General features: G+C 45.8%; 2 protein-coding genes across 8 annotated transcripts; both read right to left on the bottom strand.

The window, feature by feature from the left end:
- Positions 1–1636: 1636 nt before the first annotated feature.
- MB (myoglobin) lies at positions 1637–6616 on the bottom strand. The gene is made up of 3 exons (XM_082488849.1): positions 6414–6616; positions 3201–3423; positions 1637–2504 (listed from the first exon to the last, which is right to left on the bottom strand). The coding sequence occupies exons 1-3, from the start codon at positions 6506–6508 to the stop codon at positions 2358–2360; spliced, it is 465 nt and encodes a 154-aa protein (XP_082344975.1). The 5' UTR covers positions 6509–6616; the 3' UTR covers positions 1637–2357.
- A 21198-nt stretch (positions 6617–27814) lies between these two features.
- Positions 27815–143474, bottom strand: RBFOX2 (RNA binding fox-1 homolog 2). Of its 7 annotated transcripts, none has more exons than XM_082499660.1 (14): positions 120754–121176; positions 89810–90034; positions 79161–79307; positions 65327–65380; positions 56135–56227; positions 53339–53399; positions 50864–50917; positions 50636–50728; positions 49385–49517; positions 43999–44038; positions 38940–39016; positions 36370–36458; positions 35324–35396; positions 27815–34159 (listed from the first exon to the last, which is right to left on the bottom strand). In XM_082499660.1, the coding sequence occupies exons 1-14, from the start codon at positions 120796–120798 to the stop codon at positions 34105–34107; spliced, it is 1239 nt and encodes a 412-aa protein (XP_082355786.1). In that variant the 5' UTR covers positions 120799–121176; the 3' UTR covers positions 27815–34104. The 7 variants fall into 7 exon arrangements, 5 of the variants coding, with proteins under 5 accessions (XP_082355786.1, XP_082355783.1, XP_082355782.1 ...); XR_014270594.1 differs by lacking the exons at positions 27815–34159; positions 35324–35396; positions 38940–39016 and adding exons at positions 41377–41419; positions 41628–41747; positions 45753–45810 and having other exon boundaries at positions 36399–36458; XM_082499657.1 differs by lacking the exons at positions 38940–39016; positions 43999–44038; positions 120754–121176 and adding exons at positions 41377–41419; positions 143462–143474.
- Between the last annotated feature and the right edge of the window lie 705 nt (positions 143475–144179).

Genomic DNA, 144179 nt, shown 5'->3' with positions numbered 1-144179 from the left:
TCACTGGCAGGAAATCTTATTGTGTTGGACAGGCAATCCTAGACCTTAATTAAATAGGTTGCCCTCCCCACAAAGCCAGACAGACTGGGCTGGAGTCAGATGAAGCAAGTTGCTTAAACCAGGGACCACCTGGCTGTAACTTCATCTAGGTGACAGCATATGCTTTTGTGACCCTCTCTGAAAGGTTGAAACCCCAAGCAAGCTCCCAGAGGTAAAGTGAGGATTTGTAAAGAGCAAGAAATCAGAGATGCTCTGTTCTGGGAAGGAATTCATTCCTTCTCCTTTCAGAGACTGCAATTTTGTGGCCTTTGCCCTGACCAAAGACACAGCAGATCACGCTGTTTCAGGACTGATTTTTAAGGAGCTGGTGGCTCCTCCTCCATCTCCATTGCTCACAGCGTAGTAGGGAGTGCTTTGAACCAGACCCTGCGAGGAGTTCCCGATAGTGAGCACCTCATTTTTCTTTCTCATGCTTGCCCTCACGCTATCTCTGTGAGATAAAGGCGCATTACTTTCTCCATACCAGAAAAGAGCAGCCGTGTCGACTCCACACATTTCCCCATAGCCACGACCCAGCTGCATCCCACTGCTGTGCCACAATGTGACCCTGCAATGAATGCTCCTGACCCTGTGCAAATACACTGAGAGACAGCACACTGCTCCTCCACCTTGCTCTCTGCATGGAGACAGCTGGAGTGCGTATGCCAGAAGAGACTACAGCACCCTACTGCTGCGGCCCTGAGCTGAGTGGTGGGGATGGAGGAAGAGGAGGGAATGAAGACCCCAGTGCTCACTGTGGGCTATAATTGCCCTTCCGATTAGGTCCAGCCAGAGAAACTGCATAATTACCAGAGAGTCAGCTGGTCCACTGTGAACCTGGGTGTCAGGTCAAGACTTTGCACTAAAAAAGCCCTTTTCAGGCTGCAACCATCTCTGACAAACCCTTGGGCAGCCTTGGGCACAATGTGGCCCTCAGCCTCTCCCCCACCTCAATGAAATCAGGTCACTTGTACCTCACTGTGGCACCAGGATGGGGAGAGGGCAATGGGCAGAGGTAGGCGCCTTGCTGCTGTATCTGTCCCTTAAGGTCCCCCACAGGACATGGGTATACACCTGCAAACACAGTGCAGCACGCACTGCAGAGGCACCTCAGCAAAAATGCAAAATGGTACAGAGACCAAAGCTCGGGTCTTAAGAGCATACGCTGCCATCGCAACCTTCCTCCTGAGCTAAGCATCTCTGCTTTCCATCGCCCCGAGGGAGCAATGCGCTGTGCTGCTGCTGAGACATGCTGCCTCCCCATAAATAAGCAAAGGGCCTTCCCTCACCACATTGCCCCCTGCACAGCAAGTGGCCACGGCCTTTAGTCAGGGAGTGCTTCTCTCAGCTCCGAGGCACTGAGTCCAGGCTGCCGTTTTGCCTTGTGAAGAGCCCAGAAACCAGGTCATGACCCCATAGTGACATCCAAGTGCCCCGAGTCCCCTGGCTGAGGCAGATGCCACGTGCCGCTCAAGTCGTGGACTGACACCGCAGGATGCGGTGCAGCCGGATATAAGTACACAAAGCACCTTTTTGCCTTCTCCGTCTCCCCCACTTCTCACTGGAGTGCCTGTAAAGCCAGGAGCAAACACACGACACTGGTGCAGGAATTTTTATTTTCTGAGAAACACGTACTTTACTTCACAGTGCAACAGAACTGCGGATGCGTAGCAGCAGAAACCTACAGACCACAGGGAATACTGCTCCTTATAGTTTTGCTAACCTGAGTTTAGCAACTAATGCAAGTTTCCAAGCTGGCAGACCCTGGACACTGACTGACTGCATTCACCCACACAAAGCAAGGTAATACTGTGCTGGAAGCTGTCCACAGTAACCTGCTAACAGTCTCACCTGTGGGAGGAATGGGACACCGTGTCTCTGACTCCCATCCTGACATCCCTTTCATACCATTTGAGTCATGCCTTCACCCTGTCATTCGCCACACTCCTCAACAGTCCCCTTGTTCCTCCACATCCCTTCATCTCTGGCCATGCCATCCCCCTCTGGGATGAGACTGGGTTTTGGGGAGAGAGAAAGAAAAAAGATAGGGATAGGCAAAAGCTCACAGATAACCTCTTACAATATTTTTCCTAAGAAAGCAGATTATTTCTCTTGTATACATGAAGCCAGGAAACAACGGTTTATCATGGCTATCACTCTGCGTGCCTCTATGCTGCCTGGAGTGACTCTTGGCCTCTCATCAAAGCTTTCCCACACATCTTGGATGGCCAATTGTGAGATGTCCAAAACAGTGCCGGGGAAGCTACTCTAAGATGCATGGCCAGGACTCCATCGTGGTGTCCCTCTGTGCGTATGTGCTAACCCTGGAAACCGAACTCCTTGTACTTGCTGGCCATATCATTTCGGAACAGCTCCAGGGCCTTCTTCATCGCAGCCTGGGCATCAGCCCCAAAGTCTGCAGAGTGTTTTTCGGCAATGACCTTGATAATGACTTCAGAAATGAACTGTGAGGAAGGAAAGAGAGAGGGAAAAACAGAAAGGACAGTCAAGGTTTATTTTCAGAAAAGCCAGACTAAGAAATAGGTTGCAGAGCCTGGAAATATCTCCGAGCTAATTCAGTAGCCCTTCCCGCAGTCTCTGGAGAGACAGTGAGGTCTAGCTTGCAAGGAGCCTGGGCTGGGCAGAAGAACTGGGCTCTATTCCTAGCTCTGACGCTGATCTGCTTCATGACCTTGAGTAGATCATGGCCCTTCCCACTCTTTGTCTGCCTCATCCATTAAGGATGAAAATTCAGGCCCTGTGTTTTTACAACACTTAGTTTTGTGGGCCTTGGTCTCCAATGGATCCTCCAGGGCTTACTCTAAAATTGTACATCCCTCGTGTCCAGCCACTGACAGTTCTTATGTAATGTAGTTTCCCAGGCATGAAGAGACGGCATGGGCTGGTTTATTATTGTCAAGGGTTGCTCAGACTGCATGTGGTGTTTGGAATAGGAAATCTAAACTTGGAGGTTCGCATACCATTTGCATACCGTGAGCCCTTTCTGTGCCTCCTCCTGCCTGTACACAGAGACCTCGGACTTGAGGGAGAGCTCACTGAATTCCAACCATCCAGCAGTAAACAAAAGCGCAACTCTCAATAGCTGTCTTGCACACATTCAGTACACACCAGACACCAAGATTCCCTGCCTTTTTCCATACCTCTAGATATTTGACAGGGATTTTGTGCTTGGTGGCATGGGTTTGAGCCAGGGGCTTCAGCTCTGACTCGTGATTACCCTTCTGCTTGAGGATTTTGCCCAGCTGGGTAAGGACAGTAACACCATGTTTCTTCAGATCTTCAGAGCCCTTCATCTGATCAGGGGTCTTCAGGCCTTTGAACTTTTCAAAGCGATCCAAGGTCTCGGGGTGATCCTGAAAGAGCCTGTGGATGAAAGCAGAGGGACTTGTGAGACTTGAGAGAGCTGTCATCCAGACCAGAGCTGAGGTCCAGCTGCTCCAGGTATTCCGGAGTATTTGGACAGGCAAAGGTGTGATAACCCACTTCCCTCCCAAAAGAAATCTCTTTGCTAGTCCCTGCTAGTAGAGGCTACTTTAACCTGGGAACTCTGACAATTTAGATCTTTTCCAAATGACCACCATTCACAATCCCTCCTTTTAGCATGTATATAAGCTAGAGAAGCATCTGACCCTACTCTGAATTTGGTTTCAGTGTTTTTCATCCTTTGGTAGGTTGTTTCCCAGCTCAGCCCAGTTGCCAGCACTGTGGTTCCTCCATTGGGAACTGTGGTACCTCCGAAAGTCCTTGGGAGCGAGTGGGTGACAAGACTACGGGGCCTTCAGGCATGCTGGTGCCATGCCATGTAGTGCTATACACAGGCACTCTGAACCCAAAATGGAAATGAAATCAAGAAGGTGGAAGGGTGGCTAAAAGCCAGGCTAGTGTTGTCCCCTCTGCTTCCTCCCTGCTGCATTTCCTAGGAGACAGGATGCAGACACCACTGGCAATCAAACCAGTAGGAAATTTCACTCTTTTCCCTGCCAGAGTCCTGGAGTCGGGGTGAGAAGGGGACACTGCCTGTCCTGATTATTAGGAGCAGTCTAATAATCGGGTGTTAAGAGACATCAGCTCCCTTGCACAAGTTTATTTTCAGGTATTACACCCTCTGATGGGCATTGTCCAACTAGTTGAAGCACCAGCAAAAGCAATGTCTGTCTTTACAAGGCCCTACAGCTCACATCCGTGAAGCAGCTCACCCATGTTACCTGCAGCAGTGTCTGGAGCTCCAGCCCAGGACCTCAGCCACGAAACCAGCCTCCCTCTCACGGTACAGTGGTTGCACACTTGCTCTGCCCTCGGCGGGGTGCTGGCGCTGGGACTACTGGGGCTTGCGTCCCATCTAGAACTGGATATTCCTCCTAAGTACGTTGCCATGAAGGCCAGGTTCTCCACTGTATGAACTAAGTACAGGTTAAACTACACTAACAAGTACCTCAAGTATGTGGAAAACACAAGCTGTTCTGCAAAAAGATTCTGTAAATGAATGACCAGCCTTTGCTGGCATCTCATTTCAAAGGTCTCCAAAGGATTTCCATACTCTACCAGGTGCTGAGCACACCACCATCTGCCTTTCCTTTTTTCCTGTATCTTTCTATGACACCGGTTGTGCCCCACGCAGAGAGATGAAAAAACCTCGTACCTTGAAATGGGATGGAGCTATTCCTAAAATTCTCCTTCTATCGTGTCTGGCTGAATCAAGTCTGCCAAAGATAATATACTCCCAAGACTCTTGAAAAGTCTTCTGAGGAGTATTTTTTTGTTTCCTTTGGAAAACATCCAGTTAAATCAGTATTTTCTAAACATATTCCCAGGATATGACATCTACCTAAGAAGTCTTTAACAGTGGACACGCAGGCACATTTCTCAACTAAGACCTGCTGGGCTTCCCCTGCCTCTCTCCTCCCTCAGAAATCCCTTGAAGGAACAAGAAATGACCTGGGTGGCCTGGGGAGCACAAAGTCACAGGGGAGAGGGGTGTCATCTATTTATTTAATGCCATGATCTGCCCTGCAATACCTGTTAAGAAAAATGGCATTACCGTTTCAGTGGGAAACTGCTTTCAGTGTCTTGTCACACTTACAGAGCCAGAGTAGCCACCTTACACAGATGGACTGGTGGGGAGGGCTCGGGTTCCTGCTACCCCTCCAGCATGCCTGCTCTGGACTGCATGAGGGGAAAGCCATCACATTGCCACCCAACTGCCCCCAACCCTTCCTCTTCTTCAAATGGCAGCTGAATTGGGCCATGATAAAGAAAGTAAATATACCAGCTCTCTGCTTTGGCTCATCTTTGAAAAAGCTTTGAATGGACAGAGGATTTGCCTGGTGGTGTGGGCTTCTTCCTTTAGCCATGCTTAAGATAGGACACCCACCCCACCCACCCCCCCGGAGTGAATGCCACATCCCCACTGCTCTCCTCAGTCTCCATGCCCTTCCAGGACATTGTACTGCCCACAGGCTGAGGATTTGGAGAGAGTGTCCTCCAAGACTCCATCCCTGCTGGTCTTTAAGGACAGGCTGGGATCCAGTGTGCATCCAATGTCATTTCCCACTCTGCATCCCTGAGATCTCTCACAGGCTGCATTTCAGTGACTCGCTGCTGGCCCCCGGGGTGTTCCCTGCTTGGGGGGCCAGGACCGCAAGGACAGCGTGGGGGCAGGGGTCCCCTCAGATGGAGACATCATGAGCACTCCCACTCTGACACCAGAATAATGGAGGAGGGAAGCAGAGGGAAGGATGTGCCTCGTTTCACATCCAGACCTCAAATTCTTCATCGGGAAGTGGACAAGTGTTACCACCCAGATTTCTGGCCAAAAAGCAGGACAGGCAGGGCTCTGCCAGGGGAGACTAAGGTGGGGAGAGGGAAACACTCAAGTACTTCATAATTATATTTTACTGAAATCATAGATTCTGAGAAAATTGGCACAGAGGTGATTTTCCTCTCCTCCCCTCTCCTCTCCGTCCCTGCCTCCCCACATCCTTGCTGCAGAGCTTCTGAAGGTCCAGGAGACACAATTCGCTCCAGCATTTCTGGCCGCGGTGCCTGGGCAATGAGGATCCGAAGCAGAGCTTTGCCAGCAGAAGCAGAGGGAGTGACAAAGTCCCATCATCATTTGAAAGCAGCCCTGGCCTGTTCCTGCACCCATAGACAGTTGGAGAGACAGAAGCACAGCCGCTTTACTCAGTGAGTAATTTTTAACCCAGAAACCATAGCAATGGAAAAGCCACCACCCTACAACAAAGAAAACAGCCTGTTGAAATAAACGCTGCCAAACACAAGCCCCCATACTAAATATACACATTCCTTGGTCTCGCATCAAAAGCTTTCAGCTTTACTCTTAGCTTCTTGCCTACCTCATTAAAATTTCATGCCCATGGCCGGCGAGGTCAGACTCCACCTTTCCCCAGACGGTCAGGACCTGCTGCCATTCCCCATCACTGAGCCCCATGGTTCACCAAAGGCAGGTCCCGAGTGTTCCCCGCAGCCGTTTGTCTTTCCCCAAAGGGTGGCTGGAGAGCTCACATGTGGGATTTATAGCCCTTGCTCACAGACCTACACCTGTCAATCGTCAGCTGGACGTCTTGCTCTCTTTCAGGCCTGTCTAACCTAATCAGCCTCCCTATTTTTTTCTCGGAAGCTATTTTGGGTCAGGTGCTATTGTGGGTGCTACTGATGGCATCATTTCTGCTTTTCGTATTGGACTGGCACATGTCCCACTCTAGACAGAAAGGGCACTGCCGAAACACAGTGCCAGGAGCTCTAGTCCCGGCTTCCCAAGGACCCAGAGACAGTGACAAGCTGCATGGCAGGAGATTCCTGAAGAGCACTGTCATCTACAGGGCCATCCTGCCTCCCTCTCCCCTGGCCTGCCAAGGGCAGGCAGGAGAAGAAGCCGGGGTGGTTGGTAGCATCAGCTCCATTGCTCCAAAAGCCTTTCCTTTCCCATGCTGAGCTCACTCCCCTTTTCCCCTGGGGTAATGCACACCATTTACTAATCCAGAAGAGCACAGTGATAGAAGAGACATGTCCTCAAGACCCAAGCATATCCAAAGTGGCCAGGGCAATCTCCTTGGTCTCTTCAGGAGGGAGGAAGAGGATAAAGGCTATATGGGAGCGAGTTACCCTGCATCTTCCCTCCAGGGTCCTTCTACCTGCTTTGCCGGGGAACACCCAGGATTAGCCCCTGGCTGAGTCTGGATCCCGGAGCCAACAGAAGTACAGCTGAGCCAGCAGGCCAGAGACACAAGGACACAGCAAGGCTTCACCCAACACACACCCAGCCAGGAGTTAAGATCTCTGGCTGCCTCTGTCAAGCCAAATATCAGTGTCAGGAGGAAAAGCCACCAGGCTGACAAACAACATGGGTATGCTTTGGGACACTTCCCAGCCTTTCTCTTACAGCCCCATCAGGACTGATAACTACCTGGCACACCAACAGGGTGATTAAGCCCTTCCAGGGGGTGACTGTGGTCAGAGCACAGCCTGATAACAAAGCCTAGCTAGTGCGGCTGTCCAGAAGCATGCCCCTACCTCTGGACGTTTCCAAAGGTGCACACACTGCTGGCCTCGACAGGCAGGAAATGTCAACCGAGGGCTGAAGACATCTGCCTTGGGGCTCAGAAGAAGAGCACGCCACCCCACAGTCCCTACCACAGTGCTGCAGGACCTTAGGGGCATCGCTACCTCTGCAGGCAACGACCCTCTGCAACACAAGAACGGTGTCCCTGCTCCAGCGTCGCAGGGGAAGGGAGGTGCCCACGTACAAGGGGAATTGGGCAGTGGGGAGGACTGAGGCACAGAGCCTTACACCCATCAGTAACACACAGGTTTAAGGGGAACAGTTTGGGTAAGAAGGGTAGCAAAAGCCAAACGGAGGTGTCAGCTGGTGTCCAAGCCTAGAAGTAATGGAATTTTGGCCTTTACATGTTGCAAGCATCCGTCAGCCATGCCAACCTGTGACCCTGCAAGTCTCCTTTTCTCTCTCCTCTATCCACCAGCTTGCTTCACGTCCAAAAATCCACATCCTAAACACTTCAAGGCCCAGATTTCATCCTGGTTTACCTGCTCAAACACCAGGCTGCTACCAATTACCCAAACTAAGCTAAATTCATGGAATAGAGCTTAGGACCCCTCCAGCTCATTCCTCGTGTTGTTCTCCACAGTGTGGGGCTAAAACAGGAGAGATCACGTACCTGCAGCCTCACTCCCCACGTACTTACAGCAGCAAACAAGCATTTGCACCATCCCAGGCTCGATCTTGGGTAGGATCCTGAATACTGACCTTACTGTTTTACACGCGTTTCAGACATGACAGAAATGCGCTCCTGGTAGACGAGAGGCTGCTGCTTGTGCACCGAGCTCTGTCATGTTCCCCAAGTTGAAACTACTCAGTTGCCATAATAACTTCATTTGAAGCCGGTCGACTCTCCGCTCTCTGTAGCTTCCCCAGGGCTGTGAAGCCAACAGTCTCGGTATGAACATTAATGTTAAATGGTCAGAAGGCTTAAAAAGAGTGTGGGATGCCATATTGCTTCCTCCCCCCCGCCCCAAGTGAAGCAGTAATGAAATGAAATAATAAGCTCTTCTCCCTAAAGCTTAAATAAATAGTCTGTGGAAATACTAAAAGCTGTATAGCGCACCAGACCGCCCCTCAACCCATCAGCCCCGAAAAAGACACAACATTTTAGTACCTACAGGCCTCTCCTCCCCCCTCCTCAGGGCAAAAATCCATCACTTGCATAATCATATCAAAAAAAAGCCGACTACAGAGAGCCAACATATCGGCTGCCCCCTTTAAAAAAATCGCCGGGCGATTGCATCAATGCTTTTCCAGCAGCGCTGGCCGCAGCGGAGCCGGGCTGACACGCGTGGCCGTGAGCCTGCACCCACGCCTGAGGCGCTGGCGCCAAACGAGCATTAAAACCCCATCGTTAACATTTTTGGCCGCATTTGGGGCTGCCTCGCTGGCGTGAGGCGGATGCTGTTGCAAAGTCAGTCCGTCCGCGCATCCGTCCGTCCCCTCCCCGGGGTGGACCGCGACCTCCCGGCGCGGCTGCCGGCGTGGGGGCTCCCCCCGCCCGGGCAGGAGGCGCCGCCGCAGCCCGGCTCCGTCGGCCAGGCCTTGCTACCATCTAGTGGCCACGGGCGACAGAGCCACGGGGGCTGGAGGCCACGTCCGAACCCCCCCACCCGGCATTTGCAGGCTCGGGGAAGGTGGCCAACACGAAGCCCTCAAATTTTGGAGGCGGGGGGTGTGTGTGGGGTGTGTGTGTGACCCCCGGACACGCGGGACTGCGGCGTCCCAGTGGCAGCAGCGCCACAAGGTTGGGTGGCAGATGGGAAAACTTTTGTAAGGGGCCCGTTTTCCCCGTGGGCCGTAGAGACGGTCTGTTTTCTTCAGAAAGGGTCCATGATGGGCCAGCGGGGTCCTGGCGTGGCCGGGTGGCTTTGCCCCCAGCCTTGCTGCAGGTCACCGGCATGGGGAGGATGCTGCTCCTTCCCCCCAGCCTTGACCACTGGGGTGGTGGGAACATCCCGTGGGATAGTAGCAGAGCCACAGCTGAGCTTTAGGATACTGTCGAGGAGGAAGGATGTCCCAGGGGCTGCATGGGGCTGTTTTTTACGCAAAAATGTCACCAAAAGATGCTTAGGAAAGGTCTGTCTGCCCCATCTAACGGGCACAGCAGGCAGGGGAAGACCCATTTCTGGCAGAACAGTGGATGCAATCTCACCTCTGCCTTGCTCCTCCCTCAACAGATGGCAAATGTTTCTACAGGCATTCATGAATATAGACCATGCCACATCCTGGCAAATGGAAAAGCTGTTTTCCCCATTTATGAGGGAACAAAAAAGTTCTACGACTTGCTGGAGCCCACAGAGCACCGGTGAAAGAGCAAGGACTGGCTCTTGGGTATGGTTTTAGAAACACCAGCTGTTTGGTGGTTATTAATACAGGGCGCAGCCGCCCCGGCGGAGCTGGGAGGCAAAGTAGGAATTGCACACAGGGAGGGACCAGCTCCAAGTCTTTTTGGCCACATTCAACTTTTTTTTCATAGAGTATCACTGTTGTGAAGAGAGAAATCCATCCCTGGCCTGGAAAGTGAACATCAGAGAGCGCAGCAGTCCCCCACATTGCCTTGGCAGTTAATCTAACACATCACCAATGATTTCTAGCCCTGTCTTCTCTGCAGCCAGACCTGCTGCAAGTAGGGAAATCTGTACCCAAGAGAGAGGTGCTAGCAGAAATCATAGATTTTTTTTTTTTTTCATTTGAATTAAGTTCATAAAATAAACTCTCCAGCAAGGAGGAGAGAGAGGTGGTCCAAACCCCAGTCCATTTTCCTCAAAAAACAACCCGAACCATCTTGTGTGCTTACACTGCAAAACAGCTCAGAGGGACAAACATTTTTTTTTTCGAGAATGACCCTTCCCCCCCCCCCCCAGTACAATCAAAGAGCCCCTGAGAGCAGCCGAGGGTCCTGCCCTGGGTTGTATAAAGCCTGGCGTGAGGAAAGCATGGCACACCCCGCTCTGCCAGAGGAGCGGCCAACGGGAGACGAGTGCTCTGAAAAAGCCCAGAATATTATGTGAGGCCAACTTACATAATTACCTATTGCATAATGCCGGGGAAAAGGCCCTCCCTGCGGCAGCTGCGGTTTCTATGGCATTTTGCTGATACACGGCTGCTTCCGAGAGATTCATTTACATTTTATTCCAGGAGCCCGCAGCTCAAGCCGGGCAGGCGGACAAGTGAGACCCCCTCGCTCCCCACAGCGTGAGCCGGAGAGGTAAAGGCGATAGTAACGGCATCTTATAGCCATTAGCGAGGCAAGAGCATTGGGTTTTCTGCAGCTGTGCCGTTGACTTCAGTATGCAGAGGATCAGAAGACAGTCAGATAAGAGCACCTTATGAAGCTGCACACGTTGCATAGCCTCTGCCGCTTGTAGGGAACAAGGTGGTGTCTAACTGGTGGCGGCAGTGGTCAAAGCTGGCTCCCTCCTCTCTTCCCCTGGCTCTTAAACACCGTTCTGCGCAGTGCCTCCAGGCAGGGCTCCTGCACACTGCGGGTTTCAGCAGCTGAGAGGTGACCCAAGACAGTTGTTTAAAAGGAAGAGGAAGGCTTAGGAAGAGATTTCAGCATCAGGACAAGATTTGGGCTGTGGGTTTGCAGAACTGTGCTAGGTACTTATCAGTATCTCAGCATGGATGCTTTCAGGGATGGTGCCCTGTGCCATAAAGTCAGAGGTAGCTTTACCTTCGCTTCAATGCTCACAGGATCCTTTGGCGACTATCAGACAGGCAACTGTATGACTCAGTCATTTGCTTTCTCCAGAGGGTGCACAGGGTAACGCAGGCACGACCCACAGGTCCTATGCCATCATCTAGGCATGGCATAGTGTACATGACACCACACAGGACCTGGACAAAACATTTATCTGCGCTAAGCAGGACACTTATTGCAGGCCAGTACGTAGATTTGATGGAAGAACAAGCAGGAAAGCAGCAGGGCAGTCCAGGACCAGAATATTTTGGCTTCAGTATAAAAACTGAGGCTGTCTCTGAGGCTGCACCAGCTCTGTCTGGGGATGCAAACCTCCTCTGAAAGGCTGGGAAATGAGAGCACAAAAGGACTGAGGATTTCTGTGGGAAACTGTGAGTACCATTAGAGGAAGGAGGAGTATGATTAGAAAACAACAGGCAGATTTTAAAGCCTTGCCCATCTCAGGAGCAAAGGGGGGAAGTTATTTTTTGGAGGTAAGAACATGGATTATACAGGTGAGTCCCCGGAGATCCCCGAGATCTCATGGAGTCAGTGGGAAGATGTGAAGGAACTGTGGCATACAGCAGTCCCTTCAGGTGGATTCAACTTTGTAACACCGTAAAGGCACACAGGGATTTGTGTACTTCTTCCTGAAATAATAAAGCAAGAGGGGAATTCCTCCCTCATCCCTCACCACCAACAAAATACCCTAGCTAGAGCCTGCCGAGGGACAACTAGAAAAGGCAAGGGCCACAAAAACACAAATGGGGGGGAGGAAAAAACAGTCAAGTGATCAGCATGCATACAGTATTGTGTGTCTGCCTGACACCCTGAACTCTGTAGCTCAGAGCTACGCGTGGGAAGCTGTAACAGAGGTGCTCGCAGCATGGCTGAGGCCGGGATTTTAATGATCAGATTAGACTGAAATCCCGGCAGCTGGAAGAAGTGGCGGTTCCCATGCCATGCCTTACGCCAGAGAGGGTCCTCGTCCCCCTCCTCCCGGTGCCTTGGGAATACGTGTGCGAGGGGCACCTTGCAAGGTGCCTTGCCCTGCAAGAGTGTGGGGTGCGCTTTGGGCACATCTGAGTGCTGCTGGAGAGGGGTTCACACCCCTGTAAAGGCAGCAGCAATTGCAGCGTGGCCAAGACCAGAGCGAGAGCAGCATCGGTGGTGATAGAGCTGAGCCACCATGCAAACCAGCACCCTTTCTGCAGCCCACCCTTCCTTGGGACACACAGACACACGTGCCCAGAGTCTGCAGGGAGCTGGCAGTACCTGGCTGCTGGCTAAACTCTCTCAACAATGAAAACTTCACATCTGAGCTGCTCCTGGAGGAAGAGGAATTAACCAGGTCACAGCGCACAGCTCAGCTCTGGGCTCTCAGGCTCCCAAAAAGGGTGGGAGAGCCCATCGCTGCATGGTAAAATTGGAGCCCTCAAAGTACCAGCACTTTTAATATGAAGCTGTGCATGTTTTTAAGCTGGATTTGGAGGCAGAGCCTCCCCCCGCCCCACGATGCTTGCACAGCTCTTTATGAGGGCTTGAAATGAACGGGATCAAGGACCTGGTCTGGGTTTAAAGTAACCCCGTTTATCTTTTGGCGAGTTTATTTCAAAGCCAGATCAGTTCTGTGGGTTGGTTTGTCACATAGCCGGACCGGGACGTGCTGGCAGGGGGAAAGAGGGAGGCAGAGCTACTTAGGTAGGCAGGCATTGCTTGTGAAAGAGACACCCATCAAGCTGTCCTCCAAAATCCCAGGCAGCACTCTCTAGCCAGTGGCACAGCACACGCAAATTAGGGTTTCCCTTCGCCTGAGTTTTGTGGGGTGAAAGGCGAGGAAAGAGACACACTTTTTTATTCCCTTTGCCTGCGAAACGGCCTCTCATCCACAAAGCACAGAGCTTCTGCAAGATTAGAGCCTGTGGGGAAGCCAAGATCTACCCTTCGTTTGTATTGAAGTTTACACTTGCCTTTTAATGAGCTCCAGCAGGTTCTCGCTTCCAGCTGCAGATGACCTTTTCCAAAGTTCACGGTCTCGTTTTGCATTATCGTTCCAACACCAAGCGCTCCCTTAGGGAGGAGAGGGACAACCAGGTCTTTCTCTACTGAGAAGCAGCACCAATTTTAGCAGTCCCTAATCCAGTAGTGCTTTCTGTACTCCACCGGTCCTATGGGGAACGCCTGCAGGGAAACCGATCCCTTTGCAAAAAATACTTGGCAAAAAAAAAAAATGTTTTCTTCAAGCAGGTCAGCACCGGGTGGGAGTGAGCACCCTAAACACCGCGCTGGTGGCCTGGCTGTCCGAGCAGAGAATTTACCACTGAACTTGGGATGGGGTCTCTGTTCTGCACCTCTTCCCCATTATTGTCATTTTTGCAATTTCACCTCATTTTCGTTGCTGTGCTTGCAATCAGGTCTTTTGACTCATCCGCTTTAGGGTCCTGCTGGTGGGGCTTGATACTGGCTGCAAGATACTAGCTCAAAAAAACAAGCACTGGAACATCTTACCTATGCTAAGAATCCTGCTCCTGTGGTTGCTTTGGTACTGGTAGGAGTATAACACAGCGTACCGTATTTTTAAAAAATAAAAAAAAATAAAAAGCTTTGCTAAGGGGGTTGGTGCAGCCTGGCTAGCCCTCTTGGCTGTGTGAGGTCTAGGGTTACATATATGGATGTCCCAGGCTGGGCACCTTTGGAAAGCTCACCTGTAAGCATCTTACACACGCAGGATCCATGGACAGCTAGAAGTTCATCTAGCCTCTTCCCCCAGCAGCATCCAGAGGCAGATGTCCAGGAAAAGTGTAAGAAGTGGGAACAGTCCTACTCCATCACAGCAACTTGAGACTGAAGGACTTCCCAAGGTTATATTTGCATGCTTGTGTTTAACAGCCTTAGGCAGAATTCGGCATGAGTTTGTAATTTTTTAATCCTCTTATACATGCTCCCCAAAATATATTTCAAACCTTACTAGGTCAAACTGTTAAAAACAACCTGCTGACTTGGTGACTCTCCAACAGATTAACCAATGAGCAAAGACAAAAATCTGCTAATCACTTTCTAACCATTCACAAACCGCTTCAAGGCGTCCCCATTAAAAAAAAAAAAAAAAAAAAAAAACAAACCCAATAAAAATGAAGCTCCATTACCCTTGAACATCTTTGTATCGCATGGGGCTCCCACCTCTGGTACTTTTTTGACTGCGAATTCCCCAGACACCATGTTTTTATTTTTTGATCTTCCTTCTTCCGCCAAAACACTCCAGTGCTGGTGGCTCAGCTGGTCGGATCCAGCTGGTCTGTGGCAGCATCTGCCTGGAAATTGCTTATCTTTGCCTGCGGTCCTTTTATTTCCTTCCCCATCAGCTGCAGCAGAGTTCTGGCCGCACATGGTGGCTCTCTGCTCTAAGGCGAATCCATGCTCCTTCTCCAGCTTTCAGCGGTAATTTTCTGTCTATCCGTGAGTTTGCAGCAAGGGCCAAACTGCACTGGATTTATTGTTCTCCTGACCAAAAGGCCAGTGTTTATCTGCTGCTCTTGCGGACCTGCAGCTCGTAGAGCTGAAAGGGATACGTTGGCCCCTGCAGAAGGACAGACCCGGCCTCATCTGTTTCTTGGGGCAGAGAGGGTCCAAATCATAAAAACAAAACAGGCAAGGGACAATACTGGGACCACAGATCAAACAGTCATGAGAAGAAATGGGACTGCAGATAGTCCAGAAAAAGCAGGTAGACCCGTTGTGGGAAAAAAACCGCAGGTATTACAAACATCTCACCCGCTGAGCATAACCTGGGCTAAGAGGGAGCCCTTGGGGTCAGGGGGAGAGCTCAGCTGGAAATTCAGTTGTGAACATGGGCAAGTTTTGGTTTCATTTGTGTTGTTTTTTAAAAAAGACTGACTTGAGCAACGTGAGAGGAGAGCAGGAAAGCGAAGTCCTGGCCAGTCTGGGGACCAGTGAGCATGGGAAGTCATTGATTCAATATCTTGGCTCCCTTTTCAGGACTATGGGTCCTGCTTTTGGGTGTTTTCCTTTACAGAGAGACGTGACCCTCATCTGCTGAGCGATGAGTGTGATGCCAGGGCGCCCCAGTTGCCGGCTCTGCAGATCAGTCCGCTCTCTTGGCCTAATTCACAGGGATATTTATTACAGTAGTTACTATGAACCACCACATCCCACCATGTCATTACAGTTTATGGTAAAACCATCAGAGGTTCGAGGCCGCTAGCAGCACCGGCAGCCACCAGACACTACACAAAATATAGGGGAATGTCCACAAGAGGGAGAGTTGGTGCCAGTCTCAACAGTGATTTTATGCAAAGGTACTTTGCTGCCTGGAAATTGTAAGTGAGCAGTTCCCCTCGCTTCATTTCCCCCAGCAGAGATGTTTCCTTCTCCTGGCGATTCCCCTTTCCATGTTATTTTCCTGCCTCCTCCTTCCTCAGCCAAATGGTATTTCATCTCATTTGTGTGGGGTATGCCAAAAGCCACACCATACAGGCACTAGACACAGTACCATCAGAAAGGCACTGGGATTAAGATGTTTTTTCTGCTCTTGCTGCTGCTCTGCTCCCCTTTCCTCCCACTTTTGTCATGGTGTTCTGGAAGGGCACCCCCCACCAGCCCCAGCACAGGCACGCATTCCCTCCTCTCACCCAACCTATCACTTGGAGGTGGCAGCTCACATCGGCTCTTCTGGGGAGCCCCGTTAGCCTCCACAAGCACACGTGCAAAATACTGGCCATTCCTGCTGGGCTCTGTGTTCAGCCTCAACACCCTGGGTCTCAAACAGACTCCACTGGGACATGGGACTTTTAATCCACTTTCCAAAAATAGCTGATGGCTACTAGCGCAGAGAGCCTGGAGGTTTCTGAGCTTCTGCAGGACAAAGCTTACTGTGAGGAAGCACCAGAAGACACTGGTGATGTGGAAATGGCACACAATGGAATGGACTGGGAGAGGTGAAGCCAAGAGACCCAATGGCCAAAAAGAAGTTCCTGCATACACACCAATTTTTCTTCGTGGGTCAAGGCCTGTGTATGCGGCCACATCTGAAGAGGATGGGAGCAAGCCTGCAGATCATGAGATGACTGATATGAAGTTTCTTGCACTACAGATGATTTTCCAGGGAAAAAAAAAAAAAAAAGAAAACCAACAGTAAGCTGATGTGGGAAATCAGGTGTCCTGGAAGCTATCTGTGTGGTTTAGGCTTGGCAGAATTTTTATTGCGTTCCCATGTGGTCCATAAACAACTGAGAGAGCAGCATCACCTGCATCTAAAGGAAAGCAGAGCAGCAGCTGATCCCCTTCCAGAGTTGTCCCTCCCCAGCTGGAGCAGTATTTCCTGCAACCTTCTCTCCATCAGATTTTTTTCCAAATGCTATCCTGGTCAAATACCCACACTTAGCAATATTTTGGGGTCTTGGTTCTTGCAGAATTGGTAGGACAGGTCATTTTCTATCTCCCCTCATAGTTCCTCTAAATTTGTTTTTCTCCTGTTTTCCTTGTCTTGCCCTTTTGATCTTTTCTCTTCATCTCTCTGGTAATGTCTGGAACTCCGAGTAAATTAGAGCCAAAGGACAAGGTGAAGCACCAGCCCCTCAAAACAATCCCACCCCAGAGAGATGTCCAGCCTTGGCTTAGTTTCCACAAGTCAGTGTGGACTGGAGGCACCATAAGCTGATCTCTTCCCTGCCTCCTTCCAGCCATCCTCACATCCACACAGGGAGGAGGCATGGACCAGTGGTCAACCATGTGCAATGGGGTGAGCACCTGCCAGCTGCAGGTCCACACACCTCTCCCTTGCCATTGTCCATACACCCTGCACTCTGCAGCCTTTCCCGGGGTGAATCCTCTACCCTGAACAGTCAGGGCTCCACGCCAGCCTCCGTCGATCTCGCTCTTCCCTTTTCTTCCCTGCTCTCCCCACCGCGGTTTTGGTGAGACTTTCTCCGCTCCAGCATCCCTAAGCCACCAGGTCTAAAAGGTTTCAAGATACATCTTGATGAGTTTGGCTGATTTAGCAGAAACTGTAATGAAGCTCATAGCATTCCTGGGGCAGTTTCCTGAACTGAAAGCTTAGAGAAAAGTATCCAGAGGAGATCCATAAAAACCGCATTGCCAGGATCACCACAAAAACCCCAAGCGTGGCTCCCAGCACCTTGGCCACCCTCCGGCCACCGTTAGCCTCCGACTGCCAGAGCAAGCCTTGCTTGTGCCCAGCTGGCTGTGGCGTGGTGGCAGCAGCAGCCAGCGGTGTTTCCACGAGCGTGTAGGAGAAAATCAGCTCTCCGGGGGAAAGGAACAAAGCAGGGGAGCTGCTGGCAGAGAGGCAGTGCCAAACGGGGCTGCTGGCTCCCTCTGGGCAGAAGGATTTCCAGCCTGAGGAACAAAACTATGGACGCTTCCTCTGAGGCACATTGTGCCTGCTGGTGTTAACGTTTTGGGCACTGCACGCAAGACTGCCCTGGAGAGAAGCATTGACATGCAAGCATATGAGCTCCTAAGTCTGACCACTGGCCAGAGCGCTCACCACAGCGGTGAGCGTGGGGTCCATAGCCCAGCTGGCGGTGTTGGGCAAGCAGGGCAAGGAGAGCTCTACCGCGTCCAAAGCAAGATGATGTATCAGCACACCCGCAGGACCCGCCTTGCAGCAGGACGGCCACACTGTTGTGAAAGACACTGGATATTGGTGGGGGTGGTGAGGGTGGTTGGCGGGAATACAAATCTATAGAAAACACTGTGGGAGGAGAGAGAGATGCCAGCTTTACTGTAAGCCAAAGCCTTAATCGCTCTGCTCCAAATTATAACCCTAGGACTAGGAGAGCTCATGCACCCAGCTAGCCTTTTAGAGCAGCTTGTCACCATCCGGCAGGTGCAGAAATGCAGAGCGTGAAGAACCAGCGCCTGATCCCAGCTCCTGCAGTCGGGCAGAGCGTCTCGCTCAGCATTACCTGCGTGTGTAGGGTAACCTGAGCAGATGCAATAAGACAACAGTGTAAGCAGCGGCTTAGCACATACGACTGTAGGCAGCATATTTTAACTTGGCTTTAGGCGCGCTGACAGGAAACAACATAACCGACAGCCATCAGTGGTGAGAAGGTGAAGAAGAAAGAGAAGGGCCACCCCTTGGCAGGGGTGAGACAGCGAGGTGATTTACAAAACAGCTAGTGGCTCAAGTCTTATTTAGACAGGATAAGAAAAAGAAAAGCCTCTACTGCTAATACAAAGTGATCTTACGTTGAGTGGGATCATTTAATAATATACAATTACTTCATACAGGTTAAGACAGAAGTAATTAAAAGAAAGGTGGTGCTCTGAAGCAGAGTTCCCCTGGCACCGAGTCTAGGTCCATGGGGAAGCTCTCACCTGTAGATGCTCCCAAAATCACATCCCCAAACTTCAGACCATTTTCCCTAGCAGCTTAGCTACCTCTTGTGTCCTTTGAAGTAATATTTTAGGTTTAAATTTAAATCTCTATCCTCCTTCTTAATTTCTCTCTAGTTTATTATCCACACAGACATGAATTTCGTAATTCCCTGCCCTTGTTAACACGCAAACATCTCCCAACCTGTGTTATACCCTTCTTCGCTGGGCAGCATTAGAAATCCAGAGGCAACTCCGTGCACGCATTGCCGAGAGCCCGGGGTCCCCGGGGCAGGTCCCCACGCTCCCGCCTGGGCAGGGGGAGGGACTCCCCCCCCGTTGTGCAGCGCCAGGCAGCCCCGACGCTGGCTGGGGACTCGCTCCCTGTCCTGATGCAGGACCTGAAGGTTTGCATTCAGGAGTATATTAAGGGTTAGAAGTAGACCTGCCTTGGGACCGGAGCTGAGAACAAGACCTCTTATGAAACGGTTTCACCTGGAAGCGAAATGAAACCACATAGACCCCCTGATGCAGCACACTGCTCGCATCTCAAGAGGCTTTTGGCTTGCCAGGAACCTAAAAGAAATATTTTCAACCTGAGTGAAGGTGACATCAACATTTTCTTTCTTCCCCCCCCCCCCCCCCCACTATGAACTCACAGGTGAACCAGAAGCCACGGTTTTGACCATCTCAGGAGTGAAATTACAACGGCAGCAAGTGCTTTTCAAGTGCCTCGGTGAAGTATGAAACTTGCTCCTTCCCTTCTGCCTTTGCCCACGATCAGCCTCCCTTCATCTCTGCAAGAACGTGACTTTAATTACTCTTGCAGCAGGAAAACATTAAACCATATTTGCCCCAGACCTCCGTCATTGTTCATACCTGTGCCGCAGAGATGCCTCCAGCAGTGCCACGGCACACGGGGCTGCGGCGCACCCACGTCAGAGGGGGGACCCAGACAGCATCTTTGGGCCCGGGCATCCATGGCTCCACAGGGATGAGAGCCCAGCTGGGGAGACAGCGCTGAGGAGCCCAGCCAGGTGGGGAGAGGTCGGGCTGAAGACCTTTCCCTCACCTCCATGCACACAGCTGCAATATCCCCGGCACGTCCTGGCTTAGAAACTAATAGAGCAGATTTTCACAGTGATGAACCCAGGGGAAAAAAGAAACGGAGGGATATTTTGTGAAGGTTAAACACCCACACCAGCTTTGCAGAAGTGTTTTGTTCTCTAGCCACATATTCCCATCACGCTTAGGCAGCCTTATACTGGCTTCTCATTCATACCTTTTTAAAAAAAAAAAATCATTTGAAACAAAACAATCTAATTACAGAATAAATATTTAGCTTGAAATGAGCAGACAGACGTTCAAAACCATTTTCTGACATGACAGATGATCTGAAAGGAGCTGCACTGCGGGCATTGTATGCCGTTCAAACCCAATTTAAAAATACATGGCGTAGTAGCAAAAATAGACATGACCCTAAGCACAAACATCGCCATGCAGACAAATGTCTCCTGTAAAATGCCATCGGTGATTTTCATGGCAGGCGAACCCAGCGGCAGTGGAACAGCATCGCCCACCTCTGTGGGTGCTGTCGTGATAAACCCATGCGAACACCGTTGCAGCAATACACACACGTTCCCATGGCAGGGCTTGCCCAGCTGCTCCAGTTTTGGGACCCCCCAAACTGTGTCCCAGCCTTTCCTGAAAACCTAAGGGTAATTCCTGTCCCATTATGCATGTGACCTGACCGCCAACTCTTGGCATTCTGGGAGACACCCAAAGTCTCTCTTGTTACCTTTGCCACATCTGAATTATTGTGACATCCAAATGACAGGTGAGAGCCAGGGAGTGTGGGAAAAATAACCTTTTCACCATTAAACACTGAGGAGCTCATGTCCCAGCATTCACACCCCAGAGATGCTGAGGAGCAGGGGGACACAGGAGCAGCAGCACCCCCTTAGCAGCTCCAACTCCAAGCCCACACACCATGGCTGGAGACTGACCCGCTCCAAAAGCTTTGGCACAAACCCTGGTGCTCCTGAAGCAGCCCTGAGCTTGCAGCAGAAGGGGATAGAGGCATGACCCCAACGTTGGTGAGAGGGGTTGGGAAACAGAAGATCAAGGGCCACACACCACCTGTGCACGGGAAAACGGCCTCTGAGTGACCAGAGCCTGTGCTGGGTCCCTGCGGGAGCGAAGGGATATGACCAGACATGCATTTGGCTCCACGTGGGAACACGGACGTGACCTGGTGCAGTCTAGAGATAAGAGAGGTATAAGAGACCTCTGCAGACCCACCTCACTGCTCGTGCTCCACAGGTGGCAGAGGCATTTACGGGGTTAGATATAGAAGTGAAACCCTGAAGGCAGTACCTCTTGGTCAGGAACACGTGAATGAGCAAATCATACTGTACCGGTGAGTTGCTGTGCCCACATCTCAGGAATGACATTAACTGAGCATTGCAGCATCTCCATGAGGCCATCCTGACGTCTAACAACCCACATTTTGATGTCACAAATATGTAAAATTGCGGCAATGGCAATGAAAACACAAACATCAATCGCTCCTTGCAAAAATATTCTCCAGAACACAAATATTAATGAAGACAACTTCAAGTGTGAGGTACTAGCCCTGTTTTTGAGATGGAAGTGATGAGCAGGAGGCACCAAGTGGGCATGTGGACAGGAGGAGGTGATGCCCCCACCCAGAGGACACAGCCTGCACCCCGTCAATCCTTCCACCCCAGCCTCCAGCCTCCTCCGGTCAGCTGTCACTGAGGCAAATGGGGCCATCCCTGTTCTGTGCCTCAGGTTTGGGATGAAACTTCACAGAGCCCCTTCCTCCTGATCCCTCCTGGAGGCCCCGGTGCCAGGATGCCTCCCCACAGCTACCCTGCCACTCAGGGTAGCTGCCTGCTCAGACTCAGTGCTGGTAACTGATCTAGAAACACGTTGTCCCAGGAGACCTACGTAGCTGCAGTTTTGGGGAGAGAATGGGGTAGATGCACATGGTAAGCGAAATCTCCAGGGTTTGCTTCAGGGTGGTACCCTACCAGGCCCCGGCTGTTTTTCAAGACATGCTTTGTGCTCACCTAGGCTTGCTGGGACCTCAGCCGTGGCAGTGCCTGTAAGGATGCTCCTCTGTGCCTTTGGGGCCTCTCAGCTGTGAGGGTCCCCAGTAAGGGGACATGAAGCCAGTCAAGGCCACTGGACAATCAAGTATCTCACACCTTCCTAAGGAGATATGAGTATAAACCCACTGTGCATCTGCCCAGCTCCAAGTAGGGTCAGGCACTGCTGCCTCACAGGGACAACCTGGCTCTTGGCTCTGCACCATGGCCGCATGGGACTTGCCCCTGATGTCATCAGCCACCGCTGGGGAGGGGGACGCTCAGTAAGGTGTTTCTCACAGGACCCCATCATTCTTGTCAAGGTGCTTCGTTTCTAGAGGCGAAGTTGGGGGAAAAACAGCTGCCAGGGACGTGCAAGCAGGATGAGAGCACGCCAAAGGTGGGCAAGGCTCCAGAGCAATCATCATCTATTTTTCTACAAGTGGGTTTATTGCCCACCTGGTGCAGAAGGGGGTCGGTTGCCTTTTTCCAACAGGAGAAAGAGAGGGAGACTTGCCACTCACCCCCAGCCACCACTCAAGTGCTCCAAATGCTTTTTCTCCCCCCAAAGTGAGAAACATTTAAACACCTGAGCAAAAAAAATTAAAAATGTTGAACAAAGCTCTCTGCTCGCTGAGCTGCAATTCCCCACCATTGAGAGAAAATCTCCCCGGTCCCCTGCTGCGGCACCGGCTCATACCTGGCCTGCAAGTCACAGTGGGTTTTCTGCAGGTGCTGGGATGTCCCACCAGAGGCACCTCCCGTGGGGGCTGGGATGGCCCTGAGCACCCCGGGCCATTGCTGGGAGCCATCGGACGGTCACCACTGCTTCGACCTGAGCAGCTCCAGCTGGGCGCAAACTCATACGTCCCCTGGAGTGAGATTTGGCCTCAGCCTCCTTTTGTTTTTTCTTTTGAGGGCACTGTTCCTCAGCAAAACGCAATGTGCTTGAGAGCTGGAGGGCATCCCGTCCCTGGGGTTGTTTATGATCCCACTCGGTGGGAGGGCTGTCTTACAGCCACCTCCTGCATGCTGCTCCCCGGGGGGATGACCGGAGCAAGCTCCCTTAGCTCTACCTGTGGGCTTTTTGCCCAGTTTCGGTGTGAGGACGCTGCCTGGCGGTGAGGAAGTGTTCCTCTGTGCCGCACAGCTCACTGATAACGGCAGGGATCGGCAACCCACCGGCATTCATGCTTCTCAGCAGAAAGGCCCCAGTAGTTCCTCGTGCTGGTGTTGGTAGGTCCTGACTCCATATTGCATATTTAATGCCACTAAGAAGCCTGTGGGAACGGCACATTTTGTTCAGCCCTGTGGTTACTCCAGATATTTGCTCCTTTGGAGTCAAAGCTATTTGAGGGCGCAGGGCTGAAGAGGTATATTGCACAGCCAGCCAGTGACCCGAATTGCGGAGCCGGGCTCTCTGTAGCCTCCCCTCCCCCCCCAGCTGACAACTCTCTCAACCACAGCAGGACCTGGATCTTAACCAGGGATGAGTCGGCTTCACCACTGGCTGTCATCTCCGTTGCTTCAGGGCTGAGTCTCACCCAGTTTGACCCCGAGGAGTGTGTTAGACTCAGCTCTCCAGACCTCTGGCTGCACCGGCTCTCGGCTCGTTCCCAGTTGTGGCGTAGCATTAATGGCAAGTGAGGGCAGGTCAGATCCGCTCCCACCCCATGAACCCCATGCCCTGTCTGCAGAGGAGAAATAAGAGTGTTATCCCAGGGTCACAGCCCTGCAGCCAGCTCAGCCCTCACCCTACAAGGCAAACGTGCAAGCTCAGTGGCCACTAGCTTTTCCCCAACACCGCATTTTTCATTCTCCCCCAAATTTTTTGGTCATCCCCACCCTGCCCCAACGCAGGCGTGGAGCTTCCTACCACCCACACAAAGCTTTGCACGGGATGGTGCCGGTTTTTCCTTTTCTTTTCTCACCCCCTCAAGCCCCGCAGCCGGGCGGGACGGGGGAGCAAGCAGCCCAGCCCGGTGCCTGCCCGCGTTTGCACCGGGGTGAGCAGAAAGTCCTCTCCAGCCTCCCCTCCTGCGGCCACCCTTCGCTGGGAGGGGGGGAGGGGACCTGCCTCCGCGCTCAGCGACAGCGCGGGGACAGCCAGCGGCCTCTCGCCCATGCGAGCTGCGCTCGGCCAAAAGCAGGAGCTATTTCTGGAGAGCAGCAGTGGGAGAACCGGGGTGCACCGACCAAACAAACAAACAAAAAAAAAATAGAAAGGCAACGCGAGGTTTCCCAGCCTCCCGCCGGGGAGGATGGGGCGACATCCTTGGAAAACTCGGAGAGGACTGCAGCGGCCTGTGACATCGAGGGCTCCGGATGAGCGCAAAGGCTGTTTCAGTGAAACTGTAAACACGCCAGATCTGCTGTTGTTGCAGAGCTCCGTGAAATCGGCGATTTCTGAGCGGAGTTCAGCTGGAGAGCGCTGGTGCTATAAAAAGCAAAGTGACTTTGGGCTTTGACGCTTCCTCCTGACACACAAAAAGGTGATTTGTGATTCAAAAGATGAGGAATTTATCATCAAAAGGAGCTGAGACAGAGCTCAGTGTTTACACATGGAAGAACAAGACAGGCACCGAGCGCAGATATATTTATATCCACCCATTAATAAAAGAAGCCAAGTCAACCATACCTTTGTGCTAAAGTTAGAGCGCAGCACTCAGCATGTCCTTAAAAAGGCAAGAAAGTTTCTGCAAACTGGGACAGCTGCTCCCGGGGCCGGCCCTGCGCATCCCCTCCCCGGCACGGGCCAGGGCTCCCGGCATTGGCACGCTGCAGCGGGAAAGGAGCCAAAGGCGGCGAGGCTTCTCCAAGCGGGAAGGCTGACTCCTAGAGTCCAGTCACAGGCTGGTGGCCGATGCACCTCAGGAGCCAAACAGTCCCTGCTCCACCTTCGGAGACCTGCAGAAGACGACTGCCTCTTCCCAGAAACAAAAATCCTCCGATTTTTATTCCCATACCCTCTTTGCTTCTCCGATCATAGGGCTCACGTGGGCCAGGAGCCTTCACCTTTGCTGCAGGAGAAGCGATGAGGGCACTCCGGTCGCAGCACAGGATGGCCCCAAGGATGAGAACTTGGTTTGTGGGGCTGTCTCCGTCAGCTAGCAGAGGGAAGGGGAGCACCACCCAAGTGTTACAGGTTTGGGCTGCCACTGAAGGGTCGGTGCCAGCCCAGGGTGAACAGAGAGCACCCAGGACAGTAGATGGTTCATCCCCAATGAGGTTAGCAATAGGGTTGGCCAGCGCAAGTCACTGGAAGCTCCTGGATTGGGATTTGGTATTTAGAAATACTTCACAAAGAACTAAATTGCAGCAAGTCCCTTAACTCACAGGAAAGGCTGGAGTTGTCCGGCTTCACCTCCCACGCGCTGGGGTGTGTTACAATGCTGCCAGGTAGGAAAGCCCTAGAAAAGTCAGATCTTTGTTCCTTGCAAGGTGCTTCTAGAAAGCAATCGACTGCCCTTCTTGGCAAACAGATGAGCTCTTGCAGTCATTTCTCTGTTTCCTCTCTCTCCCCGCCACAAGCTCCAGCCCTCAAACCACGCTGAAAGCTCTTGGCTGAACCGTTCCCAGCTCATCTGGAGCCGCAGGAGCCAGCGCCGGATGAGCTATACCAGAAACAATCACGCTTCAGGCAAACCGAGAGCAACCACAAAAAACACATCTTGTCTGAATCAAAGTTAAATGCATTGCAGTTTTTTTTCGCCACACCCCAGTGAAACAGATGCAAAGGACAACCAACCGCGGCTCGTGCAGAGAAGGAAACAGGGTTGCGGGTAAGCACAGGAGGCCATGGGTCACCTCTTACCTCCCAGGACACGATCAAGTTGTTGGCACTCCAGAAGGCATTTCACCTCCAAGCAAGTGCTGAAGATGCTACAGTTAGGTGAACTTAACTGACCTTTGAGCAAGTTATGGGACTAGACGACCTCCACGCGTCTCTTCTGACCCAAATTATTCTGTGACTTTGTAATTTTTGTATAAAGACGGAAAGGAAGCATGTGAATAACCCTCCCTCCCACACCAGCTGCCAGGCTCTCCTATCAGAGGGATGCTCAGGCTACTGTCCCCAAGCCAGGATAGTCAATAAGAGGCCAACAGCAGAACCCCCAAGAACGGGTCAGCCCCGCCACCGGCACAGGGATCGGGGCTGATTCCTGGGCTTTCGGGCTCAGATCCCTGATGCAACTTGTCAGTGCCAGACCAAGACACAGCCTCAGGAGTCACACCAGCCTCAACCCCAAGTTTCTTCTGCAAATTCGAGTTCATCAATTATTTCAGCGTGATCCAAACACCACTTTCCAGCAAACGTTGTAATTTATTGACTAAGTCCCTGTGGCGCAGCTGCCGAACACCGTGGTGTGGCACAGGGATTTGCGCCCGGTGACCGTGTTGGTGGCCCTCGGGCTGGCACCAAGCCCTGTGGCCCAGAGCCCACGTCCAGGTTGTTACCAAACCCCCTTCCGAGCTACCCCCTGGCGCGACAGTGGCACCCTTGCTCTCAGTGGATGTTGCCTACACACGCCGAAATGAGCAGCGGCTTGCGATCAGCTACGACTGACTCACATGATTGGTCTTATTATTTATTACAATTATTTACAGCTTATAGAAGGGGAATGTGTTACATCAGCAGCATTAGTTTCCTTAGCCAACTTGCAGTCCATTCAAAGAACCCGTTATCGGCCTCCTCTGATGCGCTCCACTTTTGATAACCCACGGTTGAGCAATGCAATAATATTACGCTACTTTTAATGACTCATTAGTGAATTCCAGGATCGGCTATTTTATGGCTTTGCCTTGAAATGAAGGTGGGCTGGAAGACCTAGAGCACCTCTGCTTCACTTTTGAAGCACGCTTCTGCACTACCTTTCTCCCAGTGCAGCGGAGCTTCATTTCAAGACCTCCTCCCAGCCTCACTGGTGCAGAATCCCTTCATCAGCTCTTCCACAACAATTATTCAGCCCTGATTTCCAGGCACCTAATTTTAGCAGTTACTGTTGAACATCCTTCTTGAGTTATTGTTAGAATGAAATGAGGATCATCTGACAGGAACACATTGCAGCTCCTTGGTAAATACCAGGAAGGAATGCTTAAGGAGCTCAAGTACCTTCCTGCATCGTTATGGACAATCCCGCCACTTTGGGACATGCTGTATCCCACCCCTTTTGTTCCTGCTACCTTGGCATTTCCAAAAGCAACGGGAAAAGCCTGTGCTGGCCTCCTCTGTACTCGGCATATTTGGTTGTATCATTTCGCTCAGTTATCAGTTTCCGTGATTACTTGCAAATTTGCCACAGGGATTTATTATTTGTTATTTTTAGGATCATTTCAGCGGAAAAGGCATCTGATTATATGGATATATATTTGCATGACATCTTTCACTTGAGGACCTCTAAGCACTTCGTAGAATATGAATGAATTTCTGCTCGTCTGCAGTGATACTCCTTTTACAGGCAGGACAACAGGAGCGGTGATTAAAAGACATGTCCAAACTCCCAGAGGAAATTTATGCCGAGCACAGGAACACCGGCTTCCAGTTGTGTGTGTTAACTACTAAACCTGTGCTAACGCAGCCAGCGGGAGGCTGGCTGCACAGGCATTAAAGAAAACGCCGATACCGTAATTTGAAATGGTGGTCTCTCCTTCCACACTAACAGGTTCAAACACAGATTAGACTTGGAAACTGAAAAAAACAAAACAAAACAAAACAAAAAAAAACCCAAAAAATAAGGCTCCCTATCAAATACCAAACAAATGGCTCTTTTCTGCTAAATAAGCAACGGGAAATGGACGGCAGGGTTATGGACAGCTCAATGTATGAACTGGGATTGTGCTGGGATTTTGCCAGCGTGATTTGCCAAAGCTTCGCCCTTTATCACTGCTAGGAAGATCCTATCTCCTACCTCATTCTGCACACCAACTTCCCTTCTTTGCATTTTACCTGCCAGGGAGAGGCACCAGTGAAACTCATCCAGATGCACTGAAAAACAAGACAACACACGGGAGCCAGCAGACTGGTGTTTCTCTCTTTTATTTAAAAACAGTGCTTCATTACCATTTGCAAAGGGTTAGGAAGGGTTTCCCCCCTTGCTTAGAGTTTATAAAAGCCAGCAACATGATCAATAATTTATACACATGGATAGTAATACAAAAAAAAGGAATAAAAGCTAAAGATCTAACTACTCCGACCTTCACAATTCCAGCTACTTGATAATAATAGGAATAACCCAATGAATACTGTATGGTCTGAAAGCTACTATACAATATGATACTTAACAAGGGAGGGTGGGAAGTTAGAGGCTGTCACAAAGCCCTGGGATGCAGATACTGCTTCTCCAGAGTCAGCAGGGAAATGGGACCCTGGGCAAGCGGCTCGGGCGTCCTAGGAAATGATCCAAGGGAAGGGAACGCATCCCACTCGGAACACGTCCTGTTCCCCGGCGGTACCTGGCAATGGGAGGTGCTGGGGAGACCGCGTGAAGGGGCAAGTCCGTCGCTGCCATTGGAGGTGCTGCGGCATCTCAGCCTTGCACTGAAAAACTCCAAGTCTCAAGTAGATCAGCCTGTGAGGTCAGTAAAATACTCCACCAGCTCCGTATCGCTCTACAGCCCTGGTTCTCATTTGCTATCAGCCCCAGGTTTTAGCTCCAGCTATTTACAAGCGGGTTTTACCATATTAAAAAAAAAACAAAAACCAAACAAACAAAAAAAAAAACCAAAACCAAATCATATCCCCTGGGGTAAAAGAGGATTATTTCGTCACTTGATAATGCAGCCAAAACCAGCTGCCAAAACTACAACACGCGCGCACACACAAAATACTGTGAACAGAAAAAAAATAGAAAAACATGACCAAAACTGAGACTACTTATGTGGGAGGCCTGATTTCTGTAATGAATTCACTCCTCGGGGAAGCAACAAGCCCCTCCACCAGCAGAGAACTGGGAATCTGGCAAGAGATTTATTGACCTACTTCAGAACAACAACAACAACAAAAATAATATAAAAAAGAAAAACCGTTCCTAAGATCAACTGGCATTTTGCTGACTGCCAGCCCAGTGAATATTTGGGTGGACGGCTTTAGACACCAGCACTCTCCTGGCAAAATCAGGCAAGATTTTTGGCTGATGCATTTTTGCTCTACCACAAGTCAAGAGGCAGCGTGGGAAGCTTGTCTCCTGCACAAGCCTGGACCAGCTGCAGCTGCCACCCAGAGAGGACAACCGCTGACAGCGCTTCCAACCACTGGCAAGAAGTTGCCTTCCAGGGTTAGCAGTGGCAGCAGAGACAGGACTTGGGCATCCCGAGTCCCACCAAAGCTGCCATCGGTGCATGCGCTGCAGGGGGATGGGGGCTATCCTGCCAACTGCTGGCTAGAGCAAAGCATACCGGGGAGAAACCCCAGAGCCTACTTGAAAAGGGCCCCATTTCACCCTCTGGCTATCAGACTCCTGCTTGCCTTGTTGACTGGAGTTTTCATTGTAGAAGAGAAGTTTACTGGGGTTGGAGGGCAGAGAGGGCAATCAGTAAGGTTGGGGTGGAGGGAAGGGGCTTTTCAGACATTAACATCACCAAAAATAGTGTTTTATGCAACAAAGAATCAAGTCTCACTGGTGCATACTACAAAATGTTTGACATTTTCCAAGAGCATGACAAAATAAAAACACAAAGAAGTTTACATTGGATGTTCATCTTGTTCACTAGGTTGTTCCCCCCCCTCCCCCTCCTATTTTAAAACAGTGCAAACAGGTAACACATTTTAAAAATCACCCCTCTGCACCAAGGACAGCATCCCCCCAACCCTGCCAGGCGGGGAGGGTCGCAGGCAGCAGGCTGCCCGCCACGCTGCCCGCATGCGTTCCTTTTGGAGCTAGACTCAGCAAAAGCGCTCCCCAGAGCTGTTGTTCGGTTTTCCCTTTATTGAATTCCTAAGTGCTCCCCAAACCTGATCTCCACTTGCCTCCTTTCTCTGGGGCTGGGCTGGGAAGATACAGACAGGGGCGGGTTGGGGAAAAACATGGGTAGGAACTGGGAGGCTCTGCGTTGTATTCCCCGCTGCCGAATCTCTGGATACTGGAATTGAAACCCCAGCGGCCAGAGTCTCTTTTCAGGCAAGGAAATGGTTTCATTAACCGTTTCACAACTAGCACTCGAGCCAGCTATTCAGATTGCCCTCCTCAGCTCCTGCTGTGCACTTCACATCCACGGATCTCAAAACGGGTGAGAACAGGGGATAAACTTTCACTTTGTTTTCGGGACGGGGAAGTGAATTCTAGAGCAGCGACATGACTGCTCCACGATGACCCTTGAGGATCACTGACAGAGCCCTGACCAAAACACAGGTCTCTGACTCCTGAGCTAGTACTCTCTCTCGGGCACGGACACAGCCAAGACACAGCTAATTTAAAACATGGCTTTGTCTATCTGAACTCACGACACAGGATCCATGTAACTGCTTACCCTGGGAATAGCTGGCTACAGCAGGCTCATACTGACCTCCCCGTTGTCTCCAGGTCCCGTCATAGCTTTTCTTAGAAAAGCTAACCCACCTACAACAGTGCAGCCTCCCTAACACAGGGACAGTGACAAACGCTTGTTAACGTGCTGGGCATCAATATAACTTATTCCCAGTAGAGAATATGCTATAGCAGTAGAAGTCATCTTTGGACCAGCGCAACTGTACCCACAAGGAAAGATACATCAGCACATTAAATAAATCAACACTTCGATCCAAAATTTTACCGGTATATCATCATGTGCTGGCCAGACCTATTGCAAGACAGTACAAATAGCAACACTTAAAGAAACATTTTTTCCTCTGCATCAAGAGGAATCCTGGATGCCACCAGACTGGGTGGTGACAAACAGCAAGCTATTTGCCAGGCTGCCTGCGTGGTTTCCCTTGGAAAGCCAAACCCTGCTTTGCGAGGGACCTGTGACTGCAGACCCGCCTCAGGGACAAGCACTAGCTGCCATCAGTCAAATAAGCCAGGGCCCAGTTTAATTCATTAAGTATAATTCATTTTGCATAGGGAAATATAGGCTTTGTCCTCACTTCTTCAGAAAATGGATATAGCTGCAGCTTGGCTACTCTGAAGTCATCTCAAGCCAGTTTATAACACATCTGGGTGAAACCAGAGCTGTTGTTTGCCAAGAAGAGAGAAAGGCTGAAGAGCTCTCCTGCCACGGCACAACACTCACTTGAGAAACCTCGCTGCAAAATTCCAGCTGGTGTGCAAGTTTTTGGGAGGTCTGGTGCTCCAGGGACCTGGAACCAGCCAGCTACCTCCAGCCCCGAGCCGTACAAGTGTCCCAGCACCCGCTCTGCAGCTCACCGCTGAGAGCAACAAGCTGGGCTGTCAGCGAGCTGCCTCGGCAGGGATCTTGCAGCATTAACGACGGAGTCAAGGAGACACCGGTTGGTTAATGCACTGGAGGAGCCTGGCAGGGAGCAACTGCAGCAGGCCAGGCTCAGATACAGGACGAATCAGGCTGGATGGTCTAGACCAGGTATTATTCAGAGATCATACTGCAGGGGACCACGGCCCCACAAAGGTTGGCCGCTTCTCCACTAAACCCCTCAACTGCTAATATACTCGGGCGGGCTGAAGCTGCCATGCATAGACTCTGCTCGGAGGCAGAAATGGGGCTGGCCTCCCTACTCCCAGAGAGGCCAAGTGGCAAGGGGGGGATTGCAGGCGACATTGCCAGGGCAGGGGAGGGCACTCGGGGAGGGAGCTGCAGTCAGAACCAGCTGAACTGAAACATAGGAAAGGGGCAGAGGGATGAGCAGCTGCCCCGGACGGGCTCTGCAAGCTGCGCTCCTCGCACTCGCAGCCTTCAGACCTGCTCCATGAGGAACTGCCTGCAGGCAAGGGAAGGGACGGCCTCACTCAGCCCCTCCACCCCACAGGTGGGTAGAACAAGTCCAGTAGAGGCTTTTGCTGCATCTCAGCTCCAGAAGTCCCCTGGCTGCCCTGTGGTGGAAATGGCTCCCCGTGAATATGACTATTTCTACCACAAGTCCTTCCTCCCCTATCCCAACCCAGGCAGTAAAAGCCCCAAACACCCGGAGTCGCCCTCATTTCCTAGATTTTGTGAAAGCCCCAACACCCTGTTCCCCCCTCCCCATTTTCAAGCTAATTAAAATATTTATATACAAACAACAAAAAAAATTGTCATAACAGCAACAAACCAAACTTTGGCTTGAAAAAAAAAAGTTAAAAACCAACAATAAAACCAGAAAAAAAGAAAAAGGTGGCCAACAGGCTGGCAGTTTGGTGTCCCCTTTATCTAGCTATTCCTCCAGAGAATCAATAGCTTCAGGGTCTCTAGCTTAACTAATGGCTTCCCCATTCTTCCCATCTGAGGTGCCTCCTCTCTGCTGTGCACAGAGAAGCTACGTTATAACTGGGGAAGAGTATAAAAATACGTGGTTGTGCGTGGCTGCACCACTACACCTCCCTGGGAACTCTGCTTGTTGACATCGCTTAGTGTTAAATGCAGGAGGTTTCCTATTCTGGTATCAGCAGTGGATGGAGCAGCAGGTGTATGACAGGAGTTGGAGAGGCTCCACCAACAAACCCACACTCCCAGCAGCCCTTCCAGGGGCAGTGAGCTCACCCCAGTACCAATCGAGGGAGTTGAGGCAGCCTAATAAAATCATGCTACTGCATTTCTCTAACACATGGTTAGGGACCCCACCTCTGAGCACTGTAACCCCAGTGCTGGGAGCACTCTGGGAGCCAGCAGCTGAGCGGGGAGTTCTGGAGAGCAGCAATTCCCCATCCCAGCACAGCTCACGCAGTCATCTCAGAATGTCGATTTTGAAACACAGCGAAATCACTGTACGTGAGAGCAGAAGGGAGATGGTCTTGGGAGTCGTGGAGCCCTCCCCTAAATAGTCTCTCTGCTTCCAAATCTTCTAATATGTAGTGTCTCTATGGACCAGGTGCACAACTTTCTACAATAGGCTGGGTAAAACAGACCCAGGGACTCCAACACGACTATGTAAGGGCCTGAAATAGCTTGTGGTGGGAAGTTCCTATGAATTCAAAGCTTGCACAAACTGCTTCTGCCTCCTCTTAAAACTCCTGATGGAAACAAAACTACTTCAGGATCACGTTTAGATATAAAAGACCTTCTTCCCCTACACAGACCCACATGCTTGCCCCTCGCCTCAGCAGCTTATACATGACTTGATTTTTTCCTCACTCCTGTTATTTGAAACAGGTTACTTGCAGAAGCGCCTAAGCAGCGCAGGATGAAGCGGAGGAGAGACCTTGCACGCTGGGTCTCAGAGCGCCCGAGCACCGCGCTGATGCAGGACTGTTCAGCTAGCTTTTTCCTCTGCAAGGCTGCGTGTGCTTCACCTCCCCAAGTTTAACCGCTTGTCGTCTGCAACAGAGGTAACTCTGTGTGATGCTGCATTGCATCTGCCACTCCTCGAGGAAAGAAGGGGAGGAAAGGGACAGCAAGGGAGAAAGATCTTGAAAAGGAAAACTAAGATAATTACACCCATTGGCAATGGGCAACAGTCAGCTAGAATAAGTTGTGTGGGGTGGGGAAAGATCATCCTCATCAAAAACTCCTTTCAAAGTCTCGTCCCCTATACAGGGGATAACAGCCAAAGTCTTTGGGCAGGTTGAGGAAATCTTCTCTCGCCAAGTCTAAAATCCTGAAACTGCTGAAACTGTCCCAAGCCTGTGCATGTCAGATGGTGATAAAAACAAGGAAAGTCTCTGCATTTCCCCTGTTTTTGAATGTAAATGACTATCTCCCACCAGCATTAATGTCCCAGTCACAGCCAAAGAATTCTTCCTTCTGTAGACCAGAAACACAGGAGGTGGAGACTTCTCCCTCACACCCTCCTGTCTCACAGACACCAAGCACCAGACCCAGGGAAGTAAATCTGTCTGCGTGTTCCTGATTAATCCCATGGTATCGGTTTCTAACAGCTTTCCTTATCGCTAATCGCCTTTTCCGTGATTGGTAAGATAAGCTATGCACCAACATACAGACACGGAAATGCATTATTTTTACCACAGTTAAAAAAACCCCCAAAACGAAAACAAAACAAAAAAAAAAAAACACCAAAAAAATGCACAATCTTTGGAACAAAAGAATTAAAGGCAGAAATTTAAAGGAAAAAAATACATATTCAAAGAACATAGTGAGGTATAAAAAAGTATTTTCTCTTTTGTTTTTTGTTTTTCCTCCTCGTCTTGCTATAGAGTTCCTCTACTAGTAAATATTGCAATAGCCAGGCCTCATGAACTGGGGGGGCTGTCCCACTTGCAGGGGGCTCACGTCACTTCAGTAGGGGGCAAATCGGCTGTAGCCACCTCGGTATAAACTCGCCTGTAGAAATTAAATAAGAGAAGAGGTTGTTAGGAGGTAAACTGTGAAGAAATACTCAGGACAGCACCTGAATGTTCTCAGAAGGACTAATGGGCATGTCCTGGCACTGACCCACCACCATTAGCACCTCTAAAGCAAGAGAAGAGAATCTTGCCTGCAAAACCAAAGACATGGCTCAGGAGGACATGCTCACGGCCAGTAGCTGCAGGTAAAGTTTGGCAAGTCTCAGTCGAAGGGAGTTCAGTACCAGAGATGGGACTCATGAGTCCTAATCTCTGAGCCAGTTGTCTAGGCTGTCTTTACGGATAGCCGAGACCAGGACTTCTAGGATGCTCTTCACCTCTAGGATGCTCTTCACCTCACCTTAAGGTAAAGGTCTAAAACAGACATGATGACCTGGTATCCTAGAAGTACCTGCTTTTCCTTCATCAACCCTGAAGAGAATCCCCATGATGAGCTGAGGCTCAAACAGCAGTGCTACACTGCAGATATCTATATTTAGGTGTCTTTTTCTCTGAGCACATTTGTATTCCAGCCTTTGCAACAACACAGATACTGCGCTGGGTAGAAGCAGATGGGAAAGCACGTGTTTTCAGCAAGCTGCTCCACTCCGCTCCTATGCCAGCATACCCCATTCCTGCCCTTGTGTAACTACTGCTGGCAGGCAGCACACCGCATCCTTCCACTAGTGGAAGAGCAAACACCAAGTGGAGCAGCTTTGCTGCAAGATGTCACGAGAACAACTTATTCCCTTGCTTCCTAGAACTGATTTCTCAACATGCAACACGAGCTTTTGAAGTTAATGCAAATGACAAGAAAGGCTGTCTTGCATTTTTAACTGTTGCTGATTTTTGCTCTATATATCACCTTGATACAGTTCTGCCAATTCACCAACAATGTTCTGGCTCCTGACATTTCAGGTCATTCTTTACCATGTCCTGTGTACTAGGTACGTAATGACTGGTTTCCTACAACCTGGCTCCTTTCCTAGTGCACACACACAAACATGAATGCAGAATAACTGGGAACCCAGCACTGCAGCTAAGGATGTCCTCCTTCAACAAAAAAGTTTTTCTGGGTGAAGTTCCATTACCTGATACCCAGTGAACAGCTGTTCCCCATGCTGGAAATGAGAAACAGCACAAGAAAGAAAATCCCACTTACCACAGCGCCAACTCCGTAGCTAGCGGCAGGGGCAAGGGCATGGTAAGGATCTGCTGTGTACACCCTGCCATAACTGAAGAGAGGGAGAAAAGATATGAAAAAAAAAAAAAAAAAAAGAAAAAGAGAAAAAAGGTCACTTTGGAGGGGCAGAGAAACAGCTGTCTGACCACAGGCAAAGGAAGAAGCAGCATGCCCTTGTACACATATGTATGCATACATGCACACACATGCACACAGGCAGCCCCACTTCGAAGAGATCCTACGGGCATGCTGCCATGCATCGTATGAGATGGGTGGGAGAACAGCCTGCAAGGAGGAATGTGGCAGAAGCCATGAGCTTGACCTGTAGGAAAGAGGTCAGCACCTTTGACGTGACAGCTAGTGCATCCCTTACCTCGCGTGATCCAATTTGGGAGGAGAGTGACTGCTGGTGCTAATGCTACTGGCACAGTAACAGCTGCTAAAGGGAAAGCAGTCAGGGATTCTCCAGAATGAAAAGGGAGTATAAACTTTAATGGTCTCACATGCGCTAGGATTAAAACACAGCCTCACTGCACAGGAGATGTAAAATCTTAAGCAAAGCAGATGATGATAATCCTTTGTATCTACACAGAGCTATACGTTAAAGCATCCTAGAGTACTGTATGAGCTGAGTGATGTTTACTTTATGGATGGGGAAAGAAATGCACCCAGTGATTAAACAACCTGCCCAGAGTCCCACAGCAATGGAGCTGGCAAGGCAAACCAGGTCTTTTGACTCTTGAGACATAACCACACTGCCTCCTTTGTGCAGAGAATCACAAGGATAGGGAAGGGGCCAGGAATTGTGCCAGCTCACATACACCGGAGGGCAATATTGCCCGGGAGCAGAGAGACAAACCGTGCAATCGAGTCTTTCATGTTGGGTTGTGCATGCATGTGTGCGCGTGCGAGTGCAAGGAAGACAAAGAAACAGGGAAAGAAGTAGAAGTACTGTAATGGATCAATGCTCCTTGAATCCCTGAGCACAGCAAGCTAGCCCCCATGGACACCTCCCCCTTACATACCCATCGCTGTAAGCTGCTGCAGCGGCTGCAGCGGCCGTGGCTGCTGTTGCAGTAGCAGGCTGTGCATATCTGTAGGCTGCGTATCCACCCTGCAGGAGAGAAGAGAACTGACTTTACAGATACCTGTCCACCCACGCAGAGCATAAAAAATAAAAATAAATAAAAAAAGTCACACACATCACAAGGAGAGGAAGTGTTTCAAACTGCATCAGCTCCCATGTCATGTCTATCGCAAGCATCGCCCATTAACTCATGTATACACCTTTCCTCAGAAGGACCAAAGAGACTCTTCCATTACCCTGTTGTTTAGCAGAAGGAATAAACTAAAGCAAGCCTGAGCGTGCTTATATCCCTGCAGGAAAATAAATTTGGCATGGAGGAACTGAAAACCAGAGGAAAGCTGAAATCTTGCATGCAATGCAAGTTTTATGTCCCCTTCCTCTCAACGCTGGGGAAATCAGAGATAGGCACTTTCTGTGAAATGTTTCTTTTAGAAAGGGAACCATTCAGAGAAATTCCTGTTTTTTTCCACCTCTATCTATTTTTTTAAGCCTGGGAAACCCAAAAGGCTAGAATTTAATTGGGTCCAGATACATAAAAGTACCAATAGCCAGAGAAGCCAAAAAGCAATCAGGAAAAGATGGCCAGAGAAGATAACCTCTGGTGGTCTCAGGGCTGGCAAAACCCAAACTGATACAAACCAGACCATTCTTCCCTCCCTCCGTGTAAGAAGGAAACAGGTCAGGGGAAGTTATGCCAGAACAGTCTGTATTGCTGCTGCATTTCTGCCCATGCTGCACACCTGTAGTAAAGGTCTTTAAGATGCTTACACTGATAAGAGGTAGTTACTAAAAACATACTTACAGCTGGGCTAGCAAAATGTGAATCCTGATGCAGAGGAAGACCTGTCAGTTGCCTCCTAGAACTCTCACAAGGAGCTCTTGGGGCAGAGGAAGACCTGGCTCAGACAGGCAGCACTGCACACCCTGCAGTAACGAGGGATGGAGGCCAGCCACCTTTCAGACCAGGGGTAAAGGCTGCATGGCAGGCAGCAAAGAGGGCTCTGATGCCCAGGTTAGATCTTTCTTTATTGTATACTTCTGAACACATTTTTGTTAACTTGGGGAGGGCAATGGTAAATGAACCATGGCTTTGCTAGAAACACAATGAGCCATAAATAACATCAGAAAATTCCAGATTGCTTCTGGCTTTTTTTTTTCTGTCCAATTGACATTTCAGAGTTTGAAGGGCCAGAAGGCAGACTTACACTGTTCATCCCCAGAATCAGCTCAACATACCTCTATCACTTCTTCCCTATAGATCTTTTGCATATGTGTAACTATGACTACAAGATCAGCTCTACTTCAGGACTGTGTGTTTGTTCAGCAGCACTCAGTTTTGGACTAGGTAGCTTTTAAATTAAAAGTAATGATTTTAAATTAAATTTTGGTTGCTTCTGGGGGGCCTGCATTAGCCCCACGAAGGGTAACGTGCTAACCAAAACACACCAGGGCACCCTTTCCTACTCCGGAGGAGAGGGCCTTACAGCCTCTTCAATCTTCTGGTTAACAGAAGAAAGAGCAACACAAATCCATACCTCTGAAATATCACCACATTGCCTGAAAGACATGTCCTGTTACAATTTTGTCTTTAATCTCATCTAGCTGTTTCAATCCCTGCATTTTGGATTGACCATTTGGTGAGGTGTAGCTTGGTTTTGGTATGCTATCATTGCACCACCAGTACTCCCACCTCCAAAACGTGACGGAGAAGAGAGGAATGAGCTGCAGCCTTAATCCAAATCAAACCTTCATTGACCTCACTAAATTAAGACAAAACTTCGTACCAATGTCATTGTGTTATTCCCTTAAGTTTATGATCTTCTTGAACTCTTGATGGGGTCCGTCACTTGGGCACGGATACGGGACACTTTTGCCTGGCAGAAACCTCCTCAGGGCAGCCGACTTCAGCATGCACCCAGATTCCCCACACTCTGCCCCACACTTGCCAGCCACATTTCAGATCAGAAGCCATTTCAAATGTGCCTGGCACATACTCTGAACATGACAGTGAGATGCAGTTTGAAACCAAAAAGGGTTATCATGTAATTCTCTTAACTCACGTCTCTCAAAAAGGAAAACAAAACCAAACCAAAACAAAACCAAATAAAAAGAAGAAGAAAAGAAAAGAAGGGTTGGAATCAGGTGTGGGAGGGGGAATGGCGTAACATTTATTAATCAAAATTAAAAACTAAGCATGCTGACATCTGGAGCTAGAACAACCAGCAAAGTCACCACGTTCAGACTCATATTGGCTAGTTCTATCCATCCCAGCATTCTCTTGGGACAGCAGTTCGCCCTAGGCTCTACCACAAGCTCAGTGAAGTACACAGCCTCAAGTACTAGAGCGTGCAGCCACAACAACCTGCTATTACGGAAACAGTCAGTCACCACTGGAGTTAACATTCCAACCTTAACAACTCCCGCAGCCTCCCGCCCTCGCCCCCCAAAATGGCTCCCACCCTAACCCTGTCCCACACCACAATGTTAATAATTATAACAAGCAATAACCCATCTGTTATATCAGAGAAGGGAACAGAGACTCCACTGAGAGATTTAGAGCGGGATGTTAACATTTCTTCAGTCAACTGCACAACAAACAAAAAAAAAAACAGGAGAAATAATTCATTGGAGAAATGAAGTTAAGAAATAGCTGACATGTGTATTGCTTTTTAACCATGCACTGATGCAAAATTGAAGCTACTGTTAATTTAAAAAAAAAAGTCACAGGATAGAGGTACACACGCACGGGCAGACCTGCTCAGTTCAAAGCAGTCTGCAAATTCTACATGTGTGTACTTCAAATAAAACCAAAAATGGGGATTATAATGGCCATGGTACGTTCCTGTCATAGGAGCAATGAGTGTGGACAGCTGGGGAATTTCTGATACAGGGATGTGTTTAGCATGACCAGCAGGTCCAAATACACCAAAACAGGGTGAAGGAAGGAGGAGGAAACTCGTGACTATTACTCATTATTTTGTAAGTGCTTTCACCAAGCTCTGGGACCAGTACAGAACAAAGGAGACACTGTGCAGGTTGCCTTACCCAGCTGATGCTCCTGTTCTCCATAACCCAGAACCCACCTAATTCCATCAGTGCGTCTAAAGCCCTGCTCAGCTTGTCCAATGCACCAGTTAATTTCTCCTGCTATTCCTGTTTACACACAACTTTAACTGGTATGCAGAGCTCATCCATAACCTTAGCTAGACGGTCCTACTACCCCTACTGATTTCCGATGCCACTCACTTCAGGTACTCTAGTAAATATAACGGAGTAGAGCATCTTCAACAAACATGAACAATAGTGTTTCCCAATAAAAGAAATAATAATAGTAATAATTAAAAAAAAAAAAAAAAGGCCCTTGCTAGTTGCACCACACTCCTCCAGTGCCACAGTCAAACTGCAACAGAAGACACCATTGAGTGGCATAGTACCTGAAACCCAGGACAGCCATGCAAACTCCCACTCCATCTATTTAAATAAAGTGATTCCACAGGGACAGGTTTACCCATCTAGGTTCAGGTTTTAAAATTTTTAGCCTTGTCTCAAAAGAAATGAGTGTGGCTGAGCTTCTTGTGAAGATGTTAAGTCAGAGATGTTTTTGTCAAAGGGACAGTTTAAACACTGCCTCGACAAGGAAATAGGAGAACAAAGGAAAAAAGACATGCATTTTTACTGGTCAGTAACAACCAAAAGGCAGGTCTAAATCAAGATTGGTCTTTTCTGGTACAGTCTTTTGGATTGTCTGGGGTGCATGTGAGAGTGATTAACCAACATTTAGGGTTGTGTTATCTTAATTCAAGTTCTGGATATCCCATCAGTGTTGCCAGGGCTGCGCTAAACCCCTTTCTCCATGAGAATGTGTGGCACTTGAGCCTACAGAGCTCAACTGTCCAACAACTGTATTTGCTCAGGTATTCACAAATGCCCAGATTTAAAATGACTCCTCTGTGATGTTATAATCCTTGGCTCATCAATGAAGCAAGAAATTTATTTTTTTTTAAATTCCTTCTTTAACATTAGGTGATAGCTTTTTCAATATTGTCATACGTTCCCTGAAATAACACAAACATTGCAAACCAACATATACAGGAAGCTGCAATCTTAACTAAAGCAGCATTCCAATTACTGAGCATGTTAATGTAGATAAATGAGTACTTTAAGACTATACAGTCAAGTTCAAAAGCCCATCTTCTCTTCCAGTCTTCACGTCCATATCAGGTGATCAATCCAACGAGAACATGAGGAAATCCAAAACTATAGCTTACTATGTCAGTGTGTCCTGTGGTACAAGCCTCCTTTATCTTTTTCCCTTGATGTTTTAGATGGGTGTACAAAGTGTGTTGCCGGCCCTCTTTACTCCAAGGAGCCTTTATGCCACTAAGACACAAGCGTTCCCATACCCCTGGAGAAACGTGTAACGCATGCTACCAGTTAGGTACATTTGTCCACCTGCCAGGTTTAGGCAGTGAGCCCTGTTTTAGGATCTTTTACTTGTCCTATCTCAAATGTATCTTCTCCACCCACAAACTGCCCTATAACAGAAGTTAAGAAGCAGAAAGGGCTAGAACCATTTCCAGTATTTCTGTATTAGAAAGGTGGCATATGTGCACCAGGAATGAGCATGAATGAATTAAAAGAGGTGACAGGACAACAGTGTCCATTGCAGCAGGTGCTTCTACATGGTAATGGGACAAGCATGACCTCGTTAACCCTTCCACTGAATTTACATTATTTTTTTGTTTGAATGAAATGCCACTCGGTGTGAAATCTGGACACACGCCGCCCTGCTACAGCGGGGGCTCGGATCACACGTGAGTCTGCGCTGCCCTAAAAAAGCCTCTGTTCCCATCTCTAATGTGGTGCTGGAATGGTTAGTATAATTCAGTTTTTTCCACTGCAATCCACAATCTGATCGGTTGGCAGGTCACACTGGCACTCCTACCTGAGGTATTTTAGCGCTAATGATTGGTTCCTGTAAGACTATTCTATAACAGAACACAGGAAGAGCAGTTCAAAAAAACACAGCTGTGGAAAGAAACAATCATACAAACAGCCCGCGGCAGGGCTCACCAGCCTTTTCTTTCCAGTGGATGCAAGCACGCTTTTCACAGGCAGCAGCGGTCTTCGCATGGGTGGGTTTGTTTGGGTTCCCCCCCACCACCCAGACTGACCCCATTGTAGAAGAAAGATAACCTTTCTTATGATCCGAAATGAAGCCCTCTGCATCCTGGGGCAGGTTGTTTTATGAATTCAGGTGTCTTGCCAGAGACGCATCCAACAAGAGATGGAATGCCTTCTTCACAGAGGAAATGGCTAGCAGGATGGTTGCCCCAGGAAAGAAAAAAGGAGTGAGGAAGAGGAGGAGGAGGAAAATGAGAAATCGGTGCATAACATGTATGCAGAAAAAGCAGCCCAAACTTGGGACACTTTCCCTTCATCTTGCCTACCACTAACCACTCCCTGCCAGCTCAGCTCCTTTCTGCCCTTCCTTGACACAACCCTACAGACTCTGAAGACTTAGGACCTCAATTTAACTCTCCCCCAGTCCTAACTGAAGTACCCTCTGCCATCCCTTCCACAATCTGGACAAGCCTTTCACAGCAACCAGAGGGACGTAAACGCTGCAGTGAAAAGCACGACAAATCAGTGGGGCACAGGGACACTGTAATCATTCTTACCTGTGCCAAACAAATTGTTTGGAAAGGTAACGTCACATTTAGATTATGTTAACTTTCTCCTCCATTTGAGGGCTCTGGGCAGCAATAACATAGGAAAGTGCACCACCATCTACCTTGATGACTTCCCTCTTCTGTCATCTTGCTTTCTGACAGTGAGACCAGAGCCACCAACAGCAAAGTTGGCAGAAGTCCACCTAATGGTTCTAACCTGACATTGGGCTTGGTTTTGTGTGTTGTGTGTTGCTACTGCACTGCACCACCAAGTGGTTACAGGGATTCTTCATTACTGAAGTCTCTGTCCTTAAAACATGTTAAAAATAAACCTCTCCTCCCTACCTGCAATGGAAGTTCTGAAGGAGCTTTCTCAAAAGAAATAGGGAACAATCCTGGTCAGTCTTCCCTTTCAACATGACAGCCTTATACGCCATACTCTGATGGAAGAGGCAGTAAGCACTGCTCATTTGCTTGCTTACTTGCTGTAGCAGTCAGTGGTCTGCAAAGCTGGTGTTTTAGGAGTGAAGAGGGAAAACCCAGAACCCTCCGTAGTCCTTGACAGAGTTATATATATATATAGGAACACTTGACTAGGCAGGACTGCGCACACGATAGTATACTTAAGAATGAAGAAATGCACCCAGTATCTCTATGCTCAGACAGCATGTCTTCCAACTGCTGTAACTGTGTTGAGAAAAGCACCGTTACAAGACCTGACCCTCCATATAAGCCAACAAAATCCCAAAGCTAATTCCATCCATTATCTTGAGTCTTTATAAACACCAGGAGTAGCACCTTCAAAGGAGTAGGGAAGTGAATTCCATGCCGACAACTGTGTCACTACCCAATACAAAACTTCCCCAGCTCCAAAGAGCTATTACCTACAATACCATGAAAGGGAACTCTGCTAGAGTTAGGCAGGTCACAAGTTGCGATGGCAGCAGTGGACCTGAACATTTTGGCTTTGAAGGGCGTATTCCTACCATAGCTGCTCTGCAACAGCTCTCCATTGGAGAGCGGAAACCACTTTTCTCACTGGCCAGTCAGAATCCCTCCATCCACGATCCACTTACGTATACACAGATGCCCTGGAGATTTGCAATACAGACTGGCTACGTAGGACAGAGACAATGACAGGACAGTCTCCCGTGATATCAGAGCTAATTCCCAGACAGGAGGAGGCTGCTGACTCTTCTAACCGAACATCTCCACATATTTGTACTTTACAATTCCCCAAAGAGGTGAGAGAACCTAGCCTATTTAGGTACCATTTCTACAAGCAAAATGAGATGTCAGTTTTCACTCTAGCATCTCAGTCTCCATTTTTTAATCAGTCCCAGTGTCTTCCCCAAAGGGATTATCTCCACATCCCAGTGGCACATGGATGCTTTTAAACATACAGCTCACTCAGTTTAGTGTGGGCTGCACAAATCAAACCTGAAAGGGCCCCAAGAGGGGAGAGAAAGGGGAGGGTGGAGGGGGAAGAAGGAAAGGGAAGGTCTGAGGCTAAACCAGTCCTGTTAATTTTATATTTTTATATCCAAATTACGTAAATGAGAGAAGTGTTGAGAGAAATTTTCATTCGCTAATCATCTCTCAGGTTGATTAGTAGCAGTGTGCATGTGGGGGACAGGACACCCAGTAAACTGACCCTGGCAATGATCAGGAAACCCAAAGGCTTAGGTCTTGCACCCAGGGGCAAGCGCAGTGACAGAGAAGCATGCTTGCATTCCTAAATATATAAATATATATATCCACAAGGAAGAAGAAAATTAAAGTAAATGATATTTAAAAAAAACCAAACCAAACCAAACAAACAAACCAAAAGAAAAAAAAAAAAAGGCTGGCTTGTCAGGGGTTGGGGACAAGAAGGCTCCGGTGTGTGTACTTACATAGAGGTCAGCACCGTAAAATCCGTCCTGGTAAACCACACTGCAGAAAATCCACACAAAAACAAAACAAAACAAAAAAAAACAAACAAAAAAACAAAAAACAAAAGAACAGAAAACACATTCCGGTTATTGAGGACGGCAGCATGCACATGCGTTTTACACAGGCAGGTGATGTATGAATCCACAACCTCGGCTTTTGGCAGGAGCAAATCAGCGAGAGAATGTGTGTGCGCACGCACGCTAGACGGCTCCAAGTCATCTTCCATGGCATGCAAAGGGGTAAGGGGCGGGTAGAGGGGGAGACAGTATGCAAAGGAGAGAGGGAGGGGAACCACCATCTTGTACAATAAAAATAGACTCAAAAAGATCTGATGTCCTGAAGAAGAGAAACAAGGGTTTAGAAACCTCCACTCTGGTTATTCTCCTGGAATGATTTTATTTACCCCCTAAACACATGGAAACATTGGCTTCATGAAGTGGGCTTGTGAAATCGAGGAGCCCCTCAGAAGGCATCTCACAGGGGCTGGAGTCACCTATGTCAGAAGCACGTTTCAGAGTTGTGTATGATTACGTATTTCGAGCTTCACAGGGCTGCATGACTTTGTTTCTGATATCCATACATCACCTGCTTTTACCCTGCACATTAGACATGCGATAAGATTTGGCTGATCACACAAGCATGCAAAGTATTATTATTCAGCATCTTAAAGAACCGATGCAACACCTCAGGAAAACAAGTCAATCAATTCTGATCAAAGTAAACACAGAGAAATGTAATTAAAAAGAAAAAACCAAAAATACCCACAATGCATTGCTTTCACAAGCAGAGATAATGAGCTAAAAAGGTTAGGTGACTGGTCCAAGGTCCAAGAATTGAAAGGTGCAGTGGGAGTCCCTGGTAGTAACGACCTATTCCGTAGCAGAGAGGAGCAACTGGAAGGATTTCCATGGGATGGTGCTTTTTCTGCTTTAAGCCATACTTTTCTTTCTCTCAGAACTTCAAGCAGGAAAACTGTTAAACCAGAGCCTGGGGTTCTCAAAGAGCCACTCTTACCAGAGCAATCGCTAGCGTAAGACTACGCAGCTTGCTTTGGGGACAGGGGTTGGGGAAGGATGAGGAAGGAAGAGAGGGGATGCCCCCCACCCATTTGAGTTCAGCGTGTGCTTCATACTGAGGAATTTCCTCCTGCTTTGTCCTCTGAATAGTTCCACACAAACTCGCTCAAGGCTTTAAAAAGCATTAGCCCCACCATCTGTGATGTTCATGGATCTGATGTGCATGACTTACCAGTAGCATTAAAGAAAAAAAAGAAGGTATGGAACACTAGCTTTTCTTTTGATTATTGTTTTTTACTCATCAGACAGAATGTGAAATGCTGCCAAGAGCCTGCCACCCTCAGACACCTATTGTAAGGCACGCACACACAAAAAAGCCCAGCAGATCTTGCCAAAATTCTGCATGCTATTACTAAAAAAAATAAAATAAAATAATAAAAAAAATCTGTTGCAGTGTTAGCTACTGCTTGAATGATTTAGTCTTGTTGTCTTCCCCAGAAAAAGTACACTCCATTCCCAATGGACAAAGTTACTATGGTCTCCAAGAGCGCTGGGAGCAGATATGAAGATAGAGACCCTTGTTAGAGGAAGAGGGGAGCCACTTCAGCAGGGAGAAGCAGGCCATAAGATCATGTTTGTTGAAGCTAAATTTTTACAACCACATAACAAAGAATTTGGCTCCTGGGGCAGTGACTTACATTGCTGGGTTCTCTATCTAGGACCAGGAGTGTTTTAGCAGTGATACTCCACCTGCTCCTGCAGGAAAGGCAAACGCATGACAGAGGAAGTGACTGTTGGTTTATGAACAGGTTAGCAGTTTTAACAGTTATTCCGAACACAATCAGTTGGATGAATATAAGCATTACCACATTGGATCAGGCCACTATTCCTGTAACTTACAATCCTGTCAGGAAGAGATACTAGCATCAGCTCTCCAGAGGGAACTGCAAAGAACACTAATAACAGGTAAGAGCGAGACTTTCTGAGTCTAAACAACCAAGCACATATGCATCCTCCATCTCTCCTTCAGTTAGGACTTGACTGACATCAACTGCTAGGGCTGAAATTTAGCAAGGTTTATTTATATTCTAGAATATCCTTATCTGTGATTCTTAATGCTAGCAAAAACTGAGAGAATTCCTTCATTTGAGAACCACAGAGACCATTCTGGTTATGTAGACTGACCAGAAGCATAAAGCAGCCCAGCAGCCCATCAAATCTCAGTGGCATCTGCAAAAAAGTCCACTAGCTGAGCTAAAACACAACCATGAGAAAAAGAAATATGCTGGTTTTATAAAGCAGCCATCAAATCATTTAGGTGTACCAACAGTTGACTTTGTTGTAAAATGAACCAAAAAACCACTCCAAACCCCCAAAGCTCTCTACTGCCTCATATCTAGTCGGACTTTTATCTACTGCTGGTTTTGAGTCAGTGAATCCTCTATATATTTACACTCCTAGACTAAATTATTTTTTACTATGGCAAGCCTACTCTTCATTTAGGTACCTAATGACCGACCATGAACAAGTCAATGCCTAACCTATAGCTTGAAAACTAAAATTGATCAAGCTTATTTAGTTTTGAGAGTTTTACAGTAGGCAAGTTTTTTTTCAGACTGACTTAACTTACAGCTTTTAGTCTGAAGTGTAATTTGTCAGCATTCTCGTTTAGAAAGCATGGCCACTACAAATCAGGGCAATATTCCAGTACAGGTTTTACTCATGCTATATATCAGAGGTTATAACATCTCCTTAATTCTATTGAATGCCGTCTAGGTTATAAATTGAAGGTTGTATTTGTATTCTGAGGTCAGGCTCAGGTGACTATCTACCATCCTGTACAATGGTCTGAGCAATTGCTTTCTAAGGTATGAATAGACTTTCCTGGATAAATGTCCATATCCATATGTAAGTATGTACATTCCACATATGCATTAGTAAAACTTAGTTTGAGTTCTTGAAATAAATGTTAAAACTATTACGAACGATAATATTTCTTGCACGTTCCTCTAGAGTACCTAGCACTAGGCACTGTGGAAACTTACTCGAACTTGAATGGCCCTCAGGTCTGATCCAGTATGGCAATTCCAATGAGTTTTTATTTATCTACATTCTGCTTTTTTTTTTTATTCTGCTAAGTTCTCAAATGCAGTGATACCATTAAGTTGTGTAACTTAAACACCACTAAAGCTTTGTGAAAACGAATTCCTTCTACTAGGTTTAACCAGCAGCTTACTTTACTGTCTTCTTCCAGATTACTCACTATGTCTTGATCACTCATGTGCTATTGACTGATCTGATGGTGTCATCTTGCCACTGACCAGGAAGAAAGCAAGTGACGCAGGATAAGCTGTCTGACTCCATGGAGGTCAACAGTGCCCACGTGGAGCAGTGGTTGTCCTACAGGTTACTGCACCATGGAAATGAATAGCACATTTTGTATTATTCCACAAGGGAGATTCAGACTATGATGGCAATAAGGATCAGAATTAGTTAATTACATCCCAGTGCATGGGACTAGGGACAGTTCTGGGCCATTTGTGAACCTGCCTTGCTTACTGCTGCCCTGCAAGTGTTTACCAGATAGTACACTGCCCATGAAGACAAGAAATCAGTCAGCAGGGTAATGTAAGTAAACACAGTCATGAGACAGTATTTGGAAGGAATAATCACTGGAACCTAGCCCGTATTCCAAATGGAAATAAATCTTTTATACAAGACTCGGGCTGATTTATATTAAAGACAAGCTTAGAGTTCCTCCCAGTGCACCACTCGTGACAGCCTCTTGCTAGGAATGATCCAGCCGTTACTTCCAGGGATGAAGAGCACATCCCCTTCCCGGTGCAAGTATTTCATATTCTGGTAGACGCCAGCATTTAGCTCAGCCTTGCTTCTCTGTTTCACTGTGGAGCGCTTCCTAATAAAACCAGACTGGGTCATTTTTAGAGCAACAGACAGGCAAGTTGCAGGTCAGAGGCTATGGTTAGAGGCTATAGAATATGAACTAGGAGTGGTGGCAAAAAGAGGTGGATCTGAAAACCCACAAGAAACACTCTGTTTGGAAGGCCAACATGTTGAGACAAGAGGTTTCATTTAAAGTCTTCCGGTGAATTAAATACAAACATTGCCATATTTTCCAGAGAGCAAAGCTAGACAGATACATGACCACTGCAGCTTGCTTCCTTGAGCTCTACTTTAAATATCAGACCGGACTGTAGAAAGAAAAAGCCACAGCAGCTCTCACCACTTAAACTGCTACAGAAGGTATTGCAAAGCTTATCCAACATATATCAGGCTAGCTCTTTGCACTGATGTGTGTGGCTTCCACCTCCGTTTTTAATGAAAGATTTATAATTTATTTTCTTCCCTTTTGGGGCTAGTCTAAAGGAAGAAAGGGTCAGTCCACTTCTCTGTGTTGGAGGATTCATTCCTACTCCTATTCTTTCTGAGAACATTGCCTGGAAAACATGGCAAGTAAAATTCCAGAGACAGGCGATATGAATAAAGCATCCTCAAAATTAGAAACAAAACAAAAAACGACAGTTTGGAAGGGATTTGCTGATTTATCTGTTGTTCCATCACACTTAAACAAACCAATGAAAACCCAAAACAAAACTCACATACAAACCTAGTTCCCTGTACTTTTAAACAGCACAATACTCTGGTAACAGCATCTATTCCACTGCATTACTAGCGAACAGTCAGAGGGCAAAGAATGCTAAGGCCACGCATTCACCATTGCTTCATACAACAGTAAGAAGAACGCTGCACTTTTGTTCTCCCTATATCCCAAACACTCCCAGCTTTAAATTAATGGACTTGATTAATCTTTGTTTTAAACCTTTTTAAACCGTCTCCAACAAAGAAAGCAAATCCATTGTGGGTAACTGGCTCTTCTGTGTCCTACTGCCAGATGGTGAGGCATGAAGGTAATGGATAATACTCCTCATTCCTGGATATGAAAACACAAATGGAGTGCAAAGAGCAGAACCTTTTTGGAAATTTTAGACCTTCTCTCTGCATCCTTCTCAGCAGCGTAATAATGTATTGGGTGAATGGATGACTAATACCACGTAGACAAATTGAAAAATTATGAGAAGGAATCCATCAGCGCTTTAAGCTGCTGCAAGTACTGAGAATTGTTCCAGTCAAGAACTTAATGCAGAAAAATTTAGATTTGCCCCCACTAGATGCCATTGTGTGCAGAATGCTCTGGCACTAGCAATATCCTGACTCTCACCATCCAGACAATTTTAGTTATTTTTTGGTTAACCAATCAACTATTTGACACGTTTGTGCAGAGCACTCTGCTCTCGTGACCAGTGCTTACCCTGGGTAGGCAGGGATGGCTGTGGGAGGTACTGCCCGGACTGCCCCATACACTGTCCTTCCTCGGCCCCTCAGATGGGCTCCCCGAAACGCGGCTGCTGTGGTGGCTGCAGTTGGATAGGGGAAGCCTGGAACTGTAAAGACAGACAAGGTGGAGGGTGAAAAGGATCCAAACTCCTGTCCAGAGAACAGCGGTCTGCTTCAAACAAAGTGACACAATAGCTCCACAGCGGTGGGACATTTTGCATCAGTCCTGCAGAGGGGCATGCTTATAACCCAGCAAGCATCCGATACATACTTCCTGCTACACCATGGCCTTTGGGGGAAGAAGGGTTGCAGAGAGGTTTGGCATGCAAGAGGTTAATGCTTTGGCATGCCTCACCCACCACAAACAGGGTACAAATCCCCCCGCCTTTTTACACCGCCATGCAGTCTGGTTAGAGTCCGAGAAGCGCAGAGAGTTACTATCAATATAGCAGGCGGCTCTTCCAAAACTGCAGAGGCTCTTTAATATAATTTGTCAAGAGGCCCTTAAAGTCAACCAACTTACATCAGTCTCTTCCCTCCTTTCCCCTCCCACTCTTTGCCACCCAATCCTCTGCATGTTCATTTTAAAGCCTGAAAGACAAGATAGCCCATATAACAGCAGCAGAAATTTCCCATAAATTGCCAGTTTACTCAGAGCCCAGCTTCATTTAACAAGCGTCACCAATAATTGGCTCCATGTATAGTGGGGCCTGCTTTATTACGCTTTACGCTGAAGTAAACTGGCTCATGATGAAGTGATGTAAAACCTCAGAGGCATCTGCAAACACGTAATAAACAGATACCGAGAGGGAAGGAGTCTCAGGGCGCAAACCCAACCCAATGTGCGTCCAGGTGCATGCCACTAGGGGCCCTGCAGACTCGCGGTTTGGCAGCTTGTATAATATGTACTTTAGGGATTTGTCTGTTTGGTTTCTTTGATTTCAAAAGGGGGAGGGGGGAAAGGGAATGACCTATTCCTCACACACACCCTCCCCTTGTTCTGCAGCCTCCTCATCGCTCAGAAAGACCCATTCACCAGTACAGAAACACACTGCAGATGAACAAGTTACAGCCACTGCACAGTATACTTTGGCTCCAGGTAAACTCATTCCCAGCGAGACCCATCCTTTCAAGTATATATTATACAGACTGGAGAGAAAAAGGGTAACAGGTCATCATTAACTCAAGCACAGTAACAATATAGGGGCCAACAGGGACTACTTACTGATTAAAGGAATGTAAGTGTTAATACCCCCCCTTCCTGACAGGGGCACTGCGGCGTCATTGCCCAGCGAGACATCTGCTTGAAAGCTGGACGCTAATTTAATTTTAAAAAGAATAAAAAAACAAAAACAAAAATGTAAAAAGGTTATAAAGAAACAGCAGATTGAGAACATAAACAAACACCACTGCAGTTAAATGGCAGAAGTGGAAGTGTCTACTTAAGCTCTACCTGCATATAACTCAGGGCCGTACACCGCTCCAACCACAGGACTCAACTTCCAACCTGAAACAACAAAGACTGCAGTGAATGCCAAAATCTACACCAAGAGAAGGAGCGGGCAGTGTGGGTAGGGGGAACGGTTTCTTGTGTGCGCCCCAGCTTCACATGCACAGCTCTTTCCAATTTCTGCTTTGCCTCAATCCCCCTTGGTGTAGATGGAGGCCAACTGCCTTTTTCTAATGTCAAGTTCTAGGTACAGGTCGCTGTATCGGAGGGAACAGCGAAACATCAGCTGACCCGCAGCAGGCAGAGGCACCACTGAGGGAATGCCAACTACCTTATATCCATATTCGCCACAAACACCATGCGACCCTGCATTCTCTGCACAAACCTTACTGCTAGCTCCTCCCTGCTTTCACCTGGAACACTGCGGATCCAAAAGCTCTCTAAAGCCACCAGCCCGGACTGTCGTCCCAGGCAAATCAATTTATAGCCTTAAATTCTCAAAACACCCTTCTGTCTTATTTACTAGGGATCTGCTAAAAAGCAACAGTGTCTGAATTTCCTCACTAACCGAACCACACAACTATGGTGCAGAAAAGCAATTCAGTCTATTCATCTCACATTTTCCTCTCTGTGTTATTTTAGTATTTCCTGTCTTCTTTACACTGCTTTTCAGGTGAAAGCCTTCCCAGAGAATTGATTTTAGTATCATCTGGATAACTGGCAAGAACTGCAAATCATCAACATAACACCTACAAAAGAATAGTGCTTAAAGAAGTCATAACTGGGGTATGAGGAGGAAGACATTTCCCAGTCAGATCTAGAAACGTATCTGTCTTCCCCCCCCACCTTTCGCAGGAAGAGAAGCAAGGGGTGTAAAGCTAACATCACGATCCGGGCTGGCTTCCACAAAACACTCCTTTCAGGAAAGATCTCAGCTGTTCAGCTAGCAACCACACAGGCATTTTTATTTAAATAAATCCATACTCTTCCTCTGTCTTGGAGTCCTGACGCAATCACTGCTCTTTTACACCTCTAACGGGCCTAGAAACTGTACGAACAACTTTGTGAACTGCAGCCCATCAACACCACCCCTTCATCTGCTGGCAGAGTATGCCCATCAACACCACCCCTTCATCTGCTGGCAGAGTATCAACGAGAGATGCAATGCATTCTCCCTCCACAAGACTGGGCACATTGCTGCTGTGCTGCCCACCCTGATGACAAAACACTCAAGTGAGTGGTGGCAATGAGGGGACTGGCATCAACCCTCAAATTTGAGAACGGTTGTACGACCACTCATCAGTACGCCTTGAGCCTGGTCTAATACTAAATACCTTTGCATAGCTTTAAAGCTGGCTTTTAATTGCTGGCTGCTAAAGCAAAATACTCCTACCTGTTATCATGGTTTCACAAGTCATTGCTATGTAAGCCAAGATTTGTTAACAAATAGTCATAGATGTTTTCTGCCCTTGTTTTCAGGACAACATAACATGGCTGCATTGCCTTTTACTACAAAATCTCCTGGATCCTTTCAGACATGGAGACTCAGGATCCCAGCCTTTCTGCCTGTCCCCGTTTCCCCAGTTCTCTAACCAAAAAAAGATTGATTTGCCAAGACCCATGCGACAAGTCAGAGCCACAAATAAAATCCGAATCTTCTAAGTTGTAATCAAAATGGATTCTTACACTAGCAACTACCTATATGCAGCTTCCTGCCTTGTTGAAGCTGTTTGGGAACATTTTCAGACCAAAAAGAATTTTTCTGCCTGTTTCAGGACAAAGACTCAGATTCAAAATCTGTATCAAAGCAGCATTCAGTTCTGTCAGAAGAACGACTTTTTATGCCATATATGCCTATGCAATAAAATTACTGCACAGTCTGAAGAACCAAGATACCCTGATGAAACAGGATTCTTCATTACTCAAACAACTTGGTCTTTCTCTATTCAGGTTCAGTGGAAAACGACTGAACACAAGCACAGTCTGTAACAAAAAGTGAGCAAACCAGCAGCGTAATGCCTCTGTTTTCTTGGCTGCTTGGGTATAGCTGTACTTTGACAGTTAGAACCTAAACTGAGATATATCCAATTATATATCCTAAGTTATGCTTCTGTATTCATATTTAGGTATCTACGTGATGGCAATAAGGCTCAGGACTACTGCATATCCCACTGTACAGCAACAGCTTGCAAGTAGTGACAGGCAACCCACTGGTCCCTGGTTCCTTTAGCAGCTTGGCCACATTGGGCAAGTCTACTCCTCTCGATCCCCAATTCTCCATCTGTAAAAATGGTATTCCTCCATAAACGCCTGAGGGTTATACTGAAGAACAATGCTATAAATTATAGTTTGTGGTTCTTTGGTAATTTCTTTTGGGTTTTTTGTTTTTTTTTTGGTCCTGAGGAGAGGTCACAACTTTTCCCTTTTATCTTTCTTCAAACCTTTCAGCTCATCATTAGTACAAACAGTCTCTCTTACCATTTGCATATGGCGTGACCATCTTCTTATTGGTCATCACTCGTGCAGTGGCATTGTTAACCTAAAAGTAAGAAAGGGGAAGGGGGGGGAGAGGGAAGGAAGCATAGCACATTAGGGAAAATGGTGGAAAACTCTCACGTAACACACATACTTCTCTGAGCAAAAAAAATTAAACTAATTTTACAAGAATGCAATCTTTAAATTACTTTTAACAGTTGCCATTTAATTATAAAAGTTACAGCTAAACGTGGCACTTTAAAATTACGCATTAAACAAAAGGCCAACAAGAGTAAAGGACAGATTCTCCGCCACCCTGCCACCCCTTGGCGTGTGCTTATTTTCAGCTCATTGATCAGAAGGGCAAAACTTTGGAGGTTTTGTCCAGGTTCTGTTCAAGAGGCAGCGATAATTTCTGCAGCCAGGGCAGGGGAACTGAACCAGGTGGTGCACAAGCTGACTTGCTTCTCAAGCTCAGCATTGGGATTGGGGCCCAGCAGGTCACTGGCAGGCATACCTTTTCGATAGAAAAAGGTAACCTGGATTCTATCAGCTTTAGATTTGAACTCCCAAGGCTTGAGGAGACTTCTGGAACTCCAGCAAGCATTTGGACGGTCTATGTTCAGTTTTCCTCCCCACTATTTTCAATTTTTTTTCCAGATTATTTTTTCCTTGTCACAAATCTCACAAAGCAAAAAGAAGAAATACATAGTAATAGACCTTTGGGGTTTTTTTGGTTATATTGTGCCCTCCACCCTCTTTACAGAGCTCTGCGTAAGTTCCAAGCGGTTTGATTGCTCAAGCAAGTGGGGTGTTACCACAGAGATGGTGCTGATAAAGAAAAGATGGACTGATTTGGAAGCCAAGTTACTGCAGCCCTGTGTCAGACAGCCTCAAAGTTCTTGCAAGGAGGGTGAAGTCTTTATACAACATCAATAATTTATCAAAACCCATTTGGCATGGGAATTGAGGCCAGGGTGAAGAAGGGAAAAAAAAAAAAAAAAAAAGGGGATATAAAAATAAAAGCTGCCTCAGGCCCTTGAGACTTATGGATGGTGAGCATACGCAGGGTGGGGAGTCTGGAGCTACATTTACTCTTGTTTCAGCCCCAAAACAATAGAAACATTACACATTTAAAAAGAAAGAATGGGAAACAACAATGATGAGACTGAGAGCATGCAGTTAAACACACACAGATAAAAGAAAGAAAAAAAAAACAACACAATTGATTCAGAGGGTGGGGAGGGGAGGAGGGAGGAGATAGGGTCTCACAGACAATCATTAAGATGGAGCGAGTGCCTGAAATCAGCTGCTACAGCAAAGTGCAACACAAGCACTTAAAGGAAAAATTGCCAGAACCGATCAGAAACCACCAGTCAGCAAAGAGACCAACAGCTGCATTTAACCAAGTAAAGAAACTGGGGAGGAAGGGAGAGAGAAAGAAAAAAAGAGAGAAAACAAACAGTAACAGCTACAAACAGGTCTCAGAAAGAGAGAGCAGCAGAAAGAAGGGGCAGGAGAGAGAGAAGAGGAAATGGGTGCATTAATAAAAACCAGCCAAACTGGAGTTCAGTAACTCTGAGTAAGATGTGCAAGGGGAAATCACCATGAAGTCAGTAATCAAACAGCTCAGACTGCTACAAAACGATATGTACATCCAAAGTCCAGGCGGCATTACTCAACAGCATTGAAAATAAAAGGGGGAGAAGGGGGAAGGAGGTGGGTGGGGACAACAAGTCAAATCACATTTCGTAGTGTTAATGTGAGATGGCAGATGGATTTTTTTCTTTCTTATTTAATTTTGGTTTTTTGTAATTTTAAGAAAAATTAAAAAAAAAAAAAAAAGCTTCTTCTCTAGCGTTTTGTTTCACTTACCGCCAACTCGTACCATCGCCAGCATTGTGTATAGTTACCATGGAAAGAGTGAGTCAAGTGAAGGGCCCTAAACGCTAAACCATCGAAAAGGGAAATAAAAAAACAAAACAAAAAAAAAGCAAAATATGCAGACATCTTACTCAAAAACGGCGGCTTTTTGTTTTAATATTTGTACTTTTTTTCTTTCTTTTTTTTTTTTTTTTTTAAAGGAAAGAGGGAGAGAGGGGAAGACGCCAGTTAGCCTTCAACACAGTGCAATACCAAACTGGTCAACACCAGGCATGCCTGATATATGGCCATGTTGGCCATCCAACACTAACTTTTCACTCCCCTGTGGTGAGAGCTAGAAACTTTAAGGATTAGCTTTCACCGAGATGACTGTTGACCCTGGGCAGGTCAAGAACCCAGTGGTGTGTGTAGCACAGCCCACTCGGGGCTTCTGCCCCATGTCTCCCCTCCCCTCCCACCACGGACATCATCTCACACTTGCATGGAGGAGAACTGGCCTCAGAGGAAAGAGAGGATATTGGCTGGCCCCCTGCTTTCTTTTTTGGACACAGAGTTAGAAGTCGGACAGTACTCTTTCAGTTAGTTTTGTTCAGGCCTGGTAACAGGAAATCGGAGCCTCGCAAACTGAAGCAAAGGAAAAATCAAGACAGCAGAAGGGCAAAAATTTGGAGTGTGTGGGAAAAAAAACTTAATAAAAGAAGAAAGAAAAGAAAAAAATACCCAAAACAACAATAAAAATATTCTGTAAGGGGTGTAAACTTTTATACATTTCAGTGCAGGGAGGTGAAGGACACAGACACAAACACACACGCACACACAAGACTGGGATCCAAATGTGAAATAAGTGAAGCAAGACACAAAAAGAAATCAAAAGAATAAATATAAAGAAGAAATTGAATTACTGAAGACATGCACCTCGATTTTACGGCCCTCTACCACGGTGCCGTGTAATTTCTCCCTGGCCCTGTCTGCATCAGCACTATTCTCGAAAGTTACGAACCCGAATCCCTGCATGCAGCGGGAGAAGGGGGGAAAACATGCACATCGTTATATATTGAAATACTGATCTCTAGGTAAATAGAGAAAAAATATCACAGTATGAAATCAACATCAGCACAACTCAGCAATAACCTCCTAGAGTCACATTGTTGGTTCATGCATGTTTCATAAATGACAGAAATTAAATTCGATAAAATAAAGGAACTGTAATCATAATAATAATAAGAGTAATTAAAAAAAAAAAGAAAACATAAAAGCAATTGAGGCCAGACCAAAAAAGAAGTACAAAGTTACTCGAGACAATTTTTTTGTTTTGTTTTGTTTGTTTGTTTGTTTAAAAACACTAAACCCTGCTTCAACATAGGCAAGCTGGTCAAGCCCAAGCAGGGCTTCTCTCCCCTCTGCTAATTAACACACATGCTTTGCAGAACCCCAGCCCGCCCCAGACGCAGTACAGGACATAGACACTGAGCAGCACTTTGTTCTCTTGAGAAACTGCTATGAGAGCGAGCAGCAATCTGAGTTCATGCCTGGCACCAAGAATTCTGCGAAGCTTTAGGCAAATCAAACACTGAACCTTGCTTTTCCCACCTGTAAAATGGAGACAATAATTACCTACCTTAGAAAACTGTTGACAGGAAGGGCTGTTTGTAAATCATCCCTTGTAAGCTCTTCGGGGCACAGCTCATGTCTAATCCTATGCCTGTAACTTCCCTAATAACGCATGAGGCCCTGAAAGTAAGCAGGGCTTCTAGGTGGCACCATCAAATAACATTATTTAACATGAAGACTTGGAGTATCACATATTCTAGTTTCAAAATGTTCCTTTCTATAAGTACTGTGTTAGACTTGAGTGTAAATCTAAACACAAGGCAGGTTTTGTTTGCCACTGCTGACCTACTGCTACCTCCCTCCCACTCCGCTAACCCATCTTACTTGGCTTTGTTCTGAGATAGCAACCTCTACACCATGGACAGTAATAAATCTCTGCATAGTTACACCATGAAGTTCAAGAAAATTGATGTGCCCTGCTTGGAACAACCACAAAGGCTCAATGACTACTAAAATGTTCCTTTTCAGGTTTACTGCATCCATGATGGCACATGCAACACGCCTGTCCTACATGCTCATGCTGCTGCCACCTCATGCAGTCGCGTAACAGGGCAGGGTACGAGACCATGCTTCCTTCCACGGAGATGCGTGCACTGACATTAAAAACAGAGCCAACGTGACTAAGTGAATTAGGATTTTAACTAGGAAAAAATGGTATCTTATTACAGACAAAGGTGATGAGAGATTCTTCATGCCATTACAGAGAGCAGGGCCAAACAAAGCTCTGTTGCATTCTGCATTTAGGGTATCTTAAGAACAGGAGAAGGGCGACTGGCTCCTGTGGCTTGGTATCAAGCAAATATCAGTCTAATGTACAGAAAGAAATCTCTGCTGGCTCTGATACCTTGAGGAGCAGGAGGAACAAAACTTGCATTTGATGCAATGGAAACTCCCGGCATTAACCGGAGAGCGAGGTGATGGGAGTGAGCTACAGCTATGCTTTGTCAGGGAAATGGCATGCCAGTCTCGTGGCCCCCTCCGTGCAGCTTGGGGTCGGTATGTATGGACTAGGCCCAAAAGAAAAAAAAAAAAAAGCAGCATCTGATTTCTAAGCACTGTTAGCAACAAGACACAAGCAAGCCATCAAGTGCTTTTTAAAGGTCTTTATAATACTAATCTTAAAAAGCCCAAGCCATTTGCACATGCTGGCCTTTATCATCCACAGCTAGGCTTCCAGCACAAAACTGTTACACATTTGTAAAATGCAGCATTTTTTATTTCTCCCTCCCCTCCCCCCCCTTAACAGCAATAATAAAAGAACTTAGCCAAGTACTGCAATGTTGAGATCAAAGACAGCGCTCCTTTGGGCTCCAACCCAATAATCTAAAGCTTCAGATAATTTCATTTCTTCAGCTATAAATAAAAAGCTATATAAATAACAAACTGATGCCTTTTTCAGAACAGCATAAAAGTTTTCTGTTTAAATGATTTAAAATTGGAGCTACAAGAGATCGGGGCTAATAAAACAGCCCAGCCGCATGTAACTCTGAAATATGTCGCAGGAAACCAGAGGGGTGCAGGGGGTGTAACAGCAAAGCCGATTATGAAGGGACAGGGTATCGTGTCCGCTTCAAAGAACCCCTACAGAGAAAGGCAAGACTGAGAAACACAGCAACACCTTTCCCTCTGGTTCTATATAATGGGGAAAAAGCATCTTTAAAAGGTTGGGGGAGGAGGCGAGGTAAAGACTGAAACACAAATCTCTATTTCTCTCTTCTCTTTTTACATTAAAATTTCTGTTTGTTCTAGACAAGCCTGTGGAGACCGAATGAAATTTATGTCTTCGGTGATGATGTGAACTGAAAGCTGGAGAGCAGAGGGAAGGTAATTTTTTAGGCATCAATCTGTGCAGGCGAGAACCAAACTAAGACTATTTTAATTCACATTTGTTTGCAATTAGTGAAGTCTGTATGGGATTTTAAAAACCTCATTATCATTAAATATCTTTAAACTGATTAGGAATCTTCACTATTTTTAATGTTAACTCAAGGTAGGGTACAATCCACATGCAGACTATAAGAAAATAATTAACAATGTGAATTAAAACAGAATTAATCTGATTCTGAACAACATAACTAATTAACCACAATTTTTATTTTATTGACATATCAGTCCTTAGCTTGTGCAACTCTTTGTTGAGAACCATTTAATGTCAATGCTGAATTAACACTTTACATAGTTAACTATAGCAGAGTTAGTATTTATGCCACCTTGGTTTGTCTTCTTAATGCATCTCTTGGACATTCAGATTTTCATCAGGAAAAACAGGTGAGCCATGGTTGACATGTTTGTTATTTCTAAGTTTAGAATCTAGCAATAATGTATACATATTTTTGATGTGGGAAAGAAAAAAAGCACATACATATAACTTTAATTCCTTCTCACAGATGACCTGTAAAGAATAGGGATTAATTTGTACCTAAATATATATACAACAAACAATTCTCAGTTTTCCCTTCCAAGGTTGTCTTGCCCTTGGAAAAAAAAATAAAAAGAAAAGAGGCAGCAGATACCCAATATTTACTAGCTTAGTGTTACAGCAGGTACTGGTTTGCTCCATATTAGTAGGAATGGAGCCAGAAGAAGGGAAGATACAATCCTGGGTAAAAAAAGACTTAAGGTTTCTAAAATGTACATTATATAAATAGCTTGGGTTTAATAAGGCTGTTATGATTACCAACAATTCCTCTCCACCAGCAACTGCCAGGAACTCCTCCCAAGCAGAAAATACGTTTAAGCCTCAGTGTACCCAGTGAACGCTAAATAACCCCAAGCAAACATATTTAAGACTGGTGAGTAATTTGCAGTGCCAGACTAACCCCTTTTTACCCAAAGGTTTTTTCAAAGGGCCTGAAGGGACCGAGTAACTGCCACCCTTTTAGTCTGGCCTCAGACTCTGCAATAAATAACAAGCAACATGATGAGCAGTGAAAAAAAATTATAAATGTATATATAATTGAACGTTTCCATCTCTGAAGAATGAGAAAGAAAATTTACCATGTAACCGTAAAGGGAGAAATCAAAAGCAGACGGTTCTCCTGGGTGTGGCCAGAACACAGAAATTAAACAAAAAAACAACAAAAAATAAAGTAAAATAAAAAAAAATAAAACCAAAGGAAACTAAACAGAGCCCCTCGAAATCCATGCATTGTTAACCCTTCATTTGTCACAGAGTTTAGACCAGTCACCTCAGCAGCAGCATCTTTGCCTTGTACCACTGCAGCATGCTTGTTTTTAACCAATTTTTTTTTTTTTCTTCGCTCCTTATTTCCACAATAAACAAACTTTTAGGAGGCTGGAGAAACAGCCAAGGAGACAGCAGTTTAGGCTACCTGTTTCCAAGGCATTTGGAGAGAGTAGGAGGGTTTCAGCTGTAATCCACCTGAGATGAACGGGACTGAATGCACTGACAGAAACACAGCACGAAATTCAGAAACACATTATTGAAGTTACATACACTTTAAATTGGTGAGGGAATCAGCGTAAACTAAGCTTCCACCATTTCAGCAGCTCTTCCAACTCCCCCGTGGCCCCATGACGCGCTTGGGAGTGCATTAAGGCACATACACATAAAGCACCTGTCCCTGTACCTGTGCAATCTGGTGAACCAGATGCAAGAATTAATCTGCCTAAAACACCATAAATGTAACTTCAATCCCCCCCCCGCCCCAACCCCTAAACAAACAAAACAAACAAACAAACAAAAAACCCCTGCAAGGCTATCTTTAAGCTGGATCATTTCCCCAGTCCAGCTTGTGTTGCTCCAGTGCCAATCCCTCCTGCAAAACCAGGAGGGAATGGCAGGAGCCCGGCCAGCACTGCTGCTCAGCCAGAGCCAACTCAGGTCAGGGGCTTCACAGCCCCAGCATCGTCCCCAGTTGTGTGCTCCTCCTCCTCTCCTCGGATCGAGCATGGATCTTATTGTGTGGTTCGAGAGTTCAAGTAGCTAAACTGGCAGAAGACAAGCTCATTTCTCTCTCCACCCTGCTGCTGCATCGGTTTTTTGCTAATTTAGCACCCTGGATTCAACTCCCTACACAGTGAAATGAGCACTACTGGGAAGGTGCTCCCACAGGAGCAGTAAATCAGCTTATACTATCAAGCCATCAACTTCAGCCTTAATTATTCAAGTTTAAATAAACCAGCTCAGTGTATGGACTAATAGGTGTAAAACTGTACTTCACTGAACTAGGATAAAGGGACACAGGTCATGTCTCCCTCGTGCCCGTGGCATTATAAAGGGATTTGGTGACCTGAGAAAGCGATGCTGGTCGCTGGCACTTAATGTGTCATTAAGTCTCTTTGTGTTAATAACACTATTTGTATTTCTGGCTCAACTGATGACATCTGAACAAAAATTGTAAAAATAGAACTAGAATTGAAACAAGGCCTCTAATTTATTTTCTGTAACAAGGGATTCTATCTATTTCACTGAGTGGCAACTAAGTCCAGAACAAGAGTGGCTCAACTCAAAGCACCTAACCCATTCAAAGAAGAAATAAATGTACATGCAAACGTACAGTCTTTTAGGCACAGTTATCAAAACCTCAACTGATATTCTTATCTTAACCTACAGTTAACTGCAAACAAAAAAACTCCTAAGTGTTTCCACACAGCTTTCTGAACAAGTTCTTAGTAAGCACAGGTTTACTTACAGAACTCCACTCACCAATAGGTGCAATTTTTTTGTGAAGACAAGACATAAACTACTATCCAACCAATTTTTAAATTAAATATGAAGCATTTCTAGACACTTCAGTCCTATACATGAACTTGGAGATCTGGGTCTCACAAGTGGAAGGCAGTGAGGGACATAAACTTACACTATTCTGAAACCACGAGCTTGCAATCTGCTCTAATATGAACTCTTACCATTTAAAAATCTAAAAAAAAAAAAAAAAAAAAAAAAAAAAGCTCCCTCTCTAGCCAAGTTTTTGCTGTGTGCTTACGCACTCTTGGTCTCTGAATGTCATTGAGGGCGCATCTTGGAATGCCACGCGGTACACAGCTGATGAGCAAAGAGCTTGGATTCCCCTCCCCTGCAGCTTTACAAATGCCATAGGGTACTCGTTACACAGGCAGACTGCATTAATTCTGCAAATATGTGCACTTGTTCAGCTCAGCACAACAGTGCCAAAATATACATCTAGAGGATGCATCTCCACTAACAAAAGGAGCAGGAATCCTCTCTCTCTACTTCCTCTGGAGGTGTTTTATTCACAGTTCACTGAAGTGCATGGTAAACTGCAACCATGAGCAGAATGCTATTTAAAGGCACTTACATGGGTCAGAACTAGAACTGTAATGGTAAACAGGATAAATGAAGCAAACAGCTAGTTTCCTGGAAGAAAGAAAAAAAAAACCAACCCACAACACATCAAGGGAAGACTGATGTCATTCTCTTAAACAAGAATAAAACAAAATGAAATTCAAGAGATGTTTGAAGTTTGTATCTTGTTTCTCATACGTAGCAAAGCAATATCAGTGTGAAGTCTACCAGGGCCCATATAATCCTACTAAACAGATTGAATCTGGGCAGAAATTGAGTTAGGAAACAAGAATTCACATTGCTTTGAGAGGAGCATCAGCAAAACTAATTAACTGCCTCCTATTCTGCTGTGATACAGAAAGTCAACAAATAACATTTCCTGAGCCAAATGCAAGAACCTGAGGTGCGAGGTGGCTGTGACGGACACATGCTGCTCTCTCTTTGGTCACCAATATTCCTAAATACACAGAGATCCCGAAGATGCAGCCGGTTTGATATAGTTCCCGCAAGCTGTCAAAGAAAACTGCCTGGTCATCTCAGGTGGATTCAAGAGGAAGAATGCAACCTGCACGCTTCCTCCAGTCCCTCCTACAACCAGCACCGGAGCGATCCCAGCAGAGATCTCCTGCCACAGCTCGGCAGGGACAAAGCGCTGCTCAGCCCCATCGTACACTGGGTGGGGGTGAACCCAGGGCAGTTTGGGATTTACCACTGTACCTTTAAAAATATTTACAAAACATATACACAAAACTCTACAACCCTTAGGAACCCGGGGAAGGGAAGGGAGCATTGAGAACACAGCACAAGGCAGGCAGCAGGAGCATCTGCTTTCGGATTCCCAAGAGAGAAGAGGAGGAGAAGAAGAGAAAGAGGTTTCATATCATTAGATTAGAATGGAAACCACAGGGCAGGAAAATGCATTCAGATTGTTTTTGTTTTTTTTTTTTCCTAAGGTGGAGGAAGAACCCAAGAGTGAGTGAGTGGCCTCCAGAAAGATCCATTTCCTTTGCTTCACCATCAGATCACCAAACCGTTGTTTTTCCGTTATTATGTGAATACCAGGTGCTTCGTGCAGCTACACCCCAATCAAACACTGGGGCCTCCCATTTTCATGCTAAGCAGGAATAATCTTGCATTCTTTTTAAAACAGGAATTAATTTGGGTAGAGAAGGATGCAAAGATACCACAAAATTACTCTTTGGGTGTTTTCTTATTCTGTTCAGATTCTGCCCCATCCCTCATACAGGCTATCAGTTTTGCAACTGCTTTTTGCGGTAAGATGACAAAAAAGCAGTGGAAAACTGCATGGTCAAGGACTGGAAGAACATTCTTTGGATCACTTTCTTTTTTCCAGATAAAATTTGTCAAGGAACTCTTCAGCAGTAACTTTTGTTTTAACTGAAAACCAGAAGCCTTGGGCTTTAACAACTGTACAAGAAGGTACTTTTCATAGTCATCAGACAAGTCATCACAGAAAGCTTTTAACGTTAGTGTTGCCTAGAAGGGAAAGGGCAGCCATGGGCATTTAATGCAGGGCTGTATGGATGGGGGGGGAGAGAGAAGTTCATGTGTGGAGAGGGAAACACTGTTCTGGAAAGCACAGGCAGTGGGAGATGAAGGATAGAGCTCACCACTTTGCCAGGCCGGTTATTTTTGTTCTTTCTTTTGCAATTACATCCAAACGAGTAGGGATTTGATAGAGGCCAGAGGCTATTCCCAAAGCCAAACAGAAATTACTAAAATCAAGACTAATTCACAGATAGCTCTGGCCTATAAATATCAGAACAGCAGAAAGCAGAATAAATATTTACAAACTCAGCATAGCTGGTTGTTTTGGTAAAGCATATAGATTTTTATCCACACAGGGAAGTAAAACTCTCTAAACTAAGCCATACAGACATTTACTTGTTCAGACTGTCTTATTAAAAAAAAACCAAACAAACAAACAAAAAAAAAACCACGGTGTTAAGCACAAGCAAAGGATGGAGAAAGGGCTAACTATCAACTCATTTCTGGTTTCCAGCTAATACAGAGACTGAAGAATTCCAGAATGTATCTTGGGCAACATGGGTGGACATCTGCAGAGGGCTCTGAACATGAACATACCCCGGAATATATGCTGAAGCAAAGAGGCCACCTTAAGACCGTGAACCTCAAATCCAAGTGAAAGGCATATAGACTCTAAACCAAAACTGCTTAGCTGAATTGCAACTTCAAAATCTCTTGTGTGCATGCACACATGTGCACACACGTGTGGGGGGGGAGGAGGGAAATTTTGTTTTAATTGAAAATGGGAATCTTAGCATTGATTAAGTCAAGCAGAGTATAGTCATGCACTGTGCAAGCTTCCCCCACAGAGCTTTGGCAATGCACCTTGCTCCTGACCTGCAAAACTCCCTGCTATTCCAGTGCTGAACCTCCTGGGCAGAGAGAGAATCACATCAATTTGTCATTGTGGTGATACTGGTTATGTGATGAGAACCAATTGCCAATTAGGACAAAGATCACTGAATCTCTCTGCAGCTGACCTGAGCAACATTTGAAATCTCATCTCCAGAGAAATAAATTACCATTAACCCTCAACAAAACCTCACTTTGAATATATCTGTAAGATGAAAATAAGTGTGTAAATGCAAATTCAGTGGGGAGAGGTCCACACAGGGCAGGGCAAGTGGAATGAGGATGCTTATATTAAGCATCAAATATCTCAAACATGAAAGGTCAGTGTCTCGGAAGTGCCGAGTAAGTCTGCAAAATAGAGTAAATAAAAACCTTTCACATATGAGATATGACAGATTTTCTATAGAAGTATTTTAATGCAACGAAAATGTGGTTGGGGGGATGGGTGAGTTAGGCTTTGCTCTTCTCCCATCACACAAAGCTGTTTCACCTTATTCTGCCTTCCCCATGGGGCACCCGTTGTTAGCGCAATGGGAACAGGTTGGTATGAAGGCTCAAGTGACTGACTCCCTGTTTGTTCAAAAGGCCGGGGAACCTGATCCCACATTACAGACTGGAGTGTCTAGGAGCATTCGTACACGCTGCCCAGAAATGACCATGCTCGGGGTCTGGAGTCAGAGGGAACAGGAGACAGTTCCCAAAATAGCTTTTCCCTTCCCCCATCACACTAATTCCTGCTGATCTTAACATAGTATATTCTCTAGGCAATGAACTGCCTTTTACTCTGCAATCAAAACAAGAGAAGCGGGTACAGAAACAGGACTTACCTTCGAGCCACGCTCATTAAAGATTATCTCTACATCAAGGATTTTGCCAAATTGCTGCAGAGAGACAAGGGAAGAAGAAAAAAAAAAAAAGATTTACTTTTGGCAATCTATTTTTCCTACCTTTTGGGGGCTGGCTTAGTGCATGAAGAGAGGTGATAATATTTCCATTTCTAGCATACAGGCAAAGGCATAAAATCCCAGTGATGTGACCCAGTTTTCTCGGGTTAGGATATGCAGATCCTCTTGGTCACAGACCCCAGGTTTTCTCACAAAAGTCTCAAGGAAGAAAAACAATCTCCAGGAAGAGTATTAGGAATTTGAGGTGGCTTTTCTTTTCCCACTTTTAATCTAAACAATTCTTTTTTTACTCATTCTACTATTACATCTAAGACATGGTTATATGATTTCATCTCAGACACCTAACAACATTTCTCAAATGTAATTCAGCGTTTCATCTTCCTCCTGAAGTGGCTATCACAAAGAGAAACTTAACAGTAATGTTGTTTCTCTTGAGGGGATAGTCACATAAGACTCCCAACCTCAGGGATTCCAAACTCTAAATCTCCTTTCCTTTCCTCCCCCTCCCTTTACTTTCCAAAACTCCAAGCCTTCAAAAGAATGGATGGCAGATTCAGAAACCATGAAAATAGCCAACACCCAACAGGTTTTGGGTTTTTTTTGGTTTGTGGTTTTTTCTTTTGTTTGGGATTTTGTGTTTTTGTTTTGTTTGGTTGGTTGGGTTTGTTTTTTTTTTCAGAAAAATATCATTGAACTTAAAACTTTGACATACAGCAGGCTGTCAATAACCTGTGCAAGTTTGTCACATATGATAGAATTCTGACCTCTGCCTCAGCCTGGAGACCCCCAGGCGAGCAGGGTCCCAATACTCTGCACTGTTTCAATAACTGGTTCCAAAGAGCCCTCTGCTTAGCACAGAGCAAAAACAGGAAACGAGAGCTACAAGCGAGAAAGGAGATTTGCCATGTTCTGTAGAACCATATATGGATCACATCCTTCACCTTGGAACACACTAAAACATTTTTATTGAACTGGCCAGATTCAAACCAGTAACCTATAGGTATAAGCATCACTTCTCTAGAAGTGTCGAAGTTGTATTTCCAAACTGGAGGTCCGCTCTCCAGAGAGGTCCAAGATCTCATTTTCAGAAGCACATATACAGAGCAGCCTTCATTGTACAGACGCACATTGCACTCAGACAAATGCTATGTCTGAGCAGTTTTCTCACCCCATTATTTAGGAAAGTTTCCATCAACATGTTTTTGATCTCACTGCTTGCAGAAGATTTAAAGGCGGTAACAAATGAAAGAAGGGTTAACAAGAAAAGAAAGGATGGTTTCACAGTTAGGAAAGATGATGAACAGAGCCTCTGAGCATTGGGACACTCTTCACTTTACCATAGTGCTCTTAATATAGTATTTGCTTTTTTTTTTTTTTTTTTTTTTAAATTAACATTTCCATTTGGAGTCCAATTGGTATAATGCTCATTTTGTGGGTGCCCTGCTTGAAATACTTGCAGCCGGATTTGCAAACATGGAACATTTACAACAGTGAGCCACAATGACTGAGGAGAAGCTCTGAATACATAAAGCAATAAAAAGCTATTAAGTCCCTTGAACAAGTATTCCACAACTGTCTTTAAGCAAACAAAATGCTTCCAACAATTTTAACTATAGATTCTGTCTGCTTCCATTCTCCATTCTTAAAAAGGAGATAGTCGTATTCTTTTACAAATCTTGGTTCGCAGATGTTGTTTTTACTGTTCTATTGTTTAAGGACAATACTTGATCTTCTATTCATCCCAAGAACAATTGAATTCACAATATCCCATGTTACACGAAGCTTGAATAATGCTAATGTAAACATGCATCTTCCTTGAAACCTCAACATCTCAACAGCTTAGGCTTGATCCATGCTGGATCCTCTTTTGACCATTGCTGTGCCAATCACAGCTAAAATATATTTTCTATTTCTATCCCATGCTTGGTGTGGGCTTGTCTATAAAGGAGATTAGTCATTGATTGCTTTTTGTTGTCTTTGTTGCATATGGCTTGGGCACTGCCATTAAAGAAATCGGTCATGATTGCTTTCTTGGTAGACTGTTTCAGTGTCATTACATGACAGGGGCTGAACCAATTTAACAGCCTGCGGCTGCTGAAGGGCTGTCCCTGCTCCATTGTCACTCCTTGCTTGGTCTCACCAGCTTCCTAAAGCTGGCTCCAGTTTTCATTCTCACCTGCAGATAAACTGATACTGCTCACCAATCCCATGAAAAACTATCCCAACAAAAGGAATAGATACGAAGTCTTTGACAATTTACTGAAGTGGCTCAAAGGGTCAGGTGAGCATTAGGGCTCTGAGAAGCAAAAGGGAGTGGAAAGCAGCACACCCTGCCCAAGAGCAACATCTGTCCCTGCCAGCTCAGATCAGCTGCATAGCCTTGCCACACACACTGAAACAAACAGCTGGGCTCTTGATAAATGTAAATGCCAAAGTTATTTTTAGAATCTTAAAGCCACCAAAAATCACCATTTTCTACCTCATTAGAATCATAGAATGGTTGAGGTTGGAAGGGACCTTAAAGATCATCTAGTTCCAACCCCCCTGCCATGGGCAGGGACACCTCCCACTAGACCCATCCAGCCTGGCCTTCAACAATTCTAAGGATGGGACATCCACAACTACTCTGGGCAACCTGTTCCAGTACCTCACCACCCTCAGAGTGAAAAATTTCTTCCTGGTGTCTCATCTAAATCTACCCTCTTACAGTTTGAAGCCACTCCCCCTGGTTTTATCACTACATGCCCTTGTAAAAAGTCCCTCTCCAGCTTTCTTGTAGGCCCCCTTCCAATACCAGAAGGCTGCTATAAGGTCTCCCTGGGGCTTCTCTTCTCCAAACTAAACAACCTCAACTCTCTCAGCCTGTCCTCATAGGAGAGGTGCTCCAGCCCTCTGATCATCTTCATGGCCCTCCTCTGGAGCCGCTCCAACAGGTCCATGGTCTTCTTGTGCTGAGGACTCCAAAGCTGGATGCAGTACTCCAGGTGGGATCTCACAAAAGAGAACAAACTGTGCAATTTCTGGTGCACAATTATGCCATGCCATCTTCCCCCTTCTCCACATCCAGCTGGGCCTGGATCCTTGGGTATTACTGGCAGTGCTGCCTGCCAGCCCCGTTCAGCTGAGCTCACTGCACAGGATTTCCACACCAACAGGAAATCCTGCCTTGTGCGTTTAATTTCTTGTGGCTGACAAAAAGCTGGTGGTTAACGCTGAATGCAATTGGTCTGACCTAGCTCCATGAGAGGCGGCAGGGTTGCCTCCCTGCCCTGGAGATGATGGAGGTATGTTGTTTCCTAGATGACAGAATTAAGATCACCAAATCCTGCGGCTGCAGCGAGCACACGCTTGACATCTACTGCAATGGGCTGCACTCACCCATGCAAACTGCCCCAATCTCTTTTCTACCTAGGAGTTGTGGGTGTTTGAAGAGGCAGGAGGGAAGGACCTGCTTGGGAGAGAAGGAACAGAGACAACAGGGGCTAACTGCTGAACTGAGGTTCAGGTCCCTCCTGGGGAGGAACTTCCTGCTCCATGAAATTCCCTTGAAGACAGCAGCATGGCTGGGAGGCTGAAGGGCGTGTGCCGGGCTCCTCAATGCTCTGCTGTGGCCGTTGCCACAGCTGCTCTTGACAGCTCCTAACACCACAGCTCTTGTCCTCACTGCTGCAACAGTTACAGCAGGTCCAGCACTGGAGGCACTTTTTTTTTTGGTAGTGTGCCAGAATTTTCCTGAAGAATGAAAGCAGGAAAAAAGAACTAGTTCATTTTAGCAGTTTATATCTCCTTCAAAGCTGAATCTAATTTAGTGGAACATAAAAAGGCACTTTGTTCTCTGATGGTGTTTCCCCTACCAAATGTCAACAGCCTACTGCAAACAATGGAAGTTTTAAGAGCTCCTTAGCGAAAGGTCACAATTTTTGTATGGAAAATGGTAGGCCATCTAAATACAAGGGTCAACATGAAATGCCCCCACTGTAATTTTTTAAAATCATGTATACAGGCATGTTTGTATTTTCCAGCAGACAGAGGGTCTGGCCAAATAAAACAAGATCCATGAGGACTAACCCTCTAATCTCTAACCTTGAGGACATGAATCACTCTTCTCACAAACCTGATTCGTTCACTCAATGATTACCAAGAACTTCCACTTACAAGCCTGCACAGCAGCAGGGGAAAAAATCCTCAGTAGAGTTTCACAGCATCTGAAGGCGGCATTGCAGGACCACACATCTCAAATGCTCCCCACCATGAGTTAAAAAGCTTACTGTATGATCAAGAAGCCAGCATCCCCCATCACATGTCAGGTCACACAAGAAGTCTCCTCCATGACCTGCTCATGCACACACTACATGATGGATAGATATGCCGTGGCATAGGAGCTATAGCATCTTGTTCTTAGTCCTCCATTCCCTGGCTAGACCTTGTACCAGTTTTTAGTTATTTTTCTGTAAAGCAGGTAAATGAGAATCATCTCCTCTACAATAGTAGTAGGGGCTGTTGGAAATAATAGTTTTAAGAGGCATAAAGGCATTAACAGGCTTCAGCTATGACCAGAACCTAATTTTCTTGCTTGAACATTATGTACCTTATCATAGATGCAAGGGCATTGTGCAAGGAAGGGTATACGCATGCTGTGTTTCTTTCCACCCAGATGACATGAAGGCAGCAGATTTTTCCAACAGAGGCCATAACTACATTATATAAAATAAATTTGAGATATCTGGCACCAGAGAGCTTTTGCCTTCCAAGGCACTGACAGTTTGGTAGGGCCCCTCCTGTGTGCTGTGTTCCAGCTGGCCCTGCCTCCCTGTCTAGAGCTTTCAAAATCAGCTCCAAAACGTGCCAGACAAATAACTTAACCCTGAAGATACAAACAACAAGGTGAATTCTCTAGAAATCACGGAACAACAAAAGGTAATGTAAGCCACCATTCAACAACCTCACATCCCTGCAAAAGAACTCTATGTCCAAGCAGCTTTACACTGGTCCTACAAAATTAATTTACAGATGAGTGCAAGTGAACTAGCTAAACCCTGAAGGTGCCAAAGAGTCCACTCTCAAATGTGGTCAAAATGCAAAATAGCCAGGAAACCAACGTTCTATGCAGGAAAACATTGCAGGTCCTCAGGATGAAGGTGCATGAACAACAGCATTTCATATGCAGGATAGGTCCATGTGCAGAGAGAGTCCTTACCCTAGCTTCCAGCTCCATGGGATATACTTTCAGCTGAGAACGGCTGGCTCCATCGTAGCATGTATTAGTCAGTGCTTAGTTATGGCAGCACAGGGTCTGCCAGAGCTACACTACTATCAGTATATGAACTTCCTCACCTTAAAGCTGGGTTACATCTCTTTAAAATAGTGGGGCCAACCCTGCTACAGCCAACCATGTTCAGCCAAGCGACACCAGTATGCTTTGCTGACAGGAAGATGGAAGCATCAAGGATTTATAAACCAAAGTGCTACCATAGTTTACCAACTGAACAGACAGTAAACAAGCACCAACAAGCTCTTATTGGGGTTGACCTGTTGCCCAACAAAACATGTTTTCTAAGAAACCAGACTTTAAAAGGAAACCACACAAAGACTACAGATTTCTAACAGGATTTACAGATCACAGCTATCCCAGCAAACAAAGTGACAAGGAACATTGTTTCTCAGTCATTTGTTATCCTCTGACTCACAAATAAAAGATTTTCACACAAAACAGTGAGATGGGGGTGAACAGTACCACAGGGTACCGTTCCAGAGGTCTTAACACCAGGCCAGCTTCCAGGTCTATACTTCCAGCTCCACACTTCCAGCTCCTTGGTCCTGCCTTGTGCTATCCCCAGAGGTGCGACTGCACCATAACCTGGTACTGCTGCCACAGAAAAGGTACTTGGACACATGCCCACAAAAGCAGCATACATTCAAAGCTCAATTGAGAGGACTCACATGTAGACTGAATCCATATAAAACTGTGTTATAAAAGACCTAATTTTACCCAGGCCTTTTATGCAAGTAAATCCAGCTACAGCACAGCACTGTTTCCCAAATGATGTTCAGATTGCTCTCACTGCAAGCTCTTCCAGTAACTTATACAAAAACCTAAACAAATCTTACATAAGAGTGTGACCCAGCCATCACTGCCTTCCACCAGATGGTCACTACAGAAGTTTATGTCCTGCGGCGTCAGCACACAGTTTCACAGAGCAAGACAGACAGTACAATAGTTGCTGACGGCTGCAGTGGCCCAAGTACCCCTGTGCAGAAGTACCATGGTCCCCAGCATCACCGTGCAGACAAAGCAAGATGCTCGAGCAGCGCTGAGCACACAGGTCACTTCTGAAAGGATATTCCAGAAATCACACTGGTGAAACACATCAGGACACACAGTGGTGCCTCTTCTAACTCTACCCAAAATCAGCAGGAACAAAGTCTTGCCCTGTGACGGGGTTGGAGCTCTCTCTCATCGCAGGAAGAGCTTGGAAATCAGAATCGTCACAAAGAGGCCACCTTGTGTCAGAACGTTTGTTCTCCAATACTGGCACATAGGACTTGTTACGTGCGATTGGTGGCCAATACTATTTGGACCTGAAAGAACTAAAATACATCTGGATATCCAGAAGACAGGATTTCTTCCTTCAGACATCCAACCCACTCAGAAAGCAGAGTCCCTTTCAACAACTTTCCCATTACTGTACTTCAGGCCTCACTGCATCAACACCTGCAGGTCAGAGCTTCTTGGTCTATAGTATTATTTACCTATGTACCTTAACACCTAATGAGTAGTTTTCTGCCACTGCCAATACTCGTGTATCATGAATTACTTCTGTATTTAAATTTATTTATTGGCAAAAATAGACTTAAAATTTTACCAAATTCTTGGTGAGAAAGAGCTGTGGTCTAGCCTGTTATTGCTTTAGCCTCAAACTATAGGCTTATGGAGGTGTTTTGCACTCTTGACAGAATGAAGTTGGATGAGAAATTATATCCACTGAGATATTTTAGGAAGTGCAAAGTGCCAAAATGTCTCCCCAGAGGCTGAGATCTGAAGGCTACAAGAGCTTCCAAAAATATCTGAGATCCCAGAGTCGTGTTGCTTGCGTGATACAAAGCAGTAGTCTACCACAAGCACACCATAAAGAACCTCGCAGTAGAGATATGAATACTGCTTAGAGAAGGAAAAGGATAACAACATTACCTGCCTTAAAGTCCAGTGTTAAAAAAAAAAAGTAGCTACTATTCTGTCACCTCTAATAAATGAAGTTATTAATAACTTCATCAACTGGAAATTATTAAATGCGACAGAATGGTCACCTTTGTCTAAAACAGCTAAGCATTATTACTGCTCTAGCTGATAATGCACAAAAGCCCTTTATCTATTGGGCTGAGGGCTGATGATGTTCCCCACCAGAAGCAGTTAACAGTCCACAACTAGTAGTCATGGAGTGAGCATGTTGTAAAAAAAGCAATGTCTCCATCTGACGCCAGAGCCTGAGAGAATTCACACCCTGTCCTGTGCTATCCCCACCTTCATCTGCAGCCGTCGAACACAGTCCTTATTTTTACCTTACACTATCTCCTTTTTTTTAAAAATAGTTGAAGATTCTTGAGCAAAGAGCATTTCACCACAGTAACTTCTGAGACATCAATTCTGACTCCTCATACTGTTGCTCTCAAAACAGGTAAGAAGGATTGAGTGCGCAGACACCTGTATTAACTACCAAAACAATCCACTTTGCTTGTTTTTGCAGAGGCAACTAATGATTCAGCTTGAGAACAGACGGATTTTCCTCTTGCAGGCAGTCCAACCCAGCCACCATCTTCACCAGAAGACTCTGAAGTCCATCTGATTCTGAAGTCCAGAACTGTCCAGAATTCCCAGCCAATTTTATACTGGGAGGAAAACTGCTTCTTGAAGCCTAAGAGGGAAGGACTGAAGCCATCAGTCATGAGGTACAAGCACAGACACTATCATAGCACAAAGCTGAAAGGACTGGAAACATGTTGAGGGAAACACAGGCTTTTCTTCTGCATACATACTCCAGTAAGGAAGGAGACAGTCTACCAGCAGTTAAGAAGACTACTACCATCATGTCACAAGTCATTATACACACTCGCCAAAAATGCCCCTCAAAAACTGGATAATAAGATTTTGAAGAGTTGCTAACTTGTTTTTAACACTGATGGCAACTCTTCTATTCCCTGGTAAGTTGTTCCATTGTTTAAATTAGCCTAAATGATTAAGAATTTTTCTCTTATTTCAAGGTTAATTGTGTTAAATCTCAGCTTCCAACTGGAAAATCTTATTATGACTGTAAACAAGACCTAAAACCCCTATTAGTAGGTATCATCCATGCATAAGCACCTGTACAGAACAGACTTGTCATCTCCCAACCTATCTTTAATAAGATGAGTAAATCACGTATCCAATACAGTTAAAAGGCACTCATCTTCCAAGCCCTAGATTTTTTGGGGGTCCTGAACTGATCTCAGAACTGAACAAAATTATGCAGTCACAGTCTGTTGGCTTTGAACATGAGCAACATCACATCCCTCCTTCAACCTGGTACCTCCATCTGCATTGCTGAAGCAACTATCTTCAGTGATCACTAGTACCCCCCCAAATCAGTGTTTTCCAAAGAAAACTTTCCATCCTACAAACACAGCCTGGTTCCCACATACTCGGTACTCAGCACTAAGCTGCATCAAACACATTTTTGATGGATTCACCGTCACTTAACTAGGCATTTCCAGTTATTCTCTAACAGTAACCTTATCTTTCTCTTTCCTCCTCCTCAAATAGTTTTTTAACCACAAACCCTACTGGCAAGATTTTAGTAGTATGGTCTCCAAGGGTTCATACAGATACTGTTTCAGTTGCAGTCCTGTTCAGATCTCTGGGGAAATTTGCACTAGAAATAGTTTTGATCCCTGTTTTCCCCAATAACTACATTTTTTTTTTTAATTATCTATTGTTAAGGAGGTTTTTAGACCCTCTAATGTGCATTGCATTTACTTGAGATAAGTGTTCTTTTTCTTAAAAATCAAAATTGGTCACTTGGATGAATTCAATTGGTGGAGCAACGTTCAACTTCAGATTCTAATGTTTTTTAAAACATTCCAAAATTCTTTTTATCTTGGATCAACATATGGATAATTAGTTTGTAGCTCTTTGGGTCATCCCTTTCAATTTTTTCAATAGTGAATCCTGGTGGGCAGCATTCCAGCCTTCTGCAACTCTCCTACCATACAAGAATTGGCTAAAAATTAACATTTATGAATAAGAGAGATCTTTGCTTTGGCTGTTATCTTTGGATATACCTTATCTAGATTTGCTGGTTTTTAAATATTAGCGAGCACCGTCTCATCCTCCTTTGTTATAAATTATATATGAAACCAGATACGGTTCAAATACCTCCTGTTACATCATAAACACAGCAAGCTGGGGGGTTTTGTTGGTTTTTCTGTTTGGATTTTTTTTTTGTTCTGGTTTGCTTTGTTTTCTCCTCAAAACACACAACTATTTCCTAATTTTATATTGGACTTACACCTAGATCTTTTCTCTTTGCATGTAAAAAATTGACACCTTTTCTGAACCTACATCACTGGTATCGTCACAATTAGCACATTTCCTTTCCCCCCTGCTTCTTTGTTTAAGTTTGCAATTATAGTCGCTGCCATTTACTTCCTCCTCCTCTTCATCCTCCCTATTTAATGTACAGAATGCTTTGTGTTTTATTAACACAGTTTCAGTGACTGTGGAATCATACCTTTTTGGCCATCAGTCTGATTTTGTTGAATGCTTTCTAGCTTCCATTAACACTTCCCTTTTAAAGGTACCTTCCCGGGCAGTTATCCTGCCAATTGTTTAAACTCGAAGAAACAGAGTATTCTAAAGCTCTTTACATTACTGCCTGATGCCATATTCTGTTTGCACAAAGTAAATACAGACAAATAACAATCACTGGTACCTAGGCAACTGTGGGATTTCAGGTCAGCTATTAACTCTTCTTTATCTGCTAGAACAAGGTCAACTATTGATTTATTCCACAGTGGGTACAGAACTGTGTGCATTAAAAAATGACCTATTCCTTCTAGAAGCCTTCTGGAAGTCTTTTTATTGGCATCATGAAATGTCAAGTAAATATTACCCGTTTTAAGCAGCCTATTTTGTTTGCCTCCCTATAAGAAGCATATACATAAGGAAATGTTTGTTCCATTCCTGAGGATGTCTCAGGGACCCGTTAGAAACACGTAATAGGTGAGAGATGGTTTGAAACCCAAATAACCTGAATTTGTCAGGAAATCTTTGTGTCTGCAGCTCTCACAAATGGTGAGGGTTTAGAAAGCATTATGTAATATCCATTTAATCACACATGGGACAACATGTCTGAAGTCCACCTCTACTCAAGTCTGGACGAAAGCATTAGCTAATGTTCTGTGCCCCAGGACTGGGCTGACCTCTTGCATGCTGTTCCATCCTCAGGGGACTTCTTTACTCCCTCCCTACCATCACATTTATTTCTTCCTCCCCGGCTTTGCTGTCTACCCAATTCCTCTCTTTGTACAGTAGCTTGGGAAAAATCACTTCAGGCAATGATTTTGAGTCTCTCAGATATGACGTTGAAGAGATGTGACCTGACACACAGAAGGGAGAGGGAGAAGATGGGGGTTACAAGCTAGCCGCAGCTGAAGACTCAGACAACCGTGAGTCCCCTGTAGGAGAAAGGGTAGGTTTCAGTGAGTCACCCAAGGGAAAGCATCCTGATCCTGAAAAAGAAATAGGAGCGAGGGGGATTCAGAGAGAAATGTTCTCCTGGCTTGAGGCTCTGAGCGTACCGCGAGAAGCAGCAGTGAGAGAAAAAGGGAGATCTGTGAGAACCATTGATTATTTCTTTGGCAAAGAAAGCAAAGCTCTCTATTCCAGGAAAATGGCATGTGGGTTTTTTTATGTCCCAAAAGATAAACGCTCTTCTGGTGGGCATACCTCTCAGCAGACACAGCACCAGGTGAACTAATGAAAGGTTTTATAGGGAGTATACCATTTAGCCCAGTTAAAATCATATCACTGTGCTGCAACTCAAGATGATGTTTAGAGAAAAAATAAACCAACAACAAATAACTTGGGAAATAACAGAAACCAACTTATATAGCGTATTTCCCCACCCCTTCTATGGGCAACCATTTGGGCACTACTTGGGCCAAAAAAAAGGATCAGAAACCTTACTGCAAGCAGGCTGCATTTTGTACAAGTCACTTCTCAGGACAGCAGTTCGTTCACACTGCCTGGGTGTCCTCATGAGCAAAGCAGAGGTAAGAGTCACCAGGACAGGGATGTTCTTGTCATTTCCATTTCATCCACAAACCCCACACCAGGAGCTCAGGGAGGAACAGCATCAAGGTGAACGAGCATAAAAGGGGCCAGTCGTCAAGCTCAAGCACTGGTCTCTAGGGAAGGGGCAGCAGCAACGGGGAACTGTTTATGTAAGCGATGCAGCTCCCAGGAGAGGGGAGCAGCAGTAGCACAGAGCAGAACGTGCTAAATACAGATTGTAGCAGGTGGTCCAAGAACTGGCTGTGATTTCAGCAACCGGTTTATCCAAGCTGGACGGAACTGCCTACCGCACAGGCCTGCAACAGCAAAAAGCAAGCTAAAAAACACAAAAGCAGAACAGGCAACTGAGGAGATTCAGCAATCACAGATTGCCAGCAGATGAGTTTCACCCTGAAAACATTCCCACAGATGTCAAGAGTGTGACAATCTAATGTATGAATAACACGGAAGCAAACCGGCCTCTTGCGACAGAATCACAGAATCATAATTTTGGCTGGGACCCACCTCCAGAGGTCATTTAGTGCAACCCCTGCTCAAAGCAGCCTTAACGAGATTTGGTTGGTTGGGCTGTGCCCAGTCAAGTCAAATACCTTCAAGGATGGAGGTTCCACAACCTCTCCAGACAACACATTCCACTATTTAACCACCCTCTGATCAGGTAGTTGCCGACAATAAAAATACCGCCCTCTGCCTTCTCTTCTCAAAGCTGAACAGGCCCAGATCTCACACCCTGCTCACATGCCATGTTCTCCAGCCCCCTGACCATCTTAGTGGTGCTCACTGGGCTTGGTACACTGTTTCACTTAGATGCCCTGGAGAGTCCAAACTGGATACAGTACTCCAGATGCCGTCCAACAACTGCTAAAGACAGAGGGTATCATTTCCCTGGGCCTGGTGGCTACACTCACTAACACAGCCCAGGATACAGTCAGGCACCTTTGTCACAAGGGCATGCTGCTGCTTGTCATCAATTTATTATCCATCAGGACCCCCAAATCTTTCACTGCAGAACACCCTCCTAGACAACCAGCCCCCAGTCTGTACTGCTGCAGGGTTTATTCCCTCCCAGATGGAAGGCTTGAAACTCGCTCCTGGTGAGTATCTTAAGATTCCTGTCAGCTCATTTCTCCAGCCTGGTCAGGTCCCTCTGAATAGCAGCCTTGCCCTTGGGCATTTTGACCATTCCCCTCCATTCTGTGTCTCTTGTGGACACAAAAAACTTCAAGAACAAAGAGCAAAGATCTCTCACAATAAATAGCAATTAGGACTCTTGCTGAAGACCATCAGTGATATTTTTAACGTTTCTGCTCACTTTGTGCTGTCCAAGCTATAAACAGATAAGCCCAATTCTTCTCTCATTTATAGCACTCTAAGCTTGAAGTCCATTAATTTTACAGATTTACATACTGGAACACTACTCTCCATGTGAGAGAGTGTATATGCATGCATACACACTCACACAGATGGCTCAAGAGATGCAACAACTGAAATAGGAACACCACAAGATTTTGGAGGAGCAGCTGGGCTGTGCAGTTTGGACCAAGGTATACACTCAAAGCCTAAGGTGGTAAGAGGAACCTTAGCTTTGGTCTTTCCTGACTTGAGTCCTCTGCACTGCATCTTAAACAGGCAGCGATATTTAAAGTCTGTTAACTTTATAAATAACACGAAATATTTCTGAAGACTTTAAAACATGCCATCAACCAAGGATGTTCCCATCATATCAACAAGTCAAGGATTCCTGATGATGATATATAGATAACTTCACCTGAAGGTTAAGTCATGAAGCATCTAACTCATTTATCTGTGTCCATGTGGAATGAGTTACCACCTATACTCATGTGAACAAACTCTTCCTCAAAGAGCTTATAAATTGAGAATGATGAATAGCATACAAAGATTAGGGAAGACAAGCTATTTGGTCAAAAGAAACAGAATGTATATCATACACAATGTAAAATACCATCTGACTTGCACCAGCTTTTCCACATGCAATAGCTAGTTGGCCAATTCCTTGCAGCAATTTTTCATCACAGAAGTGGATCATGAGGAAAGACAAATATTTCAACAAGTTTCTAAGCAACTGAAAAACAGTGCTTTGCAAGGGATATATTAAGTCAATGTTTAATCCTAGTCTTTACTGGGAAATAGGGTGAAGTTTTGTTTTGAGGTTTCGTTTTTTTTTTTTTTTCCCCCCTAACCAATTGTTAGGTTACACTCAATATCTTGATATGAACAACACAGTTATAGTTTTCATGTGTATTTATCAGCTCAGGTAAACACTGCCAATTGTCCTAGTCCTACAAATATTTTACAGTGTACTGACTAAAGTGAGGGGAAAGGACTTTCCTTCACATGAATACACTAGCACCATGTGTCCCACCCGTGGGGAAGGAGAATCTGCCGTGCATTAAGGTGCTGGTAACTTACCCCAAACATCTGCCGAAGGTCAGGATCTCGAAAGCGGAAGGGAATGTTAGACACATGAAGTCGTTTTGGAGTGGATTTGCTCTCGTTATTCTCACTGCTCTGTGTCTGTGATTGCTGTCCATCTGTCTGTGCCCCTCCTTCTGTCTGCTGAAATCAAAAAGACAAAAGTGTGCGCATTAATTGAAACCACACAAGTTCCTTTCACGTGCTTTGTCTATCTCTTTTTAGGTATTAGTATTACACTTGCAACTGCAGTATCTGAGCTTTTGACAATTATTTTGATAAAGCCAGTAATGCTTAACAATTGATCTGTTGTTCTTCCCCTCCCTTTCCATGAGTAAACAGTAATGAGATCTCAGCCTTCCTCCCCTCAGATCACCTTTTAGCTGAGTAGATTTGCCTTTGGTTTCCTTAAATTGCTTCTCTCTTTTCCCCCTGTTCTTCCTCACTTCAGCTGCCACCATATGAAAGCTCTAATGAAGAGGCGGATCTTTCATATCCTGAAGCTGGGAGGTAGCACCGCCACTCTAATCTCATGTGGCAGGATGTGCATACAATCATCAAAATCCCACAGCTGAAGTGGCAGCTCTTCACCGGGCCAATACCAGAAATGCATCCCCAGGCAAAATGGCATCTGCTCCGTCAAGCTCCCTTCAGAGAAATATTACCCCAAAAGAAGATCTATAATTAAATGGTAAAATCCATATATGAACAGCTTATGGATGTCTTGGATCAACTTTTCTCGTACATTTAAAAGTCAGCCCAGTGACAGGAAACAGTTATTACCACTACAGGATTTCGAAAAACTTCCAAGTGGTACTTTCTGCTACCAATTCCACAGCTAAAGCAAGGGAATTTGTTCCAGCATTCCCAAGTACTGACTGGGTACAGCAAACCCAGGTCGAGGGGTGGGCCAGAGGTACCTGTGCACAGAGAAAGTACAGCAAGAAGGCAGAGGAACAAGGGAGACCAATGTGCCAGAGGAGTGACCTAATGCCCCCACAGAGATGATGGGCAGTGGAGAAGAAAGGAAGAGAACCCCAGCTGCTTCTGTTGGGCTTGGACTGAGAAGTGGTAAAAATTGAGCACTAAATATAAAGGTAAAGCCCCTCTGCAGGGGCTTCTCATCATCTGGCTTGATGAGATAACGGTATTTTTTCCCACCTTAGTCAGAAAAATGACCTCAAAAACTCAGAGCTCCGGAACAAAGTAGACTACAATTTGATTGGGTTTATTGCTTTGTCCCTTTCCAAGGCAAGCATTGACAGACCAAGGTAATCAAAAACCACCTACCCACTCCCTCCATCTCCTGCTGCTTGCCTCAGCCTCCTAGGAGTCATGCTTTGACCACCTGTGTGATGCACTTTTAAGTGTCATTTCATTTCTTTAGATGTCAACCTGACTTCTTCCTTAACCCATTAAGTGAAAAGAAGCTCTACGAGAAGGCAAGGACAGTGTAATTGCTACAGTCAGCCTTTTTTAGGCACCTTCAAGAACACACGCAGGTCTTAAGCTAAAGATTTAAGAGTAGGGATTTTTTCATTGCTTTGGGGCCTTTTTTCCCCTGATTTAAATATACAATTTGTTTACCAAAGAAGAAAGAAATCTCAGGGGAGTTGCCCACGCTGACCCCCCAACCACTGACGGGACTTACTAGATTGTTGTGCTCATCATTCAATACACAACACTTCATGAATATATGGAAAGAAACATCTCTCCACAGATTAACTAAACTGGTGACATTAAGAGAGCTTCTTCTGGCCAGAAATGTCTCTTACAGACATGACCTTGAACTTGTATATTGGTTACAAAGCACTAACAAGAGCAAGCAAACAGTAAGCACTGGGGTCTTGTCATGCTGAGCAAAGCAGTGGCAGCTTTCCATATTTTTTAGTAGGGCTGCACAGGCAGCACAAAACACATTTGATCTGGTTCATACAAATTAAGCTGCGATAGAATGAATGGAGATACTGCCCCGCAAGTATCTCTACTCCCCAGAACTGTGCAAGTCTCAAGAGAAGCCTAGCAGGATGGAGCATTTTTATTTGGCTAAGTTCATCCATCCCCCAAACACGAAGTTTTCAAGAATAGCTTCTGAAACTTCCATTTGATCATACATAAAAAGATGCTTCCCACTCTCCAAGTTCTTCCTCTTCTCCTATCCTCTCCTCTATGATAAAATCCATCTCCAAACATACAGAGAGTGCACCCTAGGGGAAGAATCGATGCAGCTGGCTTATGATTAACTCACACTATGCTATTTGGTGTTTTTATTTTTATGACTCCATCAGAGTCCTTTGCTCCTCAGGGAAAACCTGTCCAAGAACAAAACACAGAGGTAGCCCATCCATCACCACCGCACACAACGCCTACAAGTGAGTGCTCCAAAATAACTCCCCCAAAAAATCAACACTCCTGCTAGAAGGGATCTCTACAATCCATTTTGGAGCCCTGCTAGTGCAATTTGCCAAATCCCATGTTTTCTATGGCTTTGCATGGAACTGGCATTTGGGCAAATACCCATGCACACAGGTGCATCTTCAAACATACACACTAGTGCATCTTCTGCAGCGTGAATGAGGAAAGGCACAGATTCTGAACAGGGACGACAAAAGTGTTTTAGTCTTTAAATTCAAATATAGGTTGCAGAGGACTGGATCTGCCGCTTCCACAGAGGAAGAAGCCAGGAGGTCATTTGCACTCCTTTCCCATCCATCTGTTCACAGGCAGAGGGCAGAACTCCTTTCTTACCAAGGGTGCGATATATCATGTACATTGGCCTGCTCAAAACCACACAGCTGTTCCTGCACATGGCAAAGTGCTGCCACCACACAGGAGTTATTTTGCAGCACGTGTAAAGTGTACAGTAAGACAAAGGCTTCAAAGAGGAGAAACAATAATAGAAAGAACAGCGGATCTCAGTTCACTCTTACCTTTTTGACACTAAGAGTCCCCAAACGCTTCTCAAGCTTTTACATATCCTGATTTTTCAGCAGTAGCTTAACATTAAATACTTTCTTTCTCTGAATGCTGTAGTTCCCTCATTTCTATTGTCCATGGCCCTAAGGTAAGATTTGAACTTTCAGCCGCTGTAACATTAGCTCAATACATTTGTCTACTGCCACACATTCAGCTAGAACACAAATGAAAGAAAGAGTCTCCTCAGATCTTGGTGTTTTTTTTTTTTCCTTTTATAGTTATTCCTTGTCTTAACTCATTAGGAAGGAGATGAAAGGAAGGGCCTGGAGCCTGTTCTCAGGCAGCACATAATGGAGACTGGCAACAGCACTACCCTCACCAAGCCAGATGATAAAAGCCCGCATTTCACCGAGTGCCCGCTCCCCACCCTTACTCCTTCCCACATTGAGTTGCAGCTCCTTCCTTCTGGCCTCACATCAACACTTCGCAGCAAAGAACCGGCCCTCTCCGCTGCCGACAGCGATTCAGCTCAGAAGGGAGAAAATACATGTTCCCTAGGTCTCAATGCCTGTCATCAGGCAACACAGAGACATGCTGCGGCACAGATCCTGCATTCGAAAATAGTATTGGATCCACCTTCTCTCCTCAGCATAGTCTGCATAACGTATACTTAGAGGTGATAACGTTGTTCACGCCGGCACACGCAAGCTTTGAGTTCTGCTCAAGGTCACCGAGAAACACATCAGAGTTCAGGACACGTGCAATGTGTGCTTCACTTTTAACTACTTGCTGCCTGTGCCCCCGTGCCAGCTCCTCCGTTACACCCGCTAGCAGTAAGGAAACCCTAAGCAAGAAGAGGCAGCTGCAAAGAGAAGCGTGGATGTATACATGTGCATGTACGCATGTAAAAGGGGAGGACACCTACCAATATGAGGGTGTTCTGAAAGGTTTGGGGGCAGCTCTGCAACCATCTTCCCACACCTCGACTAGACTCTTCTGTCCTACAGCAGCTGGTGAACAAGCAATTGCTGAGGATTTCTCCTCAGCAGGAGGGAGGCAGGGGCCCCAGCGCAACCTGAGCTCTGAGCAGATCTCCATCTGCATGGCCAGACAGAGGGCTACCTCTCCAACCAGCCCAGCAAACACCAATGCAACAGGCCAGCACATGGACTATTAATACCCAGCACATTCTGTTTTCATCTCCCACTTGCTAGAACTGGAACCACTTCAGGTCCAAGTTATAGAAAAGCAAAAAACAACCCCCTGTCCTCTCTCTCAGGAAGCAGGCGGTCCAAAGTGTTGTGAATCATAATGAGGAGGTTAAGAGCCATAAATCACTGCAAAGAAAATATTTACAAAATACAAACTGTAACTAATAACTATATTTAAAAGGGGACTTGGTTGGCTTACAAGATCTGGGAGACAGACTGTGCTCACTCCACTTGTTTGGATCAAGAGCTTGAGGAACTGTGTGGAGACAAGGACTGAACACTATGACTGGCAGAAGGCAATCTTCCCACTGCAAAAGAGAGTGCAGACAACGTGGGAAGATGTCTGCATCAAAACAACCAGTCCCAAAACAACCCACCAAGGAATAGATATCCACTGAGCAGGTTTGGTGGAAAAACAAGTGAAGAATTAAGCACTAGGCACAAAATCCCCCTCCTGCCCCACCACACTCTACCAGCGTAGGACTGAGGTCCTACACATCCAAGAGCAAAGGGCATGGGAACTTCTGCTGCTTAGACTACACTTGTTTAGCAGACAGAAGACTGCAGGGCTAATAATCACCTTTCAACAGCAGTAAATGTAATTTTAGAATTATATCCATGTACTTGATTTTTTAGAGATGCCAGAAATGTTATATTGAAAAAAAACCTGGGCTACACTACAGCACAACTAACAACGTGCCCAAGTACTTTCTATGCCAACAAACAGACCCCAAACAAAAAAAAATTGTTATGGACATACAAAATAGTTCAAAGCCTAGCAAAAGTTATTTTCATTATAGTCCCATTAACTCAGGGCATATTTTTTCTGATTGCTAGTCACCTGTTTTCAGACACACTGAAGCTTACACCATTTTGTTCACTTTCCTCATTAAAGAAAGATATACCCCACCTTAAGTCAGAATACAAACCTGACATAGGAAAGTACATAGGAAGCTTTGCTACCTATCCTGCACAACAAAGACATCTCTGATGTGCCAGGTAACGTTTTTCCATGTAGTGATGTTTAAAATTACTTTGTTTCTCTGAGCAGTATTTTTTTCCTAGGATTCTGTGGTATTTTTTTCTTTTTTTTTTTTTTTTAAATTTTTCATTTAATGAAGTGGTGAAATGAAGCCCCCTGAAAGGCCTGAAAGGTTCATGACCCTTCATGAACAATTCCAGCCCATTCCTCACAAAACAGGGATGCCCTGACAAGTTGAAGGAGGTAGCAAGACTTCCTGAGCTAGCGGTCACCCCCGGATCACTCCACTGACAGTGGCAAAACAGCAGCCATACACTGACAGACTAACATCCATCCAACCCACTATCCTCTTTCTGACAGCAGCCAAATAGAGCATCTGTGGAAGAACATAAGAACAGGACAAATGTTCGGTGATGTTTCTCCAGCAGAGTCTCCCAGCCTCCAGCAAACTGAGCCAGTTCATGTCTTTGCAGCCAGTCACTGACCATGAATTTACCACCCATGAAATGGTTTAATGAGTTATTTGAGCCTGTTTATACTCTCAACTTCCAAAGAATCCCATGGACAAGAGTTTCACAGCTAAATTCTTCATCATATGGAAAAAAAACACAAGAAAAAAAACCACCCTGTTTTTATCAATAAGTGCCACCTGATTATTTCCTGCATGCATCCTAGTAACTGAATGGGTAAGTTCCCTATTTTATTTCCTATACCATTCACAATTCTATGTACTTGTAATATGCCTTCATTCCTGTCAGCTCTTTTCATAAGTGAAGATTTCATTGCTTCTCATAAAGAACCTGCTACATCCCTTCCATCTTCACTATTATCCTTCCCTGTACTACTGCTAGATCTGCTATAACCTTTGAGATAGGCAGAAGTACCACAGCTGTATACTCTAACATAATGATATTTGCTGATTTACTTCCTATTTCTCTTTCAAAATAATTTTTAAATCTGCCTCACTGTCAGAACTTGCAGACTTGTGTCTAATAATCTGCCTCATACGCAAAATAATAAAATAATCCGCCTTATAATCAAAGCAAATTCCTGATGTTAAATGTCAGAGTTTGTTACCTCAAGACAGCAATTTCCAAGCTGAGGTGGCCAAACAATCAGCAGCTGGCTACTTATTTGAAGCTAGTTCCTCATGTCTACCCGCTCAGCAGTATCAAAAGATAAGTGAGAATATTCATTAAACATATTCTTCACCTGAAATACCTCACATGAGCAATTGCTTTAATTACTAAAGTGATGAAAAGTAATTACAGAGGAAAATTCCGCAATCTCAGACTAGGCAAGAAGTACCCAAGGGAAAGTCATCATTATAACATCATCTATGTGTTACAGAGTCAGTTAAGTAACCCTTGGTGCTGTTGGCTCCCTTCTTTCCAAACCCTTGGTCAATGTATGGGGCACAGCCAGACAGCCAAGCAGCTTTCCTGTCTTACTTCTGAACATGATACATAGGGGTGCCCCACCACAGATGTGTCTCCTTTAAGAAACCAGAAAGTCAATATCCCTTTATGGTACAGCAGGTGAGTTAAATACGTTTCAGTATGGCACATGAAGAAGCCGAGAGACACAATGCTCCGTAATTAAATAATGCTTTATATTGGTTTGTGACAACATAACACCCAGGAAACAGCACCTGTCATATTTATGCGAAGTAATTCACATAAACTTATTCCTCTACTTCTGTACTTCCAGCTGCATTCCATAATTTATACAGACATACAAATTCTTCCCTCTGACATTAACAAAAGAAATGAGTTGAATAATCAGCTCACAGTATTAAGTGCATTGCATTTACTATCAAGCAAGCTTTTTTAGTTCAGCGGATGATTAATCTTCCCTCTGCGGGTAGAGTAGCAGGAGATGCAGCAAGCTGACAACTGCTCTCGGCTTCTGGCCATGCACTCCGTACACTTACCTTGCAACAACGGCATTTGCTGGTTCCCTCCAAGAGCTGCTCTAATTCATTAACCCAGCAAAAGAATTGGACAGCTTTCTGCCAGGTCAGTGAATTAAAGTGGCTCACGTAAGGAATGCCAGAGCCAGTACACAGGAGTGGGAGGCTGCACTTGGAGCCAGATCTCTCCTTTCTGACAGCAGTGAATCTTTAGATCAGCTCAGCTGCCAGAGGTACTGCAGCCTAATTAGCATCTCCACTTGCAGCTATCTGTGCCGGGTGTCTCCATTAGGGATAAGCGCACTAATGTAAACCAAAAAGGGGGAAGGGGCAAGAAACCAGGCGACCCAGCACATTAAGAAGAGAAACACAGAGCGTCAATGGTTTAAGAGACAGGCTGCAACAGGCAGACCGAGTAGGCCAAATATGGTCTGGTACCTCTGTCTATTTTTAATCTAGGTCTTTCAGCTGTGCTTTGGGACAGTATCAAGAGAAAGGACAGATGCTTGGAGATGAAGACAGTGAGACCCACATGCCAGGCAAGGAACAAAGCCCCACAGATGAGGCTTGATCCTAAAATAAAAAAAGATTCCAAAATATTAAGCTGTTTGTATTACACCACCTATTGTGCCAATTTCTTTTCCATGCCCTTGCTCTGAGAGCTTTAAATGCTTTCCACCACACTCAGACCTCCAGAACCAAGCTCATCCTTAGCTGATGACACCAACCGGTCATGCCCCTTTGCTCGGGGCTTTTAAACTGCGTAGGAAGGCATGGACTTTGACTCTCAAAGTTTAGTTTACTTAAGTTTACTGCTGATGTTTGAACTCATGCTTACAGATCACTGCCTATTAAGTCAGCCCTGGTAACCTCAAATCACTCGATCTGACTTGCCCACCAGAAACTACCAAGTTTCTGTGAAAAGGTGCTCCCACCCAGCGTGCAAGGGATCGCATTATAGACCCCATTACATTGCTGCATAACATCTTACCAACCAGACGAAACTCCCCTTTCCACAAGGGACCTTTAAGTCACCCCATATTCTCTGTTACTTTTGCAATTATCCTAAAGGCTGTCAGCCTGAAAAGCAGGAAATCCCTGCCATCTGAGCGCACCTTTCGCTATCTTGCTCTGTCCTGTCAACTGGATCAAGCACAGGCCTTGTTCTTAAAAACAAGGAGAGACCTTATCTGTCTGGCTGAAGGAATTTCTGGATCACCCCATGGGAGCACAGGCTTCAAGTACGCAGTTAAAAAATCTGCCAGCTGTTCGGTCTGGGGTATCGCCTTCACACACGACAGCAGCTGCACTTGTCAGTCGCAATAATGGGAGGGAAGGATCATATATCACCCACCACGACTTTTGTTTCAGCAAGACAACAAAATGGTGAAAGGAAAAAGGGCCTTAAAGCACAGCAGCCCAGTCCACATGGATTGAACACATATGTCAAACAAGTAACAAGCAGCATATGTGATGGACAAGATGCTTGATGTTAGCTGAAGATGTTCAAAGTGAAATAACCAACCTGTTCTGATGTATTTTAATAGCATGCTTTAGCTTGAGTAACTACTGAGCCTTCTTCCTTCCCCTAGTTCCTACATCATTAATCAGTGCACTGAGAAGGAGAAAACTTACAAGCAATTACATCCCAAAGGCACACCGCAGAATCAAAATAACTTTATACAGAAGGAGTCCTAGACAGAAGGATAAAGGGACACAGAAGATCCAGGACCCCGTGCATGTTAAAGTCTGGCATGTGAAAGGCCCTTGGCTGAAGCGTCTTCCCCCTCCCCTCTGGATTTCTTCATGTCCCACCATCTGGGATCCTCTGGGTTTGATCAGTCCCAGCCATAGCAGCAGAAGCAGCAGCAACAAGCTCGTCTGCACCCTTACCCTTTTCCAGCTAGCTATGGTCTGCGAGCCTGACTCTGCACGCTCAGCTCACACATCTTTAACCACATCAAATGGTCAGACCAGACGTGTCCACCTGTTTCCAACAGCCAATACAAGTGTTACGTGTTATTCAGCCTGTTTCTCGGATAACCCCTGCCAGTCAGGCTCCCTCCGCAGCCTCCTGGCAACACTGCTGCCTCCCAGCAGTCTCCCAGCAACGCTCCCTCCTGCACAGATGGGCTCCCAGTCCCTCCTCACAGGCTAGCCAGCCTCCCCTCACGCTGCGGGCTCCCCAGGGCCGGCATTAGTTGATGAAACACAGAGCTCGGCCCTGCAGCACTGTGGAGATGGCTCCTAATATGGAAGAGGAGCGGGACGGTTGGCAAGAGCTTATATCCAAGGTCAAGGCTCGCATCATTTCCATTAAAAAGAAATGCTCTTAAGCTCTGGGCAAGGATGGGAACAGCAAAAATTCATGGGGAAAGCCACTGCCCTGTTTTATTTCACGTTTCCAGCTTTCCCATCCAACTGGCAGTGCTCAAGATAGCTGTTCGCTGGAGACGGGAACCCAGATCTTATGGGCTGGAAGGACATCGGACAATCTGATACTAAAACGATGACTCGCTTTTCTGCTCACTGCACCAGCTCTAAGTTTTATTTCCAACCTGATCTTTTCTCATCCACATTTGTGTTTGCTGAGAAAGGCACCTGAAGTTCCTTTTACACACTATCAATGAGCTTTACAGGGTTTGTACTCTTTTTCTTCTTCAAGATGCTGAAGTTGCAGCGTTCCCAGGATGAACTAAAAGATATCTTATCAAAGTCATAGCCAGCCGTGTCAACCATGCAGCCACTGCCCATTGCAGAAGGAGCAGAGGTGCACGCCAGGAACCATGCACACTTGAGCTGGCACTATCAGTTCTTCCAATCATTGGCACTGAATTCACTCAATACTTGCAGGGGGAAAAATAATCTCTACGAGCCAAACACCCAACTACAAGTAAAACTGAAAGCATTAACAGATTAAATCCGCCCCTGAGCACCAAAGGCTCTCACCATAAGGCTCTTTATTAGGAAGTTAAGTCTTAACAAGTGGCTTAAGGGGTGGATAAAGCTTTTCCTGGGATAATCTGCCAGCATGTTGCCCAGTGCCAGTTCCAGGCCACGGGAAGAAAGCAAAAAAAAAAAAAATTATAAGAAGGTAAAAATCTTTGTTTGGCAAATGGATGCCCAGCAGCTGAGAGGTCCTCTCCTGACTTTGCCCTCCAGAGTTCCCTGCAATCTTCAGAAAGTCAAAGAGAAGTATTTTTCTACTCTGCTACCTTCCTGAAAACAAAACCACATTGGGATTACACCTACAATGCATGTGCTCACCCTAATCCTTTGTACTGTCAACCTCCCAGAATTTGCCTCCATCACATTCATTTGAACCACTCACCAATTAACACAAGGTAATTAACACTTTTGTAAAGGACTGTCTTCAGACAATGCACCACAACCCCAAGTACTACCGCTCTCTGCGGACACCTATTTATGAGGGGAACATGCACAAGGGGAGCAGCAGGAACCCAGTAATCGAAGGTCAGAAGCCATGTTTTGTTTATAATTCTCTCCTTTTCAGGTGTACCACTAATTTGCTGCATACTTAAGAAACAGTCAGCAATCTAATCAACAGCTGCTTTTTCCCCAAGCACTGTGCTGCTCTCCTGGCTCTGCACCCTTCTGCACTTACTGCAAGAGATCCGTTCTGCGTGCTGGCCGTGTTCGTGCTCTGCTCTCCATGCGGCTGCGTGCTTCCATAGAGCGTCAGATTGTGCTCGCTGGTCTGGCCTGCATAGTCCTGAGTGTGTGGCACCCCATACTCTGTGGGAATCCCGTTCTGTGGGGGTGGCGGAAATGGGATTGTGGTGAATGGCTGCACCATTGCATCAGGAGTTGCTGCTGGCTCCTGGTTACCCTGAAGAAAGGGAAAAGGAGATAACAGCTTTATACTACAGAAAATGGATCAAAGCATCAGCCTGAGAAATATATACACACACCACATTCACGTGAATATTCCACCCACTGCCACCATAACATTGCAGTCTTCTATTATCTTCTCTGTCAAAAAGAGCATGCCTCGCTCCTCTGAACCGTGACACTGTTTTCTTAATATTTCTTGGGCAACTCTCTTGTTACCGGGTGGCATACGGAGAAGAAATTATGGGGCTTGCAAATTGCATACCCCTGTAATCTCACACAGGACTTTACACAGAGTAAGACATTATTTAGGAGGAAGAGGCACTGAACAATTAGAACGGAGAAGGAAACACAGAAGAACAGAAGTACCGTATCTGGCAGCTCTGCTCACAAGCAAGCACAGTGTGGCTCAGAGCACACTCCGTTGTGTTAAAGTGAGAGAAAAGTAGTACTCATTTTAAAAATTATCTGTGCAGCAGCCCCCTCCTTTGCTCTGGCAGCACTGAGTACAGAGCACAGGTGCCCAGGTACCAGTCACTGGAATATCCCATTTACTTTGTGCTGACTGTGCAGAAGACACCAAAGAGCTGTGGGACCCGAGTTGAGAACACAAGCCTGGAGCATGCTCACTCTCTCCCCAGTCCTGAGCATCACTACCATCACAGAAGGTATTAATTACCCACTCCTCCCTAAGCTTAGGGTATGCCACAGAGACCTCTATGCTAGGATACTGGACTTTTTTAGCAGCTTTTAGCACTGCTTTAGATGTAGTTGACACCAACCAAATGACTCTGAGACAGACAGCTGACCATGCAAAAGATAGCCCCCAAAGACAGTAAAAAACCTACCCCACCATGCCTGAAAACCACTCGGAAGCAAACACGAAAGCATGCAGCCCTGCAGTCACCGCAGGGATCTCACTGAAGGGGGAGCAGCGAGCCGCGTTCAGCCACCTGGGGCGAAGGAGAACAGCCGTGACATTGAAACCCAACCCTGGGAAGCCCAGGCTGCTGCACCACTCCTACTGCTTCCACCGCCGCAGCAGAAAAAAATCCACGGAAAAGATTTATGATAGGAGGGCTGTTTGATTTATGTGTGTGTCAACAGACTAATCCTGATTTTAAATTTTGGCTGCTGTTCCAGCCCTGGGTCCTCCCCCACAAAGCCCAGAGGTGCTCGAGCCTATCCTGACACCAGCATGCTTAAATCAATGGAGTAAAAGAGAAGCAGACCTTATCCTGCAGATAGGAAAGGCAGAGCAGGAATTACCAAGCAGCCTTTCAGCAGAGAGCGTGCAGGGGCTGACAGACCTCCAATGAAGCTGGACAAACCTTTCAGTCCCTTTATCAGCCTACCTGCAGCTTTCCCTTCCGGGCGAAGGAAGCAATGATAAATGCAGCGCACCTCCAGCCACCACCAGGTCATTCAGACACTGGCTGAATCCCAAATTTGCTCTGACATTAGTCTATCTGGTCTGTCTCCCCTGGGGTCCACGTGGCCGCACGCTCCCACTGCTGGGGAGAAGGAGAGGGAAGGGCATTCAATACCACTTAGCAAAGCCGAGCTGCAGCCTTGGCCTGCGCCAAACGACGCATGGTTTCATTAACTAAAGTCTGGCTGCTGCAAAGCCTTGCTGCTTGCAGAAACACAAAACTCCGCAGCCTTATCTGAGAAAGAGAAATTCAGGCAAGCGTGCCAGCAATGGCCAGAGCTCAGTTCCTTGCACGCACTCCCCCGAGCTGTTGCAGCCCCGCACGGTGTGCTAGCAGCTCTGCGGAGGTTTTTCACACATGGAGCACATTTTATGAAAGCAGGGCAGGGGTACCCCTACCCCCCCCCTCCCCCCAAAAAAAAGAGGGCAGCTCCACCAGCCCTCCACTTCTGCTCGCTCCTTTGCCGTTCTCAGCTTCAAAGCAAGGAGCTTCTGACTCGAACCTAAACCATCATCAAAATCTGCAAGGTGAGTTTTACAGGTGGGGAGGGAGGAGAGGCTGAACGATGGCCATCCCACAGCAAACCAGGTATCAACAACCCCATCACTCACCTATTCAGAGTATTTATCTCCTGTCACAACAGCTGCACTCTGTCCGTATCCTGCCTCTTTTTCAAGTTCTTTTGCATACAATATTTAATTTTATCCAATTGTCTGTGTGCTTCCATATAGCCCACGCTGTCTGTCCCTTTCTTGTGTTTAAAATAGGAGCTATGTATGAAACGGATTTTTTTTTTTTTTTAATTAATTTCAACAATTGGTAGGGTAATCCCAGGAAAGCTGCAGTACCAGAAACTATTTCCAATTTTCTTAGAACAAGCTAGATTTACAAGCCCGTAGTACCCCAGATCGAAGGAAGAGAATGCTAATTAGCCACAAACAAAACCTATTCTACCATCCTCTCAACGGTGCAGGGCTGCTCCCCAAAGGACATACTCCAGCATTTTGTTTAATCTCACTCTTAGACTACTTAAAATGCCAGCCCATAAACCTTATATAATCTTATTTTCAGTGTTTTTACCCCTCAGTTAATACTGTTCCTTCCAGCTTAAACACATTTCAACCTTTTAATTGATGAAGAGGGAGAAAATATTTATCTACAAATGTTTGAAGAACAAAAAATGCTCTCTCTTTCTTCTGTTGCTTGTGGTGTTTTGATAATACATGTTTATTTTGAGCTTAATCACACCACGCAACCCAAAATATCCTGGTAACTTTATTTATTACTTCTCTCTGACCTTCCTCAGATTTTCAAATAAGGGATTTCTGGTGTAAAATGAAATGTTTTTAATACCATTGTCACTTCCTCCCCACCCACCCCCCCTCATCACACTAACAAGCAAAAATCCTATCTTTTATTACAAATGTATCCTTAATTTAACATCTCTGGTTATCTGTGGATCTATCACCATTATGCTTGTCCAGGTTTCATCATCCCACAGAGTATCTGTATCTCAAGTTATATTTCTCTTTATATGATTATGTGCATGTATCCCACCTGATTTTTTTTTGGTAATTTTAATTTCCTTTGATGCTTTAGAATCGCTTTTCTTCTGTTTCCACTAGTGTCTACAGAAAAGGACTCCTGATGAGATTTCACGGCATACTGATACCCTCCAAACCCAGAGAAGATTCTACCTCTTCTGTTATTCTACCAAATTTCAACATTTACACAACACTTCATATTTTCAAGAACTAACACAGGGGAAAAAAAAAAAAATCCCATTTATCTTCAAACATAGAATCTGAACTTCTTTCTCTACTTCTAATCCACGAGGGAAAATCCTGCAGTCAGAGGCGCTGCTTTTCCCACTTCTCAGGTGGTATAAAGAACATGGAGAAACCCCCAAACTTCCTGGTGAAGGTACATATATAGGAGGAGAGCCTCAACTGAAAGTATTTTGTCTATCCAACCTTGACAACATACCTCACTGCATTGCCAGTCCTGCGTGTTTTGGCTCATGAAATTCTCTTAAGCATTGACCCAAATGCAACAACAGGCCAAGATGAATATGTCCAAGAGTAGTCACCATCCCCAAACACATACAAGGATACCACCACAGGACTAGAAAAGTCCAGCTGCAGCTCCCCACAAAAACTACTGTCATCTTCAACTTGTGTGACGGCATGAAATAAATCTTAACTAATGTTCAAGAGCAGACAGACGCTTCTTTCAGCCACAATGCAGCATGACTGGCAGTCTCCAGCAGGGGAGGTTGAGGGACTTTTGGCTTCAGGAGTAGTTTCGGCAGTTCCAGGTTAACCAATTCCCTCCATGAGTTTGTGCTGCCATGTATCGACTCACACCAGCTGTCATCCCATGCTCACCAAACTAAGAAAGGCTGTTCAATACAGCTGGAACTCAGTGTAAATTAACACACGTTCATTAAAAAAAAGGACATAAAACTTCAGCACAATATATGGTAACCTACAGTTCAAAGAAAACTCAAAGAAAACCAGTAATTCTTATGTTTTCTGTTCATTCTGTTGCTCTGCTCCCATAGAAATCATTCATCCACATCAGGTAGGAATTCCAAGCAGCTCCCCTCTTGCAAAATGTTGGTATCTGATTCATCAGCACCCAAGCCCTCAGGGCACAGAAGGGATACAGGACAGTCATCTGGGTTCCCCTTTCAGGCCCCCATTCTCAGCCCTACAAAGGTCCAGCCATGTCCTTGCAGGTGCCATCTTCCTTAGGTGAGGGTTTTGCCCACACAGCTTAGTACAAACCCATCCCATGTTTTGTTTTAAAAAAAAAAAAAAAAAAAATCAGTGAAAAATCCCTAATGGGGACACATTTCAAAGAGTTTATGCAGCTTTAACTTAATTAACAAACTTTGTAGCTCCAAGCTAAGCAGAGGAACGGTAAGTAACTGCACACAGGGTACCTTGCAGAAGGGTGGGAGCTGGGGACAACATCTCAATGAGGAGCAACGTGGTTCAGCAAATGCGATGTAGGATGAATTCTTTCAGCAGACAGCAGGTGGTGATCCAAGATCACGGCACTGGAGCACCAAGAGCAAATGCCAGAAACACACACAAAGGCCTCCTACTTCCATAAAACTGTCAAAGATCAGTCTATTTTGTGAAGGGCTGGTTTTGTTTTGCTCATTAGAGAAACGGGTGTAATTACAGGGATACAAAAGGAGCCTTATAGCAATGCAGCTCCAGATTCATTCTGTATCAGTACACCATAATATGCATAGATATTAAAGCAAAACCAACCAAATAAAAATTATGATCCTGGTAAAGCTAAACTGGTACAATTTCTGTGTAGACATTTCCATGCAAACTGCCACGAGGTAAACAGTCTGTGCTGTCCATAACCCTACTGTGAGTCATAAGCATTAGAGAAATGCTACAGCATGTAAACATCAAATAATCTCTTAAAAATACCTTTCAACTCTGGTAACCCCCAAATCATTGTGATAGATGTGAGTATATGACTATTAGTGGAATGAATGGGGTTTCTAATGGGTATGCCTTCACTGAACTCATTTTATGAAACCTTGAGCCAACTGACTTGCAGCTAACGGAGGCAATTAACCTGTTTGTGAAGACCAGTGTGTTTCAGGCTACCACTGTTTGCTCTCTGCACTAACCTAATCCCTTCTGTAAACAGCAAAAGTGTTTGTAGCTCAGATCTGCGGAGCCTGGTGCCACCGTTCAACCTGAAGCTGCTGCCCACCCTCACCTCTCCGCAGGAAAAGGATCCTTTTGAGAGACGGAGATGCGGGGACACACCATCCCTCCTCCAACCCAGGTCACAGCCTCCTGTCAGGCAGGCAAATGTGACATGAGCCTCCAGAAGCGGCCAAGCACTACTCCCCAGCTGTATACAGACAAGAGAAAAAGAGCCTACCACACAGTGCTGCTGCCCAGGAGCAAGAAAATAATAATAATGATAAGGAACATGGGCTGGTTGTTTTTTTCCCCCCCTCCTTACAGCAGAACACAAATTAAGGTTGCTGTAGGTTCTAAGGTTGCTCCCCTTCCCAGCCCCTTCCAACATAGCCTTCCGTCCCAGGGCTCCTCTGGCAGGAGCGCTGGTGGGACTCGCTCTCAGCCATGGCTCCGGAAGAGCTCTGGCTGGAGCTGCTGCCTTCCCACCTCCAGCTGCGCACTCCTGCCCTCTCTCCCCTGCCAACCACCATGCTCTGTCTGCCCTCCACTGAGCCGTTTCAGCACATATCCCAGGAAAAAAAAAAAAAACTACTTGCTTTTTATTGTCAGGTTAGTTTTGTGCCCAGTTAAGAGTGCTGAAATGGCTTGGCAAGGAGTTGGAGGAGAACTGGAGCCAGAAAGGAGAGCGGGTGGAGAAGATGGGGAGGGAAGGGCCACGGGCACCAGCACTGAGCTTAGGCTGCAGTGAAGCCGCAGTCTCCGGCATGCATTAACCCTTTCCCCAGGCAACCCCACAATTCACCCGCTGATAACAAACGTATCAGCAAGCAATTTCTTTGCAAATGGGAATGGTTACAAAGCAGCATGAGGGATGCTGCAAGACCTAACAGGAGCATTATCCTTTCCAGAAAACCACAGGCTGGGGCATTACACCAGAGATAAACCCCAATCTAAACTGGTAGCTCTCATGGCACACACAACCTGAGCCTTGATTTTTAAAATTGTACTTTTGCTCTTTAGGGTCATGAAGATATTCAAAACACAAGCCAAAGTGATGTATGGGATGATAAAGCAATGGCTTTTCAACTCCCTGGTCATGCTAAACCAGTGACTTGGCCATATGAACCCTGCAGGTACCCACAAACATCATACAAGCTCTTTACTCTTTACCCCAAAATGCAGTACTAACACTTTCCACATCATGGCTGCTACTTTACTGATTAGTTTCTGAATGAGAACAGTGGGTAAAAAGTCTATGGAAAGAAGTTTAGAGGTGAAAAGGATATACAAAGGATATAACTACCTCCTCATATTCTTCATCTTTGTACAAACCTTTTCCCGGATTCAGAGGGGTGTGTGACCCTAACCTGGTACCCACAGACTGCTACAACAAAGGCATTTCTGTTACTCCAGAAGGGAGACTGGCATGTCTGTCTGTCTGGCAACCCAGATTGATAAAATCAATGCTCTTTTTCTTGATGTGGGTTGATTATAAAAGCACCTTGAAGAGGATCACAGTAATATGAGGTTTTGTATTTCACCTGCACATCTGGAGTTTGATCTTCATTCACCGCATGACATATTGGGGTAACAGAAAAGGATGCTGGATTTTGACTCTTCTACCACACTCCTATCACAGGCACAAGAGCAATTCCTCATGAATGCTCTCAAAAGAAGTGCTCTATCTATAGGTAGTTTTGCAAAGGTTTGGTGGAGTTCTATGCTAGTTTTGTTAAAACAGAAGGAAGTTTATATGTATGCATTCTTTTTTTTTTTTAATTTAAGTCGGATGTAATCATTTTGGGAAATGCTTTTTGCATTGGGTTAACTTAAGTCTAAATAAACTAATCTTCCAACAGGAAAGAAAGAAAAAAAAAAAAAAAAAAAAAAGATGCCTGCACTCAAGCTTGCACCTAGCTAACCATTTAAAGGCATGTTTTCTTCAACTTCCTGGTGCAAGCTTGCACTAGATTATCTAATCTTGCCCTTCCTTCTCCTAGATACGTAAAGCAAGGGAAGAACAAGTTATCTTCCAATATACACTCTATCATTCCAGGCCACCAAAAACTGTTCTGTAAAATAAAACAGCTGGCCTTTAGGGGTTTTTTAAATGCATTTAAGAATTTTATGGAGAAGTTCAAGCCCCTCTTTTGTAGGAAAGGACGAAAGAAAATTATAGACTTATCTTACTCTTATACACAGGAAGCACTCACTCATCCTCATGCTGTCATTATTTCCAGTAATGGTCAACTTTTGCTCTATCCCAACACACAAATGCAGGCTCAGTGCTGAATGCACATACGCTTAATTAAGAAGCCCCTGGGCAAGCTGCAAAGAGGCTTCTTGTTGGATACAGACAAAGCTTTAGAGTTACACAACATTAATAAGACCCAGAGCCACATTTACTTACCAGTCTGAAACATACCTTTCAGATTTTAAAAAAGCACTGATTTTCTGCTCCCAAAATCTACATTATTCCCCCTCCCAAAAAAAACAGTTAAATGTTACTGGCACGAAGGCATCCCACCAAACGCTTTCAATCAATTCACGCTCTCTGGGGTTGATTAGAAAGAGAATTGTGCTTCAAGAGACGACATCAAGGTCTCAACATCTGTTTCCATTCCATATTAGGAATGAAACTACCTCCAAGAACTATTGGGGAGAAGGGGGTGGGGGTCTGGAACAAAGGAAAAAGTCACCAGGATGGACATGTCCTCAGCACAAAGCCAGCAAATAAGAGAAAAGCTCAGGCTCAATTTTTCATTCCACAATGGTCCTTTAGCACCTACCCTGGCTGTGTTCTTCCCACCTCTGCAATATTCCAAGTGAGTATTTTCCAGTTCACATTCATAGTCAAATGTTCTTGGGAAAAAAGATTTCCATAAGATGACTAGTTTTCAACAAATCAGTATGAAAATTGTCTCAAAATATTACAAACCTAGTCATATGTTAATCCAGCATGCACCCAGAATTGCAGAAGCATCTCCCACACAAGCGAGATTACTTTGCTGTCGGGCGAAGAGGGTTAAGTTTCTTCTTTTGGACCAGAATTCAAATGAATCATAGCTAAGAAGCAGTATTCTGCAGATGTGTCACGTATGTTTAATCCAAGCTAACCACGATTAGCTTTTCAGCAGATTAGCAAAACAATCACACTCATAGTTGTACGATTGCAGATCCTCACACAGGGAAGCAGCAGGAACCAGAGGCCAGTGGTGGGAAAGGAGTGTGGTAACTGCTCTTTTAGGAGTGGTCCATGGTTTCTCCAGGGCACTTGGTCACTCGTGTACATGACTAAGAAGGCACAGAGGACTTGCCTGTGTTGGTTTTCTGCCCTACTCCTGACCACTAAACTAGTGGTTCCTGGTGCTGGTCAGTAAAAGAATGGCTGCAGAACATGGAAAGGTAATAGGGAAGAAAATCCCACCTGGTGCCGTGGTAACTCTTGACCAGGCTGTCAGGGTAGCGTCACAGCTACTGTCACCTCAGCTAATTCTGCAGTCAGATTGCTCACTTGAGACAGCTTTGTTAAGGAAGACAGTAGCTCTCCAGGTGACATCGTATTTCTAAAAACCAATACTTGCTTCTCCAACCCCAATCAGGTACCTGAGCTGGACTGATAAGTAATTTTTCATCCCATGTCCCTGCTCCGAGTGGACTATTGCCCTGTATCTGAAAGCACATCACCAAATGTCAGTGAGCACAGAGAGTTATTCCTGCAACCTCAAGAATTCAAACTGCTTGCCTGAATGTTTAAATCCTTGTGAAGCTCATTCAGCCCCTTAGAAAGATTTGTATCTACTTTGGTCACAGGAATTTTTCAAAGCCCTTACTATGTGACGCAGCTATCCGTAATAGACTCTTCCAGATCTCTCTATATATGCAGTGCTCTTCTAGGAAGGATTTTGAAGATCACTTTTGGCATCAGGCTTCCCTGTACCCCTCTCCCCTGCTGTGAGGGGAATGAGCCGAAGGCGGTACCGAGCTGTGTGGAGGTGCTGCTCTGAGCTGACTTGGCTCCTGGAGGACGGACAAACCTCAAAGCTCCGCCAGGCAGCTTCACTTACACAGGCCCCTTCAATTCCCCCAATTTCAGTGCCCAGCAGGAAAGTCCTCCCGCCTGCCTGCACTAATTCCAGCACCTCAGAGGGAAAAAGCAGCCCTGCCTCCACTGCCAGCGCAGGAGGAGGAGGAGGAAGGGAGAAAGCGCCGGGAAGGGGAGAGCACATCTGGAATCAATTGGAGAGCGCTGAATGCCTCGGAAAGAACTGCAGAGCTGGCAGAAACCATAGCGAGGAGCCGCGCGTTCAGACGTGACTATAGAGCAAAGGTGGAGGACAAGACGTATACAGCATACTTAAATGAAAAACCAGAGCTCCTCTTGGGGCTTTTTTTTTTTTTTTTTTTTTTTTTTTTTTTAATGCAAGCAGCTAAATGTCTCAGCCCTGTCACGTTTTCACTGCCACTGGTCCATCAGGAGTCCAGTCAGAATTCAGTGCAGAAGATAGGAGATAAGATGCGTACAGCCCCAGCCGAGGCAAACGGGACTCATCTGTGACTCGAGCACCAGGACTCAGTAACACAGCAACAATATTATATCGAGCTGCTCTCAGGGTGCAGAGCGGAGGAAATCTGTGACTGACTTGGCACACGCTCGAGAACAGAAATTTGACGGTTTAAAAACGCAGATTTCTTCCCACACTTACTTTCCATTCCAGCAATGCATTCTCAAATCTCATTTGTTCCAAGAGGAGTTTTCCATTTTCAAGGAAGCCTGCACTATGTGCCCTGGAAAGCAAAGATTCTGGAGAGGAGCAGAGGGTCATGGAGAAGCAATTCACCAGTGCAGCAGCCTGGTACAAAGACTGACTACAGTTGTTTGGCTATAGTACCAACAAGTAGGATGCGGGAAGCTTTGCTACTTTCGTACGTGGCCTCAGCCAGACGAAAAATAAGAGACATGCTTCCATATAAGAATTTTAAAAAGGGAATTAAAAAACTCAAAAGGGAACACAAAAAAGCCATAAAAAAGATCACGAGATTGGAAAAAGCCACACGGCTGTACACTGAAAAACTTGAAAAGCCCAATCTATTTTATTTGTAATTTAAAAAAAAAAAATTAACTGGCAACTGATTATTTTGTGAAAGTATATTAATGGTGAGGGAAAAAAAAAAAAGTAGGAACTAATAATATTTAATCTAATCAACAAAGGCATCAAGAAAACCAATAGCCAGAAGCTGAGTCTGATAAATTCAGCTCTAGTAAAAGACACCATTTTATTTTGTTTACTGATTTCTAAATGACAGTCATTAAGTCAGCTGGTGAGAAGGACTCAGTCCTTTCCATCTCTTCATGCATTTGTGCTGAAAACATTATGTCATTCAAAACGGAAGTACCTGAGTGAGACATAATAGCCTACAAAACACATACAGCCAAAAGAGACGATCTAAAGCCCGATCTATGGGACAATATTCTGGAAAGCTGGTGGAAGTCGATGCACATAAATTAAAGCAGATTAAACTAAGCAGCAGACACATTTATAAGTAAAATGGCTTCACCTACTGGAAAGGAACAAGCCATTAAGAAGTATAGGTGCAGTTTTGTGTACCACCTAATATGACAAACTACCAACTGGCCTCAGAAGCAGTGGCTCTGCCTCTCTCCCTGGCTGTTGTGAGATCTATTCATGTCACAGCCACAGCCAGAAAATTAATCCAAACAATAGTCATCTGTTTGGTCATAAACTGAACTGTGTTGCTTTATATCTGCCTAAGTACGATGCCCGAAGCAGTGAGGAGGCTGAACATATGGCCAGGGCAGAGAGACGAGAGGGACTATTCTTCTCACATCAGCCCATAGTTACGCTACATTAAGCGCAACTTGAAAATGCACCTGAAAGCCACTTCATCCCAGAACAAGAGGTTACATGGACATTTAGCATATGTTATTGCCACTACCTGCTCTGCTTATGCTTAACTTTTAGAGTGTCCTCATGTAAGCCAGCATAAAGGTGGTTTATACACAGTGAATTTGTCAAGTGTCTTGAGAAAGATTTCCTCGCTGTTATAAAATCCTTTTAAAGCCTCTTTCCCTCAGGCCTTCCAGCTAACATATGTTTACCAAATTCCTGCTGTAACCAGGAACCAGCATAAACTTCTCTCTTACATAGGCCACCTACACACCTTAAAGGTGAAGCTCGAGGTCAGCAGCACGTTTAACCACCTTTCAGATGGCTCCTCCTGGGCTGGGTATCGTTAACACAGCTCCTGCAGCCCCTGTGCTCAGCAGCATCTTTGGAAGCATGCTGCTCTCCCTTGTCACCACCACATCAACACCTTGGTCACATAAAACATGCATGGATTTAACAACAGTGATATACCAAATATTCACATTAAACTACTGCATATTACTGGCAGTCCCACTTTTAAATTGCTCTATTTTACTGAAGCTAAATCAATAAACGTTAAAAGCTAAATTGATATAAGAGCATCTTATTTCAGTGGCACGCCTGTCAGCATCTGCAGCTCCATTAATATGTTACCGCATGAGTTCCCATGAAATTTACCCCTCCATAATTCCCAGCAGACCTCCACCTTCCACAGCCAAGTGCATTAAAGGTCCTTTTTTGCCCCCTCCCCTCCTCACTGTGTGTGTCTGCTCACACACCTACAGAAAGACAAGAGAACAGGCTACGCAAAACTTAAACCCTTTCAGTCAGTCAGTCTCCCCTTCTGTACGTCCCCTTTCACGCACACAGTGTCAGGCTAAACAAAGCCGCTCGCTCCAGGATACAGGCCTGGAAAAAAAGCATTAGCATCTGGCAACCAAGAGCAGCACCCCAGCATACGAGCCTGAGAGCAAACACAAGTCTCTGGCACGAAGAGGAAACACCGAGACGTACGCCTGACTGCTCCTGTCAATCTTGCAGTGGGGGAATGCCCGATTTTGGTTTGTTTTTTTTTTTTAAATATATTTTTATCATATTACTGAAAGGAAATGCCAGGGACTGCTGCAGCCCCTGTCCCTTGAGGCTCTGCTGCTGCCATCAGGCTGCGCTGCCTTTGCAGCGATGAATATTTAAACAGGGCAATAAATATTTCAGAGCACATTCATCCCGATGAGAAGTCTACTAGCATAAGAGAGATGAGACAGCCACGCAGGGCCGGGGCCGCTCCCTGTTCTGCCCCTCCGGCTCCCGCACCGCCTGCCCTCCCTCGGCCCTTCTTCCCTCCAGCCCTCAACAGGCACCCGAGAGCCTCAAATATTCATGAGCACAGCTCCGGTTACTTTCCAAACAAGCAAGGACACTGTGAAAAAGTAAAACGGCACTCTGCTTTCCAGAGAGGTGACAAACACAGCTACTGCATGCTTTGCTTTCACCTCTTCTGGGGCCTCTGGCTTTTGGGTGTAGTGCTGACACTCGGGGAGAAAATAATTTGCTTTAAGACCCCGGAGTGTCTTAAATCTTTAATATCGCACCTTGGAAGAGCAAAAAACCAAGACCACCAAACCCAAAAACTCAACCAGTACCTGGTCAAGTGAGAAAGCATGAAAGCCTGTCTCTTCCCCACACAACTCCCTCCCTGAATTTCAGTGGTGCATTTACTCGGTCATTTCTGGGTTGCCAGCAGCTCCACTGGGCTCTCCGCAGGATGCTACCAGATGTACACTACTTGGCTATCACTGTCATGAATAAAATCGGCTAGAATACAGGTTTAGGACATAACAAAAAATGCGTTCATTTACTCAGCTGTCATCTACACATCGTTCATGATCCTGGGGCTATCATGACTTTCATAGTGCTAAAAGCTTAGGTTTTTACCTAGGACCTGAGCTATGCTCTCACCTATAAAGAAACTTTTTTTTTTTCCCCAAGACAATTTCATGGCATAACTGAAATTTTGCAGTAAATTTGAAGGAAATCAAAATCACATATAAGACAGTTGTTCAGGATGAAATTTATAGGGCCAAAAAAAACCATGGCCACACTCAAAAATGGGCTTTTATACCAGTTTCCACTGAACATCTCACCAGATTCAAAAGACCTAAGATACTTGCTGGTCACACAACACATGGAGGAGCCCTCAGAAAACATTTAAGCCTACTCTGAGTGAAGGGAAGCCAAAAAGACACCCTCACAAAGAGCGGCCAGCAGCCAAAGGGTTATCCTAAGTGACAGGCACAAGTCAGCCTGCCCTCGTGAACTGAGCTGCACCAGGTCATCTGCTTTCCAGGTAAAGGCTGTAAATAATAGTATATAAAAAAGAGAGGCATCTCTGCCTTTCCTGGTGCCCATGTTTTAAAAGATTATGGTAACTGAACTGCAATCTCAATAAATCACATGGTCTCAAAGATGCCTCTCAGACTGCGCAAGGAGAAGACACTCTTTGCACCTGGATCCTGGCCCAGCTTAAGGTACAGGGCACCAAATGGTTCAGCCCTGTCACAGCTCAGGCACACACAAGGGTATGCGACAACTCAGCAAGGTCTGCAGATGCATAATCTTGGATTAAACTGCTAAATTATCCTACAGTGTCATTTCAGCGGCTTTTAGACCTTTGAAGGGGAACGGCTGGGTCCTTGCTATGATGCAGCACATCAAGAGTGAGCTTCCTACTGCAAGACAAAGCTCCTGATATTTCATCCCTGGTCCTCATGGTCAAGGGAAGAGACCAAGGCAGCATTCAAGGGCCAGTTTCCCATGAATAAAATTCTCTCCTATCCCCCTGTTCAATAGCACAAATTGGCTCCTAAGCAAAGTATTGAACTGTCAAGCAGCAAAACCTGTCTCTAGACAGCCTACTGAACAGGGGGATCAATCACCTGCTGCTGCCCTTTGTCCCTTCCGAGCGAAGGCTCCTGGAAGGGCAGCAGCATCCCTCCTTCGAGACTGGCCATCAGCCACACCACCAAGAAGATGCTGTTTGCTATTTCATATTTTTAATATAATCACAGCAGTGCAGTTCAGAGAGTGACAACAATCCCGCTGCTTTGCCAGCAGCAAGTCCTGGGATTTTTACATCTCTGCTCCTAACCACCACCCCAACTGTCCTTCATATACCACTAAAACTAAAGGATCCAGTCAGAAGTCAGACCCAGCCTGGCCCAAAAAACACCTTGTACTTTGCTATCCTATTAACAGACCTCATACACAGAGGAAGCAAAATATCCTGGAATATGAGCAATTAATTACCTCACCAAATAATTTAGAGCAGAAGCCACCATTCTGCAGCAGACATCAAAATAATGAGTGCTCCTCTGCTGACTGTGCAGCTCCGTGTTATTCCCATGATGGGCCGCATACCCAGCAGCGCATTAACATGGATAAAAAAAAAGGCATCTGATCCCAGACAAGAATGAAAAGATAACGTTTGCTACAATACAAAAAGTGTTAGAAAGGAAAACAACATTTAATCCTGTAGCTCCTGAGGACCTCTCATGACTCAGAAAATAAATGCAAACAGATGAAAAAGTTAATTTGGATCATATCAGCCCCACTGGCACGCAAAGGGCAGAGCAGGCACCCTGGGGAGAGGGAGGGAAAGATTTGCCATAGATCAGGTTACTATCACTGACAGCTGACCTAAAACACCACAAGATTTCAGCAGACTCTGCCAGTTCTTCTAAATTTCAAAGGTGCAACCACCTCCTTTAAGACATGATATGTGTGAAACGCCAAACGCTAACAGAGGTCAGGGAGGAAGGAGATACTGCAGCACAAGTATGCAAGCAGCCAAGATGATAATCCTCACTACTTTAGAACAAGCACAATTAACTGAAAGCAAGAAGAAAGCAGAAGTGAATTGTTCCTTTGAAGATGTAGAAGTTTCAATCAGAAGCAATGAGGACAGAAGGAACCGGAATCGCTTCTCATCAGTCTGAAGCTACTGTGGAACAGACAGACGGACAGTTGCTCTGTCCTACAAACATGCTCCTTCAAAACAGATGTCCCTCCGCAACCCAACACACTCTTGGCTTGGGAAGCCAAAGACCCAGCTTGCTGGACGGGCTCCATGCAATCATCCTCCAGATGGGCCAGCACAGCCCACAGACATACTTTATCACTGTCAAACCTGAGAAATGTTCTTCAGCACAAGCCCTCGGCACTTGGGTTTTAACTTCATCTCATTTGAAGGGATCTGAACTGAACTGCCCTGCTCTGCTGGAAGTGAAGGGTAGGCAACACAGAACTTAAAGGACAAGCTAGGCACCAAATGAGAACAAATCAGTACTCTGTAACCCATTTTTCTGTTCTGTGTGATCCTTTCCAACTTCATGCATCCAGGCTAGTAAAGCTCACCACAAACTAAGCATTGTTTGTGTCATACTAAATTTTTAGGAAGAGTCAATGTTTAAAAGTGGCATGAGTAGTAGCCCACAACAGTCAATGTACTTATTGTTACCTGAAGTCCCTTTGCTTTGTTAGGCCTTCAAAATGCACTCAAAGATTCACAGGAAGACTGACACATGTGAAAAACTTCCTTTAAATGTTTTAAGATGAAAATTGGTCTTATAGCTTCCTCTCACATTCCCAGGACATAAAGCCTTTCCAGAATCTCAGAATTTGGCACCACAGGGTATGAGGACCACCTGCATAAATAGCTGTGGTTGATCTTTGTTGATCACAGAGGGAATGGTTTGAGCAACTGCCTCTAGCTTTGTGCTCTGCTTCTGCTGGTAATGACCAACATCACACCTAATTAACGGACTTCAGCATCAGCAGGACTAATGCACCTGACCTCACACGGGTGCAGAGAAGCAACTCACACAGGCACAGTAACCCTGGGTAGAAAGCTGGGACGGACACAGCTGAGGGCAATTCCCAAATGACTTCACAGCTGGATTGGCTGCAGGAGGCCTGGCCCCACACTATCACTCTTCTGCTAGGACTGCCAGAATAGTAGCCTGGAGGCTCATCACAACTCTGCATTTAAATCGTGTCAATTGAACATGGTTCTTTCCTGCCACCAGCTTCTTTTATCCTAGATTAAGGCCAGACAGTATCTCAGAATAACTGTACGGTGACATACAGAACCTCACAGCTAACCTAGAGGCCTACTACACTTTTGAAAGACACTACAGTCCTCTATAAGCCTGCTAGAAGAATGAAATTTCTCTTCCTTTACGCTCCTCCAAAACATTAAGAAATTCCTATTACTCAGCTCTAGCTATTATTCTTCTTCTGTGTTACAAATAACATAGCTCAGAGTTTCCTACCCGCCCACTAAAAAAAGCCACTTTGGCTTTCTGGATACTTCTGCTTTAAGCAGAGGTCTGGCTGGAAGACGTGTTCTTGGCCACATGGCTGAGCTGCCAGGCAGGACCCCCGCCACCCATCAGGCAGGGAGGCTTGGAGCTGGCAGGCAGGAGGCAGGGCAGGCACCAATCTGAACGGAGAAGCTCAAGTCTGCAGCCTCTGGTGTAGCTTTCTCCTGACTTCTGTGCCACAATGCAGTAATTCCTGTAGCTCACTGTCAAAACCAATTAAGAGTATTCCTAACAACAACAGCAAAAAAAAGGCTTGAGAAATCACATTTGAGCTGAAAGGGACAATAACTTCACCACCTCTCTTACCTGCCCACAGCAGGGCTTGTTATAGGAGTACTTTCATTTTGCCTATGGGCAAAGTTACTCTTGGGCTGCCCAAAGCTACAGTTTCAGACTTGATGGAAAACATGGCTTGGGGATCTTCCATCTGATTCAACCCAATTTATTTAGATTCATCTCACTGAATAAGACAAGGCATTTGGAATTCTTGCTTACTGACGGAGACCTCTGCAGTACTTTTTCCACCTTTCTGAAGTCCATGTTACCAGATAAACTAATTCCCACACTCCTTGCTGCATTTTTACCAAAAGAAGCTTCGAAGATCTAGGCTCCCTTGGAAAATTTCTCTTAGGATGAAGGTTTGCAACTGGCGTTGGATGACCTAAATTCCTTCTGCTACCAAGAGGGTCAGTCCCTCCTTGATTACAGCTCTTCATCAGTCACACTTAGTGTACACTCATTCACAGTCTGTCACCCATGTCCCTGTGAAGGACACCTGGAGCAGGGAACTGTCCCAAGTTCTCACCACAGCCTCCAGTCACCACCTTCCTCATTTCTGTTTCTCACCACACTACACTCTTTACCACAGATTCGCTCCATCACACGGTCTAAAGTGACCCAAAAAACCCACCAACCAAACCAAACTTATATAAGAGATACTCCTAGAAGTGCTTTTCCTCCCCTTCTCACTGTTTCAAGACAGAAGAGAGCTTCATCCTGGAACAGTGGAGGCAGACCAGAGAATGGTTTTGCAAAGCAAATGTAACAACATTAAACAGCTTCATCACATACACAAAGAAAAAGCAAGGGGAAAAGTTAAAGCAAACTAACGTGCATTAAAATATTTGAACACTAAGCAAAGCTAACATACCACAATACCTTATAGTCCAACCAACAGTCAGCAAATGAACTAATCCAGTAATTTCACCAAATTACCATGCTCTTTCTCCGGATTCAGGCTGGAAGGAACCTTTGTAAGACAACACAGATCTAAAACTCTGCCTGTTGAAACCCCAAAATCCTTTGCCCTGCTGCCTTAACCGCATTTCACAAAGCAGGATGGAACACATGCTGGAAAACAAAAGCCTTTCTTACTCCTGCTCCCTAATATTCCTAAGCACTTTGAATAATTGTTTGTTTTTGATAACCACCTTTCATATGCTGCAATAGCAAAAATCAGAAAAGCTACAACGAACAACAAATCATAGTAAGGGTTTAACTCTTCACAGAGGGTACATGAGATAAAGAAGGACTAGTACTATCCAAGAAATCTGAACTCCTCTTCAAGGCATTTGTAAATCAGTCTTTTTAAGTAATTTAAAGCAGGTTTTGCTATTAGGACTGGAGGGAGAGCATAGGCTTCAGATAAGGAGACTCAGTGAGACCCGACAGGTGAATGATGGTTTATGCACTGCACAGGTCAAACTCTGATTATCTAAACCTTGGTTAATCAAAAGCAATTATCTGAAAGTCAAATATGCCCTCCAAGTCAGATAGCTTGTCGAGACCAGGACTTATAAAGCACACAGGAATCCTAAACTCCACAGGACCACAACTGCAGAGACTATGAATTTTAAACAGGATAACCTTAAAGGACAGTTCAGAGGGTTTTAACCATACTCAAGACTTCCAGCCCGAGGGCAGTCTTCAGAAGACGGAAGGCTAGAAGATTACCCTCGCAATTACTCGGACATTTCTGGTGTCTCCATGCACCCTCAGATTACAGGCTACTTGGAGTGCAATTCCAGTTAGGTATTTAGAGACTACTCAGAGTGAAAGTCTCCATTACAGGCAGGGCTAGTTGAGCCAGGCTGGCTGATACTTCCCATTATAAGACCCTGTTTTCAGTTGTTTATAATTCTGAGAAACCATTCAAAGTAAAACTTTTTTCATGCTATCTGCATTTGATTTTGGAGTTGGTAATTTATTTTTTTTGTTAATTCAGTTGTGTTAACCCCACCCAAGAAGGAAGTAATGGGAACATTTTGTCTTGCTTAATTTGGGGGGGGGGGGGAGGGGAGGGGGGGAAATGAGGGGAAACCACTCCCCACACTTTGAAAAGCCTACGAGGACTTCATATTTAACAGAAAAATTTGCAGTTCAGGGATCTATATTTAGCAACCATACTAGAGAGCCACCAAAATCTTACCAACATTATAATGAAACTATGGAAAACTACAGTGTTTTTCTTATATTTTATCTACTAAATCTTCCAGTAAAGCCATATACGATGGTCCAAAAAGGCTAGAAACAAGAAAAAAAAAATATCCCAGTATGCAAAACCTGCCAAAAAGGAAAGAACCAATCTATTCTTCGTATTTATTATGGAAAGAACAAACAGTGGCAACAAGCTTTACATTAAACATTAGGAAAGTCTTAGCAATGCTCAGAAAAGAAAGGACTGGAATTGTCAAGGCTGGCAGTGGCATCACAAATGTTTTTAAGGCAGGTTACTCACCATCAGGAATGATTTAGACATAGTTTATTCTAACAGGAAACAGAGACATTCTTGAGGGTGGCTGCAGTGCCACCTGCACCCCATTTTCTGTGCTTTCATGCTCTCATTCAGGGCTCATACACAGCTTCACAGGAGATACCAACCATGTCAGATCCAGGTCAGGAAATCAATGACAGCAGGCAGATGACCCATCTGTACTTTGCACCGTCCCCTTTATAAGGTTCAAGTAACATGGAGTAGCACTCACCCACCTCAAATCCAAAAAACAGACCTGGAAGTGTAGTGGAAGGAAAGTAAATTGGGACAAGAAGCCTGAGCACCAACAGGACAGACTTAGTGATGGGGGGGGAAAGGGATATATCAGACAAGTTTGACTACAATAGGAGCAGAAAAGGCAAGCTAAATGTGGTATGCAAGGAGCAGGTGGAGAAGTTAAAAAAACATCTGACAAGGAGACTGTAGTCAGGACAGGGAGGAGGAGCAGCAGAGAAAGAATAAGCAGGCCTAAAACTCAGCTGAGAAAGAACTGAAACAATCAAGGTAGTGTGCCAAAACAGGATGACACACAGCTCACGAGGAATGGAGACAGGGACAGCATGGACATGGACTTGCACAGGACAAGCTACTGACCAGGGATCACAAAGAGAGAATGAGAGAAAGACGACCCATCCATCCATCCATGATGGAAGTCAAAGGTGAGACAGGTGAGGTCATGCAGGGAAGGAAGGGTAAATGTGCCTACTATTGTACATTCACAAAGCCTAAACCAGAGCCTAATATTGCAAAAAGTCACCATTCCTCTGCTGTCAGCAAATATACAAAACCAACTGGCAAACACAAATCAAGCTGGCCTGCACAGAAAATACAGCTAATTACACATTCAGTGTAAGCGGCAGAGGTCTGTGGGATGCATCTGGGACAGCCAACCCTGCTACTGATACTTGCAGAGGTCATCGTGGTGCCACATATACTGGAGCTGATGGGGACGGGTGGAGGGTTGTCTGGTTTTTCCTTCCTTTTTTGTGGAAAAAAATAGCATGCAATCATGTGATTAAAGAGTATCACAAATAGACATAGAAATAAAGAGAACAAATAAAGGTTTCTTTCCCAACTTAAAATATGGACATGCCCCAGAACTGAAGTGCCTTCCCATTACCATCTTGATAACTCTCAATTCAGTTTGTGAATAATATTGCTCAATAGAGTTTTGCAAAGAAAAAAAAAATCAGATATTTTAAACAAAGCACTCTGCTGAACCGGCCCAGCATTTGTCCTATTTTCCTTTATATAGGCAAAGCACACTCTTTTTTCAAAAACCTTTCAGTTGAGCATTAATTGCTCTAGCTTCTGCAAACCCTACAAAACCAACCTATACATCTCCAGCCCTCACTGGCCATAGCACAACCTCCAGCAGCCCAGCAACAAACCATCCTGGCACAGCACAGGAAAATAAATAACTCTACAGAAGTAAATCAAAATACCTTTGGCAGGAAAGTTAAGATTTCTCTACTCTGATTCCAGGGAACATGTCAGGTAGGAAGAATACCCGACTACATTCTTTTAAATAATATTTGAGAGCAGACTGAGGCAAATTAACCATCTCCTGCCTGGTGCTTAGACCTCTAAAGGATGCCCCTTAAGAGAATTCCGTGACTCTGCAGCTGGGGAACAAATAGGTTAAGGAACGCATTGCAAAGGGGCAGCTAACTGCACACATCGTCTGCCGAAAATGTACCTAAAACAGGCACATCGAGCATTTTACCTGAAGTAATTAATAAGACCAGAATCCAGGTCTAAAAAACATCAGCCCCCTGACTGCAGCCCCCTTTCACACTGGTGTTAGAATTTTGTAGTAGAAGGCTGGTCAATACTAATTACGTAAAATAGAGCCATAATGAATTAATAACCTGCAGGCAAAGACGTTGCTGGTTTTAAGGGCTTCCCTCCTTCTCAGCCTTCAGCTCAGTATTTTTTGGTAGCTCACTACAACCTTTTCACTAATCCAGATACTTCACAAATTATAGTGTTTTATTGTTATTTTAAGAACTATTGTTAAATTTACACAACCTTGTCATCTGACTATCACAGCACGTACTGTGGTAAACTTAGGTATCCTCATTTCTCAATTCCCAGGTACCTGGAGATAGTTACCTAGTCACCTGCAGAAGAAACGCATTAGGGAGCAGCGAGGTTATTTCTAGGACAGGGACTTAAGGAAATGGCACTGCTGTATCAAGTTCCCTTTTGCATCCCGTCCTGCCTAGGCAACGTTGAATGCAGCTTCTGCCATCCCAAGGCTGCTCTGCAAGCACCTACAGTGGTTCATTCCTACTCCATTTGAAAGTGCTCAGCGAAGGTGGTAAAGAGAAAAGGACTTTAAAAAACAGTCACCAGGTTCTGACCGGCCCCGCTGATTTTTAAGCCCATAAGAATAAGCCTTTCTCAACCAGCAGTTAAATCCCCAAGTATCACAACAGTTACAGACACAATCCATAGGCCCACCTCAATCAACCATATCCTTACATAAGGGAAAGCGAGCCACAGATCCATCTTTCAATTCCCAGGACAGATTCTCCTGGAAAAGTGACTGGCCAGGATTCCTCCTCTCACACAAACCTCTGCTTCTGACATAGTGCCTGCAGCGCTAAAACAAAATCCTATAACAAATAGCAGAAGGGAAGCAAAAACTAGGGGATAGGCATAGGCACAGTCAGGTACCATTTGAACAAGCACCACTTTTCAAACAGCAAAGAAAGTGGAAGACCACAAGGCTGTGGACAGAGAAGAGAGCGATGCCCTTCAGACAGCTCACTCAAGTTTGCAAGAATAACACCAGACTGAGGAGCAAACAGCAAGCACTTGGCCCAGAAGGAAAGGGAGATGGAATCCTCAAAGCAAGGAAAGGGCACAGGGCAATAGTGGCAGCTCCTGAGAGAAACCTGAGAGGAAAAACAGGGAGCCTTCCACTATGCATAGAAAAAGCTCTTTTTTTTTTTTCTTTAATTATTTCTTTTAAGCGGGGGGGGGGGGGGGGGGGGGGGGGGGGCAGGGGAATCCAGCTTGCCTGGAGGGGAACAGTTCCGAAAGCAGACGTAAGGGGACGGGGAAGGGGGAGGCTGTTCTGGGACTCAGTCTCCCCTGCAGACAGTTCAAACAAAGGAGGACGGTCTCCTATAATGGGACGCATTGTACATTTTTAGCTAGCACAAGGTGGCTGGCATGACAGGGCTCCCCGTCTCCTGTCTTCCCCCCCCAAATACGCACCCCCTCCATGATCCCAACACGGAGTGCAGACAAAGATCTGTTTTATGACACCATTACTGTAACAGGAGGTAGAGAAAGATAGGGAAAGGGAATGAGGCAGAGGAACGAAAAGGAGACAGAGAGGCCTTTAATGAGTCAGCCGCTGCTCCGATTTAAATAAGATCTCCATTTAAGGAGCTCTGCATTTGCGTTGTTTTTTTTTTTTTTTTTTAATTAAAAAAAAATCACTGACTCAGTGAGCAACTTTTGGCTACACAAGGTGGTCTCACAGCTACACACAGGGTCTGGGAGGGAAAGGGTTATGGAAGGGGGAAGGGAAAGGGAAGAAAACCTCTGGAAAAAATGAGGCTGCTTGCTGGTTCATTTTAACAAGGACATAAATTAGTCTCAAAGCCACAAACGCCATCACCTCCCTGAGCCCTGGGCAGAGCGTAGCAAGTCAAACACGTGCCAAGATAAACGGCGCTGGCTAGAGCCTCTGTGGGGTGCTGGGGAGGGACAAGAGGGGGCATGCCGACAGGGAGAGCTGCAAAGATGCTTCAAATGGTACCACAAAATGGAGACTAGTGATCCTACAGCTGCACAAAAGGGGACCCTTCAGATGTTCCTGCCTACACCCACATCAAAAGCTGGGAACTCAAGACAAAAAGAGGGGAAAATGGGGTGCTGCAGTTAGAAAACAGCAGCTCTCCCTGGTCTGGCTTTAATTACCACGAGCAACCCTTCCTCCTCCTCCTCCTCTTCCCATCTTGGAAGAAGGCCCGCCGGCAGGCAGCAACCCAGGTGAAAGGCTCCATCCCCGGCAGCAGGGAGGGGAGCAGACAATGGCGGGGTGATTCATTACAAAGGCATACATACATACACACATACACACACATGCTCGCTCGGTACTGCCGGCTGCCACATGGGCTGGCGGGACTCCTTAAGGAGGCAGCAGCTCCCTTCCCACTCTCCGGGATGCTCGACACCTTCCCCCTCTCCCAGCCCTGATGGGAAACAGATTCGGAGGAAAACGCCAGCAAGGCACTGGGCTGTCCAAGAAAGGGAGGGCTTTGTGCTCCACGCAAGCCAGCAACCTCACCATGCACCACACAGAGAAAAAGCCTTTTAGCATATAATTCTCATCCACCAAAGACTCTCTCTTTTATCTGCAATTAGCACATGATGTACTGGGCCTCGTCTAACACTCATTTTCACTGATTTTGGATTAAGGGAGATAAGACCAGGGTACTTTCTGTTAATGAATCTGAGCTCTTGCTCTCATTAGCAATTTTGGTTTCCTCCTTTTCAAGCATGTTTCTACCTTCCAGCATCTCTTATTTCTTCCCATCACTGTTTCTAGTCTTCCCACCCCACACACTCCCATTTATTTTGTTTTACCAGCCCCCTCATACCTACACAGAAGCTCACTTGCCAGATTTCCAAGGAAGATAGGCAAGCTTGCTCCCTAAAACACAACAGAACGCAGACCAGGCAGGCAACGTTATCCGGAGACTGAACGAAACAGAGCAAGAGACTGTAGCAATGCTGAACTCATTCAGTGGTAATTACCAGCTTAACACACCAACAACGTTTACTTTTCATAAATGTGACAGAGCCTCAGCGAAATACGTTCACACGTAGTGAGGAAGGCCACTCCACTGCTTCAAACAGCACTGCAGAACGAGAATAACGTGGCTGGGGATATTGTCCTGGATGTGCCACGTTCCTTCAGCCCCACTTGGCCAAACGTGCGGTGAAGTACTACTGGCTAAGGACCAGCCTAGCAAGACAAATGCTCCCCCTGCAAGAAGAAGCAGTATGCTACAGCTGAACTCACCTTTGCTGTCTTCCTCAACTCTGCACAAAAGGGCTATCCAGTATTCATTCGGAGACCCCAACTGAGACACAGTCCAAGCTCTCCTCCCCTACTGGTTATTTTAATATGCATCTTCTTCAGTATCAGCACAGAAATACGCAGCGCAAATCCTGAAAACCTATCCTAGATAGTGCGTACTCTTAAGACAGTCATAATTCAAGGTCAGCCAATACTAATAATGCATGGTCTTGATGTCTCCCCTTTCCTATGTCAGTAAATTAACAATTTCAGTGGAAGACACATTTCCCTGAAGTCTATTAGGATATCCCAAACCTTTAAATGAGTTTATACCTTCCCTTGTTTCAGCCAGTGCTCCAGCAGAATCCCATCCTTCCCAGCTCCACACATCTCCAAGCCAACCGGCTCATGCTTCAGGGTGCTTGGTCCTAGGCACACACGGACTACATACACTTGTGTATTGGTGACCCAGGCACCATTCTGCACCACACAGACCCAGGCTATGTGCATAACAGTTATGCCTGAGAACACATTGCAATACAAGGCTGTGCAGAACAACTCTCCGAAATGTGCACATGCCAATCTGCAGCTTAGAGGCATACACCTCCATTGAACCGGGCACACTCTGAGCACGCAGCAATACACAAATGGACCCTGACTGCAGAGACACAGCTTTTCAGCATCGTTCGCTAAACTAAATATAGGTACAGAAAGCCTCAGGAGATTTCTGCAGAACTCTTCTGTCTTAAAACAGAAAGCCTTGGTCCAGATAAAAAGGAATCGGTAATGGAAGGGCTAAGTAGCAGAAGGAGAAGGTGGGGCTTGGGAGCCTAGGAAGATACCTTAAGAGTGGACAGAGACCTATTTTTCAGCCACTGACAATCAATGCAAGATGAGAGACAGGAAGGGTCAAAGCGGGTGTCACTTCTTGCAGCAGATTCATTCCGAGCCAGGCACCCACAAAAGCGCTGCTCCTTGCAGCGGGACACACAGGATCTCAGTAGCAGCTAACGAAGGGGGATTCAGACAGGGCTAAGGAACGCCAAGAAGACAGCATGCATCTAGTCTAAAAACCTGCAAAGCTCCACAGAAAAACAGCACTTGTGAAACCCAGATTTAAAGAAAAGTTCCTTCCGAGAGTCCTTCCCTCTACCCCCTTTGGGAATATCCCCCAAAGGTTTCCAGCTCCGCAAGGCACTGCGGGGGCATTATATAATGCCTAACTCCAAAGGATTCCAGCTCCCGATGCCTCTCTCCTCCTCCTCCTCCCTTTGCCCCCTCCCTCCGGTGGCGACTTACAGATGCCATGCCAAAAAATAAAAATAAAAAAATATATATATACACATTTAAAAATCCCAAAACCTACAGCAGCCTTAAAAGGCAAGCACTGTCCGATAAAATCCCCTTCCAAGGTGGGGGAAACGCGATGGCCCCGGCAGCTGGGTGCACTCCCCGAGAAACGTCAGCCGCTTTCCCCGGGGAAGACACGGGCAGTCCCACGCCTGCTGCTACCCACGAGGGCTTCCCAGCCCTCACGGTGACCGGCAGCCGGATGGAGAAATGGCTGGGAAGACGTTTACCTTCGTGTTCGGCCGGGATCGGCGGTTCAAAGGCGGGCTTAGCCTAACTCGGGAGCAGGAGCACCGTGTGTCCCTCTCGCACCTCTTCTCCCTAGAGGGCACTGTGCGGCCGCTCCGGGCAGGGGGACCGCAGGAACCCCTTCCCCAAAGCGCCCGACCCGGCTCCCCGGCGCGGCGGGGTTCCCTCCCGCCCCAGCGCCGCGGGCGGGGGCGGCGCGGATCCACGGCCGCCCCGCGGGGGGAAGGCGGAGAGGCAGCCCCGCTGCCGACCGCTCCGTTCTGCTCCGCACCGCACCGGGCTGCCCGCTCCCCGCCTAGACAAAGCCGGGCAGGCAGCCACCGCGGCGCGGCACCGGCAGCCCGGCCCGCCCGCCCGCCCGCCAGCCTTACCTGAGTTACCATTTTCTTTTTCTCCATAAACCAAAATGGGGGAGCCCGGCCGCAGGGGTAGGGAGTGAAAAAAAAAAAAAATAAAGAGGAAAAAAAAATAAAAGAAAAAGCAGCAGCCCCGTGGAGGCGGGCGGCGAGTGCCTGCGCTGCGCTGCCTCGCCGGCGCGGTGCCCCCCGAGCCCTTTTTCCTCCCTTTCTTCTCCCGTGTTCCTCCCTTTCTTCCCCCTCCCTCCCCCCCCGGCCGCCGCTCCCCCCCGCCGCCCCCCCGGCTCAGCCAGATGGCTGCGGGAAGCACCGCCCCGAATGCCGAAGGTAATTAATGCGAACCGGGACCGCCCCCGCCGCGCCGCGCCCCGCCCGGCAGCCCCCCCCCCCTCGCCCCGCAGCCCCGGCCAGGCGCTCCCTCGCCTGCCCGACGGGACCCCCCCAACCCCCTTCCCTTGGGAACGGAGGGGCTCGGCGGAGACCCCCCCCCCCCAACAGCGAGCTGGAAACAAAAGCGAAGGTGGCCCCGCGCAGCGCTGCCCCCGGCCGGGCAGGAGCCCGGCGGTCTGCCCGCGCTCCTCCGGACCCACCATTCCCAGCGGCTCGGGGCCGGCGGCCGGGCTGCCCCGGCCTGGACCCTCAGGAGGCGGGGGAGAGCATCTCCCGGCAGGAGGGTGCTAGGGAGAGAGAGCTGTCAGTTTTGTACCGGCCTCCCTCCTGCCACAAAGGGGAGAGAACGCGTGGGTTACACGGTGCGTCGGCTGAACCGGAAGCAGTATCCGTGCCAGGATCTGCATTTCTTTCATCATAAAAAACTGGAGAGCGCTGGACTCCTTCCCAGCTTGCTTTTTTCCCCTCCCATTTATCTTCAGTAAGCATCTGGCCCTTAACACCTGAGCACGCCACGGTTGGCAGCATTTGTTCTCCCAGCGACCCCGTAAAACAGACCGATATACTGCTACCCCATTTGGCAGACGGGATCCGAGAGGCGCTCCGATTGATTTTTTTTCCCCAACATTGCACCCACGGAAACCCACGGACAGGGCTGAGCACAGAACTGCCAGTCCCTCGGTTAGACAAGAGGACTGTGCCGACGCTCTGGCATTCATGATGCGGAGATAAAACTAGCTCAGGGAAGTTGCCCCTCTGATGTATCTCTTCTTGACACCCGGTACTCAAGAGATTCTCCAGGCTTTAGCAGCAGCAAAGCCAAAATTACAGTGCAGTAACGCCTTGCACCCCCAGTATCACCTTGCATGCCCATGTGTTCTCCTTTGCATGAATATGCCCAGTTATAATTTACACTAAAAAAAGAAAAAGCCTTGTGGTTTTGCTTCATGAGCTTCTGCTAACTGCGCTGCTCTCCAGGCGGCCCATGCTGACCCACGGTGCTTTTCAGTTTCCCAATTTCACTCACTGCAAGCTGACCTCTGGCTCCCTCCCTCCCTTCCCCTTTCCCTCCTAATTTGGTAGAAGGCCAGCAGGAGCGTGCATCCCAGCCCAGTTTGCTCCTCTGGCGTGGAAAGCCTGAGACAGAGACACCGGGCAAGCCCTTATGTCCCACCAGGGCAGGGAGGCAGGGAGCCACAGGCCAGCCGCCCCGCGCGACCAGTCAGTCAGCCGTGGTGTGGGGTCCTCTGGGAAGGAGCCAGCTTCCACAGCTGCGGCCCACAGGGCTCTGAGTAAGAGTCCACGTTCTTCCAAGTTATCTCATCCTCTCTGCTAACTTGCATCTTACAATACTACCGGTTTACAAGCAATATTACAAAACCAGGGGAAGTATTGGATTTATTTTTTTTCCCCTCTACCTGAGATTCTGGAGCACAATTCTGGGTCAAGTGTAAATTGCATTTCAAAGCAACAAAAACCACAGTGACCTCCTTATACCTTTGTTGTGGCAAAGGACCAGGTTTCAGCAACATGCATCTCATTCACCAGACCTCTGCAAATCACTCAGGATAATCTCCTTATTCTCTCCACTTAATTTAACTGTTGCATTCACTCACTCTCCTCTGTGCCATAGGTTGGAAACTTGTTGTCCCAGATCTAGGGCTGTAGACCAGGCAGAGAAACGACGTGCTACCATCATCCCACCACTGTTAACCAGAATAGTATAACATCTAATCGATTTTGGCCTTCACCTTAGGAACCTCTACAAATATTTGCCATCAAAAAGAATTCTCTAAGGAAAGAGAGGTGCCCAATCACACACTGAACCCTCACTTGCACTGCCTCCCACCACCCAGTTGGTACAACTGCTTTGCTCATGTGCCAGCAGAGTGGGAATTCCCTTCAGTGTAATCTACTGTTGGTCTCCCTCTTTCATCTCCATTGTAAGCCAGAAAGCATCTCCTCCCCCGTGCCTGGAACATATCCACCTTTGCTCCTGTTTAGCACAAGAAAACCCCCAATTTCCAATGGATGTGCTTAGGCAACAAGAAATGCAGGTCTGCAGGAGCTCTGACTGCCATAAAAACATCTGAAATGAACACCTGATGCAGAGTTTCAAAAGCTTCAAGAATACTATGGAAAACATGATTAGACATGGTAACACTTGAGGTCTTTGTTGTCTTGGGCTCTACTGGAGCCCACTCACCTTTCCTCACTGATGGCTGCGGGTTCAGATGTTGTCTTATGGCCAAAAGAAATAAGTTTGGTGGGCCTCCACTTAGCTTCTACGTGCAAATCATGGAACCACTGCCCAATTTACCATCACTGTTTGCCATCCTCTAATGAGGACTCAAACAGCAGAACATGTTGTTGAAAACAACAGAGAAGCACAAGCAGACCTGAAGGCTGGAAGCCTGAAGAACATGCAGCTCAGAGCCATGAGATCATCCCTTCCTACTTACTGCATTTATTCAAAAAGCAACATATTCAGAACAGCTCTAGATGCCAATACTTATGAGTTCTCATGATTTCTCATGCATCACAGGCACATATGCGTTGAAACTTCATTACCATGAAGCATTCTGAAATAACTATGGGCAAATTTAACTAGTCTGCCTCTGCAGTGCCAGGGCACAGCTTATCATCCTTACCATGCCAGGCAAAGATCATTGCTCCCACCTGAGCACGTCTGTGCCACTTTTATATTCTCTTCTGTGTTTACCCAGATGTACATGATGGTTTTTGGTTAGCTCCTATTGTTCAAATCCTAATGGAAAATAAACTTGAGAGAGAAGGATGTTTAACCAGCAGGTGACAGGTCAAGGCCACTGAAATCACACTGGTGAAGAACTAACTAATTGCACAGATGAAGAACTAACCTCTAGTTTGACTAAGTGGTCTACATGTACACTTTCAAATGCTTGGGTTAGTTTAACACTCATACGACTGGTAAAAATGGAGAGAGAGGAAAAAGCCACAAGTACTCCGCTTTCAGCAAGTTTCAGGATTTGTTTTCCTTTTTCTTTTGCTATGCCTATAATTCCCCTTTGCTACTAGGGTGGAAAAAAAGCACAGCCTTCGATTTTAACATCCCATTACCTGCATTTCTGTGCTGGCTCAAGTTTAGATGGAGCAAACCTGCCAGCTGGATCAAGGCCAGAGGGAAGAAAAAAAAAAATTCAAGTGCAAAGAACCAATTTATCAGGAACAAATCTTAACAACCAAAAGACACACTTCTGCTGGTGGATTCTATTCATGTGCGTAATAAAAACCCCAGTACAAGGTAACCTAACAAAATACTCTTTAGTGGCTATCTGAAGTATCTTGCGGTAGATAATCTTCAACTGCCGGACCATGTTTCACGTTTTCTGGATAAATTTGGTGCCTGTGAGGACAAGGAATGCTGACACTGAATAGCCAAGGACTGTGCAGAGAACATCATCTTTCACTTGGCTCCCAAAGTATTTGAGCCTGACCCACGGCCTCTGGCTTCTCCAAGACTCCACACGCTGGGCCAGCAAATCTCACGTGTCCTCCAAATATAGCCCCCTCCCCCAGCAGAGGCTGCAACACAGGCTTCGCCCTGCCCCAAGCGCCACTCTCAAACCCACCCATTCCTATCACCCTACACATCCTCACTGGACCTCCAAAAGCGAAAAGGTGACGAACAAGACTTTGTCAGAGGTTTCATGGGTGTTTTCAGAGAAGGGAGGGGGAAAATAGGTGAGAAGCTGCCCTGGGTGGCTGGCCATCCCCATGGGACAGACTGCAGTCACACGTACAAGTCACATGCACCTGGACACTGCAGTAAGGCACGGAACAACACTCTAAATTGCAGAGTATACAACACTGCTGTCAGCTCAACCCCCCTACAAAAAAAAAAAAAAAAAAAGAGAAAAAAGCCAAAAATGCAAACCAAAACACACAAGTCTCAAACAACATAGTCCTTGGAGTTACAGTGTCAAAAGGTACCGCTCACGTGCAGGAGCCTCAAAGCCCTCCGCAGAGCCTCCAGGCTGCCAAGGCCTGGGACGCACCAAGCCAAGGAGCCCAGCACAGAAGCAGTGTCCTTCTACAAAACCAGCACGTAACCTCTGCTCCAGTTTTGCCCAAAGAACATACAGAGCAAACACCAAGACTGTATAAAGTTGCCGCTGTCCTTTTGCTTACCTGGACGACTGGGTATTGGTAATCCATACAATACACACCATACATAGCCAAAGATCCTCCAGCTAAAGGCCAAATGGACACAGGACTGGAAGCTTCAAACCCGAGTCTCCGTCTTTCAGCCTTGTGGGAAGGACTCTGGCAGCCCTGCGCAGTGCTTGGCTCAGGCCTCTGGGGCCACTCAGGTTGACACTAGCTCAGCTGAAAATAAAAAAGGAGCTGCCTGGCTCGGCTCGGCTCAGCCCCTCTCTTCTGGGATCCAGCAAGGCAGCACTCAACCATAGGCGGCAGAGACTCCTAAAATTAGAAATCCCCTACTGAAAACGGCCCTGCAAGCCTCAACTGAGGAGCGTCCTGCGATTCCCGGGCAGCAAACAGAGCGACTGCTGGGAAGAAGGGGACAGAGGATCTTCGCAGCTACCACTGCCAGGGATGGGAGGAAGCAAACAGCATTTAGGATCTGAAAAGAGCATATGTTCTGGGCTCTAGGTGCGTCAGAGGGAACACTCCCAATCCAGGACAGGGAAAAACATATGGGACTGTTCCCTCCCCCACCCCCATACCCTTCTTGCTGTCCTCGGAGGGACAGGTGCTGGGATTAGCATAGTAAAACCCTTTGGTGTTGGGGAGGGAGGGAGAGGGGAGAAGCCACATTGATATCTCGCACTGAAGGGATCTCTTTCACGAGGGAGTATGTGCCCGTATCGTTTAACGCCTCTCCCTCCCTCCACACTTGAGGCGGGCAGGGACAGCTGCCGGAACCGGGGCTGGTGGGGGGAGCCGGGCCCCGGGATGGCCCCCACCACCCCAGCCTTGGGCCGGCGAGTTGCCCCCCTCAGCTGTTCCAGTCAAACTGGGGGCAGAGGAGGGGGGATTAACTCTGCCACAGGGGGACCGCGAGCAGTGGGGAGAAGGGGGCAAGGCTGGGCAGGGCCAGTTGTTGTGCCCATTTTAGGAAGCCCGTCCTCCCCGTTCCCAGGGAGGAATCTGCTCCCTGACCGACAGGGACAGATGGGGAGCTGCCCGGACGGAGGCCGGCAGGCTCACCCCGCCAGCCCGGCATGCCGGGCGCGCTACCGGACACCCGACAGCCTGCTGCTGATTCTTAGAAGACACACCGTGGCCGGGGAGTGGGGTGACCTCTCATAGCAAATCGCATCAGGTTTCACCCATCGCTACACCAAACCGCACTGGGTTGATACCAGCCCGAACCCGGTCTCCTAAAGAGTTAACAGCTCAAAATCACAAAAGATTCCTCACCTTCCTCCAGAGGACAGCAGTGATAAAACCCCTCCCACCAAGGTTTCAAAAATAAGGATGTTACAGTGATCAAACCCAAGAAGGACTACCAAATTCCTCCCCACACACACACTTTAAATGCACAGAGTCAGGTTTTGGTTTTTTGCATTTCTAATCTTTAACTTTCCCGTAGCGCTGCTGTGCACCCCTAAACAGCTACCTCAGCCTAGCTCTGGGGTAGCTGCCTTTCCACCGTTACTGATAATTTCCACCCCCTCAGAAAGAGTTAAACTTAAGTTATTATTATTATTAGTTCAAGAGGTTAAATACGTGGATCATTATCTGGCACAATTTGCACGTGCGGCACTTTGTAATATAGGTAAGGGGTGGCTAATCCGCAGCCCTCTGACCCACCCAGCCTGGCAGGACAGCTCTTGGCTCGTCCTCTGCTCCCACTGCCCTTTCTTTCCGAGAGGCCTCGGAAAAGGACAGCCAGGAGCTGGGTGAGTGGTTACAGCAGCTGCCGCCCACTCTCATCATCTTTCCTAGGGCCACAGGGCCACTTTTTCCTTACAAAAGGAGCATGGCCAATTTGGGGAGTATAAAGCATGACATTTTCAACATCTTAAAAAAAAAAAAAAAGTTTCTATAGCCATTGTTTCTGTGTCAAGATTTGCACAGAGAGAGAAATTAATTGCCCATAAATGGGAAAGCAGCTATGCTTTTAGATCTCTTCACTGGGGAAAAAGGATGAGGCTCTCACAATGAACTTCCATCTCGTTCTGCCTTTGGCCAGTTTATTTCACCCCAGACCCAAACTAGCTTTTCTGGGGCTCACATTATGCCTGCTCTTCCTCCTCACCTTCAGAGGGCTGTTTGGCCACCTCTCAGTGCTCCCCCTGCAAGCCCCACTTTGAGGCATAGACAGTATCCAATTTCCTCTGAATGACCAATACTACTTTTTTTTTTTTTTCCCTTTCTCTTTTCTGTAACTACACGTTCAATATGTGCCTGCCCTTCATTCTTTTGCATAGCTCGTTACTATGCACTCAGGCAATTTAGTATCTCCAATAACATCTTTTTATGAAAAGGCATTAATTTATAAAAACCTGAAGTCATTTCCACAGCCTGTTTTTGCTACTCCGTATTGCTGCCCCAGGTTTTAAAACCAAATCCCTAACTAAGTTTAAAACCTTACATTTATTTCACAATCCCATTCTTGTCATTTCCAACCAGGCCTCAGGGGAATAAAACGTTTCCAAATCCTTGTGGCAGATATCTTACTATCTATAAATAACCATCAAATGGGCAAAACAAAACAAGGAGGGGGAGCAGGGAGCATCACCTAAGCTCCTCTGTTGTTTTAACTACAGATCCAGATAGAACTGGCATGCTTTAAAGTTTCTGACGCAGATTTAAGTACTCTGCCTTAACCAGCATTAAGATACTTGGGTGACACTTTGGTAACAAAGCATTGCACCTCCTGTGTCCCACAGAAAATTAAATTACAAAAAGTAGTTTTAAACTTGTATGTGCTAAGATGGATATAGCGTGACTTTATTGACTAGTAATAAACTACTGAATTTTCTGCAAGGCTGGCCAATTACGGCCATTAGGCTGGTTTACTACTGCACGTTGACTTGCAACAAATATTAGTCAAATATAAGATGGCTCTGCACTCCATAATTTTATTTTTAAGATAAAGGCCCAACTACATTACCATATAACCTGCTATGCACATGCATTTCCAGTAACACAAGTTAGGTAACTCATAAAATCATAGCCTTGTTCCTGCAAATGCTTACATATATGAATAATTTTAAAATTACAGAAATATTAAGACTGGAAAAGACCTCTTGACACACAGAATCAGATTGACTGCTATCACTCATCATCTCAATCTTTTAATAAAATTTATCACGCTACATCTTAGAACTGGGGTTTGCAGCTATGCTACCCTGGCCAAAAGACTGCTCTAGAACAGCACTCCCCAGCAGCTGGGATCTGTGTTTGTCTCCAGCTTAACGTTATTCCTGAGCAATTTCTGTTTATTCTTTGTTCTTGTGCCAGTACCGTCCTCTGGCTTAACCGTATTTTCTCTTTCCCTTACAATTAACCTTCCTTATGTATCCCCTCTCTACCCATCTAAACAAGCAGCTGTTCCAGTCTTTTGTCACATGACAGACTTGCTATTCCCCAATTTCCAGAAGCCCTTTCTTGCACCTGATCTAGCCTGTGATCATCTTTTTAAAAAAAAAAAAAAAAAAAAAAAAATGTTACCCAGAACAACACTGCTAGCTCCTAATCACTTCACAATTCCAGCACTAAACTGCATCTTCTCTAGCCTCATTAGTACTTTCCCCTGTAGCACATCAGACGTTGTAAGACCCATCTACAGTAGGACAGGTCATCCCATTAAGAAAAATGCATGTTATCAAGTTAAGAAAATTCGTTATCTTAAAAGCAGATAGGTTGATATGGCACAACCCTATTTTGATGGTTTTGTGCCACCTTTTATCACATTTTTCATTTGTGTCCAAGCCTTTAATTAATACTTTTGCGTCAGCATACAGATGAGGTTGGACCAACAGGTCTGTATTTACTCAGATTATCCCCCACCACCAACAGGGCTATTACACTTCCTGTTCTCCAAACATATGATAGCACTCCTGATTTGATAGATTAAAACTTGTATCAGATCTGCAACTTCATGAACCGGTTCTTTCACTTGCAGGAATAGGTATCACCCTTCCCCAGGCAACCCCAGCCCAGTCTGCGTGCTCTAAGGTCTTCAAAATGTCCAACATAGTTGCTTTTACAGTAGGTTCATGCTCGTTACCCACCCTGCCCTTGCTCCCATGATCAACTCTACCTCCAGTAACAGCAAAAAAGATTTGCTCAATTCTGTGATCACAACAAGAGTATCCTCATTAACTACCCTAATACCACACACTAAGCAGCACCACATCTTCCCTTAACTCTAACTGTATTTTGAGAAACTGCCACCCATTTCCTTAGCAACATTTGCAAGGTTTAACTCAGTCTGGTTTTTGGCAGTCCTCATTTTATCCCTACTGACTTTAAAGGCATAGCAGTCTCTACTGATACATTCTCTTTCATAAATTCCCTTTTTGCACCTAACAGCCTTTATAAGATGATTAGGCCTCCAGTTTAGCTGAAGTTTCTTCTTACAAGTTTTCCCCCTTGATTATATCATCAAGAATTTGTATCCAAAGTACTTCTGACAAAGAAAAAAAAATAGAAAAACCCAAACTACACACTTCTACAGCCAAGTCTGAGTTTTCAATCCAGTTCACTCACTTCATTAAATATTTTGCTTCATGTATCAAAGCTTGTATCATGATCATCCTATCCAAAGGTGGGGACAGGGAGGCCTCTATACAGCTTGTTTTCCTGTAATAATCATAGCACGAATAATTCACTCACTGTCTGAACAACAAGTGATGATGCTACGGTGACAAAATCTTTTGACCCTATTATTATTAGCAGCAGCATTTGTTCTCCAAGCTATATCTGAGAAATTAAAGTTTCTCATACCAATATTTACCTCGCTAATGGTACTGGGAATAATATAATTTCAGAGCTTCAAGTTTGTATCCAAATCCAATCCTACAAGGGATTACAGCAGACTCACAGTACTCCCTCTGGGACCTCTTTTACCATTCTTCCTCACAGCAATTTTGACCAGAAACAGATCCCGCGTTATCAGTATTACTCTTCTTTCTTCTTTACAGTCTACTGCATACAATACAGCCTATCACCTTTTACATCTACCCTATCTGAACCACACATAATCTTGAATGCATGTTAAAGCCATGATTACTGTTCTTGCAGATTGATATTATCCCTATAATATCCAGTTTCATGTTCTGCACCAGTAGCTCTGGTTCCTCTACTTGTTATTTCTAATGCCAGGAGCCTGAAAAAAAAAAAAAACAACCCGATATGTTTGTGCATTTACCAATCACACAGCTCCCAGCTCCCTCAACTAAGTATCATCCATCTAGTTACTGCTGAATTTTATTATTCTTTTTATAACGTTAAATTTTATTGTTTTCCATCTCCTACTTACCCATCACTTTGCCTAGAAATACCGTTTTACATGCTACTGTAGCAGCATTTACCTAATTTTCCTCTTTATGTGTACTAAACAAGGCACAGAGATTACACATGTTTTTCCCAACATTCTCAAAACCCAGTGTTTTGCTTCACATGCACTGCTCTCTGATGTCTGCAGCCTGAGGAGCATTTTTGGAAAATGCAAGACAACAACCCTGGTCTTTGTTTTGCCTGCTTTCTTCAGGCTGCTTATAGCAAGCATGCTAAGTCACAACTACAAGCACAGCTATAAGAATATAAGCTAGCCATAGTCTCCCTATGCTTGAAGTGCAGCCATGGTAGTTCCAGACATTTTCCATGTACATTCCTTTTTTTAAATTCTAAAAACTGTGGTACTGTGGGCACACAGCAATACAGCATGGACTCCAAGGTATTTCCATGTTGTACAGTCATTATACCACATTGATCTTTGCTAAGGAAATTACACCAACATTTTCATTTTATAAACTGAATTTATAAAATCTTTAGCATAATTCTCTGTTCTCCAGACAAATAATCCAAGCGTTAGCTAGTTACTCCCACTAAAGAGCTCTTACCTCTGCTGATTCTAACTCTTCATCGCTAGAAGCCTGGCTGATGCTCTTCCTCTCACCCACCAAAAATGGCATCTTTAACAATTAGCCAATCACTACATCTGCTAAACTGGGTCATCAGGGATCTGATGAGCAGCTTACAATATGTCTCTGCTTTTTAAAGACTGATGTAAATGTAGGAAACATGCCAGCAAGCAAGGATGCATTTTCTGGCTGGGTACGTACTGATTTCCATAGCAGCTAAATAGATCAAACAGCTCAGCCAGCTTGTACCGGTGTTAGACAAACAGCACACGGTACCAAGATTACATCTTTAGAGCTGCAAGAGATTCTCATATTGCACCAAAGCAAGTCTCATGTTCTGAAAATGAAGGTGGCTTTTGCTCACTCCAGGTCAGAATTTATACTGGAAAGTCATCACTCCTCTATAGGGCTATATTTTCTGGGCTGTATTGCTTGTGTGGTTTGAGTAGGTATAACGTTTTTCCAAAAGCTGCATGATTTTTTTCTTCCCAGTTTTAATATAACCAATGACTAGAAAAATTACATATGGTCTAGTTGTTATTTTGACCCTGAAATCATTAGAGACTCAAGTGGGGAGGACATAAATGTAGGCAGAGCAGGCACAGGAAAGCGCAATATTCCGAAATGGCAAGCAGAAGCAAAGATGATGACAAATAGGTGACTGGATAAATTGTTTTTCCTCGCATTTCAGAAACCTGGCACTTCTACACAGATGTCCTGATCTCAAGGAGCAAGAAGATCTGGTGGTGGATCAGCCATGCAGGAGAGCGAATAACTCAGCACCAAGCCAGTGCATTTTTTTGTGAGTGAAACATGTTAAGCATGCAAATGTTGAAGATCAGGAATGAGATGCATTAAGCAGAAATGGAACCAGCAGTTCTGGGGCATATGGAATGGCAGCAGAAGCAAACGAGAGCTTGTTGGATGAGCATAATAAGGACATCACAGGAAAGAATTTGAATGCGTTGGTAAAGCCATAGGAGCCACTGCTTGCCCGAACCTGGTCCGATTAGTTAGTGCTACTGATTCCTCATGTTCATTAGGATTAATGTTCCTAAAACACATTAGCACAAATGAAATTACCAAAAATACACTTTGAGTCCAAGGAAACTGAAAATCCCTCTGGCAAAAAGCCTAAGAAGTCCAAAGCTAGAGAAAGCAGCAAATACCACGCAACATGTAGCAGAGAAGGTAGTCCTATCACACTCATTGCTTCTGCCAAGGAAATACCTCAGGCAGACAATGGAACCTCAGCCATTACACTTCTCAGTTTTTATGGGCAAAATTCATGATTTCAAGAAAATTTAAGAGAGAAAAATACCAAAGACAGTATTTAATAAAATGGAAGCTCTGAAATAGCTTCTGGTCATGTCCTTTCCCCTCAAAGTGCTGAACATCTCCCTTTTCAATCTTCTTCTGTGACACATTCTCCATTCGCAATTTACTTCGAAGTGATGGAGTTTGTTTGCATCTGCCTCTACCACTCTAAACACTCCTCAACCTAGGTCTGTAGTCCTGAAACTGATCTAAAGTGGCTTAATAGCTAGGCACCATGCACCCTCTAAACTTTGGACATAAGACACCTGCATCTTGTTACCGCCCTCAGCTCTTCACTGCATCATCTACGTGTTGCTATTAAATATTAATGGTTTGTCTAGACTGGCAAACTAACACAGTTTTAAAACACAATTACAAATACACAGCATAAAAGGACAGGTCAGAATTAAAAATAATTATTTCTTAAGTACCACTTATTTTCAAAGCCTCAAACTCTGCTTTAGGGAAGGACATGGAAAATGGAGGCAGAGCAATGATGCCATGTCAGTCTGCTAAAGCAACTTATTGCAAGACCTCTGTTTGCCAGACAACTGACTTTATTTTGTTTTGTTGAGCTTTCTTACAGCCATCCAGTAGAACGGTAGCATTAGCAAACTCCAGAAACCTACAGACCAAAACAGGACTTGTGAAATCACAAGACTGGATCTTTCTCAACCAAAAACCAAGTTCTCCGAGTACCCAATCTACACAGTCATGGCTGTCAAAAGAGACAAAGACTCTTGGTGAAATAGCAGGAGTAAAGACCTTTGATCCTGAAGTTAGATCTGTGTAGGCAGTCTTCCTGAAGTTGGAAGTAAAGATCCTGCCCACGCAACTTCAGCTACTGGACAAGGACCCAGAGTCAATTCAAGCAAAACTCAGATTGCCCAAAGTCTGTCTCTAAAATTATTACAAAGGAAAAATACAAGGTAGCAATGAGCACTGATCTGAAGTTTGAAAAATTCTCTGTCAAAAGACTGTGCTCCCAGAACCGAGATTTTATGCATGACTCTAGCTAATGAGCTGCCTCCCAGGAAGGCAGCTTTAACAGAACAGTAACTCACAAAAATATATTAGTGATTAAGTTGCAAAATAGATGTGGCAGCAGTCTGGATATACCAGCAGCATATAGAAGACACGACTTCAACTTTCATTTCTACCCCAACCCATCACTTTACATGCATTAAAAACCAGAGTTTAATTATGCCATCTTGAGAAAACTCCAGCACACCCGAGTATAACACACAACAAGTCCAAAAAGAGCTTCCAAGACGAGACAGGCTCCATCACCTTAGTTATTGCCAAAGGCACAGTATAAAGGCAGAAAAGAAAGTATACATGGATTTTCTAGGAAAAAAAAAAAAAAAAATCCATGTGCTGGGCCTGGGCCTCCTTTCAAGGAGAAGTCTAAGTGCTTGGCACTGCTTCAGGAAGAAAATAAGTGTACTTTTGGGCTAAGCCATTTGGCAAAGAAGGTGATCGTAGCACAGCTTTCTTTTGGGACTACTTCTATATGCACTGATCTTGGTAATAGTGCTACATGTCCACCAAAATGCTTTTTGCATGTTACGTGAAATACAAAAAGGTGTCCAGATGCAGAATTTCAACATCAAACAAGAGAAGTTTTCTCTTGGTAGTTTAGACATTACATGACAGCTCCGCTGCCTTTCTATATTCCTTTGGGGGCAGTGGAGAAACAGGACACAGACAAAAAGAATAGAGCAGAGGCAGTTTTCCTTCACTGCAGAGGCTGCTAGATCTATTGGCTAGCTCAGAAACTCAAACAGAGAAAAGCTTTGCCCATTTTGTCTTTCATACTCCCACTTGGTTTTTCATTTAACAAGTGGCAGCAGTACAATTAGCCAATCCTTAAGGGGACAACTTTTATACCTAGACAGTTAACAGGGAGATGCAAAAGAGAAAGACTTGACTCTTCTACGAAACACAGCAGCTTAAGCTTGAGCATTTCTCCAGATCTATGCTAAGCCTACAAAAATTAAGGTTAATTCCTTAAAGAACTATCTTCCTAAGAATAAATATTATTAAAAGTCACCAGATGGTAGTATGAGAGATACTCTCACCAAGTATTTTTAATTGAATGAATCACAAACTAGGGCTGGAGCGCACAGGCGATTTCCCCCGTAGTATAAGTATAGTTACACCGTTATCTCAGTCCCGGCAGCAAGTCGCTGCGTGGCAGCCGTGAGGCCGTCGGTGACGCCACGTGCATTCCCAGTCCCTTGCGAATGCTTGCAGGATAAACTACTTTTGCCGAGGGTTTGAACTAACACGTTTTACCTCGCCTTTGCCTGGGGTGAAGGGAGCACATGATCAACTATCGCATAGCATTGCAGTATGTGGCCGTCTTACTCATCTAGCTGAGCGCTCGCTCCCTAATGGAGACAGTTTTGGTATGGATTTTCCTCCTCACCTCACCACTTGGCTTATCAAATTGCTTCCACGTGACAAACTAAAATAGAAAAAGGTACTTGTTCCAAGTTAAAGAGTGTCCACACAATAAATTATGCTACTATGGACTTAAATTTATCCCTACCTTAGAGTGGTATGGCTTCCCAGCTACACAAACAAAAACAGAATTTGGGGGAAAGGTTTTCTCGAGCAGCATTTTGTTCTTTTGACACAGAAGCAAAGGCATTCCCTGCCCAACTTGGTTCAACCAGAATAGCAGAGCAGCTGCCCACACACTGTAACTGTGCAAGCAAGAGACAAAACATGTCAAAATTATTAAACTGAACTCTTAATTGAATGGAAGTAAAAGAAATAAACAGGCAGCACAGTCTACGTGAGATTGCTGGGTCTGAGACCACATTATTGGCAGGAACTGAGGAACTGGAGAACATGCAGGCAGGACCTTTAGCTGCCGCAACAGCAGGTCACCAAATAAATCTCAAGAAATCATTTGGAAACAGTTCCAGCGTGGCAGTATACAGAATATGACACCTTCAGCATAAATCTGTAAAGACAGTCACATGATTCAGAATTACATCTGTCCATTAATTTCTGTAGGCCTCAGTTCAAAATCTTGCTTGCCTCCTAAGCTTCAGATGATGAATCCTGCTTTTTCCCCACTCCCATTTAAAGAAAAAAAAAAAAAATCCCAAACTCAGGCAGCTCCAAAGAGATTCAAGAGCAAGATACCAGAAGTAAGGCAGTTAAGATTTTGGTGCAGTTGCTGAGTGCACAGAAAGGATCCAGAAATAGCACGCAAAGCCGAGGTTTGGCAAGAACGATGCAGTTTACCCTGAAAGAAGAAAGTCAGACACACTAAATGAATGGTGATAGCAGCAATGCATGCTTTAATGTAGGGAGTGACCCCAGGGACTACCCCTGTTGGGGCAGAGGTGCTAATTACTGCTGTGTCCCTGCTCTGGTGGTTTTAGTAGAGAAGTAGAAGGCTATGGTAGAGAACAGAAGAGGTATGATGAGGCCATGCCAGCTCTTAAGCAAGAAGCAGTCTTCTCATCACTTTCTGCCTCAGACTAAGACAAAAATAGTAAAAGGCAGCAAACACCTAGATTTTGTTTAGATAGGTTTCAAAAAAACCTGACCATTTCTGTGAAAGCAGGAGTGATCAAAATTCTGGAAATCTTCTCACACAGAGTCCCAAGATGTGGGTACAGAGGTCTGCTATAGGCACGTAAGCTAACTGCGAGTCACACTTCTCCCCAGGAGCCAAGAGGACAGAATAAAGCCTGACACGGCTTAGTTCAAAGTCCTTTCCTGTGAGCTAGCTTCATCTCCCAGCAAGTTCTAAAACAAGCCACAGCAGCTGAAATCCCTGGACAACCACCACCAAGGGCTTTCTCCAGTCGCACCATCTGCACGATCAAGATACTTGCTCTTTTCAGCAGCTTTCTGTGACCTCTACAAAAAAAAAAAAAAAAAAAAAAAAAATCACACATGTTCATTCACCCCAATTTGCCACTATCTGCATCCTCTGTGCCAAAACCAGGAACCCATAAAGATGGTTTCCTGGCTCACATGAAAACCCTTATCTCTGTTTTCTGTCACTATTAAGAAATCTCCACCAAAGACTTGGCTTATGTTCCCTGCACATCTCTCCAGTTACTCTACAGTGGGGCTATTCTCACTTCATGGTAACAGGACTACCAACGCAAAAATTAACTGCAACCCCGCTGCATTATCGGCTTGGATATCAGCAGCACTCGAACTTCAGCCTCTATGGCTTTATGGGTCTCTTAGCACGAATTTAAAAGAACCACTTATCTCAGGCCAGAGATTCATTCATAGGCCAGAGTTAAAGTAGGGCAATACTTAAGCTGCATCTCAAGCTCATATTGTAACGAAGCAAAAGCTGCAACTTCAAGCTCTGAAGGGGCACAGCAGGCACACCTCCTGCAACTGCTCTGAATTAGATAGCTTCTGAGAAATTTGTGTGAATCTTGAAAGTCTAATACAGCTCAACGGTCTGCGACTGAACTGCTTTAGCAGGCAGGTCAAGCTGCAGCATCCTCTTTCATGTACAATACCAGGTCCTCAGTACAGTGCTGGAATGAGACCCTTTTCTGCAGCAGAGGAATGTGGTAGATGCGCAAACCCTGCAGGAGGCAAACTTCAGAATGGCAGATTGCCAAAGGCATCTCTGGGCAAAATGAAGAAAAACAGTCACTGCCACCCAACTGCCCCAGATCGTCTGCAATAGACCAGGAAAATATATAACCACCATAAAGATGAAAACAAAGAAAATGATGGCCACATTAAAAAAATAAAACCCCCACTCTTTCTGCACATTCTGTTCCTGACTTACCTGCTTTACAAATATGGGCCAGATCTAATAGCAGCCCCTAGAAATCCAGCTGTCACATTTTGATAGTTCACTGATTGCCCACAGAGATTTAATTACTTCGGCCAGTCCACATGCCTAAGACCTCATGTGGGCATGGCCATTCCTCATCCTCGCCCTGCCAGAGGTCTGGAGAGCGGAAGCAAGAGCGATGCTAGGATGATCAGATGTATTTTGGAGCCACCAACGTCACAGTATAGGGACAAGAAGGGAAACAGCTGTTCTAGAGCTAGAGACAACAGAATGCTTAAAAACCTAGAAAAACAATTAAACAAACTAATGAGCCATAGCTGGCAAAGGAACCACAGGTCAAGGATGATACAACTCCTCAGTGGGGAGAGAGGTGAAGAAGGGGAGAAGTTCTCCCATGTCAGGGCAGAGAGGGACCAAGTTAGCCGCTCCACAGCGAAGCTGTAGCAAGGAGGGTAGAAAGGGACATATCAAAAGAAGAGGTGATTTATTCTGGAGTTTCAGGGCTGGAATAAGCAGTAGAAGATGAACAAAAGTGAATGTCTGTGGTGGATCCAAACAGGAGACAGGAGTGGGACGGCAATGCCACAGGGTTTGTTTTGTTATTGGGTTCGTATATTTTAAAAAGAAGTTAATAGAAAAACACTGTCAGCTTAAAATGCTCCAAGCATACAGCCTGCCACTTCTAGGTTATGACAAAAATTCCCGCCCTGTAATGAGAAGGGTTTCTTGGGATCCAGCAGCCCTCCGACTCTTCACCCCCAGCTGAGGGGCGGAGGGGGTTCCCATATCAGCGGCTCGGCAGCACGGAGCTCCTCGCGCTGGCACCGGCCGCCTGCCCAATTCAGACCTGTAATCTCCCCCGACTTTGATTTAATGCAGCAATTACTGGTAATGTGGTTTGAAGGAGATAAATGCCCAGTACAGGGCTGGCTGGCACTGACGCTCATTCCGCTCATGATGCGAGAACAGTTTTAATTAAAATCCCCTTTATGATAAAGGAGCTGCTTGACTGGATGTTTCTGTGCAGCCCTGATACGGAGCCTCCTCCAAAGCGGATTAGAAATCAAAGTTTCCCCCTTCTCGCTACTGGCAACACACAAAAATAGGGAACACAGTCACCATGTCACCCTTCTGCAATTTCCTTAACCCTAGAACTGCTGGGAAAATGCCCATGTTCACTTAAAAGCAGTTGCCACCTCTTGTCGTGGCTCCAAGTGTTTTCCAAAAACTAAGCACCAGGGCTGCTTTAATTAGAATAAACCCATCAAGAGAGCTCATCCTCTGTGATCTAAGACAGGTTTCCCCTCTGTCTGGTTAAAAGGGGAATCAGCTTGGCTACTTCTACGGCAGACCCATCCCTACAGCCTGCGTTCTGGCAAGGAAGGAAATCAGACCCGCAGTGCTCTGGCAAGATGGTCGGAAGTTGGGATCTGGCTGAAAGGCTGGAAAAGCAGAAGCCTCTGCTAGGTGAGGCAGAGCGACACGGACAGGGAAGAGGGAAGGAGTAGCACTGCAAGATAAAGGCATAAAATTTGGCAGAGCGGTGAGGATCCCAGCACAGACATGTTCCAGAAATGATCTGTCAGCTCTTGATCGAGTTACAGCAAATGTAGGTGCAATTTTGGGTTGGTTTTCTTCTTTACAGTATAGGAAATACCAGAGATGAATACATTAAGCACAGCTAGTTTCTATTATTGCAAGTGCCAGGAGCAGATTGTCACAGTGAGAAATTGGCCTTGTGCATTACACAGAAAAGGCTGCGCTGGGTTTGGAGGCTTGCAGACAGTGCAATGTGAAGATAAAGAGCCTCAAGTCTGAATGTGCATTATTCCTCTCCTTAAGCCACCAAACACACGTAAACATAAAAGGGCTGATTTAAGCAGCTGAATTTCTCAGTGACCTTCAGAATGTATCTGTGGACCATGGGACTGTCTAAGCCTTCTCCTGGGACCCCCCCTCCTTTTCTGAGTCTTTGTTTCATCACCCTAAGAGTACTCCATATTCCCTGAAATTGTCTTCTCCCCCAAAGTCCTCAATGCCAGTCAATGGGATTCTGCTCTGAAAAACCTTTTTTCTTTCAAATTTCTTTCTTATTTTAAAGTGGCTCTTATGTTCCATGATTACCCACCCCCTTCAGACAGCACAATAGCAAACAACAGAGTGAAAAAAAAAAAAAAAAAAATCCTGTACAGAACCAGGAGGGATTCGGCACAACAGCATGACTAGCTGACTCCACAGAAGTTTGATGCAGCACACACCAGACCACCAAAGGCTGATGTGGCACTGCTGTAATGGTAAAATCAGCCTTCAGGAGCACTTTGCTCCTCAACAGGATGAACAAAGGGTAAAAACACCAGGTCAGAGACGGCAGCAACGTGAAGATTTAATGCAGTTTTGCTGGTCCACAAAGGAAAAAAAAAAACAAAACCAAAAAAGGCCTGGTATAATTAACAAGATTAAATGGGGATTTAGGATCAGGACAGAAAAGCAACGGGCCAGATTGATCCTTACAGGATTAAAGCTGGAATCCTACTAAGAGTCCAGTGGTTGAGAGATCAACGCAATGTAATGGGATTAAATCAACATCAGGTTTTGTTTTTACACAACTGAACTCCCCCAGCGCCCCTGCTTTGGATAAACAGCAGAAAAGCTGACTGGTACCTACAGACAACCAGTGTGCAGGGCAGCCAGGTACTTCGCCCTTCCACCCTCTCATGGCCGAAGAGCAATAGGTACTGCCGCTATCGGAAACAAAGGACAAAAAAACGTGGTACATAACAAATGGTCCAAACAGCCAAGAAAGTTGAGGATTTACCAAAGTATGCGTTCCAGACAGCTCTAAATTAACTGGTATAGAGTGTGATGGGATCACCCCAGGACTGATGGATAGGAAAGCCAGGAGGACAGTCCCAGCTGCATTCAGACATGCTGCCGACAAGCAATTGGATTTTGATATTGTCTCTTGCCGGTGAGGAACAAAGGACGCAGTATACTTTGCGAAACATATCAGCAAACACATTTAAGACAAATTGTCGCATGTCACCATTGCACAACAATATCCAAGAATTACAAAAGTGAGAAAAGCCTCTTTCAGCATGTATCATTTGCATTACAGCTGGTGCAACACATGCAGGCCAGCTGCACCTCTATTCCCCTGCCCCAAAGTTTCCAATGCTTGCCAGTAATTTGAGTTGGTAGCAGGGGGGAGGGAAAGAGGGGAGACAGGACAAGGCACTCTATTCTTTCTAGATACGTATACTATTTTTAAAGTTTTTATTCTCATAGGAGAGAAAAACATGCATGTTTAAATGAGAGGGTATCCATCACCACCCTGCTCGGCTGAAGTGGGAAGGGGTGTTTATTACACACCTGTTCACAACAGCTAAACAGCTACATTGGAGAGCAACACTCCCCATGCAAGGAAAAAGCATTTAAGCACCTCATGTTTCTACAGCACTTTTGAGTCCTAAAGATGCTTAAAAATAGCAGTTACACATACACTATACACACTCTAGCAAAATTTTTGCTGCAGAAAAAAAATTTCCCCAACACTAACATTTTAAAATGCAGATACTGCCCATTTCTTAAAAGATGCCACAATCAATAGCCTCACCTATGCTGAAAGTGCTTCTCCTTTTCAGCGGGTTGGACCAAAAAAGAGTAATCGGCGTTCATTCCTCCTCCTCACTAAAGCAGCAGCCAAAAATCTCAGTGTAATAAATCGGGGTGGCAGGGAAATAGCTGAAACTAGTGCTGGATCCAACAGGCCTGTCAGCAAAGCTGCCCTGCAACGTTACTGAGATGGTCCTGATGGAGCTACGTACCCCACTTATGCTGCCAAATAGGTTTTGCCACCTCCCTGAGAGATACTTTGTCTTTACTCAGAAGGGTTCTCCATCCAAAACGTACATCATGGATGCAAGCAGAGATCACTATACTGTAGTGATGGTAGGATCAAAAAGGAGGCCATTACAACAGAAATGAAAAGTTAAAAAGTAGCAACAGGCAGATCATGCTGCACATTTTCTGTTTTCTAGCCACTTATACACATTTGAATTTCAGCACTTTCCTGCATTTAAACTTTGTTTCAACATTAGATGATTTATAAATTATAGAAAAAGTACAGAGGAATGTTCCAGTAACATCCTATGCCAGCTCCTTAAAGCACGATGAATCCCTAAGAATATCTAAAAAGAATTGTCATCTGGTCAAAATATTTTCATTTCATCGTTGTCTTAATGTCCAAGATTCAATTAGAGCATTGTGTGGGGGACAGCATGTTTCATTTGTGGCAGGAGAAAAACTATCTATCTGCCTTTGCCCTGGATTCGGCTAGAGACCCAAGAACCATCTGGTAAAAAATCAGCCAGAGCATTGTGCAGGCAGTATATTAGTCATAAGACGTAGGACTCTGAGAACAATGAAACCTAAATTTAAGGGACAGACAAGGGAAACTTAATTACTTGTTTAAGCTTCTTCACAGCTTTGAGGAACCTTTAACACTTTCAACAAAATAATTTAGCACCAGAGGGCACAAAGCACATCCTCGATTGATTTCTTAATTTTCTACAAGCCCGTTTTCACTTCCAGCATGGAATTATCTGCACTGGTCCATCAGCACAGCCTGCCTCTCCAATGCACGGCTGCAGGATGCATTATAACGCCCTTGGCACGGAGTACCATCCAGAGCCGCAGTACTGCAGGTACAGATCGCAGATCCTCCTCCAAACTGACAACTGATAGTGATAGGACAACTGTAATGATAGGACAAGGGATAATGGTTTTAAATTGAAAGAAGGTAGATTTAGATTAGATATCAGGAAGAAATTTTTCACTCTGAGGGTGGTGAGGCACTGGAACAGGTTGTCCAGAGAAGTTGTGGAGGCCCCATCCCTGGAAGTGTTCAAGGCCAGGCTGGATGGGGCTTTGAGCAACCTGGTCTAGTGGGAGGTGTCCCTGCCCATAGCAGGGGGGTTTGGAACTAGATGATCTTTAAGGTCCCTTCCAACCTAAACCATTATATGGTTCTATGAACTCCCTAAAGAAAACATTTTGTCTGACCCCACAACCTGACTCAAACTCTTGCTGTACCCAGTATCTCTTGCTGAAGGACAAAGGGATCTCTTCCAGCTAACTGCACAAGCCATCCAATTGTACTTTTGGTTGAGCACACACACATATGCAGCTGATACCCTAGTGACTGCTTAGAGCTGTGCCAAAGCAAGCCATCCAAATTCAGATCCACTCAAAGACTTTTCCAATACCATTGCCATATCCTTGGGGGTTAGGACAAGGGTAAAGTTCTGGTGCTGCTGGAATTAAGGTTTGCAAATAAGCACCACGGGAAGTGCAGGAAACACAGATGTTCAGTCTCAAATCGCTATTATCTGTGCTCTTCCTCAAGCTTTCAGCTGGAAACCAGGAAGGCTGAGGTTTATTCTCTTCTTATTCTCTTACAGTTTATTTTCTTCCTTCCAAGGTAAACAGACTGTATGGTGAAAAACTAACTTAAACAGGACCCGGTCCCCGTCAGTCTCGCAAGACTTGGACAGGCTTACAGCAAACAGAGTCCCCTGTGCTCATTGCTGTTTGGACAGGTGGGAATAGAGCAGACAGGCAGAAGAGCCGCTGGAGAAATTCACACGAACTCAGCCAGCCTACATCCCTCTAATTCTTTTGTTTAGATTCATTAGGGAAGGAAATTCCTGAACGTGATAGCAATGTGCTGGGCACTGATTTTACCTGTTTTTATATTAATCAAATGTAGCATACAGAATAGATCATCCTGATACCAAATCTCCTTTCTCTGAAGTCAGTACTGTAATCTGAAATGCCTTCTCTTTTTGAACTGCACTGGGCTTTCTTGTGTCAGTAGTGACCTTGGCATCTTCCAGGATTACACGCCTGCAGGAACACAGAACTGGAAAAGATCACCTGGATTATCAACTCTAGTTCTCTAATAACAGAGGCGGTCACATTATATAATCTTTTTCATAAACTCTTCTTTCTGTTTCTCAAATCTCCAAAGCTGATATAAAACCCTAGATGCAAATAGATGCAAGTTGCTTTGTCACACTAACCCCCAGGGGAACGCAATGCAGACATCCCCAAAACAGCTGTGCACGGAGCAGCTCAGGTGTGGAAGCGGTATAACCATGTTCACGAGGTGCTGCACCAAAGCTAATAAACCTTATCGAGCAGCAGAACTCATTATCTCAGTTGCAGCACTGGACAAACATAACTATATTACTTCTGGATTCAAGCTGCTACATATGCATGCCACAGTATGGCACCGCGGGACTTGCAGGCTGGGGAATCAGCTTACAGGCTACTAGCTCAGGGATCTTTGCATGAGATCCATTTTATGATTTTTCCAGGGCTTTCCCGCTCCAGAGCAAGAATCCAAAATTGGTGTTTACATTAAGACAAAGTGCCTTTTACCACGCTCACAGAAATTCACCCAGACCTGACCTCTAACGCATTCAGGAAAATCTTATGGCACCCTCACAGCCACAGTCTCCCAGAGGCTACCACTTCTTATCCTCTCTTAGCATTGACCACACCGTGTGCGCACCTTTCACACATAGCAACTGCACTCTCCATCCCATCAGAGCTTCAGTTGATGGCTGACATGTTTATTTGCCATTCCAAACAAACAGGTTCCAGCAAAGGCCTACAGGCACAGCCAGACTTCCCCAGCAATGGCTGCCCCAGGCTTGGCACCAGAACAGAGCAGGGAGGCAGTTTTCCCTGGATAGCCACTTGCTCTGCTGCTATCAATCGCATGCTTTGAAAGCCATGCTGTAATGACCATATTTTTCACCGGCAATAGCTACCTTTCATCAAAAAAACCAAACAAATAATAGAAAGACATGGCGTGAGGAAAAGCACGTTGCTAAGACCCAAGTTTGGCAGCAGAGTTGGGTTTGCAATCCCTTGGTGGGAAAGCTGATGAGCTCAGAGCCTAGAGGGAAAAATTATTACAGTGAATGCAAGGAGAGGCTTTTAAGTGACAAAAAGGCAAGTAAAAGGCAGGTCAGGAAGAAAACCAACAAAAAATATTTCAAAATGAGCTTGGCAAGCTTACTAACACTATTCTTGCTTATATTGTAGGTAATTAGTAGGTCTAGGTAAGATCTTCACTTTCACAGGGCTCTAGAGAAAGAAATCATTTCTAGTTGCAATAGGCAGCCAGCCTCTCACAAACACTCAGCATGTACTCTGTACATGGCTGCGAGAAATGAGCAAATTATCTATACCCACTATAATCTGAGATCAGAGCGATGAATCCACTGCTTCCCTACCAGAAGCCTAGCAACAGCATGGACCTTCCCTACCTTGGTCCCTCTTGCCTTTGATAGTTTCAGCTGTCTTTGAGCACAGGAGAAGGATGGTTGATAAATTGCTTGCTAGGGTTGCTGCCCCTTCCTTTCAACCTTTCTTGTAACAACAGACCTCCAACAAGGCAACATTCATACATGCAACTCTCAGAACACATCATGCTCTTTAGAAAATACTTGGAATGAAATGACTCTAGATTATATCTTATGACTCAGAGTACACACAGATTCATCTGCTCATAAATGAAAAAAAAAAAAAAAAGGGCTTTCTTATCCAGAAAAGGGTTGAGCACTTTTCCCACACTCAAACCACTCTGCTCCTGGCTCTTGCCAGCAGAACGCCTGTCGCCCTGTTGTCAGTACACATCTCCCTCCAAGCGAAGACCCTCTCGCCTTTGTAGCTCAAATTACCCCATGTCCCATCCAGAGAACGGATGCCTAGGAGCCCTCTTGAGCAAATCAGGAGCCCAGACAGCTGCAGGCAAACAGGGATGAGTGAGAGAAGAGAAAAAGGAAGATTTAGAAGGTCCCCTAAGAACAAAATACTCATCTGCAAAACCAGAACTCCTATATGCACCTCCTACACCTATAAGGCGAAGTATCCACCTTGAGTTTTCAACACTGATGATCAGATGTATGCACTTGAATGGTCTGCAACATCAGAAAGACTATCATACTATCTCTGCCTCAGAAAGACTTTATACAACTGCATCCTACACAATAAAAGTGTTAAGACAAATAGCGTCTCTTGATATTTAATGGCACAGCTAGTCTGACGCCTTCACTTCCCTCACAATGCCAAGCATTAGGTCATCACGACAGATATTTTAAGTTTCCCACTCTCCAACTCTCCACAGCCCACAATCCCCTGCAGTCTACAAGGCCCTCATTTAAGAGTATCCTGCAACAAGTTTCACCCGAGGGAATACAGTTCAGCAAGCAGGAATGTCAGTCTGAACTGAGGCTACATCACCACTTCATTTCAGAGACAGCATTATAATCAGAGACTCTGATGTTGCAGGTAGCCTGTACTTTCGGGTTCAGTATCCACACCATATTACAGCTGCAGAGGAAGGCACATTCTCCTTTTTATTTTATTATTTGTCAAATGTGACAGCATTCAATATCGCACAATCTCTTCAAGGAAGATAATTCTGTAACGTGCACCCCTAAGGGGGGGAGAAACATTATGGTTGCTGTGGGAACCTTAATTCTGGATTTCAGGACTTGCATATTTAAAACCTCAAATTTAACATTGCATTAATGTAGCTTCATGCATTGAATTAAGGAATGACTCAGTACAAATCTCCATGCATCTACTGAAGTCCTGACGTTCCAAGGACAGACAAGAAGCACAGAAAAGAAAAAACACAGCACGGGGAAGAAGGAGGGAACGGGAGGGAACTTACGAGCAAAGAAGGAAGAAACAGGTACAGCCAAGGCACAGCAAACCCTACACCAAACCAGATCTGTCACTCAGGGCTCCTTGTTCTCACTGCTAAAGGTTATGTAGCCCATCGGGATAAAAAGAGCTTAAAGCAGAAACACAAATGGGCACGGAGGAAAAGGTTCCTGAAAAGATGAAAGAGGGGAAGATTCCCCGAAAGTAATAGGGTAACCTATACCGAGAAGGGAAAGATCATACCCAGATAGCACAAATTCACTATTTATTCTTAATTATCATGGCACAATGCCTGGATGATGCCCTTAAAACCCCTTCAGCTATTCAAGCATTTAACACTTCTTTTCCCCACTCCTCTGAAGTTTAACTGCAACACAAGCGCAGCAACACTGCTGCCCTAAGTTTAGGGTGCAGGCAGAAGCAGCAGCCCACAGAAGGGTACTGGTCTTCAATCCATTGGAAAACACCCCAAAACTCAGCCCTCTCTTAAGAATCTGGGACAGCGCTTCACCTTTTGGGCCAAAGCCCGTCTTCATGCAGGCTGACAACTTCACTTTATATTACAGTGCTCCTGCACCCCTCACCAGCTGGAGGAGGCGAGACAGCCAGGCAACTCTTCTCGGCTCCCACACTCGCCGGCATCCTCCGCGTTTCAGCTGGGTAAGGAACATCTCCATTGTTTACTGCTTATCTAAAATCATCAGCAGCATGGCTGAATTATTTCTCTTCTTACCCCACCCACCAAACCAAGCACAAATCTTAGCTGAGCCACAGGGCCTGCTGCCCAGCCTTTCTCGCTAAAAACCGGCACCCCAATTCGGGGTCACACATGCCAAGCTGCAACAGGGGGAAGAGCGGAGACGGTGGACGTGCCTGCCAGCAGGGCCTGCTGGACGAAACCAGGCAAGTGTGCATACCCCAGCATAGAATCAAGTTACCCTGCAACAAAGATAGTGTGTGTATGTGCAAAGGAGGGAAGTCAAATCCTTCAGCCCGGGTTCCAAGGCTTGCTTTGTTGCTAAAATAAACCAGTGTTTGTTCCTGGGAGTGATGGGGAGCTGGAGTCTAAAAACAGTGGCAGTGAGAGCCCCCACCTTCAGAGTTATGAACAAATTTAAAAAAAAAAAAATACAAAACAAACAAAAACTTGGAAACTGATTACTCTTCACCTCGCGTATCTAGGTAAGGAACCCAAGGGCAAACTGCTGATCTCAAGGGTGCCCAGGAGCAGACAAAACTACACATAGATGACTAACCGAGCAGCCTAACAGCTGACTGCTCCAGAGGAAATTCCAGTCCTTGCTCAAAGGCTGAAAATATATATGCTTTTATATATGCTTTTACTTTGCTTGCTGGATCTATATAATACTTTACACGTGTTTTTCCTGACATTATTTTCCATACTCCACCAGAAACTCAAGTAACTGTGCAACTTCTGGAAAAACAACCTTGCATCCAACTTTTGTTGAAACAGCTTCTCCCTCTACCCCCAAAGCCCCAGATTCCAAAACTACGTATTTGTTCCCTGCTCCTTGAGTGACTACAGGCAGAGGCACATGGGAACAGTCTTATGCGTGAAATATATATATATTTTTATATATATACACACACACAGGTCTCACAGATGGCAGACAGTGAGCAGCATTATACCAAAAATTTTGTCTCCGAGGCACCTGCCCAAAACTGTTCTCTCCAGAGGAACTTATAACCACAGGAAAAGCCTGCTCTATACCCAGTTAACAGTACTTGCTCTAAATATTACTTTTCACAAGGGAAAGCTACAGCCCACTGTGTGTAGAGGCTGCAGAGAGCTAATCCCAACGACGAAGGCCGCTCACGTTAGTGCAGAGTCCTTCAGCTTTCCATTCCTTATATGTGCAAAGTGTGCAAGCCCTCACACACACGCTTCTCTACTCACCCAGAGGTACATCATGTTAGCCTGGGTCCTTCAAACCCAGCAGTGAGATGATCCGGCAACGCAAAAGCACTTCAGTAAGACTGTCGAGACCAAGGTTGGTTGAGGGTTTGTTTTTTGGTGTTTTTTTTTTTAAAGAAAAAAAAAAAATCCGAACGGCTCAGTTTGAGGCTTAGAAAGCGTCTCGCCTCCTCCACCCCCCTCCTCCAGCTCTGGCTGCTCTGCGCTCTTCTCTCGCACTTAATCTCTCCCTGGGAGTTCCCAGCCCCGTGTGTCTGTACTGGCGTGCACAGCACACACTCTGCATTCGCCTCCAGGGAATTTCTCTCTGTCATTCTGCTTCTAAAAACACAATCTCGGCCTCACAAGATTCTTGCAAGAGGCAGGGATGGGTGGGGTTAGTAATAAATGCAGCCCGGCTCCCAGTGCCGGAGCATGCTTACTTTAGAAGAGGGATCTTTAGACATGAATGAGGCAGCGCGTTGTCCTCCAAGGTCACTGGGGGTGAGGACCCACTCCCCCCCACCCTGCTAATTGCTCCTCCGAGAATCATCTGCAGATGCAGGACCCGTGCACAGTGCCATAAGCAGGTTTTGCACGTCTTCATTTCCGCCATTAGTCAACACCCAAAATTCAGTCACAATTCAGTAGCTATATTTAATCATTAACCACCGACAGGCACCGAGGAGCACAACTACAGGTATCTTGAAGCTAAGGAGAA

This window comes from Vanellus vanellus (assembly GCF_965231255.1).
Source record: "Vanellus vanellus genome assembly, chromosome: 1".
NCBI classification, from domain to species: Eukaryota; Metazoa; Chordata; class Aves; order Charadriiformes; family Charadriidae; genus Vanellus; species Vanellus vanellus.
This window is presented reverse-complemented; position numbering and strand designations above follow the sequence as displayed.

Bases quoted from the DNA above. Each gene is read 5' to 3' on its own strand.
- RBFOX2 (XM_082499660.1), bottom strand. From the start codon at position 120,798: ATGTATGGTGTGTATTGTATGGATTACCAATACCCAGTCGTCCAG. The intron at 50,918-53,338 runs GTAAGAGAGACT...TTGTTGTTTCAG, and splicing joins GGTCACGCCATATGCAAATG to GTTGGAAGTTGAGTCCTGTG. The intron at 50,729-50,863 runs GTAGAGCTTAAG...AAATTAAATTAG, and splicing joins CGGCCCTGAGTTATATGCAG to CGTCCAGCTTTCAAGCAGAT.
- MB (XM_082488849.1), bottom strand. From the start codon at position 6,508: ATGGGGCTCAGTGATGGGGAATGGCAGCAGGTCCTGACCGTCTGGGGA. The intron at 3,424-6,413 runs GTAGGCAAGAAG...TTTCATCCACAG, and splicing joins GGGCATGAAATTTTAATGAG to GCTCTTTCAGGATCACCCCG. The intron at 2,505-3,200 runs GTATGGAAAAAG...CCTTCCTCACAG, and splicing joins TCCCTGTCAAATATCTAGAG to TTCATTTCTGAAGTCATTAT.